Source organism: Arachis hypogaea, chromosome 9, assembly GCF_003086295.3.
Source record: "Arachis hypogaea cultivar Tifrunner chromosome 9, arahy.Tifrunner.gnm2.J5K5, whole genome shotgun sequence".
Classification (NCBI taxonomy): Eukaryota; Viridiplantae; Streptophyta; class Magnoliopsida; order Fabales; family Fabaceae; genus Arachis; species Arachis hypogaea.
In genome coordinates, this window is record NC_092044.1 from 3,714,699 (window position 1) to 3,831,579 (window position 116,881).

At 30.3% G+C, this 116,881-nt stretch overlaps 8 protein-coding genes, 4 long non-coding RNA genes and 1 pseudogene across 22 annotated transcripts; 6 read left to right on the forward strand and 7 right to left on the reverse strand.

The window, feature by feature from the left end:
- Window positions 1-508: 508 nt before the first annotated feature.
- Window positions 509-4,794, reverse strand: LOC112709981 (GDSL esterase/lipase APG). Its single transcript, XM_025762019.3, has 5 exons — window positions 4,330-4,794; window positions 3,259-3,389; window positions 2,934-3,170; window positions 1,618-1,885; window positions 509-1,017 (listed from the first exon to the last, which is right to left on the reverse strand). Exons 1-5 carry the CDS (start codon window positions 4,601-4,603, stop codon window positions 821-823), a joined length of 1,107 nt encoding a protein of 368 aa, XP_025617804.1. The 5' UTR covers window positions 4,604-4,794; the 3' UTR covers window positions 509-820.
- A 28,616-nt stretch (window positions 4,795-33,410) lies between these two features.
- Window positions 33,411-36,828, forward strand: LOC112709982 (calcium-dependent protein kinase 20-like; annotated as a pseudogene).
- Window positions 36,829-45,979: 9,151 nt separating this feature from the next.
- LOC112712806 (receptor-like protein kinase At3g21340) lies at window positions 45,980-54,417 on the reverse strand. Its single transcript, XM_072202294.1, has 13 exons — window positions 54,221-54,417; window positions 53,500-54,055; window positions 52,735-53,243; window positions 51,967-52,102; window positions 51,748-51,819; window positions 51,573-51,644; window positions 51,110-51,190; window positions 50,867-51,009; window positions 50,195-50,436; window positions 49,262-49,388; window positions 48,311-48,373; window positions 48,019-48,208; window positions 45,980-46,594 (listed from the first exon to the last, which is right to left on the reverse strand). The coding sequence occupies exons 1-13, from the start codon at window positions 54,342-54,344 to the stop codon at window positions 46,264-46,266; spliced, it is 2,646 nt and encodes an 881-aa protein (XP_072058395.1). The 5' UTR covers window positions 54,345-54,417; the 3' UTR covers window positions 45,980-46,263.
- Window positions 54,418-55,664: 1,247 nt separating this feature from the next.
- On the reverse strand, window positions 55,665-57,848 carry LOC140175260 (receptor-like protein kinase At3g21340). Its single transcript, XM_072202300.1, has 3 exons — window positions 57,497-57,848; window positions 57,192-57,379; window positions 55,665-56,143 (listed from the first exon to the last, which is right to left on the reverse strand). Exons 2-3 carry the CDS (start codon window positions 57,359-57,361, stop codon window positions 55,756-55,758), a joined length of 558 nt encoding a protein of 185 aa, XP_072058401.1. The 5' UTR covers window positions 57,362-57,379; window positions 57,497-57,848; the 3' UTR covers window positions 55,665-55,755.
- Window positions 57,849-61,847: 3,999 nt separating this feature from the next.
- On the forward strand, window positions 61,848-63,885 carry LOC112712859 (uncharacterized). The gene is made up of 4 exons (XM_025765746.2): window positions 61,848-62,104; window positions 62,767-63,172; window positions 63,263-63,429; window positions 63,528-63,885. The coding sequence occupies exons 2-3, from the start codon at window positions 62,777-62,779 to the stop codon at window positions 63,287-63,289; spliced, it is 423 nt and encodes a 140-aa protein (XP_025621531.1). The 5' UTR covers window positions 61,848-62,104; window positions 62,767-62,776; the 3' UTR covers window positions 63,290-63,429; window positions 63,528-63,885.
- A 901-nt stretch (window positions 63,886-64,786) lies between these two features.
- On the reverse strand, window positions 64,787-66,815 carry LOC140175414 (LRR receptor-like serine/threonine-protein kinase IOS1). The gene is made up of 3 exons (XM_072203765.1): window positions 66,452-66,815; window positions 65,191-65,326; window positions 64,787-64,862 (listed from the first exon to the last, which is right to left on the reverse strand). The coding sequence occupies exons 1-3, from the start codon at window positions 66,813-66,815 to the stop codon at window positions 64,787-64,789; spliced, it is 576 nt and encodes a 191-aa protein (XP_072059866.1).
- Window positions 66,816-68,485: 1,670 nt separating this feature from the next.
- On the forward strand, window positions 68,486-76,522 carry LOC112709983 (uncharacterized). 4 transcript variants are annotated; one of them, XM_072202298.1, is made up of 7 exons: window positions 68,486-68,709; window positions 70,763-71,025; window positions 71,372-71,546; window positions 72,148-72,333; window positions 72,970-73,097; window positions 74,946-75,009; window positions 75,361-76,522. In XM_072202298.1, exons 6-7 carry the CDS (start codon window positions 75,002-75,004, stop codon window positions 76,520-76,522), a joined length of 1,170 nt encoding a protein of 389 aa, XP_072058399.1. In that variant the 5' UTR covers window positions 68,486-68,709; window positions 70,763-71,025; window positions 71,372-71,546; window positions 72,148-72,333; window positions 72,970-73,097; window positions 74,946-75,001. The 4 variants fall into 4 exon arrangements, with proteins under 4 accessions (XP_072058399.1, XP_072058400.1, XP_072058397.1 ...); XM_072202299.1 differs by having other exon boundaries at window positions 72,213-72,333; XM_072202296.1 differs by lacking the exon at window positions 72,148-72,333.
- Window positions 76,523-76,576: 54 nt separating this feature from the next.
- LOC140172959 (uncharacterized) lies at window positions 76,577-79,527 on the forward strand. 2 transcript variants are annotated; one of them, XR_011865236.1, is made up of 4 exons: window positions 76,577-77,931; window positions 78,022-78,129; window positions 78,217-78,606; window positions 79,233-79,527. XR_011865236.1 is itself a non-coding variant. In XM_072202295.1 (4 exons), the coding sequence occupies exons 1-4, from the start codon at window positions 77,893-77,895 to the stop codon at window positions 79,282-79,284; spliced, it is 576 nt and encodes a 191-aa protein (XP_072058396.1). In that variant the 5' UTR covers window positions 77,264-77,892; the 3' UTR covers window positions 79,285-79,527. The 2 variants fall into 2 exon arrangements, 1 of the variants encoding a protein (XP_072058396.1); XM_072202295.1 differs by having other exon boundaries at window positions 77,264-77,931; window positions 79,246-79,527.
- Window positions 79,528-85,267: 5,740 nt separating this feature from the next.
- On the forward strand, window positions 85,268-87,097 carry LOC112712860 (uncharacterized). 2 transcript variants are annotated; one of them, XR_003157934.3, is made up of 5 exons: window positions 85,321-85,712; window positions 85,977-86,037; window positions 86,142-86,294; window positions 86,390-86,600; window positions 86,721-87,097. It is a non-coding gene; the product is annotated as an uncharacterized lncRNA (long non-coding RNA). The 2 variants fall into 2 exon arrangements; XR_003157935.3 differs by lacking the exons at window positions 85,977-86,037; window positions 86,142-86,294 and having other exon boundaries at window positions 85,268-85,712.
- A 183-nt stretch (window positions 87,098-87,280) lies between these two features.
- LOC112709985 (uncharacterized) lies at window positions 87,281-90,463 on the reverse strand. Its single transcript, XR_003156599.3, has 4 exons — window positions 89,823-90,463; window positions 88,193-88,393; window positions 87,791-87,893; window positions 87,281-87,647 (listed from the first exon to the last, which is right to left on the reverse strand). It is a non-coding gene; the product is annotated as an uncharacterized lncRNA (long non-coding RNA).
- A 94-nt stretch (window positions 90,464-90,557) lies between these two features.
- On the forward strand, window positions 90,558-92,210 carry LOC112709987 (uncharacterized). Its single transcript, XR_003156604.3, has 2 exons — window positions 90,558-90,915; window positions 91,711-92,210. It is a non-coding gene; the product is annotated as an uncharacterized lncRNA (long non-coding RNA).
- Window positions 92,211-92,390: 180 nt separating this feature from the next.
- LOC112709986 (uncharacterized) lies at window positions 92,391-94,972 on the reverse strand. Of its 6 annotated transcripts, none has more exons than XR_003811559.2 (5): window positions 94,779-94,972; window positions 94,366-94,456; window positions 93,919-94,008; window positions 92,848-93,231; window positions 92,391-92,744 (listed from the first exon to the last, which is right to left on the reverse strand). It is a non-coding gene; the product is annotated as an uncharacterized lncRNA (long non-coding RNA). The 6 variants fall into 6 exon arrangements; XR_011865239.1 differs by having other exon boundaries at window positions 92,935-93,076; window positions 94,779-94,969; XR_011865238.1 differs by having other exon boundaries at window positions 92,848-93,076; window positions 94,779-94,969.
- A 5,428-nt stretch (window positions 94,973-100,400) lies between these two features.
- Window positions 100,401-104,020, reverse strand: LOC112709988 (probable inositol oxygenase). The gene is made up of 11 exons (XM_025762022.2): window positions 103,717-104,020; window positions 103,217-103,316; window positions 102,499-102,580; window positions 102,217-102,421; window positions 102,051-102,110; window positions 101,701-101,753; window positions 101,462-101,584; window positions 101,295-101,364; window positions 101,095-101,173; window positions 100,908-100,989; window positions 100,401-100,776 (listed from the first exon to the last, which is right to left on the reverse strand). The coding sequence occupies exons 1-11, from the start codon at window positions 103,751-103,753 to the stop codon at window positions 100,747-100,749; spliced, it is 921 nt and encodes a 306-aa protein (XP_025617807.1). The 5' UTR covers window positions 103,754-104,020; the 3' UTR covers window positions 100,401-100,746.
- Between the last annotated feature and the right edge of the window lie 12,861 nt (window positions 104,021-116,881).

Consider the following 116,881-nt stretch of genomic DNA (forward strand, 5'->3'; position numbering starts at 1 on the left):
AAAATTTTTAAAATAAAAATAAAATGTTTAAAATATTAAAGAATAAATTAAAATTTAGTCAAAATTTTAAGGTTTAAAATAATATTTTATTTTTATCAAAATAAAGGATAACCCTGTAATTAGACGACGCAAGGGAATAGACTTGAACAAATACATAGTAGTGCAACAATCAAGCATGTAATAATATATTGTGTATGTGTGTGACCGTACTGATATACATTTTTTGCGCGAATATATTATATTATTTTTCATTTATGCAATCCACCTATACCACAATAATGTATTTGGTACGAAGCAAAAATGGTCAACGTTTGAATTTTGATATATTAACGTACAAAATATTTTATATAATTATCTAATTATATTTATTTTTTTAAATAATTATATATTTATATAATTAATATAAAAAATAATTATTTTAACTTACATAATATTATAAAATTAAATACATATATAAAAATATTTTATATTAATAATATATTAAATTAAATTAAATTAAAGACAAAAATTAAATATAAAGTTATATTAATTACAAAATATATATTACTAAGGAAATACATAATAAAGTAAATAAATGGTTTCACTAACATAATCCGAAATCAAGATTCCATACTTAGAATATAGTACATATTTCTAGCTCCAAATTTTTGCATTCCATACCAAGATAATTAAATTCCTCCAAACTCCAAGACACTAGTTTTGCATCACATACATACATAAATACATAGTAGTGCAACAATCAAGCATGTAATAATATAGATGATAGAGATAAATAGAATGCACTTGCTAGCTTAGGTTGTTGAATTTAATTTGCCCTTAATTATGTGACAAGAGATATGCCTTGAAGAAGCATTGAATCAGCTAAAATTTTGTTAGCAGCTTCTGAAGGATGAACACCATCCCAAAACACATACTGAGTTGCATTAGAGCAAGTTCTTGTTGATTTTGGATTGCACAAGAACACTCTTATTCTTTCACTCCCTCTACCACAGCAACCTTTTCTTGCCTCCACAAAACCTATATATATCAACATCATAATAACAAAGCTTACTTCATAATCAATAAATACTATCATTATTTAACTTTTACCAAACATTTCATAATGTTGAATTAAATTATAATAATGTTTGAAAGCCAATGAAAAATTATTAGTTCAAATAGTTCAAAATTAATATTTATTAATTATTGTTAAAATAATTATATAATTTTAGATATAATAAATATATAATATAGATATTATATACAAAAATTTATAAATATTAAATTAAATAAAATTTTAATTATTGTGTCCCTAATATTATTATAAATTTATGCAAAAACCGCTTATCCAAGTTTGAATTTGTTCACTAAAAAATACTTTTCATTTTGATTTTGGTATGTACTTGTAATTTTTTTTTCATTTTCCGGTTTAGGTTACAAATATTTAATGCACACATCATCATCATCATCATCATCATAATAATAATAATAATAATAATAATAATAATAATAAATAAATAAATAAATAAAACTTTTTAAATGTTTAGAATAATTAAAAAAATATAATAACTAAAGCTAAATCTAATTTAAGGCGCTATTTAATTAATTAGAGAGTATGTATATATTATATATGTTTACCAAATTTTGATGGAGACTGAACAAGGTCATAGAGAGGCTTGAAGATATCAAAGACAACAATCTTAAGACCAGGAAGTTGTTTTTGAAGATATAAGGCAGATGAGTTGAGTTTGTTGTTGAATGTTTGAGCATCATGATTGATGCTTGAGACACATCCGCCATTAATATTGTGATCATGGGAACTAAATAAAGTTCTTGTAGCAGGTAGACAACCCAATGGTGGGAGTGAAACCACTCCAATTCTCCTCGCTCCTAATCCATACAAATCCTGTATGTGTTCCAAAAACAAATATATTATGCTTTAATATATTCCTAGAGTCATGTTGTTCTCTAATAATATATGACCAGTTGACCACTTCATGATAAAAATGATTTTAAAATATGGTACTTATTACTCGCTATTTATATAAAGATGTCTTTATAAAAAAAGATAATTAAAAATTATTAAATATTTTAGCAGTATATTATTTGACTAAACTATTTAATAATGAACGTAATGTATGTTTACATATTAACTATTATTTTTATTTATATAAAAATATATTTATGTATGTAATTACTTTAAAATGTTCACTTACTAAATAACAATAAGTTATTATTTTCTTTTCTTTTTTGTCAATTATATGCGTGTTGTCCACTTAGCCAAAAAGTTAAAACTTGTTAGCTAGAAAAATATACGAATAATTATACATTTAGTATGTGTAAATTGTCATAGCATTTTTTCTTTATTATTTTAGGAAAATAAGGACAACAATTTTTTTGATGTTAGAGCAATTTTTTGTTAGAGATATAACTAATTATGTTATTTTTTTATTAGTTAAAACTTTTGAGATGAGTGATTTCATGATATAATATTAGAATTTCATGTGTGAAGATTATAGAATTTAATTTTTGGTGAATTTCAGAAATAAAAAAATATATACAAAAATTAAATAAATTTAAAAAAACATTTATTTAAAAATATTAAAAATATAATCATTATACTACCATTTATTATTTTAAATTTTTAAAATGAATAATTTCATGACGTTTTTTTTTTCTTTCTAAATTTAAAGTGAAAATTTTGTATAGACTTTTTCAGGAGATAACAATAATTGAATCTTATATTTTTTGGTCATATCAAAACTCCACTAACATATCATAAAGCTACTTATTTTAAATATTTAAACTATTAGGTAGAAGTTCATAAATAATACAATGCATCTGATGTGACACGTCATTCATTCTTCCTTAATTGAAGTGTTATTAATTTTATTTGAAGTTTAAAGATCTACAAAGAACAATTATTTAAGTGTTTCTACCATAAAAAAAATTACCTTAATGAAGGTTTCAAATGCAGCAACAAGGTAGGAGGAGTACTTATCAGGAGTGAAGGTGGTTTTGTTGAGCTTAGGATTGATGTAATAATTATGAACAAAATCACCACTTCCAGTAGCTAATATGTACAAAGCATCATTGATAATTGATGCTGATTTGTTACTTCCAACTACACGTGCCAGTTTCCTTTGGTATTCCTTGTAATAATTTAACTGTTGTGACAAAGGGATAGCGTGCTACCAATAAAAAAAAAATAGAACAAACAATTATTTATATATATTTCAAATAAAACTAAAATTAATTAAAAAAAATTAAAATGCTTACATGCAAAATAGCAGTGTTGTCATCATAACCAGAAGCAGCTGAAGCAAAGTTAACTCCTCTAAGGAGATTCTTCCCTGATGCTCGTGGACTAAGGTATGGATGTGCAGAATTCTTAAATCCCAGTGTTTCAGCTGCATGCAAATTAAAGTAGTAAACTTTCTTTGGGGCAATGTTTTTCTATGAATTCACTGTTTTAATAAATGTATAAATATTAACTGCTTGTTACATAGTTAAGATAAATTTTTTGAATAATTAGAATTACAAAATTTATTTTCAGTTTCGGCAGAAAGCTAAAATATGTTTTTATCACTTTTTTAATTGTATGGAAAAAATCAAGCTTGGTAATCATCAGTAATCACTTTTTCAAAGGCTAATACCAAAAAAAAGGTTAATTTTCATGCCCTCACTGCGTCAAAGAGTTTTACATACATATTACTAAAAATAATTAATTTTTAAATTTATTACTTAAAAGTAATCTAAATACATAAAAATGAATAAATGATGTCAATATACAAAAAAATATGTTAACTTTCATTTGATTAAGAGAGATACAAATACGATGGCAAATACCATGACAAATATGGCGATAATTGAAGTTACAACTTTATGAAGTAGAGTTTTCTTTTCTTTGAGAGGAGTTTAAGAACAGTTTTAAACGAAACTATCCTTTTATTTAAATAGTTCTTTTGTTTTTCTTTTTTTTATTTAGCTTATTTAAGTCACTACAAAAAAAATACACAAAAACATACTAAATAATAGAAACTCAAATAGATATTGTTAGTTAATTTACAAGCTAAAACAATTTATAAATGTGAACTAAAAAAAAAAATAAATAAATAAATAATATTTTTGGGAGTAAATGTATGAGTTTGGCATCAACAATTTAAGTCTCAAATTCTAATAAATTCTAATTTTAACCATTTATGTATAGTCCATAAGTTTAAAACCTCATAAATAACTTGTTAGATTGTGATACCAAAGTGGTAGATTATTTATTATGTATGAATAAAGTTCCAGTAATAATAATAATAATAATAATAAAAGCTTTATTTGTTGTTAATTCATTCTTACCAGTAACATCAGTAGCTAGTTTGCCATTACAAAACCTGCCATTGGGTTTGTGGTTACCAAAATCTTTGCCATAAGGAAGGTAATCAGCCTTGAAGAGAGTGTTGAGATTCACATTATTTCCAACATCCACCACTGAATCTCCAAATGTTATCACTGCTGGCACTAATGTTGTTGTTGTTGTTGGTGTTTCTTGTGCTTCTCCTTCTCCATACCCACTTGCAAACACAACAAGGACAACATGAATAACTGCTATTTTCATACTATTCATATCCATCTTCAATTTTCTTTCTATGCCTAATAACGTACAATTTCATGATTCAGAACTTATATATATAGCAAATACTGAAAACTGTTGTCCTTGTTACTGAAAATAACATTAATAGTGGAGGGTGGAATAGTTTCCTGCGCAGTATTCAAATTTCAACTAACTTAGGAGGTACTAGAACTAATTTTGAATTATTAGTCGAGTGGTCGGTTTATTAGTCTGTATTTAAATAAGTGTTAGAAATTTATTAAGATTGGGTTTGTTTCTGAAGATAAATCTCTAAGAATAATATATAAAAGACAGGATTTAGTATTCTTATATTCTGTTTGGTGATAAAGTAGAATAAATGATGGAAATCTAATTTATTTTTATTTTTTATTTTAAAAAATTTAAGAAAAAATATAATAATAAAAAATATAATTATAAAAAATTAACAAGAATAATGAAAAAATAAAAAATAAATTGTGTTTTTTTATTAGTATTTTTGTATTTTTTCTGTCAAAATGAATACAATATATATTAATTCAGTGTCTTTAAATACAATATCTCTATTCATGTCTCATCTATTAAATACAATTTTATATCTCTATATCTCTATCTTAGTATCTCTATAAACAAACACAACCTAAATTTTGCCTTTTGTATATATAGTTTATTAATCAACGATAACGTCATAAAGACAATTCAAATTTGTAGCGAATTAGACTTTAGAATGTTTTCTTTTCTATGATTATACTTAACTGTTCATGAAATCCATATACTCTTATATTTCGAGCGTAAATCATTTTAATTATTTTACGATTTGTATACACTCAATTTGACATATGATAAAATTAATTCGTAAAATAGTGGATTTCAATTGCATAGGTGTTAAATTTTATAAGAAAATGTTGTGTGACCAATTATTTCAAATTCAAGTTCAAGGAAATATCTTTAATTGTTTTCTTTTTTTTTTTTCCTTCACACGCGCGTCCTTAACATCTTTATTCTTCACTTTCTCTTCTGTGGTTCCTCCTTCTTTCTCCAATTCTCTTTTTATTTTTTTTCAGTTTTATTTTCTTTCTCTTATTTTCATTTTTTTCTACCTCTAAAAATATGAACAAAAACAAGAAGAGGGTAAAGAAAAAATGAAAGAAGTAGTAAGATCAACAAAATAAAAGGGAAAAACGTAGGAGTACAAGAAAAAGAATTGTGTTTGTATAACAAAAGAAAAAGTATGGGGAGATAATGTAATTGGTGTATAATATGTACAATAGAAATATTTTTAATTTCAAATTCAACCTAAACAAATAGCTTATTATACACATTGTACAAATATTTCATTGACTCCCTAACGAGATTCATAACAAAAAGTTGTGTTTGTAGTAATTTTTTAATGTTTTATTCTGTCTAATAACTATTTTATATTTCACTTTATAAATTTATATGTTTTGTTACTGAAATTTCTATATTTTTTATTTTTTTATTTTAGGGTAAACTTTTATAAAAAGGATTTTAAAAAAAGTGCAATTTTAAAAAAAGCACAAAATATGTGAATAAAAAAACTATATATATATATATATATTTTGTTTCGAAAATTATTTGAAACGTTGATTTGGGTCTGAACATGAGGTCTAAGTCCCTTCGTTTGGCAGCGTCCAATTTGATGTGCCGAGGTGCCACCTGTACAAATTTCTCGTGAGGAGGTGGGTGGTACATACAAAAAGCTTCGATGTTTAAGTTAGTAAAAAATTTAGGCAGATTTTTTAGTAGATTAGAACAGATAATCCCTTTTGTTAAATTAGTTCAATCTTTATTGATGTATAACTGTTTTCTTTATTTTAGGAGTCTGTTAGAATTTTCCTTCTAGATGTATCAGAGGAATTACTGGAGGCAGTTACTTGCTTAGGCAAGTAGAGTTAGACTCCTTGTCACTAGTCAGACATGAGATTAAGGCCTTTTTTAAAAGTTGGACCTTTTATTGAGGCCTCTTTTTAAAGTTGGACTTTTATTGGGTTTGACTTTATATTTTGAGTTAGGATATATATATATATATATATATATATATATATATATATTAGATTTTTTTGTTTATAAAATAAAATAATTAATTATTTTTTCAGAAAAGATTTTTTAGATTTATTTTCAAGGATATGATTTTTTTTTGGAATAACAGCAAGTTCGTCGCACTCCCAACGAACTCTATGATGAATTCGGAAATAAAAGCAAGCCTATTGGAGAAAAAGATCAAGTAGCCACAATTTTTCTGTTTACTTTCTTTCTCACTATTAACATTGCCGCTACGATGTCAGAAAATCCATTGTTATTCATTCATTACGATGGTGAAATAGTGTATGATGAAGATGGTTCAATTGTCTTTAGATCGGGCCAATCGATAATTACCTATATGACACCGGAAGTCAGTAGCTTAACAATTTTGAAGAATATGATATTGCATTCTGTCGGACAGCAGGAATCTAAAAAGGTGAAAAAAATTTACTACAGATATCCGACCGAGTTAGATGGCAGTTTGTTTTATAAAAGGTATATTACAGTTGTGTTGTCTTTATCTCTGTTACTAGTATATTTATCAGACCATCGTTGTGAGCGATATTTCTATTGTTTTGAATTAGGTATTAGTTGCACAATGACGAGGACGTATGGCTTATAAGGTCGTGGCATAACCGATGGACCAATATTCATCTATTGGAATTATACGTATTTCTTGTTGTCTTTGGTGGCCGAGGATCATCTGCAGATAGTGTCGATGATAGTCCGAACCCCAGGACAACCGGCCACACGCATTAAGGTCCTTTAGCAGGGAAAGCCATCTGATATGCACCCGAGAGTCAGATGCATCTGGGAAGAGGATACCCCCTATCAACTGCATGATGTATCATTTCGTGTATCTCATTAGGCGCTCCTCTGTGACATCTTGCTCCAGCTCTCTACAAATCGTGTTGTAGAACCAAGTGAGCTTGACAGTCTACTTCGTCTGTGACTATCTGTCCTCTGGACCGGAAACAACACCCAAAATTTGCTCACATAATTTCTCAATGGTCCGTCCCTGATGATGCTGCTTCCACCCACATATGTATCCACTCACAGGATCACCGTCAATTTTGAGTTCTAACTGATAGGCTACGTTCTGCAGGGTGATAGTCATCTCCTCGCACGATAAATGAAATGTATAGGACTCAAGCCTCCATCTCTCTATCAACGCCGAGGCAAGCGACCAGTCGTGATTGAACTCGACCATATAGGCCATGTACTCGAGCCCGCCGGCTCATCTCAGATATGGCCTAACCTGCTCCGGCGGCCGTGTCATCAGATTTCGTCTGGTGCGCAAGATGTGAGGCGCCCACCAAATGAAAAAAAAATAAATAAAAAAAGGTACTGTGAAAAAATATAATAGTAAGTTCACTTTTCATTCAATACAATAAAATATAAAAAAAAGCTAAAAATCATACCACTCAATCAAGCCTCCTAGCAATGTGCTCAACGTGATCCAATCTATACATCTCATACTCATAACCAAATAGCTGCTGCTCCATTGAAACACAATCTAGTAAAATAAAATCACACACTAGATTACTAAAAAAAATTAACTAAATAAAAAATAGCTTATAACCCTACTAATTTTAAGTTTACCTTATTTAACTGACGTTGTCATGTAACTAATTAATTAATTTATAACTAACTCAACTCTAAATTTTGTTGCTCACATTTTTTTTCTTATCTAAGTTAACCTAATTAATTATTCCACTAATTACCTTCTAATCACAACGCAAGCTAATAACTCTGACTGAATTAACTAATAATATACTTTCTTATATTCATTAACATGTTTATAGCCAATAAATAGTAACTATACTAAAAAACGATAACATCAAATTATCTACCTAACATAACAACACTTAAAAGTACGTCTAACTAACATGTAAATAGTAAATCTGTTATCTAACCAACAAACAATCTATACTTAACAATTTCATCTAACATGTAAACAGTAAACCAAATAATTCTAATTAAGATAAAGAAATAGATTATTAATTACTAACCTGGAATTGAGAAAATCGCCCACACTAAACTTCACAGATGTCGAAAAAACAAAAAGAAATAACAGAACAGATTTGGAAGGGAGAATAGAGGAAGAAAGAGACAAACCAAAATGGTCCCACCAGTTTAAATAGTATGCCGAACTTATCATAGAGTTTGTCAGGGGTGCGGCGAATTCTATATAATTTATAGAATTCGCCGGGAGTGTGACGAACTCTATAATTTATATAGAGTTTGACGCAGGTGCGTCAAACTCTATATAAATTATAGAGTTCGCCGGAGTGCGACAAATTTACTGTTATTTTTAGAAAAAAAAATCGTTTACTTAAAAATAAACTGAAAAATTTTTCCTAAAAAAATTAATTAATTATTTTATTTTATAAACGAAAAGAATCCTATATATATTATCTCAATTTTCTCTTTATATACATGTATAAGTTATTATTATTATGTAATTTTGCGATACTTATCTTATTAAGTTAGATATCTTTATCACTATTTATAGCATTACTTAAAAGTTATTTATTAAGTGGTTTTATTATTGTTAATTATATTTTAAGTTGTTGCAATCTCAAATATAACTTTTTCTAATCATTCAGTAATTTTCACTTCACAAAAATAGATCCTCTTAATAATTTTTTTAATTAAAAAAATAAAAATATAATTTTTAATTATTTAATATTTTTTATATAATTTTTTATCTCATTTATAATATTAATAGTAAAAGATTATATTTTACTTTCTCGTATAAAAAAAATTGAAAAAATCAATTTCCTAAGTGACTGGTGAAGAGCTAGGCGAATATAGTAATATGTCTAGTCTCTTATACTTTTTAATTTTAGTGTTGTAATTTTAATGATATTTTTTAATAATATAAAAATTTGACATTTTTTTGTAGATATTACAAATCTAAAAATGAGATTTGTGGTTTTTAAACATGTAAATTTGCTGGTCATATTTGTTTTTTATTAATGAAAAAATTTTAGATATATAAATTTAACTTTTTAATTTATATTTTAATATTAAATCTTTTTTTAAATATGTTAATCTGACCCTTTAATTTATTTTACAACAAAAAAAATTATTTTACCACAAATCGAATTCTCTAATTTATACCGCATAAAATCTAACTTTCGAATCTGAGAATTTTATATACACACAAATTTTTTCATTTTTTAAAAAAATTAGCCACCTACATGTTCTTTTGACTAGTCCAACGTTACGTATGCAACCTTATCCTTTTCACTATAATTGAATGAATTGAATGGCTATTAATTACGAAGAATTATCTTTTTGCAGAATTATTGTATTACTTTTTAAAAAAAATAATTTTAATAATTATTTATTTTATTTTTAACAATAATAAAAATAGCTATTAATATATTTATCAATAATTAAATATTAGTTATCTTAGATTTTATTATTAAATATTTTAATGACAATTATATAATTGCTAATTATAAATTTTTTTAATAATCATAAAAAATATATAATTATCATGATAATATATAATAATAACAATAAAAATATAATTATCATAAAAATATAAATTAAATAAAATATATAATTATTATATTAGTATTATTAAAAATTTATCCTAAAAATAATTTTTATTGTGGTGTTAGTGTATTAAATATATTATTATGACCACTAATGTCTTGTGATGTAGATAGAGGTATTTGCGGTGCGATTTTGATCGATTTTAAGTAAAACTCATTCTATCCGAACACTAATTTTGCTTGCGATGCGGTTTGGATTGGATGACTTTTAAAAAAAAATCCGATCATATCCAATTTCAAGTGGTTTGGATTGGATTGGATTTGCGGTTTTGTAAATTAAAAAAATTAAATACATATAACAAGTCTTAACATCAAATTTTAAATAATCAACAATAACATAACAAGTCTCAGCAATATTTTTAAAAGCCAACGATAACATAACAATAAAAATAAAATTATAGGTTAGTTAAAATAAATAAATAAATAACATTTTGAACATAAAGTATTTATTAAATAATAATAATATTGAATAATATAAAAATATATAATAAATTGTACATATTATAAGTATAATTGTAAATATAATAATAAAATAATAATATTATAGTACATTATACGGTTTGGATTGAATTGGATCGGTTATGAAAAGTAGATCTAAAATCCGATCCGATCTAGCGATTTGTAAAAAATAGAATCCAATCAAATCCGAATTAATACGGTTTTAATCGATTTTTAATTTGAATTAGATTGGATGAACGATTTAATTTAAATCAGTTTGAATTTGAACACCCTATGATGATAATAGGCGTAATATGTTCGACTGATACATCTTGATATGTTCGGTTCTTATTTTGAAGGAAAAATTTGATTCAAACATTATAAATAAATTGCAGTCGTCACTTGATTTTATTTTTAAAATAAAAAATCAATATATATTATTAATTATTAATATAAAAATCGTTAGATAAAGTATGTTGAGAGTAGTAAAGAAAGTTTCCAACAAAAGTCACAAGAAAACAAAGTTCAGTCCAACTAAATATTTACATGTTGAATTTTCTATTTTGGTCTTGATTCCTTTCTTCTTTGTTCTGGTTTTTTGAATAACAAGTCTTGAGGCTTTTTTATTATAAATAGACCTTTTCTCTGGTGTAAAATTAAACCAGAACATTTTTGTGCAATAATATCACACTTTGAATTCACAAGTTCTTGTTTAATTCTTCTTAGTCTAGTTTATATTTTTTCTGCATAGTTTCTATTAAAAAAGTATTGTTTATATAAGATTGATTCATTTTTTTAGATATTAATAAATAAAAATTAGTGTAATTTTTTAATATTAGAAGCTATGGGATGTTTTATAAAATTCTGAGAACAATAAAATTCGTAGAAGATAAATTTTTAGAGTAGATTTTTTTGTTACAACAGTAATTTACGAAAAAAATATTTTTTAAATATTTATAAAGATAATACACGGCAATCGTATTGTACTATTTTAATATTAAAATTATAATACACAGATCGTATATTATAAATACACAAATTATATATTATCAATATAATACGTATTTTACATATTGTGGTTACACAAAATAATACTTTCAGAACACTGTAAAACACCAATTTTATAATATCAACATAAAATTTCATTCGCTCTTAATATTAAAACAAAAAATTCACAAGATTCTTTACAAAGTATTAGTCTGTATTTTAATATCTTCAAACAAAATATAAATTTCTACTTTTAAAACAAATTTAAATTAGTAATATTAATAATTAGTTATTTATTTATAATAATAAAAATATTATATATACAAATATAAATAAATAAATTATTATATATTTATATATATAATTTTAATTTATTTTAATATATATTTTATATAAATAATTGGTTTAGATATAATTTTTTATTTATCTTTAGCATGGCTGATAAATTTATTACCATATCAGAAACGTACAGGTCTCTGTCGAAATCAACGTACGTTTTGTGTCATTGTTTACCATTATTGCATGATGTCTAGGATTCTACACATCACAATAACTCAAATTTGGAGGGCCCGACAAAATTTCCCACTTGCTAATATACCTATTTTAATTTATTAAATATTATATTTTGGTGAGTAAAGATGAAAAAAAAAAGAGAAATTAGGCTAAATTAATTGGCCGAATTTATATTTAGTCTAATTAAATGACTAAAATTATTTTATGGCTCGTCTATTTCATATTTTGATCTATGTTCAAAGTTATAGTTCTACCACAAGATCAAATACATAGTTAATTGTTCTTTAAATTGGAAAAATTTATATTACTATGAAGAATTAAATCGATTAGATAATACAATCAATCGATTGAATTGTGAGGTTTTATATTGTTTTGAAGTTTTCAATCAATTGAGTAACATAAACAATTGATTGAATTAGAAAAAATTCACATTTTAAGTATCATTCAATCAATTGTGTAGAAGTTACAATTGATTGTTTTGTGGAAACTATAATTTTAATCGATTGAATTATGGAAACTTGAAATTCAATCGATTGTTCTATGAATCCAATTGATTGATTTTTTAAGAAACACGATTTCACAACCCTATACGGATGTAGCGGATCAAAGATAAAATTTTAATTGATTAAGATTGCCAAAAAGATTATTACGATTAATGAAAGATCTAATTCGTTATTGTTTTTGTTTTCGATTATTAATAAATATGATAAATGAATGATAAAATAATAATTTATAAAATAAAAATAGATTTTATAATTAAATAATATATAAAGAATTAATTTGTAATTAAACTTAGATAAGGACTATTTATCAATTATTAAAAAACTTAAAAATATGTTTTGTTATGAGATCATTTAATAGTTCAAACGTTCTGGTACCATCGAATCTGATGCCTTTTGAGTGTTTATAGAGTTTTGGATATTTGGGTTGTTAGATTTAAGTTTTAGTCTTTGCGCGATTATGAATGTGTAAATATCTTGTGTATTTTGGATTTTTTTATATGATTAAAATATGGAATGAAGACAAAAAAAAAGTTAGAGTAATACTTATCGTAAAAAAGACAGTAGAATTTCGTTTTAAGTGGTTTGACATATAAAAGAAAAAACAATAAAACACTTAGTTAGAGGGTGAATAAAATGAAAGGTGAATATATAACAAATAATACATAAAGATGTAAAAAGATCATATATAAAGTGGTAAAAAAGATCTATGTGTTAATAGTTTTATTGTATATAAACATGATAAATAATAAGACACAATAATATCGTTTGATCTATATAGCCGACTCCACCTAATGAATAAGACTTTATTGTTGTTATTGTTGGAATAAATTAATTTCATAACCCAGATCATCCATATTGAATCACAAAAAATATAACATAATGTGGAAGCGTACCTTTACTCATAAGTGTCAGAAATTGATGGAAGAATTTGGATCTTGTGGTTCTTTCGATCTTCCTCAACCAAAGACTTCTATATTCCTAGGCGGTTGAACTGCAACTCTTTTGATGGAGAAAGAGCAAAAAAGACGGCTTTGATATATTGGAGACCGAAACCCTGAAGGTCTATTTATATTTGAGCATGGTACCCATTAAACCTTAAAACCCAAATAAAATAGTATCTAAAACCCAAAAGATAATATATCTAAAATCAAAAAAATATAATTATCTAAGGTACAAAAGATAATATCCGGTTTTATTCTCATTTAATTCCAAATCAAAAGTAATAATGACTTATTCAATTTAGCATTTATAACAATAAATGAGATCACCATTATATAAGTTATTTAATTTGAAATAGCATAATTTGTAATTATAATTAATATATGTATTGTCCACAAACAAATTAGGAAATTAAAATAATTTCCTAACAATCTCCCCTTTGGTGCGAATCTCTTCTTTGTTTGCTTGAATCTTTTTCTTTTGCATGTTGCCGCCGTTTCTGCCTGTGCTTTTGCTGATGATTTTTTACTTGATTTCAAAAAGTTTGCGCCTTTGCTATTTTTCTTCTTGGTCCTTTTGGTGTTCTGATAAACTGTAGCAGTATTGTTTTTCACTGTAGGAGCGATACTTTTTCTGATAAACTGTAGAAGGGTGGTTTTTTTGCGTTTTTTGCTTCTTTTGTTTCTTTCGGGATTTTATTTTCTTTTTGATGAGTGCCGGGATGTAGGCTGTAGAAATAACTTGAAAACCTTGCCTGTTTACTGCCTCCAAGGGATGCCCCCAGACTTTCTTATCTTAAGTCTTGGGGTTTTCCCTTTCTGTTTGTCGAGATGTTTTGCTCCTCGTCCGGGATGTTTTTAAGTAATCCACTATTCTTTTCTTATTGTAGGATTTAGTTGGCCTCATGTCTTCTCGCAATAACGTTGTAGAGATGCCTTCTCGGGTTCCTGAGGGCATGGCTGATTGGGTGGACTCAATGGTCCTTATGTGTGTCTCCTTGGTTGATTCCGAGTTTTACGCGCAGCTTAGGCAGTTTCATAGGGTCTGTAGTAATCCAGGTGATGAGAAGAACTATGAACTTGTCCCTCCCTCCTCCGAAGAGAGAGTCTGCTTCTCTACTCGGATTGTTGACGATCGCCCTTTCTTCTATGTTTATGACTTTTTCTTTGGTCCGCTGGGTATTACCCTTCCTTTTACTCAATTTGAAACTAACCTGTTATGGTCTTGTAATGTTGCTCCCTCTCAACTTCAACCTAATTCCTGGGGTTTCATAAAGATTTTTCAATTGTTGTGCAATGGTTTTGGTATCCATGCTTCCCAATCTCTCTTATTCTATCTATTTGTCTTGACTAAGCCCGGAGTGGTAAAAAAGAAGGCAGCTTGGGTCTCCTTTCGCTCTACCCAGGGAAAGAAGGTCTTTTCCATGTTTGACGAGTCATTTCGTGATTTTAAAAACTACTTTTTCAAGGTTCGAACTGTTGAAGGAGCTCGGCCCTTCTTTCTGGATGAAAATGACGAGCCTGCTTTTCCCTTGGAATGGCAAAAGGATGTGAGGGTGTCTCGTTATACGTGGGAAATGTTGGATGAGGTTGAGCGAGCCTTTGTGACTGTCTTGGAAGAACACTGGGGGCAACCTCCCCATCTTGACACAAAGAAATTTCTAATCAATCCCTCTCTTCTTCAAACTGAGCTGGGTATTTTGTGTTTTCTTTCTTATCTGTTTATATTGCTTGTAGCTGTCTTTCTGACTTGTCCGACTTGTAGCGTAACTTTCTGTTTTATTTGCAGAGGCAATGAAGAATAACGAATCTATGAAAGCTTTTAAGAGCGCGCAGAAGGCGACTGCTGCCAGAAATATTGCTGCCAAGGCGGCTGGGGAGGGGTCCTCCCAAGTGCGCGAGAAGCCATCAGTGCCGAGTTCTCCCGGGGTGAAGAAGGTGATCCCAACACCTCGGGTCCGCTTGGTGGATCCTGATCCTACTTCTGCCGCTCCATCTGCTGCCCCTCCAAGTAAGAAGCAAAAGATGGCTGAGCCCTTTGACCTCAATGCCCCTGATTTCAATGCCATTGAGTTTGTAGATCAGCAAATCGGTCCCTATGGTACCCTCTCAATGGACGATGTGTCCATCCTTCATCATTTGGAATTTATGGCCCGAAATCACGTACAGATGGCGTTTATGGCGGCTGCTATATACCTGACTGCTCAAAATCTTCCTCTCCATGCTACCAAGGCATTTATGGAGGAGGCAAAGCAGGAGTTTGACCGGATGAAGGGGCTGAAGGAGGAGCTTGAATTAAAGGTGACCAAGTTGGAGAGGATCTAGAGAATGAGAAGGCGAGTTCCCTTTCACTTGCGGCTTCTTTGAGGTTGGCCGAGGGCACAGCCTTGATGCATAAGGAGAGTTACGTTAACTTATCGGAAGGTGATGCGCCTGAGGGAGGAGTTGAATAATGCCCGGGAAGATTATTCTGAGCTCCAGGGTCATCTCGTTGGCAGCGTGACTGCTGCTTACGAGAACTTGAAGGAGCAAGTTCGGGTCATTGCTCCCGAGGCCGATCTCACCCCTTTCAGCCTGGACAATGTTGTCAGGGATGGCAGGATTGTCCCTGATGATGATGGTGATGATGATGCTGATCCTCCTCCTGTGTCCTCTGCCAAAGTGTCGACCTCTTCTGTTCCTCCGGTTGCACCTGATTCAGATTGCCAGGTTCTGAACTGGGAGGATGGAACTATAGATACCGTGCCTATTCAGACTCGTCCTCCTTCTCCTTATCCTGATGATGCCAAGAAGGCTCCTGATGATTGCTGATCTCTTTCTAGATATCTATGTAGTTGGCTCGGCTTGTGGGCTTTTTAAAACTTTGTTTGTTTTGCTGACGATTTCTAGTTGCTTGTTTTAGCAACTTTATTTTGAAAAACAAAAAGTAGCTCGCTATTTTTAGCAGGTGTTGATGGCCGCTGTTCCGGGGCCTTATAACTTTTGTGGAGTAATAGAGGTAGTTTTTTGACTTGGCATCTTTTCAGTTTTATGACCTCCTCGGATTACTTTGTTTTATTGTTTGTAGCTTGGATCCTTTGAGGTTGTGACTTATGGGTCCAACTTGTTTTTTGGTGGTTCTTTTGCGCTGGTCCCCCTTTAAGTTATTTCTGTAATCCTTTTTCTTGGACCTTTGTCAGGTCTCTTTCAGGGATTACTTTGATAACTTTTGAGTGGTAGGAGTCCGACTTGGCGATGTCGGTCTCCTTTAAGTTATTTTTTGTAGTCCTCTTTCTTGGATCTTTGTCAGATCTCTTTCAGGGACTACTTGTATAACTTTTTAGTAGTAGGAGTCCGACTTGGTTATGTCGGTCTCCTTTAAGTTATTTTTTGTAGTCCTCTTTCTTGGATCTTTGTCAGATCTCTTTCAGGGACTACTTGTATAACTTTTTAGTAGTAGGAGTCCGACTTGGTTATGTCGGTCTCCTTTAAGTTATTTTTTGTAGTCCTCTTTCTTGGATCTTTGTCAGATCTCTTTCAGGGACTACTTGTATAACTTTTTAGTGGTAGGAGTCCGACTTGGTTATGTCGGTCTCCTTTAAGTTATTTTTTGTAGTCCTCTTTCTTGGATCTTTGTCAGATCTCTTTCAGGGATTACTTGTATAACTTTTTAGTGGTAGGAGTCCGACTTGGTTATGTCGGTCTCCTTTAAGTTATTTTTTGTAGTCCTCTTTCTTGGATCTTTGTCAGATCTCTTTCAGGGACTACTTGTATAACTTTTTATTTTGGGCTGGCTTTGTTATGTCAGGCCCTTCTAAGTTAAAGTAATCCTCTTTAATAGGGTTGGCCAGACCTCTTTCCAGGGTTTACTTATAACTTGGGTTGACTTGGTCCGACTTGTGAGCGTCGGCCAGCCTTTAAGTTATTATTTTAGCTATCCGTAAGACCTCGTCAGGTTCTTTTTTGGATTGCTTTCGATAACTTCTTACATTATTCTGTGTTCACCTTTGCCGATTTGTAGAAAGTGGTTGGCATCTTTAGATCGTCCTTTGGGTGAATCGCGTTTTCACCTTTATCGAACGATTTATCTTTATCGTGGTCGTGCAGTGAAATTGTTTTTCACTTTCTGTCGACCTATCGCTTTATAACCAGACGGTGAATACTTCAGATTAATGCGTCTTGGATTTTTTGTAGAATATCTAAATAAACTTTATTCAAAGAAAAAATGCAAATATATATATATGTGGGAATTTTCTTATCCCTTTAAGTCGGGCATGACTTGGATCTCAACATGGTGCCTCATTAAAAAACCTTTTCAGGAAAAAGAGCACATCCACTAATGAGATCCGTTGCCTTTTCTAGCTGTAGTACCTTCTTAGGTTGCAGGCGTGCCATGATCTGGGAAGCTCTCGTCCCTCGAGTTCGGACAGTCGGTAGTAGCCCTTTCCAAGCACTTCTGTGACTCGGTAGGGTCCCTTCCAGTTTGCTGCCAGCTTTCCTTCTCCGGGCCGAGTTGTTCCAATGTCGTTTCGGATTAAGATGAGATCGTTCTCAGCGAAACTTCTTGGCACTACCCTTTGATTATATCTGGAAGCCATTCGACGTTTTAGAGCTTCTTCTCTAATCCGAGCTCTTTCCTGGATTTCAGGTAGTAGGTCGAGTTCTTCCCTCTGAAGTTGGAAGTTTGCTCCCTTTGTGGTAGAATGTGGCGTCGTTCGATATGCCCATAGAACCTGTGGAAGCTCCTCTGCCCAGGCTCCTTTTGCATCTTGCAGTCTTCGTTTTAACCCTGCCAATATGACTTTGTTGGCAGCTTCGGCCTGTCCATTGGCTTGTGGATGTTCGACAGAGGTATACTGGTGCTTTATATTCAAGTCGGCTACTAATTTTCTGAAGCCTGCGTCTGTGAATTGGGTGCCATTGTCTGTGGTTATAGAATATGGAACCCCGAACCTTGTGACAATGTTTCTATATAAGAATTTCCGGCTTCTCTGAGCGGTGGCATTGGCTAGGGGCTCTGCCTCAATCCACTTTGTAAAGTAATCTACCCCTACTATGAGGAATTTAACTTGTCCTGATCCCTGTGGGAAGGGGCCGAGAAGAACGAGTCCCCATTTTGTAAATGGCCAAGGCGAGGTCACGCTAATGAGCTCTTCTGGCGGGGGCGATGTGAAAGTTGGCATGTTTCTGACATGGTGGACATGTCTTTACAAATTCTGTAGCTTTTTTCTGTAGAGTTGGCCAATAAAATCCCGCCCGGAGTACTTTTTTGGCGAGAGCTCGTGCTCCGAGATGATTGCCACAAATACCGCCGTGTATTTCTTCTAGCACTTCCCTTGTGTTGGAGGTTGGCACGCATTTTAATAAAGGTGTTGAGATTCCTCTTTTGTACAGGATGTTGTTTATGATGGTGTAGTACTGTGCCTCCCTTTTTAACCTCTTTGCCTCCTTTTCTTCTGTGGGGAGCATTCCGGTTTTGAGGTAGTTGATTATGGGGGTCATCCATCCTTGGTCCTGACTTGTTATAGTCAGGACTTTTTCTTCTTCCGAGATTGACGTGTTTTGTAACATTTCCTGGATGAGGCTCCTATTGTTGCCCCCTGGTTTGGTGCTGGCTAGTTTTGAGAATGCATCAGCTCGGGCGTTTTGTTCGCGGGGTATGTGGCAGATTTTATACTCCCCGATTTGTCCGAGTTGTTCTTTGGTTTTATCCAAATATTTTTTCATGGTGAGATCTTTGGCTTGGTAGCTCCCTGTTATTTGTGATGTGACCACTTGTGAATCGCTGTAAATGTTGAGTTTTTGAGCTCCGACCTCTTTAGCCAGCTTTAAACCGGCTAGTAATGCTTCATATTCTGCCTGGTTGTTTGAGGCCGGGAACCCGAACTTGAGGGAGAGCTCAACTTGGGTTCCTTGGTCGCTTTCTATTATCACGCCTGCGCCACTTCCAGTTTTATTTGAAGAACCGTCCACGTAAAGATTCCATTCTGTGGGGGTTTCTAGGGCATCTGTGAATTCTGCGATAAAGTCGGCCAAATACTGTGATTTGATGGCCGTCCGTGCTTCATATTGGAGGTCAAACTCTGACAACTCGACTGCCTATTGTAGAATTCTGCCTGCCAGATCTATTTTCTGCAATATTCCTTTTATGGGTTGGTTAGTTCGAACCTTAATGGTGTGAGCCTGGAAGTACGGGCGGAGTCGTCGAGATGTTAGGATGAGGGTATAGGCAAATTTTTCTATTTTCTGGTAGTTTAGCTCGGATCCCTGTAGTGCTTTGCTAATGAAGTAGACGGGTTTTTGCCCATTTTCGTCTTCTCTGACTAGTGCTGAGGCTATTGCCCGGCTCCCTACTGCGAGATATAATATGAGTGGTTCTCTTTCTTGTGGTCGAGATAGGATAGGTGGCCGTCCTAAGAACTCCTTGAAGTCTTGGAAGGCTTGTTCACATTCTGTCGTCGATTCGAACTGTTTTCCCTTTCTTAAAGTAGCATAGAAGGGGAGAGATCTTATCGTAGCTCCTGCTAAGAATCGGGATAGGGCGGCCAACCTCCCATTGAGTTGTTGTACTTCTTTGACACATGTTGGGCTCTTCATGTTGAGTATGGCTTGACATTTGTCTGGATTTGCTTCAATTCCCCTTTGTGTGAGCATGAAGCCTAAGAATTTGCCTGCTTCTACTGTGAAGGTGCATTTTGCGGGATTGAGCCGCATGTTGTGCTTCCTTATAGTGTAAAACACTTGAGTCAGGTCGGATAATAATGTATCTTCGCTTTGTGTCTTTATCAACATGTCGTCCACATAAACTTCCATGATTTTTTTTCCGATGTGATCTCAAAAGACTTTATTCATTAGCCTTTGATAAGTAGCTCCTGCGTTCTTAAGACCGAAAGGCATCAAGATGTAGCAGTAGTTTGCTTTCGATGTTAGGAACGAGGTCTTTTCTTGATCTGGTGGATACATGGGGATTTGATTGTATCCCGAGTATGCGTCCATAAACGAGAGATATTTGTATCCGGAGGAAGCATCTACTAAAGCGTCAATACTTGGGAGTGGGTATGGATCTTTTGGACAAGCTTTGTTGAGATCGGTGTAATCGGTGCACATTCGCCACTTCCCATTTGATTTTTTCACCAAGACAACTTTGGCTTGCCATAGCGGGTATTTGACTTCTCTTATGAATCCGGCTTCCAGTAGTGCCTGTACTTGCTCGTCCACAGCTTGGGATCGCTCTGGCCCAAGTTTTCTTCGTCTCTGTTGCACCGGTCGAGATCCTGGATAAACTGCCAACTTATGACACATTAGCTTAGGGTCTATGCCTGGCATGTCTGCGGCTTTCCATGCGAAGATATCGACGTTATCTCGCAAGAATTGTATTAGTAATTCTTTTAAATCTCCTTTTAGGATTGTGCCGATATTGGTTGTTTTTTCTGAGGTATCCCCGATCTGAATCTTTTCTATCTCGCTTTCTGGCTGGGGACAAAGTTCTTCTCGTCGGTGAACTCCGCCCAGCTCGATTGTATGGAACTCTTCTCCTTTGCCTCTGAGGTTTAGGTTTTCGTTATAACAGCGACGTGCCGTCTTCTGGTCTGCTTTTATCGTGGCTATCCCTTTTGGGGTTGGGAACTTCATACATAGGTGTGGGGTCGAGACTATTGCACTGAGTTGATTGAGTGTTGTCCGTCCTATGAGAGCGTTGTAAGCTGAACTTACATCGACTACGATGTAGTCTATTTTGAGGGTCCTGGATTGGTCCCCTTTTCCGAAGGTTGTATGTAGTGGTATGTATCCGAGTGGTCGAATCGGGGTATCTCCTAGCCCAAACAGGCTGTTTGGATATGCTTTAAGTTCTTTTTCTTCCAAGCCGAGTTTATCAAAGGCTGTTTTGAATAAGATGTCGGCAGAACTCCCTTGGTCTATTAATGTGCGGTGTAGGTTGGCGTTTGCCAATATAACGGTGATAACCATGGGATCATCGTGTTCTGTGATGATGCCGGATGCGTCCTCTTTAGTGAATGTTATTGCCGGAATGTTGAGTGCTTTCTCCTCTTCTTCGACATGATATACTTCTTTGAGATATCTTTTGCGAGAGGATTTGGAGATCCCTCCTGCTGTGAATCCGCCGTGTATCATGTGAACATGTCTTTCTGGTGTTCGAGGTGATTGTTCTGTTCGTTCGGTATCTTCATCCATTCGTTTCTTTCTTTGATCGTCTCGGGTGGCCAGGAATCGATCTATTTTTTCTTCTCTCACCAATTTTTCTATGATATTTTTTAAGTCGAAGCATTCGTTTGTGGAGTGTAGTTATGATATTTTTCTATGATATTTTCCTTCTCTCACCAACTTGATGGTATTCACAATATTCCTTTCGGTTTCCTCCTCCCCTTTTGCCTTTGTATATCTCGACCAGGGTTGCCCTGAGAGGGGTGTAGTTATGGTATTTTTTATTTTCTCCCCTTGTCGATCTTCTTTTCTTTTGGGTTCCTTGTCTTTGTCTCGGTAGGAGGCCCCCGATTTTGAGGTTTCTCCTAACCGAGCGTTTTCCTCCATGTTGATATACTTTTCTGCCCGCTCCTGCACTTCGTCTAAGGAGGTCGGGTATTTTTTTGATATAGATTAGCTGAAAGGTCCCTCTCGTAGGCGATTGATGAGTCCCATGATGGCGCCTCCGTTGGTAAGCTTTGTATGTCCATGCATGTTTTGTTGAATCTCTCCATGTAGTTGCGGAGGCTCTCTCGATCACCTTGTTTGATCCCTAGTAAACTGGGGGCGTGCTTGACTTTATCTTTCTGAATGGAGAATCTGGCTAGGAATTTTTTAGCTAACTCATCAAAGCTTGAGATGGACTTCGGGGGTAGATTGCGAACCATCAGATCACTGTCTTTGTGAGAGTTGTTGGAAAAGCCTTACAGCGAACAGCATCTGGGGCGTCAGTGAGGTACATTCTACTTCTGAAGTTGCTGAGGTGGTGGTTGGGATACGTGGTGCCATCATACAGGGTCATATCCGGGAGTTTGAAGTCTTTTGGAATTTTGGTTTTCATGATTTCCCTGGTGAACGGGTCTTGGTCTTTGCATGAATTTTCCTCGAGATTAGTTGGGGGGATTTTGATTTGAGATCGGCTTCCAATTGCTGTAGTTTTTCTTCCAACTCTCGACGTCGCCGCACCTCTCTTTGGAGATCTCTTCCAATTTTCCGTTGTTGTTGGGTTTCTTTTTCCAGTTGTTTTAGGCGATCCAGGAGCGCTTCTATTGCCCCTGAATTTGGTGAGTCTTTGTCTTTGTTGGTTTCCGGAGTGTTTTGTAGCGTGACATCCGCTTTTTTGTGCGGTGTCCGATCCTCCAAACCTGAATCGTGGCCGTTGTCATGGTCGTCCGCCATGGTGATAGGATGACTTCCAGGTTCTCCGGCAACAGCGCTAATGTTCCGAGGGTTACCTGAAATTGTAGGTTGATCTCGGACGAGATCTTCTGTGCTGGTCAGAACTGATGTGTCCGGCTGGTGAATAGCGGCCGGACCTGGTGCGTCCGACTTGTAGGACTGAATGTGCTGCTGATCCTTTGTCACCGAAGGGTGGGGGGTACCTGCAAGGGACTCCGATGCTTAAGTTAGCAAGGGGATTAAGCAGGTATTGAGTAGAATCAGAGTATGAGTTATATCTGGGTGCTTCAGTGTATTTATAATGGTGAGATGTGACCTTTTGGATAAGATAAGTTAGTTATCTTATCTTATCTTTTATCTTTGAGTTGAGGTCAGCGTATCTTTCAACGGAACCGCCTTTATCTCTATAGGCTTAGGCCGCCTTAGGATTTGGGTCGTGCTCCTCTATTTGGGCCCTTTACTGGGCTCTTCTGTCGATTTAGCCGAGCTCTTTAAGAAGAGATCGGATAGTCTGACCTGAAGAGGTCGGTTGCTTTATCTCCAATCATCCCGGGTCGGATGGCTCGACCTAGGGTATGAACAGAAATCAAAATGAAATTTACGAGTAAATCTTCAGACAACTCTAATTTTAGTGCTTTCAATTTTGAAGCAAGATGAGACATTTCCATGATGTACTCCCTTATGTTCCCTTTATCTTTATACCTCATGGAGACAAGTTTGCTCAAAAGACTACTTGCCTCCGCCTTTTTATTCTTAGTAAAGAATTTTTCAACATCCTTTAGGAAGTGTTTGGCATCTTTATCCTCAATAATTGAGCCCCGAAACGCCTCAGAAATTGAGCGTTTTATGATCATAATGAGCATTTGATTGGATCTCTCTCACTTCTCTATTTTAACCTCATTGAGATTTTCCGGAGTGGAAGTGGGCTTCTCCGCTCGAAAAGCTATATCTAGATCCATACAACCGAGGACAATCTCCACGGTATCCTTCCAAACTTTAAAATTTGAACCATTCAGCATAGGAATACTGCTAATTTGTGCAGAAACATTGGTAGCTAAAGCCATAGTTTTTGGATTAGAACAAAAAGCATGCAGTAAATATTAGTTAAATAATGGAAAAAAATCCAGATTGAGAAATCTAGAACAACATTAATTTTCAATCTTTGGATAGAAAAATTATCTGTAAGTGATACTCTCATTGCAGTAATCAAATATTGTCAAAATTCCTGTCACGCATTAAGCTTTTCTTTGGACCGACTTAATGCGCATATGGAAACTTAAACTTTCCAACCTATTTATTATCGCATATATTTTCTATTAATTGGCCAAATAATAACTTTTCTTTGGGCCGATTATTGATCGCATAATTAATAGAAAATAAACAAAATGTGCAATGTTTATTATTTGGCCAAACAATAAACTTCCTTTGGGCCGATTATTGTTCGCATAAATAATAAACATTACTTTATTTTTAATAATTACCCAAATATGTATTTACCACCAATATGTGTATGTAATTCGGGCAAATATAGACCTTCTTTTGGGCCGACCAATATTCGCATGAATTACATATCACTATATTTCTAATATTTTAAATAAATCAATTTTCACAAAAGATGCTACTTTGTCAGCATAATGTTCAATTAATTTATTTTAAAACTAAATCTTTATAAAATGAGTGGGTATAATAATTCAAATTGTTACTAGTTTTTTTATGTAACAATTTAAAAAAATATATTTAAATCACAAAAAAATTTAAATCTTAATGGTGTCTTTTCATATTTTAAAAGAAACATGATTATAACTAAATTCATATGCCAAATAAATTCTTAATCCATTAAAATTAAAATTAATCCTTATATTCAATAATACTCTAATAATGTTTTAAAATAAAACATTTATTTATTATATAAATTAAACGCCAATTCGGTTATATATATATATATATATATATATATATATATATATATATATATATATATATATATATATATATAGGGACGGATCCAAAAATCTAAGAGTGGAGGGGTCAAAAATTAAAATATTATATAATTAAATATAATATTATATATTTGATAATAGATATAATTATAATTAATTTTTTAATTTAAAAATTTAATAAATACTTGTCAAATAAAAGAATTATTTCAGTTTTTATAATTTTTTTATAATTTTTTATAGTTTTATATCTAATAAAATATAAAATTATATATTTTTAAATATTTTGTTAATTAATTTATTTTATTAAGTATTTATGTGACGGTAAGTTATATTTTTATGTTTTATATCATTAAAAAATATGACATAAAATAATATAAGTTAATTGCATTAACAATTTTGTTACGTGAATTTAAAATATATTAAAGTATTTTTATATAATAATAGGATAAAAATTAATTAAAAAAGAGTAAAAAAATAGCTAAATAAAATTGGAAAAAATAATATTATTATAAATAATATTAAAGTATTTTTATGTGATTATAAATATTAAAATGAATCTTAAAAAATAAATGTAAAAAAAATCCAAATTAAATAAAAAATACAAATAATATAAATATATGTAGAAAAATTTAAATTCTATTACATAAAGAATAATAATTCTTTTTTTTATCAAAAATAGAGAGAATTGAATCTGCGACCTCTTAATTGAGTATAGAGAGATTATATCATTTAAACTATAACTCAAGAATAATAACTCTTTTTAATATCATTACATTATTAAATTTTATTCTATATAAGATATCTATTATAATAGGATATGAGCTTTTAAATTTTGTTAGAAGTCAAAGCCACTACTTATCCCCTCTTAAATCCGTCCCTGTATATATAGATATACCTTAAACAATAATAATATATATAAATAATTATACATTATAACACACGTATATATAAGGAATTGCAATATTACGGTACTAGCATTAACAAAAGGAAATTAATCTGTATTTGTGCAACAGCACCAGTATATGACGCACACACATCATACATGTTTCTTTATACGTAATATTATTAAGTAAGGGACACAAAATATACATCAATCCATATATTGATTCAGCCAAATAAAACTAAATATTTTTGATGATTAAATTATGAATGACTCTGATATCATTTGTTAGAATAAATAATTTTATTAATTTAAATTATTTATATTGAATCACAAAAAATATCCATATTAAAACGTATTTTTATTCATAAAAGTCAAAAATTAATGGAAGAATTTGAATTTTGTGATTCTTTCGATTTTCCTTAACCAAAGACTTCTGTATTCCATCAATATGATAGCACCCAATTTTTTCGATTTGGCAGTTTGATCTATGCTATGATTTATTATTCATTCTGTATTTCTAGGTGGCTGAACTGCAACTCTTTTGATGGAGAAAGAGCAACAAAGACGGCTTTGGTATATTGGGGACCGAAACCCTAAAGGTCTATTTATATTTGAGCATGGCACCCATTAAATCCTAAAACCCAAATAAAATTGTATCTAAAATCTAAAAAATAATATATTTAAAATTTAAAAAAGATAATTATCTAACGAACAAAAGATAATATCCAGTTTTATTCTCATTTAATTCCAAATCAAAAGTAATAATGACTTATTCAATTTATTATTTATAACAATAAATAAGATCATTATTATATAAATTATTTAATTTAAAATAGCATAATTTGTGAATATAATTAATATATGTATTACCACAAACAAATTAAGAAATTAAAATAATTTCTTAACAGTTATTACATACCTTTTTATCGGTTTCCATTTCCATGATGTGGTATTTTAAAGTATTGGTATGAAAAAACAAGAAAGAAATTTATTGCTTTTTTTTTGTTCAATTAAGCATTATTGTTGGCAATTTTTTGTTTTGTTTGATACGATTGATTTATTATTTTTGTTTTATTAAAGTTTTAATTTTGATTTATTATTTTGTTTTGATCGAATTTTGAATATACTTATTCTTAGAAATACTGTATCGTATTTAAAACGAAGCAGAAAAAAAAAATAAGACAATAATCTGAAAGTCTATTTTCTACAACCATTTAAAATTACAATAGTTAATGGTTGAATAAAAGCTCATTTTTAATAAGAGAAATATTATTCATACAATAAATATTTTTAATGTTAATATAAAAATATGGTTGTTATTATTAATTAATTATGTATTTAAATTATTTTTAATTAATAAAATAAAAAAGATATGTATTTAGTTATTATAAAAGTAGATATCAAAATAGTATTTATTATGAAAGATGTAGACAAGGACGGACTCAAAGGAAAGTAAATAGTGATCTTAGACCTCCGACAAATTTTAAAAGCTCATATACAAAAGTTATATTATGAGTATGCTAAAATTAATCACTAAAATAAATTACTAGTACAAAACACATGCTAAAATATAAATATACTATGAAAATAAATTAAACCACATATATTTATATACAAATATATTAATGACTAATTTTAGTGGCTAATTTTAGTGTACAAATAGCATTTCTCTATATTACTATTATAATATATGTATTGTATAGAATAAAATTTAATAGTGTAGTGATAGTAAAAAGAGTTACTATTCTTTATGTATTAAGGTTTAAATTTCTCTACATATATTTATATTATTTATATTTTTTATTTAATTTAGAGTTTTTTTTACATTTTTTTAAGATTAATTTTAACATTTATAATCATATAAAAATACTTTAATATTCTTTATGATAATATTATTTTTTTCTAATTTTATTTAATTGTTTCTTTTTTATTATTTTTTAATTAACTTTTATCCTTATTATTATATAAAAATATTTTAATATATTTTAAATTTACATAATAAAATTGTTAGTGTAATTAACTTATATTATTTTATATCATGTTTTTTAATTATATAAAATATAAAAATATAATTTATTGTAACATAAATACTTAATAGAGTAAATTAATTAACAAAATATTTAAAAATATATAATTTTATATTTTATTAAATATAAAACCATAAAAAATTATAAAAATTAAGATAATTTTTTTATTTAACTAGTATTTGTTATTACTTTTTAATTAAAAAATTTATTATAATTATATTTATTATTAAATATATAGCATTATATTTAATTATACAAGATTTTAATTTTTGACTCTTTCACTCTTAGATTTTTGGATCCGTCCCTGCATGCAGATAAAGCATAATTATTCTTTTAATGAGCTAGTCGAATGATTAAGAAAAGACCTTCAACTACGAACAACTAGCAATATACAACGAGTCACTTTCTGAAGTAAAGATTGCATGCAATTCTATGTATCTGAGTTCCCTTCTCCCACATACATCAATAGAAGCTAATTTTGGGATAAAGTTGTCACAAAAATCTATGTATATATTTGTAAAGAATTAATGAATTAATTATAGATTCCGACTTTCGAAAAGATTCATGGCGGTTACTTTCATACATCGTTGCAACTTGCTAGGACCTCAAAAAATCAAAAGTTCAAAATAATTAAAACCCATATAGGACCACCTACATATGTATATATACCAAAGAGAATGATGTAAATAATTAATGTAGCTTAATAAGTATGAGAGCAAAAAATAAATAGGTATTTGAACTTTTTAAATACAGATATTTTTGTTTTTTAGAATTGGAAAATATATTTAAATTTATTACTTTATAAAATGCGTGCAATTATATTCTTCTGTCGAATTGGAATTCAAAACGACAACGAAAAATACTGACCTAGAGGGGTGAAAATTGAGCTGTCCGTTTTGTCTGATAATATGGATGGAAAACAAATTATTAATGAACAAATTGGTTTTTGTGCCTCAAAACGACGTTGTTAGCATCCCCCACCTTATTTCACCCTTCATAATTCTCATAACACCCTGAAACCACTCCAGTTATTACAAAAAATCCTACCAGAAGACGAACAGCTTCTTTCTCCCTCCAAAAAAACGTCTTCCTCCAGTTGAAAGTGGTGGTGTGCTTAGTGGATGTCGTGGTTGGCGAAGGAAACGGCAAGCTTCGTCTGGCAAGAAGCTGCCATCTTCTATAGATATAGTCGAGGACATGTGCGTTGTTTAAATGTTTGTGACAATATAATGCATGGGGTTGCGTTTAGGGATGATTGTATGTTTTATTTCGGGTAAAAGAATGAGAAAAAATTATGTGGAGTTTACTGATTTCAAATTTTGAGACAGTTGATTTAGGGTTTAATGTCTGATTTATGTTGTTGTGGATAATGCAGATAGATGATATATATGTGGTACCTGTTTTTCATCACGAAGGCCATTTTGGTAAAGGACCCATTGGAACTCCTGAGTATATTGGTGAAAAAGTTAAAAAATTTTCGAAGACGGACTTGGAATTCATGAATTTTGGGGATTTGGTGACATTGTTCAAGGGTCTGGGCTATGCATCATACAAGGTAGTTTATTGGTATGACCCAACAAGTAGTGACATTGAGTCTGGACTGCACATTCTGAGAGGAGATGCAGGAATCAATGAGATGCAAGAGAACAAGATGAGAAATTCAACCACGGATGATTTTTACATTTACTTCGACTATCCCGTGGATGAGCCACAGATAGTGGAAGAAGATGCTGCTGCAGAAACGGGGGCGAAGAATTTGATGATTACATTGATGCTGATAGCATCATGAGGGAGTTTCAGTCATCACCATCCACAGAAGATAATGGGTATGATAGTGGAGAGGACGAACTATATAAACCTCCTCTGACTATTTTTGAAACTGTTTCTGATGATGATTATTCTAGCTGTGATGAGAAAAATAATGGTATGAAGAGAAAAAAAAATTGAAAGGAAAGGAGAATGTTCTGTCAAAGAGTAAGGTCAATGTCAAGGAAGGGATAGAAACAGAATCAAGTGACAGTAAAAAAAGAGTTGGACCAAGGAGTGTAAGTGGGAATGATGCCAAAGAAACCAGGCCAACTACAAAGTCCAAAGAAACTGGGTCTACTGTAAAGCCCAAAAGAACCAGGCCCACTGCCAAGCCTAAAAAAATTGGGCCTAATGTAAAGCCCTAAAGAACTAGGCCTGCTGTACAGGCTGAAGAAGTTGTGCCTATTGTGCAGTCCAATGATAGGCCTCCAATCAGTCTCTATGCGAATGAGGAGGATTCGGATGATGATGAACTCATTTATGAGTATGAATAAGAGGATCTTCACACACCAGTATCTTGAGAGGACGAGGGAGACAAGCATGAATTTCTAGTTTTTAATGATGAGTATGGATTTGGGGAGGGTAGATTTGAGATTGGAACCAAGTTTGCAATAATTGATGGGTTCAAAGAAGTGGTAAAAGATATGTTCATTTCTGAAGGGATGGAACTTGTCTGGATAAAAAATGATAAGGAAAGGGTGAGGGTTGGCTGCAGGGGTGAAGATTGTCCATAGCTGGTACATCTATCATACAACAAGACACTGTTATGTTTTCAGGTAAAGACTTACAAACCAGAGCATATATGTGCTAGAGATTGGGATAGTATTGCTGCTGATCAACACTAGATCAGTAAAAAAGTAGAGAAGAGAATGGCAAGTCAACCTCATATGACAACTAATGAAGCAATCGACTTCCTTAGAGAAGAGTTTAACTTGGTGGTGCATCCGAAGATGGTCTATAGAACAGTGAAAGAGGCCAAAGAGAGGATAATGAAAAACGAAAAGAACAGTATGGCAAGCTCAGGGATTATGGCATGGAGATAATTAAGAGTAATCTCGGGTCGACAGCAAGAGTTGATGTGAAACCTATTCCTTAATCTTTCCATGTCTTTGACAAAATATATATCTGCTTCAAGAGCTGTAAGCAAGACTTTAAGACTATATGTAGGCCTTTCATCCATCTAGATGGAGATTTTCTTAAGATATACCACGAAGGCCAACTACTTTCAGCAGTGGCACAGGATGCGAACAACTAAATCTATGTAGTGGCATACGGTGTTGCAAGATCTGAGACCAAGGAATCATGGAAATGGTTCCTCACACTACTTCAGGAAGATCTGGGTGATGCCAGTCAATTTTGTAGGAACTTTATGTCCGACCAGCAAAAGGTCAGACTTCTACTCTATTTATTTTTGGGCAAATTAAGGTAGCATATTAGGGGAGCAATATTATGTGTTTACTACATTTATGTGATTGCAATATTATGTGTTTGCAAAAGGACTGTCTTTATTTGAATGATTTTCTTTTCATTTGTTCTGATATAATGCTAGGTAATATGTGAATTGTTTTGGATTTAGGCATGCCATGCATTCATGCTATTGCTGCAATCAGAAAGAGGCATGACCAGCCAGAGAATTATGTGCATTTCTGGTTGTGTATGGAATCCAATCATAAGACATATGCACATTGCATAAAATCAGTTTCTAATGAGAAATTCTTGACTGCCACTGACCAACTCAGGCCTGCTCCACCACCCATCAAGTGACCTATTGGGAGGACAAAGGTACACAACCGCAACAAAGATTCTGCTGAGACTCATATTCAAGGGAACAAGTTAAAGAGAAGCTTTCAAATTACGTGTAGCAAGTACAACGAGAAAGGCCATAACTATAAGACCTGTAAAGGATCACCAAGTAACCCAAACGAAAAACCAAAAAGAAAAAATCTAAGGAGACTGTTGAAAATACACAAGTCTTGGTGCTGCTTTCCCTTTCACAATCAGCCCCTTAACCAGAGGTAAGTATCCACAGTTTTTGCATTAGGATAATTTTGTACATTTTAAAATTAATCAGTGGTTATGATGTCATTATACATCTTTCTTAAAGGCTAATTTGTCCATTTGGTTATCTTGCTAGATCCATGTTGCATAGGATCAAAACCAGACACAGGATGAAAAATTTGTTGAGACTAGTGTTGTGCAAGAACAGTCTGCTGTAAGACTACCCTAAACTATACACTTATAATGCCAATCACTTTATTCTTGTCCCTGAATTTGAATCTCTGAATATGTCGGTTACTTTTGCAGAATTATATCATTAGCCAGAATGTTGCTGGACTACCAACCAACATAACAATACAAGCAGTAGCATCAGGGACTGCACCAGTTGCTGCACCATTCAATACTCAAGTAGCTGCAGCAATAATACCATCTGCTCCAGTCCAAACTCCATTTCGACCTCCATCCCAGCTGCCAAGAATGGGGCAACCCAAACCCTGAGCAGCTAGCAGTGGGACCACAAAAATTTTCAAGTTCATCCCAACTCTTGGATCCAACACTCAGAATATTTGAACACAACTGCATGAAATTTTATTTTTTGTCCTAGTTATTAGTATGAATTGAACAATGTTGTCTAGTTATCGTAGTTTGGCAAACTTATTTACATGCCAACCAGACGTTTTGTTATTTTGTGACAAATTTATGCTGTTATGTAATATTTGGAATTAAGCCAGATACATTGTTGTTTCTATTTTAGTTATAATCTATGCAGAATTACTACCTTATATAATAGGTTACTTGCAGTATTTTTTAGTTGTTCAAACTTCATAGAAAATTGGACTTAGTCCAAAATAGACTTCCCATTAAACAGCCAGCAATGACAATTTTCATTACAATATCATCGTGTACATTAAATTATCTTCAGCCCTTTAAGAAACATACAACAATAATAACAACAATTACACTAATTACAATAATATGCCGCAAACTCATGTATTTTTTCTTTTCAATGCATAATAGTTTCCTCTCCAACTCTTCCATTTCTTTTTCCAATTTCTGACTTCGAAGTAGTTGATCTTCAACGTCTATTCCCTCAGCATCATTTATAGCACCCAATGCTTGAGACTTCATGGCTCTAATTTTTTTCAGGTGTTCATCAAGCCAAACAAAGTATTGACAGTACTGTTCTTTAACTTGGAGCAAATTTTAAGAGAATCATCCAATTAGACACATTACAATCTCATCCAACTATTGACAAAATAGTAACTTACCTTGAAGAATGGACACCCGAAAAACATTTGATTATGATTATTAGTTGATATTCTTGACTTGTAAAGAATGTCATATACGTCGCAGAAGCACTTTGACGCAATCCCATCTCGATCACATTCTCTTAGCTTGGAACAGCACATAAAGATTCCCCTCCAGGTCTTGTGCATGAAGAACTCCCTTCACTCATCATAGACGATCGCACCATCAACGGTCATGCGTTCAACCAGACATTTCGATCAAATAGGGCTCATCAGTCATGGTAACAGCATCGTTTTGAGGCACAAAGACTATTTTGTCCATTAACAATTTGTTTCCCATCTACATCATCAGGCAAAATGGAGAGCTTAGTCTCCAGCCCTCCAGGTCAGTATTTTTCGTTGTTATTTTGAGCTCCAATTTGATGAAGGGGTATAATTGTCACGCATTTTATAAAGTGAAAAATTTAAATGTATTTTCTAATTTTGAGAAACGACAATTTTTTTATTTAAAAAGGTTAGAGACCTATTTATCTTTTACTCTAAGTATAATAATCATAAAAACACTACAAGAGACGCGAGACTTAGCAGTCAAAGATTGTCGACTGTTGTCTCAAACTGCTGCAACTTCATTGAATTGATGCGGTTTCTGGTGCGTAATTAAGCCCCGCTCCAATTGTTCTGACCTGAGATAGTTTTGGGCATTCACCGCATCAAATAACCCTGGGAAGAGGGGTTTTGTTTCCGGTTTCCCTAAGATACCCAAAGAAAAATTTAGTAACCATAACACTTCAGTCTTTGGATCGAGAACCCCAGCAGCGCAAAGGTGAGTCAAGCACTGGTCTCCTCCTCTGCCGTCGTGGCTCTTCCCTCTGTCAATTCCAGCTTGCACATCCGCTTCATTGTTCTTTTCGGTCACCAGTCTCCTCCCTCAGCCGTGTAGCTCCCGTGCACGAAGGTAAAGTAGAAGGGGTCCGAGTCTTCTCCTTTCGTTTTCCATTTCTATCAGACAACTCCAAAACACACAAACTGAAAAGTGAAAGGTGAAAATAACAGAGCACAACCCCCAACCCCTTTCCCTTTCCTTCTCTCCCCCTCCATCCTTCGTGTTAGTCCAAAAAATTAATTAGGGCTTCATTGACAGAACACAATCAAGTATCAACCAAAGCCGCAGCACACACACCCTCTTCCTCTCCAAATACTTGTTCTCTTGCCCCAAATACCACTTTTAGGTTTTTAGTGAAGAAAAATAGCGAACAGGGAAGGGAGTGACCGCGGCGACAGATAAAGGGCGCGTGCCCGGCTGAAGAAATCGGCTGTGGCTCCGTGAACGACATGCGGCGACCGCGGTAACCGGAGGTGGCAGATCCTCTCCTTAGTTCCCTTGGTCTGTACTCTCCGTCTCTCTCTTCCTGTACATTTTGATTTTTTTTTCGGTATTAAAAGGATAAGTAAAGAAGCTGTTGTTGAACTTAGTTTTAGGGTTTTGGATTACTAGAATTGTGCTGATCTTTGCAATGAAATGGTAAAGCTGAACCTAGACTTGATGAAGTGAAGATGATGATTTGTGTGTGAGTTGAAACTAATTAATTAATTATGGGTAAATGGTTAGAGTCTGTTCCATAATGTGTCATCATATTTGATTAAATGCTTCCATTTTGCTTCATTTTGATATGATCACTTGATTTGGTTTGATTCACCTATTTATTACCACTTTGAGCTGAATTATTATTATTATTATTATTATTATTATTATTATTATTATTTGTTTAATTTTTGATCTTCTCTTCCAAAGTATGAAGTAGGATTCTGATTGTGAAATCGGCATGATATAATTGTGTTGTGTTGTTGAAGCATTACTACTAGTGTTTCTACATTCAGTTGTTCTCTTTTACCTTTTCTTTTCATGATCTCTTAATGGGCATGGTTTATAGTCTCGTGTGTTTATGAATTACTCAAATTTTAAAACCCAATTCTTGTTTGATCATATTTACAGTCACAGAGATCTCAAATTTCATCTACCATAATTGATTTTAAACCTGTAACTTTATAGAAATAACAAGTCTCTCAAGAAATACTAAACAATATTTGATACCAAACTAACTCCCAATAACAAAATAATATTCAGCATGAATTGATCTAAACTAACTCAATTGTATATGGACTTATGAAAATTATCTGACACATTTGTTATAAATATGCCAATGTTTCCTGCATCAGTTCTTTTCACTATTAATAACATTTTTTTTAATTGGAAAAATGAGTCAAAGGTGCTGTTGTACCGGAAATTTCTTAGTTCTGAATCTTGTTTTATTCATTGCATTATTTATTGCTTGTTTTTTTCACTAGAAACAAGTAATGTAACACTAACCATAATTTTTGTTCTATTTGTAAATTGAGGAATATTTTCTCTTAATTAAGGCTTGATATTTTGCAGGCCACTCCTGGGTTCAGGAAGGAGGTCTTGCCCCTGATAAACCGTTGGATTCTACTGTTTTATCTCGTCTCAAGCAATTCTCTGCGATGAACAAGTTAAAAAAGATTGCCATTTGAGTACGTACCCGATCCACTGGTTATATGATTTTTGTTCTATTCGTTTAATTTTTGAGCTCAAGAAACTATAGCATCTCTTTTCAACACTACAATTTTCATATAACATTAATGAAACAAACTCATGTAATGGATAGAAAAGCACAGTCATTTTAAACTGAAACTGTTGTAGCATTAGGCTGTAATATTGGTTTAATTTCAGAAAATTGATATCCTAGTTTAGTAACTGCGATTCTTTTTGTTCCTTGTTCTAGATTTGTATGTGTTATTTGGTATGACTTGCAATGTTGTCCCTTGACAGGTAATTGCTGAAAGTCTCTGAGGACGAAATTACAGGACTGAAAGAAATGTTCTCGATGATAGACACAGATAATAGTGGACAGATCACCCTTGAGGAACTGAAAAAGGGTTTGGAGAGAGTGGGTGCTAATCTTAAAGAATCTGAGCTTCTATGGTTAATGGAAGCAGTAAGTGCCTTGCATACTATCCAAATTGGCATTTCTATGTAGGCATGTTTCTTGCACTTATTAGTGTGTTGTTTAGTTCTGTAATTTTTTACAATTGTTTTAGTTGGAATTGGTTATGCTGTAAAATGATTCTTGATAGTTCCTCTATAAGTGATTTTGACATAAAGAAAAAAATTTTATTCTCCCAAAATCAATTAACTGACTCTGGTAGTTAGAAACCAAACATGTGTAAAATGGGGGAGATCAACTACTGGGGGATGAGGATCATTCTAGGTCCCCCAAACGGTGTTCCAACGATGCATTAATGGATTTATTTGTAACTGAATATACTTCCATTCTTTTGATCGGTAGTAAACTTGGCATTGTACTATTTTTGCACTATTGTGTGCAGCTTGTTATTATTATATTTGGTGTTTCATGTGATTTACCCTTTTAGCTTTCTCCTTTAAAATCCAGGTAGACGTTGGTAACAGTGGTACACCATAGATTATGGTGAATTTATAGCGGCAATGCTTCATCTAAACAAAATCCAGAAGGAGGATTGTCTATATGCTGCCTTCACTTATTTTGACCAAGATGGTAGTGGATACATTACAAAGGAAGAGCTTCAACAAGCTTGTGAAAAGTATGGAATTCTAGATGGTAACATAGATGATATAATACGCGAAGTTGATAAGGATAATGTAAGACATTGCATCATATTATTATTATTGTTATAAGGACTTGGAACTTATTTTATGTCAGCTCAATATTTAAGATAGAATTGGTACACAGCATTTTTTCCTCCTTAATAAACTTGAAATTATGTACTATTTTTCAGGATGGACGCATTAATTACAGTGAGTTTACTACAATGATGCAAGAAACTGACTTTGGCAAAATTGGTCTACCTAAAGCATGAGTAAAAATTGCTCCTATTTTTGTATTTGTCTTGATGTAGAATCAATATAATTGAGTAGTTTCATGAAGATAATTTTTTTTAATGTAGTTGTGCAAATTGTGGGGGTTATCAACCTCCGCAATATACATTTTTTTAAACTGCTTTCGACATTGCAGCGATATTTTTAAAAAGTTCATCTGCGAAACCGCCGCAAATTAATTATCTGATTTGCAGCGGTTGTACCAGCGGTTTTTTAAAACTGTCGCAAAATCAAATCTCCATCCCTTAATAGGCGACGCTTGTGGAACCACTGAAATTTCGTTTCGCGGTGATTAAAAACCGCCGCAAATTCCTAAAAAAGCCCGCCGCTATTCGACGTGTCTCTTGTAGTGATAAAGAGCCTAAGTGCGCTTTTTTATTTGAATCACTATCACTGGAATCCATTGTGAACGCATATCATAGCCAATTGGATCTTCAATAATCTTTGAAATTCGAAGAATAAAGAACTACCTACGAAGTAGTAGTTGGGGAATTGCATTGCCATCAACATCGATTAGGTTATAATCATCATCACCAGACAAGTATGGGAATTATTATTGTTCAATTGACCTGGATTTCGACATATATATGGGACACTACTATACTAGGCAAGTGGTAGTGTATGTATAACATTAATTTCTAATATTTATTGATAAATTTATTAATTGTTAAACTTTTTAAATGAGGCTGACTAGTTAAATGGGGGAAGAGAACAAGAACTGATCTAATTATATATTTGTACCCTTTAAGTTTAGTAAGTTTATCTAAAATGAGAAATTAATAACATAATAAAATAAGAGGTTAATAATTAATTTTGTGACTCAATTCATTGTAATTTACTAATTTTGGACTTATATATAGCCCCGTTTTCTAAAAAAAAATGGAACAAGCTCCTTCAAAGAAAAAGAATTAGTAAAATAGAAAGCACATACAATTAAAGTTATAAATTTAATAATAATTAATTAATTATTTTATTATTTTATCGATTTTTATTTTAGCTGATCTAAATTTTTAAGATACAAAGCAAATTGGATTTTCAAGTTGCAATAAGTAAGGACAATAATATGTGATCATCGTCGGATATATATAAAGCCAAGTCTCTGGTGGCTATGTCTATGGTAACTAGTGGTGGCTAAGGTTACACTTTTAACTTAAAAGTGTAACCTTTCACAAAGAAAAGCGTCACCTAATGGAAAAAAGTAAATTAGAAGATTTAAGAGAAGAAATAATTAAGTTATCAAAATTAATAGATCAAAAATTAATGATTTTAACTAATGTCAACTGTAATGACACCGAATTCTTAAAATCAATACAAAATGATTTTTCTCAAAATCTTTATTTTACTATAAGTTTTATTGAAGGACTTCAAAAACCTGAAAAAACTTATTTTTCACACAGAATTTCTAAAAAATGTTACCATGGAAATGATTCCCCACATCTATATCATACTTTTAACCCACAATTAAATTCTATAGTAGATATGCTTGAAGAAATATTAACATCCATAAAATTTCAAAGAAATAAGGAAAAAGAGAATCCCAAGGAAGAAAAATTTCAAAACATAATTAACATAACAGATTTAAAAGTAAAACCACCACTAAAATTATGAATATTGAAGAAAAATTAGAAGAAGTTACAATGCTTTTTAAACAATTAAAAATGGCTCAAGAAAATAATATTATGGAACATGGTTTTCAAATAGAGGAAGAATTAGTAAATTCTGAAAATATAGAAAATGAAGAACACATTCTAGATTATTCAAGTGACGAAGAACCAGCTATTCCAATACAAGTAAAGAATGAAGCTGGAACATCTAAGGATAATCAATCTCAATTTAAATGGGAAACAGGTTTTGATAATTATGCTTTTAAAAAAGGGTTTATAAATAAAGATTCAAAATATGCAAAAATACCATCAAAATACGTTCCTAAAATCCAGGAAATGAAAGGAGAAAGAATGCTCGATTTAGACTGCAAAAAGAACGAAAAAGAAATTTTCGAAAACTGGTTGAATTCCTTCTTATTAGAAGCCTTTACTAATCCAAAACTGGGTGAATTGTCTGGAAGGGACATTTGGAATTACATAGGGTTTCATACTAAAGGAACTATAAGAGATTATATGACATCAATAGAAAACCAAATAATAGAAGAATTAGAAACAAAAACAACAGCTTATGATAAGATATTATATATAATGATGATTCTATATAAAGAATTTTTTGGAAAAAATATTATATATCATAGACAAGAAGTCTATAATAAAGAATATCAAGAAGCAAAAAACCATTTAGCTAATATTCAGATATATGATTTATGTAATGTGGAGTCCTATATATGTGAATATAGAATACATTATTACAAATTAAAAGAAGAAGATAAAAATCATTATCTTAGTATGTACATAACAAAACTTCCATATCCTGCTAATGAATTTATAATGGGAAGATTTATAAGAGAAATAAATAGAGGAACAATTGAAAATAATTTTGGTGGAGCAACCTCTGCTATAAGAGAGGAAATAAAAGAACGTTGTATGCAAGAAGCAACTCAAAAAAGATTTGCAAATATAATCAGAATTTGCTGTCAGGATAATGAAGAGATACCTCAAAAATATGGTCTTAATAAAAATCTTCAAAGAAAAAGAAAATATCAATTTAGAAGAAGAAAATACTATCCAAACTGGAGAAAAAAGAGATATTTTAGAAAAGAAAATAACAATAAAAACAAAAGACAAAGAAATAACTATTGCCCGAATAAAAAAGAAAATTGTAAATGTTGGTATTGCCAAGAAGAAGGACACTACGCAAATGAATGCCCGAAAAAGAAGGATAAAAAGGATCTTACTAAACAAATAGAAATTGCTAAGTCTTGTTTCATGGAACCATTAGAAGAATCTGATGATAACTTAGACTATATTTTTGAATATGTCTCGGAAACAGACTCAGAGACTGAGTAATAATGCTACATTTATTACTATAAAAATAACAGAAAAGTTTATAAATGCTTTCATAGATTCTGGGGCAACACAATGCTTTGCTAGTTCAAGTATAAAACTTGATTGGAAAAAATTAAAGAAACCATTAAAAGTTAGAATAGTTGACAAATCAATACATAAAATTGACCAAAAAGCAGAGATGGTTGAAATTTTTATTCAAAATTATAGGTTCATTGTTCCATCTATATATATGTTAGATTCTGGAATGGATTTTATCATAGGAAATAACTTTTTAAAGCTATATCATCCATTCATTCAAGAATTAACATATATAGTTTTAAAAGCTCCACACGATTCTTTAATAAATCAAAAATCAAAACGTATAAAAATACCAACTACTACTATAGATAAGATCTTAAAGTTTAAAATATTTTCTATATTAGAAACATGTTATTTAAATCTATACTTTCAGATAAATATTCCAAAAAATAATCTTGAAATAAAGATAGAAGAACTCTTGGATGAAATTTGTGCTGAAAATCCTTTAGATATTAAAAATACAAATAACGAATTAGTAAGCATTAAATTAAAAGATCCCACAAAAGAGATAAATGTTCCAAATAAAATTCCTTATTCCGCGAGAGATAGAGAAGAGTTCTCATTAGAGTGTAAAGACCTTTTGGAAAAAGGAATTATAAGATTAAGTAAAAGTCCTCATGCGGCTCCAACTTTTTACGTTGAAAACAATAATGAAATTAAAAGGGAAAAACGAAGAATGGTAATAAACTATAAAAAAATGAATGAAGCAACTATTGGTGATGCTCATAAACTTCCAAGAAAAGATTCTATTTTAGAAAAAATCAAAGGAGCAACTTGGTTTTCATCTCTTGATGCAAAATCAGGATATTGGCAACTTCGTTTAGACAAAGAAACAAAGAAATTAACTGCTTTTACTTGCCCAACAAAGGAATCAACAAGTGTGTTGCTTTATGAATGGAATGTATTACCATTCGGATTAAAGCAAGCCCCAGGTATTTATCAAAGATTTATGGAAGAAAATCTAAAAGAGTTAAATGAATTTGTTTTAGTATACATTGATGATATACTAATTTTTACAAAACAGGATAAAGAAGATCATCTTCAAAAATTATTAATAGTTTTAGAAAGATGCAAGGAAAAAGGATTAGTTCTTAGTAAAAAGAAAGCAAGAATAGCAAAACAAGAAATAGAGTTCCTTGGATTAATTCTATCTACTCAAGGAAAGCTAAAACTTCAACCAAATATTCTAGAAAAGGTAAATTTATTTCCTAATAAAATAGAAGATAGAAAACAATTACAAAGATTTTTAGGGTGTATAAATTATATTTCTGATCAGGGATTTTTAAAGAATATAACAGAATACACTAAAAGCTTATTTCCAAAAATAATTACTAAAAAAGTATGGAAATGGGATGAAAAAGATAGCATACAAATTCAAAGAATTAAAGAATTATGTGAAAAACTTCCAGAACTTTATATTCCAGAAGAAAATGACTACTTAATAGTAGAAACAGATGCTTCAGACATAACCTGGTCAGGATGTCTAAAAGCTAAGAAAGCTATAAAAAGTTTGGAACAAGAAAAAGAATCACTAGATTCTAAATATCCCCCAAAGGAATTACTTTGCAGGTATATTTCAGGGACTTTTACTCCAACAGAACAGAGATATACTACTCATGAAAGGGAAACTCTAGCAGCAATTAAATCTCTTAAGAAATGGAAAATTGATTTACTACCCAAAGAATTTACATTAAGGACAGATTCAAGTTATTTAACAGGATTCATACGATATAATTTGAAAGTTGATTATAATCATGGACGATTGGTAAGATGGCAATTATTTTTGTTACAATATCCAATAAAAATTGAATATATTAAGGGTGACAAAAATGTTATTGCAGATACATTAACAAGAGAATGGAGTTCGTCTACAACGCATTAAATCAAGAAATTCAAAAATACGAACAAGAACTCGAAAAATGCAAGCATTGTCAGCAAATAAGGACACAGATCCAATCCCTCAAGAAGGCCATCGAAGCAATGAAATCAACACAACAACCAAAACCATCAGAGTTCAGCCAGCTAAGCGTGGTGGACAAATCAGGTGAGGAAAAAATTCCAGAAAATAAAACAATTGCTGAAATTATCAAAAAATCCACCCAAGATAAAAAATATTATGTAATTTATAATGGCCCCATGAAAGGAGTATATGATGCCTGAGAAAAAGCAGCACCATTTACACAGCAATCAAGGATAATTCATAAAGGAGGGTTTTTAACACTGGAAGAGGCAAAGGAATCTTTTAGAGAATATGAAGCTCTTCATCCAGAGCAAACCCTAAAAAGAGTAGATAAAGCTCCAATTCAAACCCAGAGAACATGGATAATAAGAAACATTCCTACAAGGGCTGAAATCAAGGAAAAGAAAAGGGTTTGTAGATCAAATCTCAGAGAAACCCTTAACATAGTCTTGAATTGGACTGCAGAAAAGAGGGCGATCTTGGGATATTATCCTATTGCCAAAGAACAGCTAACAAAGCTGGTTATATTTCCAGAGGCTTCCCCATCTGACACCTATCAGTTTTTCTAGTATGGATTAATTGATACAATCTTAATTTTTAATGATTTGAAAATTATTAGTGAGTTTCCTGCAGGATTTATTGATGCAGTAAAAAGATTTAAAAATATGATTGACAACGTAAATCCAAGGGATATATCCCTAAAATTTACTAATAGTCAACCTCTTTTTAATGAAGAAGAAGAATGCTTGGTTCCAGCACATCAAGTGATCTTCATGTCCGTCTTCCCAAGAAATTTTCAACCAATTGATCAAGTTCAAGATTTAACAATCTACAGTCATGAAGGAAGACTAGCTAGCACACTAGCAAGGGTCTTCGAAAGAACTCAAAAGATAACAAGGGAATCTCACACAAGAATCAATTATAAAAGCAGAAATACTTTGCTTGTGTCCAGTAAAAGGAATGAAATTGAAGAAAGAGAGATGAGACTCTTAGTGGAATTTGAATCAGCATTCTACAACTTATCTGGACTCTTAGAAAAGCTCCCCGAAGGGATAAAGAGGAATCTCTGCTATTTGATAAAAGACAGAGAAGACCACAAGTGCCAGCTATGTGTCTCAGAGTTATCTGAAGAAAGCATTAATAAAACGGAATCAACCCACATGATAAAGGAAGAAGACAACGCATCTGAAGGTCACATGATGAAAGAGGAGGACAGCACATCTGAAGCATCTCTCAACATTATTGCATAGTGACGTAAGCGCTTAGGTCATAGAGCACCAACAATGTAGCTGGTGCAAGATAATAAACAATAACGTAAGCAATGACGTCATAAGAAGGGTAAGGATGGGAATTGTCCATCAGACCCAACCATTATAAATAGGTTGCTTAGGCAATTGTAGAAGGCATCAAACAATAGAAAGCAGAAGGCTAAGAGTACTCATATGCTAGGAGAGCAAGGAGGAAGCGGCCGAGGCGATTCTATAGTTTGAAGAAGAATTCCCTTAGGAAATACCAATACTAAACTCCCCTCTGGAGTTAGTATCTACAATCTCCCCTCTGGAGATAAAAACATCTTATATAAAATATTCTAAATAAAGGAAGTTTTTCTCCAGATAGGTATGCCTTTATCTTAATCTCATAGTTATGAATTATTTAGAAAGTTTAGAATTAACGGAAGAATCTGATTATTATAGACTATCTGCCTTATTAGATAATGAAAAACAGGCTGTTCTAAAAACAGAATTAAATCTCAAATCAAATGAAAATTTTAATAAACAAAATCTTTTAAAAGAAGTTTTTAATAGAAAAAATATAATATACTATGGAAAAATTCAACTTGAAGCCCCTATAAAGATAAAATCTGCTAATGGAGAACTTGAAATAGCTCTGATAAATGATGAAGAATTGAGTAAACAGATTGAGAAAATTAAGGATCAACAAAAAAGATCTAAAATTGGATGGATTCATATTAGTACTATACAAGTCTTAATCAAATCTACATATATGAAAGGAATTAATTCACCAATAAGCTTAGCAATTTGTGACAAAAGAATTACTGATGACCCAATAGATCAAATAATTGGAATTGTTCATGAAAATTTGGCAAACGTAAATGTTAAATTCAATGCCCATCTTGGATATGCTATACCTTTATCAACTGAAAATCTTGGAAGATCTATAAGTTTGGCTTATAAATTTCACAGAAAGAATCTAATGGAACAAGACGAAGAACCATTTTCAATTACATATGCAATAAATTATGCTTTAACAAATAGCCATCATAGTATAATATTTAAAAACAGAGAAAGAATTTATGTCGATGAATTATTTCAGAAAATTGTAAAAATAGAAATACCAAAATATAAAGCTATTAAAAACCCAGTTCTTTTACTAAAAGAACCATCAGGAAAATTAGTTTCATCGAATTTTCAAATAAGAGAATCCAAAATTAATAGCCCTTTAAGTTTATCTAAGTTAAAAATTAAAGAAGAAAATTCTGAAATAAAAGAATTAACAAAAAAGGTCGAAAAATTAAATGAAACCCTAAACACTAAGTTATGACAATAAATAAAGAGAAAATATATGTAACCTATCAAGACAAGAAACAAGAGCTCTTTGAAAGAAAAAATCGGTTGAATTATTTACAGTTTTCTGAAATAAATCAAAGAGCATTTGAAACTCTAAAAATAATCTATGACAAATTGAAAGGAGAAGTTGAAGAGTTAGAAAAATTAATAGAATCTCTAGAAAATAATGATGAATCGATGATAGAATTTGCAGAAATTCTAAGATAACTAATGAAGTATACAAAGATTGAAAGACCAGAAAATAAAATAAAAAGAAAAAGTGCGAAAAAATTAAAAAGTAAAATAAAGGAATATAAAAGAGAATTAAATAATCTTCAATTCGAAATTAATGACCTTATAATAAAAAGGATAGAAATAAGAACAAATATAAACAAGTTGGAGCTAAACTTAAAAAATTTATAAATGTCTGGAACACCATATTATGATTTAAAAGAATTAAAGCTGTTAAAAGAAAAAATGGAGAATGAAATTGAAAAATTAAACAGATATTTAGAAACAGGAGAAAGTGAAGAAATAAAAGAAGTTATTGAGGATTTGAGAAATTATATTAAAGAAAAAGACAAACAGATAAAAGATTTTATATACAATAATCCATGCAAAAAAGAATATTATAAACTAAAACAAGATTGAAAAATTATGGTCAATACTTTTTATAAAGCACCTATACAAATAGAAATTTCGAAAAAGAAATTAAAAGAAAAATTCAAATTAAAAATTTGGTATCAGAGCCAAGTTAACGATTAAGGGTAACACATTCTCTTTAAACAACACTTTTAGTGATACGCTTTCAGTTACCAAATGTCCACAACTAATTGGTAAACTTCTTTGTAGTCACCATAGGTACAATAAGATAGTAGGTACCATAGAAGGCACCTATATATAATTATCTATATCTATATCGTTGGAGATGAAAACTAAGAAACTGAAATTGAGAGATGGAAATTGAAAGATAGAGACTAGATTAAGTTTCTGTGTTGTATTTAGTATAAAATATATTGGATTGAATTATGTTTTAGTATTATGTTTAATTTAAGATAAATATAGAGATTAAAGAGTAAATTTAAAATTTGAAAAGTTAAATAAGAATATTTTTAAAAAATAATATTATTAAAATTTCAGTTTCTATGGTAACAAATTTTAGTTTCTTGTATTCCTATTTTCTAGAGATATTAAAATGACTAAAATTTTAAATTTTAGAATTGAAATTTTAATTACGGTATCTAATTATCAAATATAACACTGAATCCTAATTCTTTAATCTCAATCTCGATTTTTAAAAGCAAACGCCACCTTAGATCCAAGAATATTTGGCATATGTCTGACCGAGCTACAATATAATTGGTGAAGTGCAAGACAACAATAATCTCCAAAATTATTTACGATTTCATAAAAGTTTTTTTTAAAGCAAACATGAATTCATATAGGTTTATTTTTGTCTATTAAAATTCTATTTTTATTTAAAAAATAAAATAATAAATATTGAACTCTAATTAATAATAAAAATTTTAATATTATCTTATAAAATAATCTCTCTTGAAAACTTAACCGATTAAATAGAGATACATAAATACATATATCAAATCTATTGAGTAATTCCTCTTTCAACTATAGTTATAACATACTCAAGTACGTGAACAAGTTTAAAAATACATTCAATATCTTGTACAAGTTTACATCTAGAGATAATATATATAAGTAATAATAAACCCTAAACTATAAAGTACATCGTCCCAAAAGCTTTAGCTGATAGAAAAAGATAACACTAATGATTATATTTTTAATACTTTTTAAATTTCTATTGTACACATTGTACAAATATTTCATTGGCTCCCTATACTTTCTCTTGTTGTTATTACCTGGCCTTCCTACAAGAGAAAATTCTGTTTCAAGTTGCATGGACATGTGAGGTGCAATGCTAACCATTTTCAAGAAATAGGAAATCCTTTAGGTCTAAAAGGACTTGACTTATGTCTGGTCTTTGAGCTGAAACTCTTGTGCAACACAAGGCAATCTCAAAAACTTTCCTTAAAGAGTCAACATTAAAGTCTCCTTGTTGCAACAACCTTGAATCAACAATGTTTTGAATATCATCACCTCTTTCAACTATGGGCCTAACCCATTCAAGTATGTGAATGGCACCATCATCTCTTACTATTATTGCAGCTTCACCCGTCATCAATTCAAGCAGAATTATTCCCAAGCTATAAACGTCGCTCTTTTTATTCAAGTATCCAACCCTATGAAACCTATTTAATTATATCAACAAACAATTATAAACAATTTAAGTGACTATTAACATATATACATATAATTAATAAATCTAACCATGGTTATTGTACACTTTCTTATATATGTATTATTATATAACATTAATAGGTCTATTTTATATATTTTTAACAAATAAAATAATTACATCTTTTATTAATTACATATTTTATATAACATTTTATATAATTCCAATACAAAATTTGTTTTCTAGTGCTCGTTCTCACATTTTTAACAATTAATACAATTTATAGTTGAAGTTTATTAGACAAAAAATTAAACTTTGGGAACACGTATTAAACATATTCTATTATTTAACTATTTATCAATGTTTATGTTCTATAAAAGTAGAAATTAAATAATGCGATAAATTAATTATTTAGAATCTAATTTAATTAATTATATATGATATTTTTATATTCAAATAAAATATTTAAGAAGACTCATTTTATGCATTATCAAACCATAATTCACTACAAGGTAATTTATTCTCTAATTTTTAAATTCAAAAAATACCGAACAATTGTCTAAATAAAATACTTCTTAGCTAGACAAATTAGGTATTGGTAGGGCTGGAAATGAGTCAAGTCAGCTCATGAGTCAGTTTGAACTCGACTCATTAATAGCTCGATAAGCTAAACTCGTAAGGTGATGAGCCGAGTTTGAACTTGGAATTGAGCTCATAAATTAAATTAATCGAGCTTGAGTTTGGATAAATTCAGCTCATTAGCTTAGCTTGTGAGCTAGCTCGCTCAATTATATATATAATATTAAAAGTATAGATAAATACGTATAGGATATGCGTATTAATAATTTAATATATATATATATATACATAAAATAGTAATATATAATTTTATATATATATATATATATTCATATTCTTAATTATTTAAAATTTTATAGTCATTTTTTATATATAATTTTGATGTAAGACATAAATAAAAAATTTATAATTGATAGATAGATAATATATAAAATTTATCTTTTTTAAATATTTTTTAATATATATGAGTTATAATTTATTGATATAGAATTATAGATTATGTTCCTATTATTTGAGCCAACTCATGAGCTTTCGTTGAGTCGATCTTGAATTTATGAAATAAGTTTGATTGTTAATGAGTTAAGTCGTGAGCCAAATTTAATTTTCGTAAGCTAAATTTAAACTTAGTCTAACTTGTCTGACTTCCAACCCTAGGTATTTAATAAAAATCATATAACTAAATGGTGACAAAATTCAGTAGAGTTAATTAAATTACTTGATTAAATATATAGTCACATAATTAACTATCTAACTCCCATGAGTTTGATGAAATTTAAGTGTGAGCAAATGATTGGAATTTGTTTTTAATTAATTTCTTCATCACTTTAATTATTGTATTAACTATTAAGTATTGCTTACTCTGGATCAATGTAGCCTGGTGTGCCAGCAGGGCGAGTTGATATGTGAGAATCATCATCATTAGGAAAAGCTCTACTAAGACCAAAATCAGATATCTTGGCATGATTCCACTTATCTAGTAATATGTTTGAAGTCTTCAAATCTCTATGTACAATAGCTGTCTTACAACCATTATGCAAATAATCTAGTCCTGAAAGTTCATAACAAATTCACACGTGTAACAAACATTATGAACCATGACAACTAATAAAAATGTAATAATGTTATATATATATAGTTGAAAAACACATACCATTCGCCACATCAATTGCAATATTAAGTCTCTCATCCCACTTCAACACATTTGGATGTTGCTCTGCACATGGAATAGGAATGACTTAAATAAAAATGTAAGGCAACGTTTTATTGTAGTTTTTAATTAATATTTAGGTTAAGTATAAATTTTATTTCTAATGTTTAAAGCGTTTTATTTTTATCTTAAATATCTTATTTTGTTTTATTTTTTTGACAAAGTAAAAAATTTTCTTTTAAAAATATTATTTTTTTTGTTATGATTTTTTTAAGGTTAAATTATACAGTTAGTCTCTACACTTTAAAAATTTATAACTGAGTTCCTAAAGAGAATTAAAATTTGTAATTTAGTCTTTATTACCAGTCAAAAAGTGTTGATTTAATAGAATATTCTCAAAATATACTGAGAATATTTTGTTAAAATAAAGAATATGTTGAGAATATTCTGTTAAATCAAACTTTTTTTAACGACGAAAATTAAATTACAAATTTTAATTCTCTTTAAGGATTCAATTATAAACTTTTAAAGTGTAAAGACTAATTTATAATTTTACTAAAAGTGTAAAGACCAATTGTGTAATTTAACTTTTTTTAAGTAGCAACAAAAATTGTAGTCCTAGTTGGTATAGTAGTAGTTGTAATAATTTGAAAGTAAAAATAATATAATAAAAAAAGATAATAATATAAAAAATATTTTTAGAAAAAAAGATAGTTTCGATCATAAAACTAAAATAAAATGAAATAAAATATTTGAGATAAAAAATTATAATGTTTTAAATATTAAAAACAAAACTAAAATTTAATCAAAATGTTAGAGACTAAAACTGATATTTTATCCAAACAATGTACAAGAAAACATTATAAAATGAAATTAAAGCATATGCATATGCACGTTATATCTTATAACAAAGAAAAAATGGTTATTATTGTTCCACTTGGATGAAGTATGTACTTGATAAATGTCGATGGAGATTTCCATTTGCCATGTATTCATAAATCAATGCTTTAATCTCTCCTTCATCACAATAGCCAACGAGGGACACCAAGTTCCTATGACGAATACTCCTATGGAGTTCTACCTGCATTTCAAAATTAAAATACATTTTGAGATTATTCATGAAAATATTTTTTTTTCAAGATATATAAGACTCAAATAATTTGTTCTTGAAATTTTATGTGATAACTACTTTGGATCTTTGAATCCTAAAAACAATAGTTCTTCGTGAATAAAGTTAATCCTTAGCTTCTATTATATTATTAATCTAGTTAATAGAAAATACTTATATGCATAGTTAATAGTGAGTTTGGATTGATTTTTTTAAAAAAGTATTTATTTATTTTTATTTTAAAAAAATTAATAAATAAAAGTTATTTCATATTTAATAAGACTTTTTGAAAAGTGTTTTCAGATATTTAAAAGGTAAGGTATTGGTTATTTATAAAAAATATTTTAAAAAAATATATATTTAAATATATTTAAAATTTAATAAAAATATTTTATTTTTTATAAAAAATATTATTTTACTCAAATAAATTAATTAAAACCAACACTAAATGTAATTGTAGGTTTTGATAGCTCACATAACACAAAAAAATGTTGAACTTAATTTGTTTTGTAGGGTTACTTTGAAAATTTTATTAAAAAATCAATAAAAAAAATTAGGATTTAGATATTTTTATCGTACGAAATCTATTTTTTATAGGTACAACGTTAATTTTTTTAATTTATAGATACTTTTGTCAGCATTCGTAAACTTCATGATTACTTTTGATAGTTTTTTCATAACAAAAATATCAACTTAATTAATGTTTATAAAACTCATAAACCAAATAAACCTGGATTGTTGTTATTTTGCTCAATTTTAACAGGAGTTAATAAACTAACCTCTGATTGGAATTCTTTGAAGCCTTGTGTGGAAGATACCGAAAGCAATTTGACGGCAGCTTGAGTGTGATCTTGTAGAACGCCAAGATAAACTTTTCCAAATCCTCCTTCTCCAATTATTGTTTTTAAGTTATCAGTAATATTCAGAATCTCACTATAACTGAATGCTTTTTGTTTTGACTCCAAACATACTTCTTTTCTACAATCCAACTTGTCTTTGGTGGGAATATGTAGAGTTGGACCTTTTAATGTACAATGACATAATATAAATATGAAAAAAAAATGTAACGTAAGAACTCAATTAAAAAAAATATATAAATTTAATTGAAAATTTGATAAAATTATAAAAATCAATAAAATAATTAAACCTAAAATTTATAATATAATTATTGTAGATAATCTAGCAAGGATTATTTATTTTGAAGTTTCTTAACCAAAAAGTAAAACTAAACCTTTTAAATATGTAAAGTATAATTTTGAAAACAAAATTGTCAAACTTGAATATGATTTTTTGATGAATATTAAAAACAAAAAATATATTTTATCCAAATAAATATAATTCCAAACATATATATGTAATACACATCAAAATATAAACATGCAAATTGAATATTATTTCATTGCAACAATATCATTTGTTATTAACTACTATAAAGGAGGATTTGATCTTACCTTTCTGTCTTCTTTTTGATATCCAAAATCCAAGGACAATGAAAAGGATGACAATTAAAGCTGGAAATGATGCAATAAGTGGTACAAAAAAGTTCTTCTTATTGCATGAATATTTCTTACATAGATTAGGATTATCAGCCACACTGAAAAGGGATTTCAGGGGTGCCATGACTTTAGTTATTACATATATACATAAATTACTAACCAACTTAGAAAGGGTAACCCATAAATTATAAAAAGTACCTTAATTGCAAAGACTTATTATCTGCCTTCTTCAATAGAGCCTCAGGAATTAAACCTGAAAGCTTGTTCTTAGTTAAATTACTGCAAAGATAATGAGATACAATTTAATCTCACTTATAAGGTCCATATATAAATCTTTTTTTTCTTAAATATAAATTATTTTTATATTTTTTGAAATTTATCAAATTATAATAAAGATTAAAAAGCCAAAAATTTATGTAACTTTTTATTTTTTTAAAATTTTATAAAGGACTTTCTTAGGTAGATAATAGCTTTTGTGAACAATAGGTTCTAAAATTAACCCAATAAAATAAAAATACACTGCACTTTCAAATTATTCATCTAAATCTTAATTAGAATAATCATCCGCATACCAAATGAATTGAATATCTGATATATCCATTGTTCACGTTATTTAATATTTTTATTATCTACTGTATATATATTTTTTTTATAAACTTACAGAACTTTTAATTTCGGCAACTCTGCTAAAAATTCAGGCACAGGTCCTTCCAACTCATTGTCAGACAAATCCCTGAAACATATATAGTAATACTTTAATTTGTGAGAAAAATAAGTAACTTATTCCCCCAAAACTTGCTTCTGTATACATAAGAGAATTCTAGTTCTATACTCACAAAAATTCTAGTTCTGTAAAATATGAGAACGAAATATTTATCTGCCCACTCAATTTGCTTGACCTGAGGTTCCTGCATGCTCGTGATTTACAATTTATTGGTAATAAATTAAAAAAAAGTGCAAATATTAAATTTACATATAAATTTATACATGGAAATTAAACAAACTTTCATTATATATCTTGTATATTTCTCAAAGCTAATAAGCTTAGAACTCACAAAGATTTGATCCTTGCATTTTTGTGTGAGGTACAATTGAGACCCTCCCATGTAAACTGTGTAGGACGACATGGATCACCTTGCCAATTCAACTTTGTAATTTGGTAAGCGCTTTTTATGTCCTCTATTGCACACACTAAATGCAATACATACAATAAATATATACATAAATAGAATTCACGCAATGGTGGTAAAAAATATTAATATTAGGACAAATTATTTCGGTTAGATTTTATTTATGATTATGTTCAAAATGTCTTATTTTTATATTATTTCATTCTATTTTTGTTCTCTAATTAAAATTATTTTTTTAAATAATAATAATAATAAATATTATTATTATTATTATTATTATTATTATTATTATTATTATTATTATTATTATTATTTCACTCCTGTAAGTATTGGAATTATGATTTTATTTATTTTTGTTCTTATCTAAAAAAAATCACAAGAAAAAAAGTTTAAATAAATAATAAAAATAAAATAAAATAAAATATTTAAAATATTAGACATAAGATTAAGATTTAACTTAAATATTATGATTAAAATAATACTGTTATTATAATTAAATACATATGTAAAAAAATAAAAAATATAATAAAAAAATTAGTTAAAATAAGAATCAGAATTTAATAATTTATCTTATTTAATATTTATTGGTTATTGTTAAAATTTATGAATATTAAATAAAATAAATTTAAACTTTTTTTGGATTTTCTAACATTATAAAAAAAATAAAAAAATTTACTCAATGTAATTTCATACCGTCTTTTGCGTCAGTTGGGAAATCAATCTCCGGTACGAACCGATAGATCTCAAGGGCGTTGAGGATTGGGGGAGCTTCTGATCCTGAAGTTGCACTAATGCTAACATTAATATCACCATGTGCTGTATATGCAGAACTAACAGTGACTGGTTTCAAGTATTCAAGAACCAACGGTTCTGAGAGAATGCTTTGCGAGTTAAGGGTGATGTCAATTATTCTTTTTTTTCCAACCCCAAGTTGCTCAATTTCAGCAAAGTGGAAGTATGTATAATACCCGCTAGAGTTTTCAACTTCGATTCCAAGCACACTGCTATAACTAAATTCCAAGGCATCAGAAACAATCTGTGATGTTGCAACACTCCTCATTACTTTGGACGGTACTTTATAAGAATCTGATTTATTGCTTCCAATATCAATGGCGGTTGAGTAGTTATCTAATTCCAAGCTTTGCCAACTATCTACATCGCGATCATAACGCCAAATCCGGTCATACACATCATCTTTGTACCTAACAAATTTTTCACAAACAACATGGTTGTCATTAGAACTTCAAGCTCGTCAAATTACTAGTTTATTAGTTTACGGGTTCAACCAATAAATGACTGTTTAAATTTTTTAAGGTGAAAATTTATGTGCAGTCAACTTCACATGAAGTTGATGGTTAAGAGCCGTTAGATGAAAATTTAGTCAAATCATTCAAATCATCTAACCGTTCTCAACTATCAACTTTACATAAAGTCGACTTCACTTGAGGCATTGATTACCTGACATACTCAGGTGCATCAAGGGAGGCGATGTCAGTCCGTAAATACAACAGTAGCGGTGAATTGGTGGTCGAGTTGAGAGCATAAACAGAGCTACTCAAAGGGCGTAGTTCCAAAGAAGAAATGCAAGGAGTGGATTGGCCAGTTTTTACAAGACAAATTTGTATGGAGTCACTGGTGTGAGTGTATATAATCTCAGTGAAAGACCAATAAGACTCAGAATCAAGACTCACTGTGTCCCACAGATTCACTCCAAGATGAATATCAAATGTCATGTTTTGATTTTTGCCATCATAGTTGTTATATATGAATATCGCCCTAATTAGATACCTTTGTTGTTGTGGCACTCTCGTCAGAGTGTAGCAGTTTCTCACTCCTTCGGGAAAGCATCTCGCCGTTCTCGACGCTTTCCCAAAGTATGGATCGTTTAAATTCGAACTCCCTGCTACTTTCCAATTCTCTCCTGTTTCTACAAATTTTTTATCGCTCTCGTACCAAATTCCAGTTCCTTTGTCCAAGTATTCTCTGTTCGATCCACAATCAATCGTGATGAACCCTACCAAGTATGAACGTAATGTGTTAGGATATAATTATTTATATACAACTGTATATATATCTTTAGAATAAATAGTCTTATAATTTAGTTGATCTTCATAATTAACTAAGAAAATGCTATTTAATTATTACGATGATGATCTCAAGCATTATAAAGTCTCGAGACCTGGAGCATTAGCAGCTACTGCTCCTTTAACGAGTATAAAGGAAGCACATAAGCTGAAAACCAGAATCCAGTGTATTATTGCTCTCTCCATGCTTGAGCACAATAATGCGCCAATAAGAACCATAGAATTTGCAAGTCAGGCCGGCCAGAAGTTGGTGATCGATTTCAACTAAACTAGACCGGGCGCCATATATATATAGCCACAAATTAAGAAAATATCTACTCATATATAAGAATAAGAGTAAATATCTGTTATAAGGTTCATTGCCATTTTGAATTTGGGAGAGTGTTGACCACGAAATAGTCCAAGTCGTCTACGAAGAAATTAAGGAAGTGGGTGGCAGTCGTGATCATCATTAATTAATAGTGATCTACATACTATTAGAGTATAAATATCTCGATGAAACTAGCATACAGATTGCAGATGTAAGTTTCTTTCGTCATAAATTTATTTGCCCCTCTATTTCATTCGTGGTCAACCTAACGGTAGACCGTAGACATTAATATGCGTGTGAAAGCTACTGCTACTCCAACAGATTTAATTTATAGAGCTTCTTTAAAGTTCTATAAATTAAAGTCCTTTTTGAAATGATTACCGGAAATAAAATTCTTTTTCAGGTATTAGCCTTTTTAGACTTATAACAAATTTTAAGAAGCTAAATTAAATTAGTATGTTCAAAATTACTAAATTAGTCATTTTAATATGTTTATTTTACTGTAGCTATGATGGTTGTAGTGTTTCAAAAAATATTGTTAAAATTAAATTAAAGTTTTCTTATTATTTAGCAACATTTTAAAAAGATATTATTAAAATATAAAAAATGTGACTTTAATTTTAATAGATAACTATTATAGTTACCATAATCGTAGACATACTAAAATTCATAAGCTAAAATAGTCTAAATGTAATTTTATTATTTTGCCGCAACTTATTTAAGCTGTGTTTGGACATTATTTTATATAATTGTTCATCGATAACAATTCAAATGAAAATAATTAAACTAATCTTCATATAAAGAGTAATTTGTGTTGTATTTTTTTTTTAATCTTTTTACTTTTGATAGCGTCTTATGTTTTTTATGACTTATGTAATATTGAATTTAAATATTTTCTATTTATATTTGAATTTTTCTGAGGTTTTGAATTACTAAAAAAAAAATCAAAATTTATGAAAATCAAAATCACTTGTACACATAAATATCCAAATAAATAGAATGAACTAGTTGTTTAAAAATTGTGATTAGAAATATAATCATTCATATTATTTTCTTCTATTAATTTAAATTTTTAGAACGAGTGGTATTATGATATAGTATTAAAGTTTCATGTACCAAAAGTTAGAGTTCGGTCAATCTTTGGTAAACCCATAAATAAGAAAAATAGAATAAGATAAATTAAAAAAAAAGATAAAACCTATAAAAATCAAACAAAGAAAGAGCTTATATTTAAAGAAAAATATTAGAGTTATATTTATTCACGTTATTTTTTTTATCAGTTTAAATTTTTCAGATTAATTGTTAGCTATTACATGCTAGCTATCTACCGGAGATCAAAGAACACTCAGTTTCAATGTGTACGGACACCTCAGGCGTATCAAAAGATAAGCATTCCTTCAGCTCTACAAGGACTTGATTTATGTCTGGTCTTTCAGCTGCAGTTGGTGAAGCGCAAGACACTGCAATCTGTACAACTTTTCTTGCGGAATCAACGTTGAATTCTCCTTGCAACAACCTTGAATCAACAATGTTTTGAATGTCATCATCATCACCACTTTCAAATATGGGCCTAACCCATTCAAGTATGTGAATGGCTTCTCCTTTGGCTTCTCTTGATATTGCAGGTCTCCCGCTTATCAACTCAAGCAGAATGATGCCAGTGCTGTAAATATCGCTTTTCTTATTCAAACATCCAACCCTTTGAAACCTGTTCATATATAGTAACAAAACAATATATAACTTATTTAGATATAAAAAATATTAAGTGCATATGAAAAACAGGTATCAAATTAATCTTTATGTATCTGGATATAAATATAAAGGTAATATTCGATTTGATCTTTAAAATTTTTAGAAAAAAGGACAAACAGGTCCCTAACTTTTTGTCCTGCATATATTTTCGTCCCTGACCATTAAAAAAAATACTTTTAAGTCCTTGACCTTCTTAAAATTTGGACGGATCAGTCTCTGGCGGAGACATTTGGACAGATCAGTCCCTGACGGAGGCATTTGGGCGGAGGGATTTAAAAGTATTTTTCAATGGTTAGAGACAAAAATGCCCACAGAACAAAAGGTCAAGGACCTATTTGTCTTTTTCACAAATTTTTAACATTCATCAAGGCAGTCTTTTATTTTCAAAAATAACCAAACTAGTATCTAAATTTATAAATTGTGAATCTCCTTTCTGTTTAAGTTAACTGTTGTTTACACCAATGAGATAGTTCAAATAGCATAATTTTTTCATATTGTTGTGGGTTGAGTCTCCCTATCTTTATTAAAAAAAAAGGTTAACTATTAGGATTTATATTTTTAGGATTAATTTGATTTTTTCTGAAAATCAAGACTATTTTGATAAGCATTAGAAATTTCAAAAGATCAAACTGGACATTATTTTTATAAATATGTGTGTTATTTTAATGTGTATTTTGTATCTCAGTATGTATTTTATATATGTGATTTAATTGCTGATTTACTATATTCATGTAGCAATAATTATATTTTAACAAGATAAAAGTATAGAAAAATTTTCAAATGTACTGAAAATAGTTGTTTTAACCGTTGATTTCAATTAATATATATTATATATATTTTTTATAATTTAGATTAACGGTTAAAACAACTGGAACACCGTTGTTTTCGTTACTCTTAAAACTCTTCCAAAAGTATAAACATTTTCACACAAACCGCGAATGTTCAACTAATTAAAAGGTATTTGCAAATCTAATTTTAATTTATTTGCTTGTGCAGTTGCTTACTCTGGATCAATATAACCTGGGGTACCAGCAGGACAGGTTGATATGTGAGAATCAATATCATTACGAAAAGCTCTACTTATACCAAAATCAGCTATCTTGGCATGCTTCCACTCATCTAGCAATATATTTGAAGTCTTCAAATCTATGTACGATTGATGGATTGCAACCATTATGCAAATAATTTAGTCCTGATACCGAATCCATAACAAAATATGATTTGTTATATATATATATATAAAAATGACAAGAGCAGAAAGAAACACAAATTGCGACAAAACAGAAATAAATTGGATCCGGTTGAATACCATTCACTGCATCAATTGCTATGTTGAGTCTCTCATTCCAATTCAATACATATGGGTTTTGCCCTGCACACAATTCAAGAATAGCATGCTAATTTTATTTTTGTTAATGACATAAAAAAATTGTTATGTTAAGGAGATAAAAAATAATCAGAATTTATCTTATCTAATATTTATTAATTATTGTAACAACAATTAATAAAAATTAAATAAAATAAATTTTAGTTATTTTTTATTAATATTTTTTTGGTACTAAATATTTTCAAAAGAAATATAGACATGCTAATATTATGTCTTGTGTGTTGCTTTGTGTTTTTGTTCCTTATCAAGACACTGCTTTAATACGCCATCCATTCTATATATATAAGAGAACATCATTAGTGCTTGTCATTATTATTATTATTGTTATTATTATTATTATTATTATTATTATTATTATTATTATTAACAATGAAACTGCATATTGTTAAGAAAAAGTATAGGGAGCCAATAAAATATTTGTATAATGTGTATAATAGATTTTAGGAATGTTTGATTCAGTATTAGAGATATAACCATTAGTGTTACATTTTTCTATCAGCTTAAACTTTTGAGATGAGTGGTTTGATCTTTGATGACATGGTATTAGAGTTTTAAATCCGAAAAGTTAAGAGTTCAATCTTTGGTAGTGATGTTCATTTTATTCATATTGAGCCAAAGATTTAGTCCATTATATATATTATACACTTAGACTATTGGCTCCCTAATAGTACATATTTATTTTAAAATCTTGAATAGTACTATATATTTATACCAATAATATTTTTCAAGCTTTCTTTTTACTAATTTTAAGAATTGAAGAATTTTTTAAAAATAATAATTTGTATTAGATGGAGATTATTAGACTCACAGACTCACATACATGGAGTTTTTTTTAATTAATAATTAAAAATTATTAAATAATAATTTGATATATTTAATTAAGTTGTTATCTTACAATTTATAATTTTCAATTTTAGGCACAAACAATCACATAAAAATAAATGGATGAAAATAATTTGACTTGAGTTTCTAGATAGGTAAATTGGTATTAAATCTAGCATATGCTTATTATGATAAAAGGACAAAAGATAGATTATTATACTTGACAAATGTTGCCGGAGATTTCCATTGGACATATATTCATAAATCAATGCTTTATTCTCTCCTTCATCACAATACCCAACGAGAGAGACTAAGTTCCTATGACGAATAAGGCTATGAAGATGTACCTGCATTTGAAATTTAGCCCCTAAAAAACTTGATGAGAGTATGCATTGGGAGATCAGATTAATTATTCATGCATGCCAATCACTATAAGAAATAATATAATTATCGATACAAAAAATGAACAGTCAAGTTTACTAAAAATATTAAAATCGACGATGGAATCGTCTATTAATTTAACGATCTTAATATTATCATTATCAACAATGATATGAAAAGATTTTTTTTCAATAAAAAGATATCTCGTTTATTTTAATATTTATAATATTGCCAATTTTTGACATCAATAAATTTAGATAATATTTTTTTTAAAAAATTAAACAAATGGTGTTAGATTTATTATATAAAATAGATAACTAAAATCGACAAATTTATGATCGATCTAACCTCTGATTGAAACTCCGTATAACCTTGCCGTGATGACGGAGAAAGCAACTTGATAGCAACTTGAGTGTGATCCGGTAAAATGCCAAAATAAACTTTTCCAAATCCTCCTTCTCCAATCATTGTTTTGAAGTTATCAGTGATAGAGACAATCTCATTGTAAGTGAATGCTGCTTGTTTTAATTTCAACGATGCTCCCTCTTTAATAATATGTGCTTCTATTGTTATAAAAAAAATTAGAATCAAAATTAATCATGCATGGAAATATATACGTAAAAATGTTCAACAAAAAACAAAAAATTCATTCTAACTTATACAACTTATTATTTATTTACAGTCATGTTAAGTGTACTAATATCAGCTATTAATATTAGTTAAATTATATATGTATTTATACATAAATATATAGTGATAAATTTTTGTATGTAAATAATATTTTTAATTTATTTATTAACTAAAAATATATATACACTAAAATTAATTACTATATATTTATGTATAAATATATATATTATTTAATTAATTTTTAATATATATTTTATATTTCAGCATATATTTTATATTAATAATTAATTAGTATTTTTGATAATTGATTTTAATATATATTTAAAATAATTGATTTGTTAAATACTTTATTTTTTCTGTATTTTTGTTTTGTCATTGTATGCATATTATTATTAAATTTTTAATAATTTCAGTATGTGTGTGTGAGATTGTAGTTAATTGATGATTATAGTTTTGTTCAAAGAGCAATCATCCTTTACCTTATATTAGAATGGAAATTAAAGAGGATATATACAATGGAGGAGTACCTTTTTCTTTTCGTCTTCTTTGGAATATCCAAAATCCAGGGATCAAAAGGATTAAAATTAAAGCTGCTGCAAGAGATGCCATGAGTGGTGTAACAAACTTCTTATTGTTGCATGAATCCTTTACGCAGAGATTAGGATTACCACCAACACTGATTAGCCACAAACAAGTGATTATAATATTTTTCTTAGAGATATAATTATTTATATTATTATTTCTTTTTATTGGCTTAAGTTTTTGGGACGAGTAATTTCATTTCATTATACGAATTCTATGTTTGAAAAATTTAGAATTTCATATTTAATTAGTAAATTCTAAAAATAAAAAAATTATGAAATTATTTTTTTAAAAATTTAAATTGAATTTTTATAAATATTTTTTTATTTATCTTATACTATTTTTTCTTCTTTTAAAAATAACAATAGAACTTTAGACTTTTATGTTATACAAATTTTAATATTATAGTATAAAATTACATTTTTTTAAATTTTAATTTAATAAACAGAAACATATAAATAATTATATCTCAAATAATATAACTATAGGTTTCGTGACAAATTAATATATTTGTTTATATTATTGATATTTACATGCATGTATAGTCCATCGCCATGTATAGCAGCATTGGGAAAATGTTGAACCAGAGATTCAGAAAATATGAAAACGAACCTTAATTGCAAACTTGCATCTGCAACCTTCTTTCGGAGAGCCTTAGGAATTAAACCCGAAAGGTTGTTTCCTGTCAAATTACTGCACATATAATGAAATATTATATGTAATTTTAAAAGCCAGCAAATCGATCTGAAATATTAAATTTATATATATTTTTTTATATAAGAACCTACTCCTAAGTTCCAAAGACACAAGTTAGAAGATGACTATGTGTGATGGTAGCTATTGCCAATAATCAAATTGCTACGAAACGAAGCTATATATGAAATTTATTTTCCATTTTTAGTGTTTTTTTAGTATCAATTTTCTTTATCATAAAAATGAATTATTTCAACAAGTTAAGCTAGCTGTTAGGTACAATAATTTATATCTAACGCATTTTCTCATATAGGATTCTTTTAAATTTGAAGCACATGAATGATTACAGATATAGGATATTTCCCTCTGATTATTTTGTGTTGATTTTTTTTTAATTATGTTTTGATCTCTAAAATTGAACTGTAGATTTTTTTGGCATAAAAACTCTCTACTACTGTATTATAAATTATTTATTTTAAAAACTTAAACTATTTATATTTAATAGAAATATATAAATAATTATATCTTACATTTTTTTACTTTCCTAATAATATGTAAAATTAATGTATTTTAAAATCATGATTATTATTATCTTGATTATCCACTAATATTGACAGAATTCGTTATCAAAATACTTGATATCATAGTTATCAGACCCGACTCAATCCGGTCGGTTCAACCGAAATCCAGTCACTCGGTTACTTAACCAGGTCGAACCACACGTTGAACCGGAAATATAATTGATCCGAAAAAATTCGGTTTATCCGGTCGGGTTTTAATGAAAACCGGCGACTCAAACGGGTTATTTGATCCGGTCCGGGTGGTACAAATTTTTTTTTATTTGTATGCTAAAACGACGTCGTTCTAATATCTCCTCCTTTTTCATTGAAATGAAACCCTAGGCTATCCCCCCTTCCCCCATTGCCTCATATCTCTGATCTCCCTAATGGCAGTAATGTAGTATCTCTTGAGTCTTGAGAGTTGAGTGAGTGGCTGAGACTCTGAGTTCATCAATCGGCCTCATCAGTCACCGCCGAAGTCACCAGTCACCGCCGATACCCCCCTCAGCCAACCTTGTCTCTCTGTCACCCTCGTCGTCACTCTCCACGGCGTCGTTCCTTCTCCCGGCCGTCACTGCTTCTCCCCTCACCTCGCCATCCTCTGAGTTCATCAATCGGCCTCATCAGTCACCGCCGATACCCCCTCAGCCAACCTCGTCTCTCCGTCACCCTCGTCGTCACTCTCCGCGGCGTCGTTCCTTCTCCCGGCCGTCACTGCTTCTCCCCTCACCTCGCCGTGTTCGTTGCTATATTGGTCGTTTGTGGGTTGTGCTTCTTGTGCTTCTACTTCACTGCTTTTGCTTCTGTCCTTTCTCGGCGCCTCACCTGGTCGTCAAAAAGCTCAGAGCTTGTGCTCCCTCAGGTCAGTGCCTCTGCTATTGACCTATTGACTATTGTTATGGAATCTGTTGATATATTAGTTAAAATTGTTCTTGAATTGTATTGTTACGGGTTGCTGAATGGTATTAGTTAAAATCTGTTCTTGAATTGGTATATTAGTTAAGATCTGGTTGATATATTAGTTTAATTTGTTCTTGAATTTTAGTTAAAATTGTTCTTGAATTGTATTGTTGCTGGTTGGTATTAGTTAAAATCTGTTCTTGAATTGGTATATTAGTTAAAATCTGGTTGATATATTGGTTAAATTTGTTCTTGAATTTTAGTTAAAATTGTTCTTGAATTGTATTATTGCTGGTTGCTGGTTAGTATATTAGTTAAAATCTGTTGTAATGTTGCTGGTTAAAATCTGTTGAATTGTTGCTGGTTGCTGTATTCTCCCTGTTGCTGTTGCTGGTTGCTGTGTTGGTAATTTAGTATATAGTTTTTTAGTTGCTGGTTGCTGCTAATTGCTATTGTATTTTACTGTGGTTTTTTTAGAGCTGTTGTTGTTTATTGTTGATTTGTTTAGAGTTGCTGTTAGTTGAATCAGGGAACTTTGGTGAAATGGTAGTGGTTGTTGTGTTTCTTAAAAACTGATTTAAGCAAATCCTTTGTTGATGAAAATATTTTTGGTTTCTTTGCTAGAATTTTAAATATGGCTTCATCTCAAACACCATCAGAAATGCCACCATCTCATGAACAAGCATCATCAGCAACTCCTACCCCTGATCTTACCACTAAAAGAGTTTATAATAATAGAGGAAAGACTGATCCAGCTTGGAGTCATTGTAAACAAATTGTGGAAAAAACAGGGAAAATTACTATGATGTGCATATATTGTGACAAACCTGTTAGGGGAGGTGGGATTAATCGATTTAAGTATCACTTGGCTGGAAAAGAAGGAGATGTTGAGAAGTGCAAAAAGGTTCCACCTGCTGTTGCTCATCAATTTGGGCAAAATATTGAAGAATTTATGAATAAGAAAAGGAAAACTCAAGAAAATTATGCAGAAAGTTATGGAGCATGTGATGATATTGAGGCTATAACAAAGGTATCTTCTATATTATTTATCTAATTTTAAAAAGCATTGTTCATTAAAATTTAATCTTTAGTTTAGTAATTACATAACTTGATAACATAGGAATCAAATGAGAAAGCAAAGTTATGATCCAATTTGTTTTGATACATTTGATGACCATTCGGATTGGATATTGGAAGATTCATCGCCGTTTTTAACTGCTGAAGAGGTTGATGCTCTACAAAATGATTTGACAAATATGTCCATTCAACCAACTTTGGATGATCTTGGTAAATTCTTCAATTGCTTGAATATTTTAATTGTCAGTTACTATTACGAATTATTCTTGATATTGATTTCATGATTTGTCAAAAATACACAAATGTAGATCAATTAAATTTGGAAGATGACCAAGATAATGATGGACCAAGTAACAATGCTATGGAAGATATGGATACAAATCAAAATGAAGAAAATGTTGATCAAGCTCCTAATTTACCCTGTGAAGATGTTGATGTGGACTTTGGGCTCACCCCTTGGACTTGATTTAATGATTGTGTTATCTTTAACTTGCTCTTGTTGATTTAAATTGAGAACATATTTTATACTAGAAACAAGTTTATTAACTCTTCTTTTAGATTATTAGTTATGTTTAAGACTTGATATTTGATTATTAATGTTTGTAAGACTCACATTTTAAGTTTTAAGACATTATTTTAATTTTATTAATATAATTTTATATTTTTTTAGTTATGACCGAGTTAATCGGGTGAATTAGTGACCCACCGGTTGAACCAGTGATCCGGTAATCCGGTCATATGACCGGATTGATTACCGGTTCGGTTCTGATAACTATGCTTGATATCATCATGTGTTGAACATTCTTTTTCTTTTTGTGAGGACTAAGTCTAATTTTTGGGTGTCTCTTTGCACTCATTGTACCACAACTCTAATCAGATTTTTAGGGTCATTGAGAGGTAGAGAGTATAGCCACCAAAGTGAGGGAGAAGAGGAAAAATAGAATTTTTGTTTTTATGCAAAGCAGTAAATTTCAAATAGTAGTTTCTTATTTGTTCACCATTGGATCGGCTTCTTGAAATTTAAACTGCGTGTTTCTCTCATCTTATTCTTTATTCTGGACGGTAAAGATGTTGATTGAAGATCTGCAGTGGGAGAAATTGGAAACGAACAGCAATTATGCTTTTTTTTGGATATTTTTCATGCATCTTCTTTCTTCTCATTTATAAGTTTTGGTACTTTAGTGTTTTGACTGGTTATATGCATTATTTATGTTTTGTTTGAGACTCTCTTGTACCTCATTTGATTATAGTAGAACTATTTTATTGGTCTTGATGATTCGTAATTTTTACCTCTCATAATTGGAGATTTTTCACATTAAAATTTCGGTATTTTTATTATTGTTTTACTTGCTATGTTTGCTTATTTACAGTTGCTACCATATTGTGTTGTGAATGTTTTTATATTATTCTTGTAGTTGGATATTTGTATTATTTCTGCCGCAACTAGACTCTTTTATCATAGTGGTCGGTTTTAATTTAAAGAATATTATTAATTGATTGTTAATATAAAAGCATAATCACCATAAAACTGGCAAAGTTAAATAAAAAATTAAGATTTTAGTTGAACTTACAGAACTTTTAACTTTGACAGATCTCCCAAAAATTCAGGCAGAGATCCTTCCAACTCGTTATTAGATAAATCCCTGAAACATGAACACATAAATTTATTGGTAAAAATAAGTGGCATACTTCAACTTATTAACACAACATTAATCAGCCACGATTATAGGTTATCACTGCTTACAAGTATTCTAGTTCCGTGAGACATGAGAATGATGAATTTATCTTCCCTCTCAGTTTGCTTGAGCTCAGATTCCTATATTATAATTCATAATATAATTCGGCAACCAACCCATACATTTAAGTTGAAATAAATTGCAAGATAAAAATGAACATGACGATGATGATGGTGCATACAATCAAGCAATGGCTTAATTAATTTGACATTAATATTAGCTTATTAGTACTTACAATGACGTGATCCTTGGATTGGTTTGATAGTTGCAAGTGAGACCCTCCCATGCAAATTGATCTGGAAGACATGGATCTCCTTGCCAACTTAACCTAGATATCTGGTACGCACTTTTGATGTCCTTCATACCACCAACTAATAATAAACACAATTCACCATGCTAATTAATTAAGTTAAACAATTTCTTAAACCTTCCTTAAAACCCAAGTTATAAATTATTTAGTTTAGTTTTACAAAAATGTTATTCGTACACTAAAATCAGCCACTAATATATTTATATATAAATATATGTGTGGTTTAATTTATTTTTAATGCGTATTTATATTTCAATATGTATTTTATACTAGTAGTTAATTTTAGTAGCTGATTTTGATGTATATATAATATAGTTATTAATTTTAATATATTAATAGTGTAAAATATTTTATAGCCCAACTAGTCATTTAATTATATTTGTTCTTTACTTCCTTTAAATGACCATTCACGCGATTAATATATAAAATAATTATTTTTAGTGATGTAACATTATGTAATTGAATATACATAAAAAATTTATTTTACAATGTCAATAAGTGTATTAGAATTAAATTTATATACATAAATTAATGTATTGTTTAACATGCTCATCCAAATATTCATTTATTCTAACCGCAGAAAAAGTAAAAGTCATTTAAAAATTTTAAATGAATGTGTTAATTAAAATAATTCTACCCCATAGTTTATATAGACTTTTATTTATATATGAAAAAATATAATTAACATGGAAGAATTTATACTTTTTGTTCATCAATATGATATACCAAAATTTAACCACTAAAATAACTCACATATTTATCTATAAAAACCTAAAACATTTAATATTAATGTAACAATTATATTATGTATATACTAAAATCAATTAGCAATATAAAATAAAATAAATATTAAAAAATTATTAAAATTTATTATTTTTTATCATCACTTAATTATTAATATAATTTTTTATTTTAATTTTTTTAATTTAATAATTCAACAACATATTTCATGTCATACTTTTAAACATTAATAATTAGTTCATTGTCAAAACTAATAAATTTTGATATCTCTAATATTTCTCAATAACATATATATTAAAATACAAAATATATACTATAAATAAATTAAATATATAATAACTAATTTTAATAGTTAATTTTAGTGTGTAAATATAATTTTTGTTATCACAATAGTTACCAAATAATAAAAGAAAAAAACAACAAATTAAAATAATTACATACATACCATCTCTTGGGTCAGTTGGAGAATCGATTTGCGTGATCAACTTATAGACCTCAAAGGCGTTGAGGATAGGAGGAGCTTCCGATCCTAACGCTGCACTAATACTAAAAGTAGCACTAACTTGTGCTGTGTATGAAGAACCAACAGTAACTGGTTTCAGGTATTCAAGAACCAAGGGTTGTGAGTGTATGCTTTGCGAATTAAGGGCTATGTTAATTAATCTTTTTCTCCCAGCCGTGAGTTTCTGAATTTCCCCAAAGTGGAAGTACACATAATACTCTGTAGCGTCATCAAGCTCTATTAACAAAGTGGAGAGGCCCAATTCTAAGGGATGCGACATATTCAGTGATTGCGCAGCAGTTTTCATTACTTGGGATGGTAACTTATAAGCATCAACATCAATGGCCGTCGAGTTATCATCTAATACCAAGCTTCGCCAAGTATCTAGCTACGTCACGATCATACCTCCAAATCCGGTCATAAACATCATCTCTGTACCTAATAATAATAACAAGTCCTGTTAGTTTCTATAGTTATAGGAATTTGTGGTTAAGTTTTTATCATTTAAAGTTTTTTATAGTTCTTTAGATTATTTTTAAGGGAAAGTATGAGGACACAATAGAATATTTGTATAATGTGTACAATAGAGGTTTAGAGAGTATTAGAGATATAACCATTACTGTTATTTTTTTCTATTAGCTGAAACTTTTGAGATGAGTGGTATTATAACATAGTATTAAATCTTTAGATCTAGATAATATAAGAGATGTTCATTTCATAACTCATAGCCATTGTACACATTGTACAAATAAGCTATTATCTTTCTAACAGGACTCTATTTTTAATTTTATAATTTAACTTTATCGTATTAAAAATATTAAAATTAATAAAAAAATTCAAATTAAAAGTACCTACACTACTAAATTCCTAAATCTAAATGTTTTCTTTTATTTTATTCGATTAATTCTAATTTTTTGATATAACTAGATCTTAACTACAGAAATTAAAATAATATAAACTCAATTGAAAGTTTTTAAAATATAGAGATTTAATTATAAATTTAATAAAATTATAAAAATCAATTGATTAATTTAACTTAATAATAATAATTTTTGATGCACAATAAATATGAAGTAAATTTATGTGTTTATCTAATTACGTAATTTTATAAAATAAAATAAATATTTTTTGTAATTTTATTAGATAATCAATAAGGTACTAACCAACAAGTATTTTTAAATTATACATCATACTAATTAATTTTATTAATTAGTGATTATTTAAATTTTATTTTTTAAAAAATACAAAATTAATAATTATTAATTACATGTTAAATTTTAATTTGGCTCCTGAAATTTAGTACGATACTTAAAATAACTCCCACAATTTCGTTAAAACCCTCAAATTTGTAATTGTGGCTCCGTCTTGCCCCTGCGATAATCTCTGTCACCAAAATGCTTATCTGACGCAATTGCATGACACGGTGGATACTACTTAAACAACAGTGCATTGATTTCGCACCCAAACCCTTTGGAAACAATGTCGTTTCAGTTTTTTGTGGGTTAAAACTCTCTTTTTTTCCACTACGACAATCATAAGTTGCAAAATATCAAGAAAATCCTTACACTACGTGGTTTCCAAAGGGTTTAGGCGCGAAACTAATGCACCGTCGTTTAAGTAATGTCCATCATGTCATGTAATTGCGCTAAATCAGCATTTTAGTGACGGAGATGATAACAGGGGCAAACTTGAGTCACAATTGTAAATTTGAGGGTTTTAATCAAGGTTCTGAAAATTAGACCGGACTGACCGGTTCAACCATGAACCGGCAATGCAAGTGGTCCGGTCCTTCTCCAATAACGGCTGGAGAGAAAACTATCGGAAAATCGGTGAACCGGTCAAAAATCGGCCGGTTGAGCCGGACCGATGATTGGCCGGTTACTCTAAAACGACGCCGTTTTTTAATTGGTTTTAAAAAAAAAATTGAACCCGACCCGGACCCACTCATGAACCACCCCCTCCCTTCTTCCCCCATTCATTCATCTCAGTCTCACTCCACTCGTGAACGGTAAACCCTAGCCCTCTGAAGCAAAGGAATAAGTACCCTAGCCCAGTAGCCCTCCATTGTCGCCGCGGTTCTCAGGTCGTCAGCGCCACCGCTGTCGCGAGGTCCTCAGTATCGTCGCTTCTTCCTCTTCCCCGTGTCCGGAATCCAGTCACTCGGTAGATCCTCTTCGTCTTCGCTGGCCTCTCGAACCCAGGTGAGTGACTCCTCATCTTCATCTTCTCTGAACTTCTTCTTCAATTTTTGTTCCATAATTCTTCAATTCATCTTGGGTCTTGGCTTGAAGTTTGGTTCTTCAGTTCTTCTTCTTTGGTCTTCAGTCTTCGTTCTTCGGTCTTCTTTGTATGTATAGTTTTGATTGCTGTGGAAATTTGTATGTATGGATTGGTTACTAATGCAGGAAACTTACTCTGTTATGTCATTTGTATCAACCAAAGTCCAGAACATCTAATACAGTAATTGTTACTCTGTTTTAGTGTTTTGCTATTTTGTAATTGGCTAATTGATCGATGGCTCTGATAGTGTTTTACTAGTTTACCAGTTGCAGATGGCTCCTAATTTGTTTGTTGTAATATTGTTGAATGTTGTAGGTTATTTTAATTGTGTTTCATATTTGTTTTTAATTGTGTTGTGGCTCATGCTTTAGGTTAAGAACATGGTTAATTATTGTGTTGTGGCTCCTGTTTTTAATTGCTAATGGCTCCTAACTTGTTATTTTTCATTATGTTATGGCTGTTTTTAATTTCATATCTGTTTTTAATTGTGTTGTGACTCCTGCTTTAGGTTAAGAACATGGTTAATCTGCATATATATATCATTATTATCACAATTCACAACTATGATTATCTCATATATAAACTTGATTTCTCCATCTTCTTCTCAATTGTTTTTATGTGTTAGTTGCATGATGATACAGTATTACATAGGTACGGATTTTGTCCTACAATAGCATTTTTAGATTAAAATAAATTATTAATATTAGATCAAGAATTAAGATTATTTTTAAACTTGTGATTCTAATTTACTGATTATTGATTTTGAATGTTATGATTATTGATTAGTGATGTGTTGTTGAGTTATTGTGTAATCTTAGTGGAATCTCCTCTTTCTCTTGAATTCTGGAAACAACATCATGGGTTTGCTTAACCTAAGGCTCAATTATAATGCTGCTTATACTGCTATTCACTCTCTTTTCTCTTTCAACAATCACTCATCTATCACAATTTCTTCTTATCAGTTCAATTGTTTCCTCATTTCATTTCATGTAATCATATATTCATGTTCTTTTTCTCTTTCATAATTAGTTACTCTTTAATTTTTATTCATTGAAAAAATAATTTGTCTATTTAATTTAGTTTCATTTCTGTCTTGCTCACTACAAGAAAAATACCCATTCAGCCACACTTTTTTTAGGCTACATTTGAAAAGCGTAGCCTATTCATAGAATAGGCTACGCTTTTTCCCGTGTTGCCTTTTTATAAGAGAAAAGGATACACAAATGCGGCATCATTTAAAAAGCGTAGTCTTGGGTATTATAGAAATCACTTATAAAGCATAGCCGTAGGTTGATATCAATAGGTTCACTTTTCGTATCAAAAGAGACGCTTTTAAAGGGTAGCCTATTTGTTAAGTTTTGGGTGCATTTTAAAAGTGATGCCTAATGTATCTAGAGCAAAAAACTTAACACTTAGTAAATTTTTTCATTTTTTTCCTGAAAGCAAACTGATGAGTTACTAGTTACTCGTACATTTTTTATGTTTCAGTAATATTTAATATACTTTGTAAGACATCACGTGGTCAATTATCTTGTCTCTAATTTTAGTCTAATTTATAAAACTTATTTTTTAAATTAAATATTTAATATTTAAAATTCATTTTTTAATAATTTTAAATTAAATATTAATTTTTTATTTTTAATAAATTAAGCACTAAATTTTAGATATTATAACAATCACCAACATTATATAGCGAGGAATGATATATACAACATTTTTTTGTACATCTCTCTTCTATACCACCTACTTTTGGTATTAAAAACATTCGATAACAAGTAAGATAATATAAAAGGATTGTATGTAAAAAAAAAAGTATTAAAAAAGAAGAATTTGTAAATGATGAAAAAAAGGTTAAACTTAATCCTTAAAGGACCAGTTTTCCAGTGTAAAAAAAAGAACCAGTTTGAAAAACATAAAACTAGTAGCTCAAATGGATTTGTATTGAGTTTTTTTTTCCTTTCAAATTTTGTATAGGATGAATTACATACACTCACCTTCATCCTCGTAAAACCCTCTCACTCTCGCCATTCAGAGTCGTCTCCTCCCATTCACGGCTCACCTGCACGTATCCACATTGACCGTCGTCACTCCTCTTCGCCATCGCTTGCACTGATTGAAGCTGTGCCGCCCTCACCATCATCGCTGTGCAGCCCTCACCATCGTTGCTGCGCCGCTCTCACCATCGTCATCTCCGTGCTTCTCATCATCGTCTTTGCTGTGCTCACATCATTGAATAGGTATGTATTGATTTCTATTTGCTTCTGAAATTGATCAGTGGCTTAGGGTTCCTATTTTAGGGGTTTTAATTTGGGGCTTTTAATCTCTCAAAATATGGGTTTGTGAACTGTAATTTGATAACATGCATGCTGTTGTTGATGAAGATGTGTGGTATTTTAGGGTTTGTGAACTGTGATTTAATATACAGCTTGTCTATTTTCTCTGTATTTTTGTTTCTGAGACTGAATCCAAATGCAGCGTTAATAAGCTTTTGTTTCTGTGATTTCTCAATGAATAAGTTGGCTTCCGTTTTTCTGTTTTTAGCTTCCTGTTTTTAGCTTCCTGTTTCTAACAGAGTTCTTGCAGTTTGAACGGTTTCTTGGTTAGCCAGAAACAGAACTGGTGTGAAGAATGTAAAGAATGAAAGAGGACAAGGAGTAGAGAAGTAGAAGACGAAGAAGAAAGGTGAGCTGAATGAGCTATAACATTTGCACTCATTGACTCCATTGACGCCACCGCAGCAAGTAATCCGTTGTAGCAGGTAACTCTTATGCGCATTCTCTTTTTCTTTTTTCTGTAGCCTATGATTGGATTCAACAATGGAGCTTCTCTTTATATTATTTCACTTTTGCGATTACGTTTCTCTATGTTTGAACTTTGAAGTGAAAGTGCAAAATCTCTTTAGGACTCGCTATTCAAATTTATAATGTGTTTCATTGCTTGCTTCAGTGTGTAATTTCATGATTTAACTTTTTTCTATATTCAATAGGTGAACGGTGAGCATTTAGGACCAGAATGATTGAATGTTGGTTGTTGATTAATAAATTACTGTTTGAATTTGCATTGTAATAAATAATTGAGTTCATATTTAAACAGCCTAATTACAGAATATTAGGCTTTAATGAAGCTTTTTCGCCAATGAGGTTTTCTTTTCTATGATTTATGAGGAAAGTTCATTTTGAAAATTAAGCTTATTTTGTTTGGTACACAAGTTAATAATAGATTTACTTGGGATTTGATTACTCATCCATTTGGTCAGTTAATTTGTTGCATTTCATTCTAATTTTTGAAATGGCGAAAATATGCACGCGCTGCATTCTATGATTCTCTGCACTATGTACTTATTTCTTCTTGTTTTCCAGTTGAATCAAAGTATTTTCTGGAAAGTTTTCTCTGCTTTCATCATAATTCATAGCTGTGGGTTTAGTGTTGGTCTTTGATTGTTGGAGCATTTTGAGGACTTGCTCATTGAAGAAGCAAATTGATGCTGAAGCTCATGCTGTTCATGTTTGACTTGCAGAGCTTAGTTTGGTTGCTTCCTTCAAAAGGCATGTGACGTGAGCACAAGTTTAAATAAATACATAGTGATGAAATTGAAAACTCATTAATAATAATAATAAGGTTTATATAATATGGACCTGTAAGTGTAACAAGTGGCTTGATTCCTGCATGTTCAGCTAGTGCCTTTTATGCACTGATCTTGACTCATATGAAATAGCAAGCATCTCTCTATAAGATTCTGAACCTGCATTATCATTATTTTCCATGCATGTCAATATAAAATAACTAGTACTAAATTAGAACCAATGTCCAAAATGTAAAGAAATTAAAGTATGAGTGAAAAAAACTAGTTATAATAGTTAGAGTAATTATCTATTATTAGAAACTACTTTTTGTTATTTTTGTTAACTTGAGGAGTATATATAAATAGCTCTTCTATATACTTGTGTGATAGATAACAATGAATATCCAATACAGTTTTCTAATATTTTCTTTTTCATAATCTTTTCCTTTCTGTCAAATATTTGAATTCTTTCTCATGAGTTCAAATTCTGTTCTTAGCTCAAACACTATCAGTTACTTTCAGAATTTCATGTTAGTGATATCAGAATTACATGATTATGAGTTCAAGTTTTTCCATATTATTTAATTAATTAATGAATTTGTGCGTGGTTTCTTTTTAGGAAAGGGAGATTTAATAACATGTTCTAAGCAAAAGAATTCAGAGTTATTTCACGCGGTTCTTGGAGGCTTAGGACAATTTGGAGTTATAACAAGAGCAAGAATTTCTCTTCACCCAGCACCCACAAAGGTACGTTTCATTTTAAAAAATATAAAAAAATAATTTATTTTTAATTTTATATTTTTTAAATTAAGATTTAAAACTTAAATTTTAACATATATTTTATACTGATCATTAATTTTAGTGGCTGATTTTAGTGACTTAACATAATCGTATCAATTTATAATGCTATTTTATACAAAGATATCAACATGAGAGTATTCAATGTATAATACTATTTGGGTTCACATTTAAATATGGTGGTGACTTTTACACCAAGCAATGCAAAAGGAAAAACACTATTCGCCTAATTAATTTTTATTCAAAAAAAAAAAATGTCGGTGTGGAAGCTATAGTTCCAGCAGCTTCAATGTATATTATGATGATAGTGAAAAAAGAAAATTATCATGTGCTTGTTATTGGAATATGAAATTATATCCTCTTTCTGTAGAGCAAATAAAGAAGTTTTAAATTAAAATAATTATTTTAAGTAAAATATGATCATTTTTATTTTACGATAATAATATTAATAGTAGTTTCTAAAACTAAAAAACCGGGTGTTGTAATTTAAATTTAATCATTATAATTAATGTATTAATTCTAGTGTATGTAAAACAATTTATGCACATGTATAAGATATTAAAATTATAATCTTCTAACTAAGGTGCACGAACTGGGGTAGGTTAATGATGATTATTGTGGGTCACCTTGTTCTTCATAATATTAGTACTAATATATTATAATAATAATTTAATTATTCTGTTTGTCTTCAATTAGTTGTTTTTGAATTGTGACTTCAACTCTTTAGAATATTTTATCACTTGAGAAATTATACTATGTTATAGTTGATGTTCTGAAGAAAAAACCAGAGTATGGACTCTATTTGATTTGTGCATTACTTCAAAACTTGTTGATTTTTTCTACTTTGGATTCTTCTTCCTTTTTCCTTGTGAGATTCATGCTTTGGATTTGAATTTTGGGCTGTTATCAGATTGCTTGAGAATAGATACTCTACAAATTAAAATTTTTTTAATCCAACTGTTTGATCATTTTCTTGTTCCAGATTTGAGCTACAATAGTCAATAGGTTATTGAATTTAGAATGATAAGTAATGCCATTCAAATAAGTTTAATAAATATCTCATAAAGTAGTTTCACCTTCTTTAATTTCTCGTCTCTGGATGCCAATATTAATTACTTTTTCACCTTCATTTGGGCCTTACACACACACAATCCCATGCCATTTGTGGACTCCCTAATTGACCCCTTTCCCGACGCCCATGAGTCACCCCCTACCCTGCTGCTTCTATAGTTATAATTAACCCCTTCCCCTAATCTGCTTTTATAGGCAGAATTTTAATTCCACTTTACATCTATTCTATCCTTTTCTTTTTTGGGTGCTCTCTCTATCATTTGGATTTGCTTCCTTTTGCTGCAATTCCTTTTGTATTTTATTTAATTTTTCCCCCTTAAAATTCTCCTTTTATTCTTGTTGCTCTTGGACATAAAATTATTATGAAAAACCACTTGAGATGTGTGATGTAGCAGTATCTATGATTTTTAGCTTTTTTCCTGACATTTCACTTTGATTTGTGTATGTCCTATTATTTTCCAAATAAGTTACCGACCTGAATTGAATTCTGAAAAGCAAGATTTCTTCCTTTTATTTTCAGTTACTCAGTTACTCATGCTTTAGATTTGAATTTTGGGCAGTTATCAGATTGCTTTTATTTTCCAAATAAGTTACTGACCTGAATTGAGTTTTTTTTTATTTTTTTTCCTTTCATTTTAATTATATCAGTTTAGAATTTATGAAAATAAATCTAGACTAAATATGATTATAGTCTAATCTCTTAGAATTTTACTTGGTAACAAACAGATTAAAGTTTTTGGTTAAAGCTCCCAAGTGGATTTTGTCAAAACGTTGATCGTGTCATGGCAAGGTACAATGCATACTTTTTCTTTTCACTTTATTATTATGCTATTAATTCATGTGTAGCTCCACCTTGATTGCTTTATTAGTTATGAATTTACAATTTAACTTATTATTTATGTACTATAAATTCTTTGTTTTCCTTAATTTGTTTTGCTTCAGCGAGTTTCTAGTAAAATATTTAGAGAATTACTTCTAAGACTAGGAACTATTTCCTAAGCTAACTACAAAGCTATGAAAGTCCGTTTCATAGCCCATGCCCCTTATATTTCATAACACCCTTCCTCCTCTATTCTTGTTATCTTCACTTTGCGACCCCTTATAAATTTTCCTCTAAAAAAATTTAATAATTATCGATTAGGTTTTGTGATATGCCAAAGGATTGGATGGATCTACCGAGGTATAGCGAAGAGTATATCAATGGTGTTATTAGTTTCTTAGAATTTGCATACTCTGAGGGAGAACCGGATAGACAACAAATTCAATGTCCTTGTAAGAGGTGTTGTAACATTGAGTGGTATAGAAGAGATGTGGTATTTGACCATTTAGTAGCCGACGGGTTTGTTAAGGGATATAGAACATGGATTAATCACGGGGAATGGACAATCCCAATGGTGGTTGATGATGACACGGATGATGAAGGTGCACGTGATGACATCGAAGGACTGCTTAATGATGCATTTGGAGATCATGCTGAGGGTGTTACTGTAGGTCCAAATGAAGAGGCTAAAAAGTTTTATAATTTAATAGATGGGGCAAGTCAAGAGTTATACCCGGGCTGCAAGAAATTTTCTACATTATCTTTTACCATCCGCCTGTACTTGTTAAAGTGTTTGCACGGTTGGAGCAATGCCTCCTTCACTTCCCTTCTAGAGCTATTGAAAGAGGCAATGCCTGAAATTAACATACCTCCATCTTTCCATAAGACGAAGGCTATGATAAGAGATTTAGGTCTGGATTATAAAAAAATCGATGCTTGTCCTAATGATTGCCTCCTGTATAGGAAAGAACTAAAGGATGAAACACAATGTCGTGTGTGTGGAACATCTCGATATACTGAAAATTCTAGTGATAATAGCGAGAACCAACCTCACAAGAAAGGTCGTCCTATTCCTGCAAAGACGCTGAGATACTTTCCTATAATTCCAAGACTTCAGAGATTATTTATGTGCTCAAAAACGGCAGCTAGTCTGAGGTGGCATGATGAGGAGCGCGTTAAAGATGGGACGTTAAAGCATCCTGCTGATGGCCTGGCATGGAAGAACTTTGATGAAATGAATGAAGATTTTGCAAAAGAATCACGCAATATTAGACTAGGCTTGTCAAGTGATGGGTTCAACCCATTTCGTAGCATGAATATTTCATGGAGCACGTGGCCCGTAATGTTGATGGTATACAACTTGCCCCCGTGGATGTGCATGAAACCTGAATATTGTATGCTTTCTTTGCTTATTCCTGGGCCACAATCACCTGGCAAAGATATTGACGTGTATCTACAACCATTGATAGAAGACTTGAAGTAGTTGTGGGAAATAGGGGTGGAAACTTATGATGCATCAAAGAATGAGAATTTTCAAATGCGAGCAGCTCTTTTGTGGACAATCAATGATTTTCCTGCGTATGCTATGTTGTCTGGGTGGAGTACAAAGGGAAAATTGGCTTGCCCTTGTTGCAACAAAAATACCTCTTCTTTACAACTAAAACATAGTCGGAAGACAGTTTATATGGACCATCGTGTCTTTTTACCCATGGATCATCCATGGAGAACCAATACAAGGTCTTTTAATGGGAAGCAAGAATTAAGACCCCCTCCACCTGTTATAGAAGGAACGGAAATTTTTGAGATGCTACAAAATGTTGAGAATGTTTTCGGGAAGAAGCAAAGTACATCAAATAGTTTCTTATGGAATTGGAAAAAAAGATCAATTTTCTTTGAATTGCCTTACTGGCACAAGAACCCACTGCGTCACAACTTAGATGTCATGCACATAGAGAAGAACATACTTGACAGTATAATTGGAATCCTTTTGGATATCCCAGGCAAGACAAAGGATCATCTGAATGCTCGATATGACTTAAAAGATTTGGGGATCTGGAAAAATCTTCAACCAAAGGAGGTGAATAATGGCAAGAGAACAAAGTTGGCAAAGGCATGCTTTTCTATGACTGCTGCAGAGAAGTCAATTTTTTGTGGTGTTTTGAAGACAACAAAACTACCTGATGGTAGTGCTTCGAATATATCACGGTGTGTACATCTAGGAGAAAGAAAAATTTCTGGGTATAAGACCCATGATGCTCATTTTTTGTTACACTACTTACTACCAGTACCGATTAAAAGCATCATTCCTGATCACGTGGCCATTCCGTTGATTCGACTAAGTTCCTTTTTTCGTTGCTTATGCAAAAAGTTAATCACACTGGAAGAGATAGATCGACTGGAGTTAGAGATTGTGGAAACATTATGCCACCTTGAGAGGATCTTTCCCCCTAGTTTTTTTGACATAATGGTTCATCTTCCCATTCATTTAGCAAATGAGGTGAGATTGGGTGGTCCGGTACAGTTTCGTTGGATGTATCCTCCAGAAAGGTACATGTGTACATTAAAGTCGTATGTACGCAACAAAAGTCGCCCCGAAGGTTCTATTGCAGAGGCATATCAGGCTGAAGAGTGCTTAACTTTCTGCTCAAGATACTTGCATGGAGGTGTGCGAACAAGACTTAATAAGCGACCTCGGAATGATGATGATCCTAATGACGACGAAGTTTTGTCTTCAAAGTTGTTTTCTAACAAAGGTCGTTCGTTAGGCGTGGGAAATGGAGAACCAATTAATCTCGATGACATATCAACTTCTCAAGCCCATGTGTATGTATTATACAATTGTTTCCACATCGCATGGGGCCAATCAATTTCGGAAGAGTACGAATGGCTCTGGTATACTTATTTAATATTTGTGCTGGGATTTGTTTAGTTAATTTTAGTTATGTTGTTATAGACTGACTTATTTAAGGCTTTATTTTGTAGCGCGCGACAAAGGAAACAAATGAGGAACCAAAAAGGTTTGAAATGTTCCTTGCTACTCGAACAAGTCGGAAAAGGAAGGAAATTGATCAGGAAACACAAGATGCAATTGTATGAGAGTTCATTGAATTACTAATGATTATAAGTCAAATTTAGGATACGGTAATTAATTCTATTTCAAATGTTTCTTTTAATTAGGATGAATTCCAAAACCGCCAAGCTGCTGGTGAAACAGATGAGGAAGCTTTTGAGTCTTTATTTGGAAAAGAACAACCAGGTCGGGTTAGGTGCTATGGAAGATCTGTTACACGAAGTGACTTAAAAAAGCATGCAGAAATTTCTGAACTCAAGCAACAACACCAAGAGGAAGTCACATCTTTGAAGGCTGAACTTGGAGACATGAAAGCCAAACAGCAGCACCAAGAGGCTGACCTTCATGGATTGCGAAACATGATTAAGTTACTAGTTCAGCGATCTGAACCTGGAATGAGGCCGGAAGAAATTGAAGCTTTGTTACGAGATGCCCAACACTCTCCAATTGATGCAAATAGCGCTCATGGATCAACACATATTCCAAACATAAATATGGTATGACCAGTTTTTTTTATTCCCTAATATTTGTTTATATATTGTTAATTGTTAATTAGGATTCTGAATATCTACTGTTAAGTTTAAAATTTTTATTTGTTAGAACTTAGGAGGATGCCAAATTTTTTAATTTGAACTGAAATTGAAGAAGATGAAAGCTGTGATTTGGGCTTTTTGGTTTTGTTTTTTCGTTATGTAATTTTATTATTATTGTTATCAGGGTGGAAGTTGTAATTTTTCTGGTTTTTCTGATTTTTCTGGTTTTGTTTTTTCATGCTATTATGCGCTGCTTGTCACTTGCACAATGCACTTGAGTTTCTGATTTTAGTTCCCATTTAGTATGAAGTCGTGTTACTCCGTTTTTTAGTTATGTTCTTTATGGTGATTTATAGTATTCCCTGAATATGATTGTTATTTTAAAGCAAAAGACTTTGGTTTATTTAATTATTTATTCAAACATAGTATGGTTTTGTTTCTTATTTTATGTTTTTGGTGAAATGAAAAGAAGAGTAGTTTCAATTATCCTATGCCGCTCGGATATTGTATATGTTATTAATATGTTAATAATTACTTTTTTCTTGTTGTACTTTTTCAAATTATAATTATTTTTCTATATAATTATGCAGGATAATTCTAAAGATGCGAGTGAAGATTGAGATGCTGATCATGATGGTTTAGTGACAAAGATGGAAATTAAAAGATGTATGGTTGATGATGATATCTTTTATTAGAAGCTAAGATACATTTATATGATATAATATTTTGGTTTTTCCTAGTTTATTAGCAGTAAACTCTAAGTGCATTATATGAGTATACTTATTCTAGTTTGAGATGTATGAATACTCAAAATTATGATCATCCCAATATTTTTGTTTCATTGTATAATTATATTTTGTTTCAGTATAATTTTTATTATTTAAAGATTATTGTATGGTATTATTATATATGTATTCATTTTTATTTTATAATAATTAACTAATTTAATTAAAAATACAGGATTATATATAATTATATTCTCAAATATTAGATTTTAGATAAAAAAATTGTTAGAAATTTATATATATATATATATATATATATAAACAGAAATTAAAAAAAATGAGGGACAAAAGGCTACACTTATATAGAGTAGCTATAGGCATACTATTTGTTACATTTATAAAGTGATGCAAAAGTGTAGCCTATTCTTTAGAATTATGGTAATCATTAGTGCTGAAAAGTGATGCAAAAGTGTAGCCTATTCTTTAGAATTATGGTAATCATTAGTGCTGAAAAACGTAGCTTTTGGTCCTGAACAGCATCACTTAAAAAGCGTACCCTATTCTCAAAGGCCAGAAGCGTAGCCTTTGATACAGAAAAGCATAGCCTTTGAGAATAGGCAACACTAGTATAGGCATCGCCAACAAAAGTGTCTCCGAAGCCTAAAAAGCGTAGCCTTTTCCTAAGACATCATTTTTTTCATTTTTGGCTACACTTTTCAAGTGTACCTGAATGGGTGTTTTTCTTGTAGTGTCCGGAAGAGAAAAAGGGAGACTGCGATGGAGAGGAAGAGGGAGGAGGTTGCGTTGGGTAGGGGGAGAGCTGCGATGGGGAGGGAGATGGAGGGAAAATTTGAGTTGGAGAGAGAGGAATTAGGGTTTGAATGATGGTTTGCCAAGTTACTAAAATATGGTGGTTATAGTAGCATTGTGCTTGCTGGAGATTTGCTTTAATGAGTTTGGGGACATGTTTGTCAAATTTTAAAATTTTTTAGAAACTATTTTATCAATAACAAAAGTTAAGTACTATTTTATCAGCGTTAGAATTTTTCGAGTACTAATTTAATATTTACCTCTAAAATCTTTGTATAGAGACTTAATTAAAAAAAATATATATATAAAAAATTAATTAAAAATTTAATAAAATTATAAAAACCGATAGAATAATATTCCATTTTAGATGATATAAATATGTAGAGAAAGGATCACTAACTATCTAATCAGGAGAATAGTAGACCAAATGAAATATAATCCTATGAAGACTTGCATTATGTGATCAAGAGAGATCAATTAGTATAAATAATACATGACATACATAATTTAATAGTTTCATCATTTTATCTATGTAATCGATTTCATTCCCCTTGCGGAATAAGATTATTTTATATAGTTAAAAATCTCATTTTCACTCTCATATTTTAAATAAAAAAATATTAGTCATGTCCATTCTTTTATATATATATATATATATATATATATATATGCCATAAGAGTGACCATTTTTTTAATCATATAAAATAATGATATTCTCTTCCATTTTTTTATAAAGTCCATATATTTATGAATGATATTACGACTATTGAAATTTTTTATTTATATTTAAAAAAATAAAAAATAATGTTTATTTTCTATTTTTAGTTTTTAAAGGTATAAATAAAGAAATTAAAAAATATTTGTTTAAAAAGATGAAAACATAAAAAAATTAATATTTTTATAAAATATTAAATTTTATTAAACATCTATAAAAAGTAAACAAAATTAATTTCATTAATCATAAAATATTTACTTTTTAAATTTATAGATGTTTAATACAATTTAATATTTATTTTAATAATTTTATACCATTAAAAATAATTAATTTAAAAAGTAGATATAAAATAAAAAATTAATAAATATAAAAATAATATTTAATTGAATATTTTAGATTATATATATAAATTAAAAAATATAATATATAGTTATGTAATATATTTAAAAGATAGAATAATACATAACAAGAAGTAGTCTCATCTGCGAATGAGTAATAGCTCAAATGACATAGTCTCTCCATACTCAATTAAGAGGTTACAGGTTAGGTTCGAGTCTCCTATCTTTAGTTTAAAAAAAAAAGTAGTCTCATCTAATGCTAGTCAAATTCTCTAACATTTTTCAAGTCTTCTATTCGAATCTCACTCCAATATAATAACATAAATACTATAATAGTAAAGATAATTTTACTTTTCAAGGTGTAAAAAATGAGATGAAAATTAATAAAATTAAGTAATATAAAAAATTTAAATTAACTATAAAATAATTAAAAAATTATAGAAAGACTAATTTAATTAATTTTATCATGTTATTTCTATATATATTTTCTTCAAGTTATATTTAAAAATAAATAAATAATTCTCCTTCAAACTAAGAAAAAAACTATATAGACCATCAATAAAAAACGGGTGATATCTAATTTTAAAAACAAATTTATTTTTACTCTTCTCTTCATACTTATTTCATTATTATTTCGCAAATAAATACAACAAAATAAAAAAACATTTATCGAAACTATACTATTTTTTTTCGGACTTCCAATAACAACGTAGGGACTATCAATAAAAAATATAGGCCAACAAATCAATGAATCATCATAAGGGATCAATTTATTATTAAAAAAATTTTGGACTACACTATAAACACACATAATTCTTGTACGACTGTAATACTAGCACAAATTTAGAATTTTGTCAATGAATCGTTAAAGAACCATAAAATTTTTTCTCCATGGTAGACAAATCCTTGTTTGGAATGTTTTTCATTTCCACATAATCATTTTTTTTATGTTTACAATTCTAGATATCATATGAGAATTCCAAAAGTAATGATATGATGGGCCTGGGCTAGATATCAACAAATGAATGTCATAACTTAATCGGCCTAACGAAAGAATATAAAAAATATCCTCCCTCCACCGACCAAAAAAAAAAATTTTTCCTCCCTCACTGAAAAAAACAAAATTGACCCAAAAAACACATGTTGATAAAAATAAAAAGGAATTACCAAAAAAAAAGAAAGGAAATGTTGTTCATATGTCATAACTTTCTATTATTTTTAATTGTTATATATGAGTTATTAGTTTTGGACATTTATATTAAAATAAAAAAATATTTTTTATATATGGTTTCATTTAGGTGATATAGTGAAATATATAAGATACGTTCTTCTTATTAGACGCTATTTCATCTCATCTCTTAGTCTTGTCAGTTTTCATTCACCGTTAGTTCTTCTCACGTACATATGTCACTAACATATAAACTGTTTTCTCTTCTCACCTTTTGTTCTTCGTCTCAATCCTAAATAGCACCTGTTACTCAATGCATATAAGCTCTGCACGTAATTATGCAAGAGGAATTTACGTATTTCTTTTGAACATAAAGAAACTTTATAGATGATCATAACAATGTTACTCAGATCAATGGTTATTTTTTATCTTCAGTTTTGATCAATGTATTCACAATTTCCAGTTGATTAAAAAAAAAGTTGAGTTAATAAGGTGAGTTAGTTAGCCAATAGTGGGAGGTTAATGAAGGTCATTGTTATGTAATGAAGTTTAATCCAAGAAAACAACCGACAAAATTTAAAAGCATAAGATTCAGATCCGATTTTGAACCTTACCTATTATTCTTCATGAGTATTTAGCTTTTGGCCTTAAAAGTTAAAATAGAGGCCACTATTCAGACACTCCTTGCAGAAAGATACTAAGATTCTTCTATCACTACTGTTCTTTTTGTCAATGGTTCTATTAGTTATCATAGGTCTGCAAAATTATGCTCAATTACCATGATTGCATTCTTGTTTCCTTAACCCTGTGCCTTGTTCTTTCTTTTTTTTCTTCCTTCTCTCTAGCAGGACATCAATCATGTATATTATGAGACGGAATTTAGGACAGAATGGTGTCGTGTGAATTCAACAAATTACTGACATACTTTCACATATACTTGGGACCTCGAATGGGATTGGAATACACAAAATAGCATACACCACACACAGATTTTGAAGACCCTAGGAACAACATATTCCTAGGTAGCTGTGGCTGAATCAGTTAATTTTGATGTAACAATCTAACATGGTATTAGCAGTTCATAAATCTATCTACAAAGCAGAAATCAATTAAAGAAAAATTCATTGATTCAAGAAAAAGTTGAATAGGTGAACAATAATTACTTATCTACTTATTTGTTCATTAAACAATATATCAAGTAACCACAAAAATAATTCAAAGAATACAAGTTCTTTTCTTTTCATTCAATTTAATCAGCTTATAAATATATCCATGCAATTGTCCCTGAAGTTCTTTTCTTTTCATTCAAAATAAAAAGAATATGTAGAGCAAACTCACAACTGAAATGCCACCTGCTATTGCAGCATTTGCAGCTTCATAGGCCACTTCTGCACTGTATGAAAGTGAAAAAGAAAAATTGAGGTCAAGGGTAACTGTAATTGAATACATTTATCTATAGGGTTAGTCTTTCTTAGCACACTCTTGATTAAACTCCAATACATTATCAATATTATAAAAAAAAAGCTGGAATTGACATCAACCACCAACTGAAGCAAACAAGAAGCAGGAATGAAATCTGACATCCACACAAATATATTATTAAATAGAGAAATGCTATTTGTACACCAAAATCAGCCACCAATATATTTATGTATAAATACATGTGTGGTTTAATTTATTTTTAATGTGTATTTATATTCCAGCATGTATTTTATACTGTTAGCTAACTTGGCTGATTTTGGTGTACACGTAGCACAACCTTATTAAATAAAAAAAAAAAGTAGTCTTGGCAAAATGCCATGTTAAGAAGAATCAAAATTGAAAATATGAAAAAAAAACATTAAATAAAAAAGAAGAGCAGAAAAAAGAGAAACTTGTTACACTAGAATTTTCAATCTAAAAGATTGTTTTGTTAGGTGAAGATGCTTGAAACTGAAAGATGAACATCTTTGTAATCTTGAGTTAAAGCTTATTAAAATTAAAAAGAAAAATCATATGTTTATTGGATTAAATAAAAATTATTATTAATATTATTATTAATGATAGACAGTAATTTTTTAACTTTGTTCTATTTTGTTTTCTGATTGCTTATTTGACTAGAGTGATATATTGTTTATTTTTAGTTTCCCTCAGTTCTTTATAGAATATGAAAATATTTCTCTTTAATTTTGAATTCCTTTGACTTACTAAACTCTATTTTAAAAGCTTTCTCTTGAAAAAAAAAAAGACCAATTTTATCGAAAATATTTAAAATTGCCAACTGGATAATTTAACATTTACATCAATATTTCTTTTTAATATATAATTTGGATACCATCTAAATTTTAATGGCACGATTGAAATATGAGATGAAAGCATTGCACTAACTCAAATTCCAAACGAAGTTAGCCTCTGAACCCTGGTTCTTTGTTATGTACATGATTCCAAACTAAGAAGCAGAAGCACCTTGCCAAGATTTGTATATATCCAAACAAATTGATTAAATTAATTATGGCATAATATTAATTAACAATGCAAGTACAACATTCTAAATTAATTTCCAAAATCATTTATATTAAAGTGTACCATGGATGAGACCAGTTAAGTGAAGTCAATTTTTATTAGGGTAATCTTTTCTTATAACTTCAACTGTTTGTAACAAATGTTGAATTTAAAATTCATTTAAATTAGTATCTACCACTTTATCAAGAAGTTCACAATATTTCCATATGTTTACCTCTGCTTTATTTAATTGTTCATACTCCTCCCTCATTTTTTTCACCTGTATATAAAAAATTTAAAATTTTAATATATTTGAAATTAAAATTAAGGCTACGGATTTCTTACTCCTAACTTTATACAGGAGTATGATTCACCATCAATAAAATATTTACAAAATGAATCCCGTTTTTTATTTTTGAAAGAATTAATAATTAAACATTTGCCCTCTGCATTTTTTGTTTTACACATTCCTCCTGTTTCTTTTAATCTGAGTTTCAAAGAGGAGACTCCAAAGCTCTGCTAGGGCTTTTGCCCCTCTGCGTCCATCAACGTCGCTCGTTCCTTGGTCCTGCCCCTCCGCGGTAGCTCGCTCTCTGATCCTCTCCCTGCGCCGTGGTCGTTCTCTGATCTCTCCATTCGCAGGATTGCTCGTTCTCCCCTGTATCGTGCTTGTTCTCTGATCGTCGACGCCGCAACAAGCTGCCGCCGCCGCCGCTACACTCGGGTCCACCACTTCATTGTTTTCTGTCGCCTCTCTGTTCCTCTTCTTCGCCAGCGTCTCTGATCTCTGTCCTTCTCCCTCCACCTCTCCCTCTGCAATCTACTCCTTTAAGGTTCCATTTTGTTTTTATTTTTATTGTACTTTATTTTCTATTCTATGAAAAAATTTTATGTGAATTTGAATGTTCTTCGTTTGCCAGAGTATTGAATGTTGTTTTGATTTCAAAAGAATTTGATAAGAAACCAGTAAAAAGTTTCAAAATGGATTAGGAGTCCTTGATTATGCTTTAATGATTGAATTTGATTGTTGTGATTTGGTTGGTAGTAACTCTTTTGATTTCTAATTGAATAAGGCTCCTACTTTTTTGTGGAAGTAGGGCAATGATTGTGAAGATCTAAAATACAATACATGGTGTCTTGTATGATGGGGACATTGGGGTTAGTATGAGTTAACCAAACATTTTTCCTTATCAGTTAGTTTGACTTTCTATACTCAAATATTTCAGGCTTCAAAGTTCATGTTCTCTTTTCTTATTCTGTAGTTATGTTGCACTGGAGTAGGCATGCATTGGAATGCTGACTGAGAAGAGTGATGTTTATAGCCTTGGGATACTTATTTTGGAAATAATTACCGGAAGAAGTCCCGTTGATTATAGTAAATCCCAAGGAGAGATTAGAGGCTATAACCAATAATAGTATACAGTTTTGGTTTTAATCTTCTTACACTGTTCTATGCTGATTATTTTCTCCTTTTTTCTATTTTTCTAACTAGAATTTGGTATATTTGCAGGTTAATTTAATTGAATGGTTGAAAGCTATGGTTGGCAATAGAAAATCAGAGGAACTCATTGATCCGAACCTTCCTGAAAAGCCATCTTCAAAGGTTCTTAAGCTTTGCTCTGTTGGTTGCTCTTAAATGTGTTGATCCAGATGCCACAAAGAGACCTAAAATCGGACAAATAATCCACATGCTTGAGGTCGACGAGATCCTATTCAGTGATGTATGTTCTTTCCCTTTCTTGAACTCTGTATTATACATAACTGGAGAGCAAAAGCAAGATGATTCAGCATTGCTATAATCTGATTCTCATTTATCACTATTTTATCATTCTTTCTTGTAGGAACGGAGGACTGGAGGGGAATCGTTGCGATCCCATGGCAATTATCATCATGAGCAAAAGGACTCTAACAGAGATAGAAAGCGAATAGGTGAAGAGATCACTGATTGAAGTGAAGATGATAATAGCAGTAAAAATCTTGTCCATCCCACTAGGTTGAGATGATAGTTGTTAAATGGTAAATGTAGCTATGTATTTATTATTTTTGGTTTTAGTAGTTTGCCTATATTAATTTCTACCTCAATCTGAACAATATGCAATGAGTGTATTTTTGCTGCATAATTTTTCCTCCCACCACAATTTGGGATTCATTGTATACTCATTCATTATTACTAAAAATCAAAATTTTGATGTCGTCCTTCTGATTTATAAGACAAAAAGTAGCTCAAGTGTTTTATAAAAAGTAATAACATTTTCAAGTTGCTCAAACTGTAGTATCAAATTATCGTTGTCTCATTCTGGTCCCATCATAACTTATGGCCCCATCATAAATTAAATGCTTGTCATTTTGTGAGTGTAGTTGTTATGAGCACTAAACCACCCAATGCGAGAGATAAAAAAAATCCGCGGCAAGGTAAAAATTTTCACTATTTTCCAAATCAAAGCTACAAACAAGTCTCAAAAGTCAAAACTTACAAGCACTACTAAGCATACATGCAGAATTCTTGTACAAGAACATAAACGCATAAACTAATTGGTGAAATCAATGATACAATAGACGGCCGTTGCTTACGAACTTTTTGGCTAGAGAGCTCGGATTGCAATCACACCTCAAAGTTGAAGGACTATGAGTGAAGAACTACAGGTAAACCAGAAAAGAATTTAACCATCCGATCATTCATTCGTTCAGGTTAATACACTAATTGTGATGTAGAGGGACTCTGCAAAAAGTGTTTGCTTGGGCCTCACACAAAGGAAAATGATCATAACCTGCTTGATAAATACACAATGATGTATTATTCCTTTTTAGCTTCAAAAGCAGAATCGAAAGGGACAAATTTAGCTTGAGAAAAGATTGACACAAAATAATAATACCACAATGCAAAATTTTACAAAAGTACTTGCATGCTTACCAAGTTGCAACTGCTACAGAAGCTGCCTAATGCACATTTTAATGGTTGAATCCAGATAGAAAGTAGATCCTCCACTATAGCAATTATCTATTTCTTGATGTCCCTGGAAAATCTATTTGAGTTGGTATTTATATGAAATGATATGAGATAGAGCAGCTTCAAAGGGAAAAAAATTAAAAATCTATTTATAAGTGATTTGCAAGTTTTGAAAAGGATGATAACTTTCTAAGGGGGAAAAACTAAGAATATAACTAAACTTATACATCCTCAATCAGAGGCTTCAAAACTCAAGAAAGGGAGCAAATTGAGTTTATAGAACTTCTAAGATCGTTCCTACTACCGAGTACCAATGCATATCCTATGGTGCATGGAATATAAGTGATAGTTCGAAGAGTTACTTACAGAATGTTGAATATGGATAATCATGATAGTAAGTACACTTCCTTCCTTCATCTTCTCTATAAGAAGGTGAAAAAATGTCTAGCACAGCACAAGGTGTTATTGCTGTGAAACAGTGCAGATTTCCACCATGCTTTGGATATAAAATTGATGTCTCGCATGGTGCAGTCATGACCTTATCAACAGCTAGCTTAGCCAGTCTAACTACAACAAAAATAAATTACAACAAAATCATTTTAAAACATGGATGCAGAACAACAAGTTTTATAAGGCACTAAATATGATATCATATTGTTTAATAATGTTGATAAAAAGATCTCCTGAATGAGATATACAATTATGCAATTTTAAGTCCTCAACAGTAGTAGCAATTAGTCATAGGAAATTCTATAGAAAAATGATTAATCTCCCTAATACTCTTACTAATAATTCCCCTAACTAATAGATTTAGAAAATCTTGAATGCTTTTTTTAATATATATATATTTACAAGGCATTGAATACCTTTACTTTTTCACTTAATACTCTTTTTTAATTTAATATTAGAAGGACCATTAGGAGTACATGTTAGGAAGATGTATCATTACTCAGTGCTTTTTATATTTACATGCTCTCATACAAAAGTGTGGGACAAGACAAAAATGTGTTACAGCGACAAATTAGCAAAAAAAAAAAATTATTGTTCATAAGATTGAGAGTGCAATTTAACTTTGACCTGTTGATTTTATGTTTATTGTATTTTTGCTTTTATGGGAGAATTGTTGGTTATTTTTTGTTTAATTGATCTGCATATATTTTATACTAAAGGCTTCCTTTTATTGAGTATATCAAAAAAGGAAATTGAAATAAGTATGAATTTGGCAGTGTACTATTACATATAAGTGGCAATTATCTGCCTTTGATTTTGCTACTAATCGAAATTCTTTGTTCCTTTAATTGATTATATCACACAGTAGCAATAACAAAAAGAGAGGTCAACGGGCAGTTGGACTTGATAAAAGTGGCAGAGGGCTCCATCAATTTCGTATGAAAGGTTTTTTGTTTACCCTCTTTGATTGATTTGTTCTTCAACAAATTGATTCCAATTAACAATAACCTAGCAATTAAATCAAAATATTTCTGAAGTTTAAACTAACAAGTTTTACAAAATACATTATGAGGTAATATCAATCAAATCTCTTCTCTTAGTCATCCTTATTTTATTTTATTTTATTTTCCCAGTAAATCAGCATAATTGGAAACATTATTGACTTCCTAATGATACAATCTCTGAAATTTACTCCTAATTCAATGAGTTCCCTCATGCAAGACACCATGTATTGTATTTTAGTTTTCCACAATCATTGCCCTACTTCCACAATAGAGGTTAAACTTCAAACAAGAAAAAAGTAGGAACCTTATTCAATTAGAAATCAAAAGAGTTACTACCAACCAAGTCACAACAATCAAATTCAATCATTCAAGCATAATCAAGGACTCCTAATCCATTTTGAAACTTTTCACTGGTTTATTATCAAATTCTTTTGAAATAAAAACAACATTCAATACTCTGGCAAACGAAGAACATTCAAATTCACATAAATTTTTTATAGAAAAGAAAATAAAGTACAATAAAAATAAAAACAAAATGGAACCTTAAAGGAGTAGGTCGCAGAGGCAGAGGTGGAGAAAGAAGGACAGAGATCAGAGTCGCTGGTGAAGAAGAGGAACAGAGAGGCGACAGAAAACAATGAAGTGGTGGAGCCGAGTGTAGCGGCGGCGGCGGCAGCGTGTTGCGGCGTCGACAACCAGAGAACAAGCACCATACAGGGGAGAACGAGCAATCCCGCGGATGGAGAGATCAGAGAACGACCACGGCGCAGGGAGAGGATCAGAGAGCGAGCTATCGCGGAGGGGCAGGACCAAGGAACGAGCGACGTTGATGGACGCAGAGGGACAAAAGCCCTAGCAGAGCTTTGGAGTCTCCTCTTTGAAACTCAGATTAAAAGAAACAGGAGGAATGTGTAAAACAAAAAAATGCAGAGGGCAAATGTTTAATTATAAATTCTTTCAAAAATAAAAAATGGAGTTCATTTTGTAAATATTTTACTGATGGTGAATCATACTCCTATACAAAATTAGGAGTAAGAAATCGGTGGCCTAAAATTAAACATGTGATCAAGAATTTCTTATAGATGCTTATGAAATCATAGCATTGATAAGTATGATTTTTTCTGTAGAAGTTCTCCACTCTTTCTTATCTCATACTTTCCACATCATAATTCCTAAGAATAATAATAGGCTACGGATTCGTTACTTCTACTTTTATGTGAGAGTAACATTAACCATCATAAAAATATTTATAAATAGCACCCCGTTTTTATATTTTTGGAAGAATTTATAATTAAACATTTACCTCTGTATTTTTTCTTTTTACACATTCTTCCTTTTTCTTTTAATCATAGTTTCAAAAGAGACGAGACATTTGGTTCTGCTAGGGTTTTTGCCTCCTTCTACCAGGTCGCTGGTTCTCTATTCTTCTCCCTCTGTGGTCCCTATCTCTTATCATCGTGCACCGTCGTTGGTTCTCTGTTCCTCACCGTGTGTCGTCGCTACTGCTCTGCTCCTCCCCGTGTCTCGCGGTCATTGGTGGGTGATCTCGCCGTGTCTACTCGAAGTCGAAGCAACATTTCTTCTCTTGTCTGGACTCACTCTGGCTCTCTACTTTAGTTCGGTAGTTCAATTCAGGTATCTCTCTCAATTTAGTTACTTTCTTCTCGAAGTTTCAATTTTTTAATTAAGAAATGGAAATAATATGAAAGAGTCTAATCTGCCGCCGCACAAAACGCCGTTTTTTGCTCTTGCGAGCTTCTCCTCCTTCCTGGAGCTTTTGCTCTGGTAGCTTCTCCTTATCCATTAACGTGCCTTCGCCTCCTCGATCTATTTCTCAATTTGCGTTCTAACTTCTCACTTTTAGATCTGTAACTAAATTCACATCCTCTTGTTCTGATTTCTTCAATGATTGTTATATGCTAATTATTCTAATTACATCCTCTCTCAATAATATTTTCGATTTCGATTTTGAATTCACTCTTAATTATTTTTTCTAGCATTTCATCTTTCATGAGGCTTTGATAATTGATTGGATGCTCTTTATTTCTAACTCTGTATGTTCTCCAGTTTTTCGGCTGCATAACAAATGTTTTGCTGATAATCTGTTTCCTGTCTCCTTACTTTTGCAGCCTTCCCCAATTAAATCTTGTTTAAAATATGGATGATGGACTGCTGAATCTTTATTGCTGTTTTTGGTATTTTATTTCTTTAAATTTTTTTGTGGCTAGTCTGATAGGATGTCCTTAAAATTTGTAGTATTTTAGGCTATCCCTGAAATTTAATAGATACCATAACTTCAGGATATCTTTTCAATATATTGCGGAATGAATTAGTCCAACACTTCCCATTATACATCCTCATGACTTACCCTTTCAGATTGTTTCATCACTTTCCTGTGTACTAATCATATTTTCGTTTTCCATTTTAAAGGCCAAGCAGCACCTTGCCCTTCTATGTTTGGGAGAGATTGGTAGGAGGAAGGATCTTAGTGCACATGCTCATATAAAAAATATTGTCATTGAATCCTTCCAATCTTCTTTTGAAGAGATAAAGTCTGCTGCCTCTTATGCTCTTGGTAATATCGCTGTTGGCAACCTTCCAAAAAATTTGCCATTTATCTTGGATCAGATTAATAATCAGCAGAAGAAACAGTATCTCTTGCTTCATTCTTTGAAGGAGGTGTGGCTCAATGTGTGGTTGTTCTGTGCCTTGCTGTTGGGGATCAGAAGTGTTCATTGATGCATTCACATTTTAGTTAGATTAGCTAGGTAGTTTAAGTAGTTTTAGCTTAATTTCATGCATTTATTCAAAATAAACAAGCATTTGAATGAAGTTTCTTATTATACATTAATATATCAAGGACTAAATGATTTTGTAGTTGATTCTATGCAAATGACATAAGAAAGTGTTGAATAGTTGAATTATAAAAATTGGATACATTATATTTCGCTTCTATGTTTGAATAAATTGAATTGGATACATAAGAACTCGTCCACAGTAAAAGAATTAGTCTTAATCTTGTTTTGGCAAGCAATTAATCTTGTCAATTTTTAAATACAACACAAATAACAAACTACAATAGCATAGACAAGGTTATGTGACAACTAAAATGCTATGAAAAATAAAGAATTACAACAAAAATACAATAATACATATGAGTTCCAATTAGAAAAGAGAGAAGAAAGAAAATAAATATGCATTCAATATCATGTTTCTGAAATTTAAATATTTTTAAAGTTTAAACTAACAAGTTTCACAAAAGGCATCATAAGATAAAATCAATTAAATTCCTTCAAGAGTGCATCTTCGTCCAAAACTACACAAGCCAACACAATTTTCCTTGACTGCTCCATTGTTGTATACCAATACGGTGGGCGGTGGGCAGATTGGGAATGCAATCAGTTGATATTATCTTAACAAATTTATTTTGTTACAGGATATCTTGTGACAAATTCTTCAATGCACTGCATCAAAATTCCACATTCAGCAATGTCAAAAATAAAGTACAACAAACTTCAATAACAAGCACAAGAAGCATAAAAATAAAATTAAACAAATTTGGATTACCCAAGTAATTTATAGATATTATATGAGGACGTGTGGTGTTCAGAAATATTTCCTGAAATTTGAACTTAGAAATGTCATCTAGCATACCCATCTTTGTAAAGGATGACAACCACCCAAACATCAGAGGAAGCCTGTGAAACCTCTCAAACAAAATCAGATCCTAAAATTGGAACCACTGATCCAAATCTCAACTTCAGCTGCTTCCTTCGTCTCAGCCAATCTCTTCTTCCTGTTAAAGCACAATGCCTAGTAATGTGGTTATTGATAATAATGAGTCCAAGATTCTTGTGACTATGGCAGGGGATGGAAACCCTTCCTACTTAGTTGAACCAATTGCTTCTTTGAATTGTTGCACTTGTGATTGTGAAGCTAATCCAACACCACCTTTATCAAGTTTAATCAATGAAAAAATACTGATGAATTGATTAGAAACAGATTCACAATGATTTTTGTTATGGTGCTTCTTCTTCACCTTTCACATTCGAGTAGTTTTTAGGTTCCCTGAATATGTCAGGCAATTAAGAGTATCTATGTAATAATCACAATGATTTATATCATAAGATATAGAATAAAAACAAGACTTAATCTACTTACACCTAATTCATCATTCATTCCCATGCCAAACTTCCAATTTATCAAAGCTTCATGACTTCAATTTTATCTAAGCTTCATGACTTCAAATGAACTCTAGAGTTTGATATCTTTATTCGAAATTATTTGTTAAGAATATTAAATTTATCAAAAAATCATAATTAATCAGACATTATGAAAGGTGTACACAGACACTCTAACATTTGAGCAAATTAAGAGAAGTTCAACAAGCAAGTTCGCATAAACATTAATGCAAAGATTTCAATACATCCCTAAAATATGCATGAGTTAAGTAAAAACATATTGAAGGGACTACAGAAGCTCACAGATTCAAAACATTAAGATCCTTCAATAGTTTTCTTAAGCGGGAATCAAAGTTGGATACAACAGTCATCTTAACTGTGCCAGTGTTTATCATCTTACTATGATAGGAGGGACAAACTTAAAAGAAAACAATGGTTAAGGAGGAAAAAGATATACTTGATTCGTGAAACTTCCAACATCCTTGAGAAGAGTAGTTGTTTCATAAGCTCCATCTGAAAGATGCCACACATCTCCATTTGCACAATACTGACATGAATAACGCTAAGTTCAGAAACAAGCATGTGTCATATTGTATATTTGAAATTTGAAGGCATGTGTCAGGTACTTTTAAAATCTCCTACTAATTTATTTTTCTTGGATAAGTATGCAATAGTATATAAATAAATAGAAACAACAGATGAATTCTGAGGAATGAACAAGAAGGAAGACCAGAAGATGAACAATTAAAAAGGATAGATATTATCAAAGTATTCAAGGTTTTGAATCTTTTGATAGGTAAGAACTGAATTTTTCAAAACGGTTGTGCAATTCATAGATAAATTAACTTTATTAAGAGAATCATCATAAATTGGGACTAATATAACAAATAGAGCAGTCTCCTACGTAAAATGGTCACATTGTAAACTTCTTCAAAATAATCTTCATCACTGGAACCAGGGACTTCAGAAATTACACAAAATGGCCTCCCATCTCCCTGTTAAAATACAAGTATAAAATATAAGAGAGTGTGTAGTAATGATATGACTGCATAAAATTCTTTTGAAATCAAAATAACATTCAGATAAAATTATTAAACACATAAATAAATCTATTGCCAATGGAAATTGCACATTTGCGCACACTTCTCAGAATCCATACTGTGACAAACGAAGAACATTCAAATTCACATAAAATTATCATAGAAAAGAAAATAAAGTAAAATAAAAATAAAAATAAAATGGAGGGAGAAGCAGAGATCAGAGTCGCTGGTGAAGAAGGGGAACAGAGAAACGACAGAAAATGATAAAGTGGTATACCCAAGTGTAGCGGCGGCGGCAGAAACGTGTTGCGGCGTCGAGGATCAGAAAACAAACACGGTGCAGGGGAGAACGAGGAAGCAGCACGGATAGAGAGGAACATAGAACAACCAAGGCGAGTAAAAGAGGCAAAAACCTAGCAAAGCTAAGGATTTCTTCTTTGAATATGGAATTGAAAGAAACAGGAGAAATGTGTAAAACAAAAAAAATAGAGGGACAAATATTTAATTATTAATTAATTTAAAAATAGAAAATGGGGTCTATTTTGTAAATATTTTGTTAGTGGTTAATCATACTCCCACATAAAAGTGGGAGTAAGGAATCCATAGCTATAATAATAATAATAAGAGTAATGTTAGGGAACAAAAGAGTATTAGCCAAAAACCAGCTAAATACGTTGGGGTGAATCCAAAATTTCTACGAGTTAATATATATAGATGTTTCTTCTGTTAAGTATCAAGAATGTTTCTTTTTCATACTAAATGGATGTTCTTTTATATATTTTTCGAATTTTTTTATATTACAAATGTTTCTTTAAAATTTTATATTTTTTTTAAATTATAACTGGATATTTCTTTTGTTAAATATTAGGATGCTTTTTTTCATATTAAATGAATATTTTTTTATATTTATGTAATTGTTTAAAAATTCCTTTTGACTAAGATCAAGTGTGTAATTTGCAGTCAACACCCTTCTCTTTGACCACCCGGTCATTCTTTTAGAATCACATCCGAAACCAAATTCCCACTCCAACCGAGAGCCCACCTCCTCTGTCTGTCACCTTCCTTCATCTCTTGTACTTCTTCTTTTGTTTAGTCCAGCTAAAAAAACAAAATTTCTGCATCTCTTTTTTGGTTGTTGGCGGTGCCCGGGGCACACAGTTGCAGTGCTGACAGCAAGTTCTATAGGCTTTGCGGTAGAGATTTGGACGAGATGATAACCGACACTTTGCAGCACATACTCCGTTACAGAGGTGCGTTCTAGTGAGGAGGCAGAGGAATTTGTGTGTGATTGTTGGAGGTGAGTAGGTTAATATGAGAGAGAAAGAGAAGGTTTTTATAGTTTTAATTAGGTTTTAATTAAGTTTTAAATTTTGAATTTAAAAAATTTAAAATTAATTAATTATTAATATAAATTAACATAGTTTTGTTTAATTTTTTGCTGGTAATTTTTTGGTTCTATATACTTTTTCTAATAATAATAATTTAGCCACGTGTAGACACGTGCCCGATCTAATTAATTTTTTTTAGTGACTGTTGTATCTATTTCTAAGAGCCAAAAATATTATTTATTTTATGTGTACATTGAAGTGCAAATAAAATTAGGGGCGTACCATGGCGTTATTCTACAACAATTTAATTAAAAGACTGAAGTTTCAAATTAATATTTGTAGCTTTTTATTTACTTTATAATTATGGCAAAATGATACAAAAAATGCTTCTCAGGCCTCAAGAAGGCAACAATTTATTATTTCTTTTTTCCTTTTAGCTTTCACAATTTTTTCTTTTTTTCTTTTCTTTGATTTACAACTTTATTTTTAATTTGTTTGGAATGTTTTTCATTTCCACAATCATTTTTCCATGTTCACAATTCCAGATATCATATGAGAATTCCAAAATTAGTGATATGATGGGGCTGGGCTAGATATTAACAAATGCATGTCGTAACTTAATCGGCCTAACGAAAGACTATAAAAAATTTAATCCCTCGTTAAAAAAACAAAATTGACCCAAAAAATACATGTTGAGAAAAATAAAAAGTAAATGTTGTTTACATGTCATAACTTTCTATTATTTTTAATTGTTATATATGAGTTATAAGTTTTTAAAATGAAGAAATATTTTTATTTTCTTTTATAGAAGTTTCTAACTTTTAAAATATTTACTAATTCACCTATGTACTCAATAGCAATTCCTTATAAAATATATTTAAAGTTAAAATTTTATAATAATATTTTAGGATAATATTTTATAGAAAAATAATAAAAAAAACTTCATGTGTGTAGTTTAATTTATCTGATTTATTATCAAAGGTCAGTCAGTTGTTGAGTTAGATGTTATAATGTTTTCGCAGTAAATGGTTTACATGCTAGAATTTTTTATTTTAAAATAAAATAAATGTAATATTTATCAAAATAAATATTTTTACGAATTTATCGATTTAAATTTGCTTGTCATATTTTGTTTATATGGTAAACGAGATGATTTTTTACGTATTTTATTTTCAGTGTAAATGAGATACAACAAATCAAATTGACACGTGTAAATCTCATTTACATGTATTTTTAAAAAAAATAATAATAAATATTAATAATATTAATAATCCAAAGTATATAAAAAAATTGGTAGAAAAGACTAAAATGAATATATTTGATCAATTTTAGTCTATTTTAAATTGTAGAGATTAACACGTTTACTCAAAATTCATTAAACTCTCCACTCTTAATACGGTTACCTCTTTTCTAACTACCGAGTACCTACTCTTTAAAAATTTAAAATATAATTTAATATATTTATTTATTCTATATTTACTTACTTTTTTCATTTATAGTACGAGAGTACATATAAATTTTATTTGTTGCATGGGAGTACATAAAAATTTAAAATATAATTTTTTATGGCCCATCCTTCCTAATAAAATAGGAGATATTTTACACATTTTTCATGAACAACTTTATTAAATACAATTTCCAAAAAAATACATGTAAACGAGATATATATCGTGTCAATTTGACTTACCATATCTTGTTTACGAGATACGTAAAAAATCATCTCGTTTATATTGTAAATGAGATATGACAAAAATTTAAATTAATAAATTTTCATAAAAATATTTATTTTGATAAATATTATATTTATTTTATTTATTAAAATAAAAAAACCCACAACCATTCAAAACTTTTTCATTCTTTTCGTTCTTTTCTTTTTCCCGTATAGTTCTCTAATATTGATTCTGCCTCAAGAAATTCCATCTTGATACGTGACCAAAATCATCATGAAAATGCACAGGTCAAAAGAATTCATTTGAATAGAACCCCATCTTCAAAAGAACTGCACAATGACAAATATCATGAGACAATTTCTGGCACTTCAACGGTAAAGAATGCCTTCAACTATAAATTTAGGATCCGATCAAGAATGGTAAAGATGACGGGTTGAAAAAAAGTTTTTTCAATCCCAAGACTACTGATGGCATTTTAGTGTGGATGCACCCGAGATTAAAAGAAACAGTGCAAAATGGATGGTTACCATGGCACAATTCAAAAGATTCTGTTTGGAAGGGTGACAATGAATCCAACGAATGGCTTTGTCAAGCTCTCGTACTATAATAAAATAGAAAGAGTACATAAAGAGTATACAAAAATAATAAAATTGTGAAAAAATAAAAAAAAATAAGAAAAAAATTTATTGATTGTTGATTGATTGAGAATTATAAACTATAAAGGTAAAACTAAGTATATATAGAATATTAGCCAATGAAAAATAAAAGAGTTCTGTTAGAGAACCAACTAGGGTCCAGCCAACTTCTGCCAACTTTTTAATAATCGGATCTTTTTAACAAAGAAATGTATAGGGTACCAACATATTATCTGCCAACTTCTGCCAACTCTTATTTATATTTGTGTTTCATGGAAGTGTGTTCGTAGATGTGTCTAATAATTAATATATTTTAAATACATATATAAAGAGACACATCCAGAAAATATATCTATAAAGAGACTTCTATTAAACACAGTTATAAAAAAGACATTTTTATTAGACACCTCTATGAAACACAATTATATTGGTAACGTAGCGGAACCGTTTTAACAAAGGTAAGTTGATATACATGGATGTTGCTTTTGTTAAATATCATGATGTTTTTTTTTCATATTAAATAGATGTTTTTTAATGTATTTTTTGAATTTTTTGTATTACTGATGTGGATATTTCTATTTTTTTAAGAATTATATAATTTTTTTTTAAATCATATAACTAAACATTTCTTTTGTTAATCATTAAGATGTTAAGCATTAGGATTTTTTTATATTAAATAAATATTTTTTTATATATTTTTACAATTGTTCAAAAACAACCCTTTTTTTATTCCCAAAACAATGGCATTAAAAACAAATGCACTTTTGTTACTTCCATTGATAGGAGGAGCGTTGGCATACCGGACAGTTTGAGCATCTCCTCCAAAACCTCCGTTCAGCAAGAATAAGGATGAGAGATGGCAGACATTTGGCGTACAAAGAGTTTGGTGTTCCAAAAGAATGGCCAAGAACAAGATCGTCTTCATGCATGGTTTTGCTTCTTCGACGGCGAACTTCTTGAGGTCTTGCGTGAGGGCAAGAGTGGAGAGGATCTGACGGTGAGAGAGAATCTGTGTGTATTGTTGTGGAGTGTGCAGGTTAATATAGAAAAGAAGGAGAATGTTTTTATAGTTTTTAATTAGGTTTAATTAATCAGTTTTTAATTATTTAAATTTTGAATACAAAAAATTTAAAATTAATTATTAATAATTATAATTAATTAAGTTGTTCAATTTTTGGTTGGTTACTTACTTGGTTTTCTATACTTTTTTAAGATAAGAATAAATAAAGATAAGATAAAGATAAGATAAGATAAGATAAAAACTAAAATTATAATTGGATTTGTGTATTCTATTGAGTTGAATTTGTGGAACGTGAAATGTCTTTATTGTTGTTTTAATACATTTCACCCCTTAATCTTGTCAGTTTTCATGCACCGTTAGTTTTTATCACGTACATATGTCACTAAAATATAAACGAATTGTATGTCACTCTCCAAAACCAGCACCTATCACTAATGCATATAAGCTCTGCATGTAATCATGAAGAATTTACGTGTTTCTTTTGAATATAAAATTTTTTTACAGATGATCATAGTAGTATTACTCAGATCTATAGTTATTTTCTATCTTCAGTTTTGATCAATGTATTTACAGTTTTCAGTTGATTAAAAAAAAAGTTGAGTTGATAAGGTCAGTTAATTAAGTGATAATGGAATATTAGTAAAAGTCATTGTTATGTAATGGAGTTTATTCTATAAAACAACCAACAAAATTTAAAAGCATAAGATTCAGATCCCATTTTAAACCTTACTTCCGGTGACAAAAGCTCAGTGACTGAATCTCCTCTCAGACCATTCACCCTCCTCTGATAGCTGCAGCTTTTTCTATTAGTAGTAGTAATAGAGGGAGAAGAACTGACCTAAAATAGAGTTATTCAATCCTGCATAAGAAAACATACACTTAAGCAACCACCATTCACAAGTATGTCAACATTTGAAAGGCATGAAAAGAAGAGGCCAGGGAGAGAAAGAGGAGGTTCAAGAGAGCATCAACACCATGAAGTCATGAACGCTCTCCATGAAAAAAATAAACTAAATAAATTAGTCATGTAGAGTCATTCTTATATGGCATAAGAGTAATCATTTTTCTTAATTCTACAAAATAATTATATTCTCTTCTATTTTAATTTAATTTTTACTGTTAAACTTTGATTTATGAATGATATTATAACTCTTGTCATGACATAACATATATTGCAGCGCAAAATTTTTTACTATTAAAAATCTGACCAAAGTAAAAAAAAAAGGAAAATTTAAGAAAGGAAAATAAAAAAAACCTTAATATAATTATTTCACACAACCATAATTTATTTAATTATTTAGCACCAAATACAAACACATAAACAAACTCTACTACAAATATATAACTTATTGCCTCTTCTCTATACATACTATGATATTTAGCATAAAATACAAACACATAAACTAACTCATAACTTATTGCCTCTTCTCTATACATACTATGATATTTAGTTATTTAGCATCAAATACAAACACACAAACTAACTCTACTATAAATATATAACTCATTGCTTCTTCTCCATATATACTATGATACTATCATACTAAATTATTGGCACTTTAAGCAGCATTTATGGCTCCAATTCAACATTTCACCACCTCAGCTTTTCAGTAGGAAAGTACTGCACAAAAAAAAAGACACATAAGTGTTAATTTTAAGTTAAGAGAAAATAAATTTATTTTTTTGAATGAATTATTAGAAAATAAAAGATTTCTTGCATTGCTAGCATTTTAATTTGTTGATCATTATTACCTTCTTAATGAGGGAGACATAGTATGGTTTAACCTTTTCAACATCAATTTCAACGTTGCTCTTGCTGTATAGGTCATATTTGCTACATTTTGCAAAAATTAATTAGTAATACCCACCATTATTCATAGATAAATAATTGAAATAAAATAAAATAAAATAAAATATATATAATAATGTTATAATATACTTGAAAATGTGAACCCATTTCAGATTCTCAACATCCTCATCATTCATCAAGTGCTTATATGCTCCTTCCTTATGTAATGCTGCAAAACAAATCAGTGTACCAAAATAGTAAAATTATGAATTATGAATTAACCATTTCAATAATTGGCTATATGAATTTACAAAATTTTAATTTTAGTTAGTTTCTAATTGGGCACTTGCCATAGAAGGAATGGTATCTAATAATGAACAAAGCAGCTGAGGGCAGAGTAGTCTTGTTTTTCTTTGCCACCTATATATATAGAAAACACCAAAATTTTAGACTTTTATTTGCAATTTATATATGAAATAATTAAATTATATGAATTAAGGGTTGATGTGGTGCTTACAAGATACATATAGTCATCATGTCCCCATGACATCATCACATTGTTAAGTCCACATTTCTCAGGGTAAATTCCATATTTAGTGTTGAATGCAGGATTGTTATAGTCTGGATTTTCTTTGAAATACTGAATTATAAAAAAAATACAACAAATAAATAAATATATGTTAGTTTGTAAAATTAATTTTCATAATGTTTTCTCTCCATCCTAACTGAAATTAAAAAAAATGGATAGATTTTTACCTTGTAATGGACATTGGATTCATCAAATCTGCAACCAACCGGGAATATGTCACCTGTATATGTGCAATAAAATTGGTGAGTATAGATTAAATAAGAAATTTCAAACAAGAAGTTTATTATTATTATTATTATTATTATTATTATATGAAAGACAAGGCTTATCTTTTTAGAGAAACTTACTCAATTTTTTTAATTTATTATTATTATTATTAGTAAAGATAAGACTTATCTTTTTAGAGACACTTATCCTAATCTTCTTTAATTTTTTTAATGAAATTAATTTTATATTTAAAAGCAAAGTCAATTTTTTTTATTAAATTTTATATATATCATGACGAAAGATCACTGACCGACAACAGCCCATTGTGGAAGTTCCCCAAAACCAGGAAGCAGAAGCACCTTGCCAAGATCTGTATCCAAACAAATTAATTAAACTAATTGTGGCATAACAATTAATTAACAATGCAATTATAACATTGTAAATTAATTTCAAAAATCAATTGTATCAAAGTGTACCATGGATGAGGCCAGTTAAGTGAAGCCAATCTTCATTAGGGTAATCCTTTCTTATAGCTTCAGCTGTTTGCAACAAATGTTGAATTTGAGGTATATCCAAATCAGGATCACTTTCATCCACCACTCCATCAAGAAGTTCACAACATTTCCATATATCCATCTCTGCCTTATTCATTTTCCCATACTCCTCTCTCATTTTCTTCACCTATATAAAAAATTTAAAGCTTTTATATTTGAAATTAAAATTAAACATGTGATGAAGAATTTTTTATAGATGCTTACGAAGTCATAGCATTGATAAGTATGATTTTTTCTGTAGAAGTTCTCCACTCCTTCTTGCCTCATACTTTCCACATCATAATCCCTGATTCATAATAATAATAATAATAATAATAATAATAATTGTACCTTTTTATTTACTTTATAATGGTGGCAAAATGATACAAAAAAATGCTGGTCAGGCCTCAAGAAGACAACAATTTATGATAATTTTTTTTTACATTTCACAATTTTTTTTCCTTTGATTCACAACTTTATTTTTAAATTGTTTGGAATGTTTTTCATATCCACAATCATTTTTTTATGTACATAGATCTATATATCATATAAGAATTCCCAAAATTAGTGATTTGATGGGCCTGGGCTTTATTAACAAACGAATGTCATAACTTGTAGGCCTAATGAAAGATTATAAAAAATGATTGTGCCTATTTACCAAAAAAAAAAATAATTGTGCCTTATTTAAAAAATAAAATTGGCCCAAAAATACATATTGAGAAAAATAAAAAGGAAATGTTAAATTAGAGAGTCAATTTAACGTAATACCAGAAAAAAAAGAGATTTTGCAAAAAAAAAATAAAAAAATTAAAAAATTAAGTTTAGTATCTGATACTGTGATTAATATGATCCTTAATGGGTATAAATTATAATGGGTGAATGGGGGCGCAAAGAGAGAAAATATTAATAATTATTATAATTGTTATTATGTGAAGAAGTGAACCTAAATCTGAGGCCAAATGAGTTGAAATGTGGCACCACAAATCCACCGTCGGCAAGTTCTTTCTCATTTGTGGGTGCCATCTTTTCTTCTAAATCATTCCCTGTAATTTTTGAATAAACTAATAATTAAAAAACAAAAAATAACAAAAAAACAACTACATAGTAAAAAAAGTTACGAGAATACACTAAGACCAATGTAAAGTTACAAAAAATGGTAACAAATTCTGTTTATTTTAAATTAAAAAAAAGAAAAGAAAAATTTAAAATAAATAAATCACAGTTATCTATTTTTAGTTTATATATAATTACAACACACTTTTTTTATTTATTACTTTAATACTTAAATACTCAAATTTAAATAGATGTAACAGTTATTAAAATGATAAAAAATAAGTTATAAGCTTCTCTCTATATGATACACTAAGGAGAGAAAATTAATTTTTAAAAAATATATTTAAATTATGATTAAAAACAAATAAATAAGGGTTTTAAAAAGATTACCAAAATAATCATCAGTTTGCTCAAGGAACATAGTCATGTTGATGAGCAGTGAGTAACGAGTTTGAACAAAAGAAAAGATAGTGGAATATGATGATGATGAAACTGCAGATGTGTTGATGGCAAAGTTTTTTAAAATAACGTTGCTATTTATAAGGTGTGGAGAGCTCTCTCCTGAGATTCAGAACTTCTAAAGTCCTTAACTGAAAAATTTTAATACAACAATCAATTTTTCTTTTATCCAATTCCTTTTGATTTTACACCATCTAATTAACACAACAGAAACTACCTTAGCTTACTTTTCTCCACAAAAAGTTCGACAACCCCACACTATATGTTATTTAAATAAAAAGATAATGACAAAAAAAAGGGTACATACTCAAATTGAAAGAGAAGACAACACAATCTCATGAAAAAAAATATGATTAATTAGTTGGTGATCTTTGTATTGTTACTTAAAGTGAAAATTAGCTCATCACAATAGTTTTATTGTTTTTTACCTAACACTGTGATTATATTAGAGAAATGAATTACTATTAATAAGAATAGTTAGATATTTGATTTGAGTACAATATATACATATTCATGTATGGATTAACTCACATTAGATTTTTTTTATGGAATTTTATTAGAAAAATTAAAATATTTGACTATAATTATTCCATTAAAAATTAGAGCTAATATTAAAATTTAACGAGAACAATTATATAAGTTGACAAAAATATCTTTATTATGAACCATTTAAAATTAGTAGTATAATTGTTAAGGTTTTAATAGAGATCATTTCTAAATGTGTTAAATCTATTTAAACAAACTAAATTTTTTATGTTACATTAACTAAATTGTGATAATTGAATAAAAAATACTAATTTTTATTATTTTTAATTTTTATATATGAGCTATTTGTTTTGGACATTTATTTTTTAAATGAAAAAAAATATTTTTTTACTTTCTCTTATAAAATTTTTAACCATTAAAATATTCACCAATTTACTTATATACTCAGTAGCAATTCTTATAAAATATATTCAAAAGTAAAAATTTTATAAAAATAGTATAGGATAATATAATTTATGAAAAAACAAGGAAGAGGATTTGTATGTGGGTCTAATTTGTCTGATTTATTATCACAAATGAGTCAGCTATGAGTTGGATGTCATGATATTTATGCAACAAATGGTCCCCCATTTACATAGTATATTAGTATCAGATTATCAGGTCAAATAGGTAACATATGTTGTTTTTGTTAGGCGCGCTCTATCTCAATCCTTTATCCTTCTGTTGTTTTCCCTCACCGCTTCTTCCTTTCATAAACTGCGCGTCTCACTTTCCAAAGCCACCGCAGGTTACTGGATGCATATAACTTCAACCGTTACTCTTATATAGTCAGTATTCACTCACCGTTCAAACTGCATATATGTCACTCTTTAAAGATACGGCTGTTCACTCAATATGTATCATCTCAATCCTTAATCTTCTGTGATGCATTCATCGGTTCTTCTCACCAACTACACATGTCACTCTCTAAAGTCACCCCTGGTCTACTCCATGCATATAATCTCAACCCTTAATCTTCTGGGTCAGGATTCACTCACTCACCACTCGCTCACCATTAGTTCTTCTCACCAACTACACATGTCACTCTTTAAAGCCAACACTGATCCACTCCATACATGTAATCTCAACCTTTAATCTTTAGGGTCAACTTTCACTCATCAGACACTCTCATAAACTGTATATGTGTCACTTTTTAAAGATACCACCAGTCACTTAATATACTCTACACGTAATGATCCAAATTTTTTTAGTATGAAAATATTTCATAAATACTTAGATAGTCATTGTAATATTACTAAGATGGTTATAGGATTTCAGTTTTCAACCTTACTTTGCATTCTTCATGAGTACTTGACTTTTGACCATTAAAATAAAGACTACAATAATGATAAGTACTCCTTCAACTTATAATAAGTTGTGTGCATGTATACTGGATTGCATGCTATGAAGGTATAATTATTTAATAATAAATACCAAGAGTATTCTATTAAATTAAATAAGTTTTAGTTCTTTAAATTATATTCTTCCTAATTTTAGTCCTTTTAATAAGCTATATAATTTTTAGTTTTATGTTCTTAAAATTTTTTTCATTTTTTGTGGTTTATCCATGTATGATAATGTAACTATTTAACAATAATATACATTAATGATCAATCAAACCAAACATTTAACTTTTGGGACAAATTAAATAAAAAATACAAGAATAACAAAAATTAAAATTTAAAAATTTATATAATTAATAAAAAATCTATATACACTTTTTAGAAATTTAGAGAAAAAAGAGAAATATTTAAAAAGTAAACTAAATTGTGTTTACTGATTATTATATTTACTTTTTTTATTTGAAATTTTAAAATTACAAATTAAGTAAATATAACGCAGAACTATATTACTCAAAAATTATAATAAAATAAAAATTTTAATTAGAATTACTTTCTAAGTTTTTAAATGAATCAATTGAAAATACGGAAAATAACTTTTAATTAGTTGCTGATAAATTTTAAATTTGTCATTACAATAAGAATTAGTAAAATATTATTTTTTGCTAGCTAATTAAATAATGTATAGCTTAGTTGGAGAATATTCCCAAAATATTATTTATCATATATATATATATATATATATATATTACAAATATTTGTAATTAATTTTTATTATATTTTATTTATTATAAATAAAAATAAACAATTGTAATGTTTCTAAACAACAAATATTTTAAATATATTAGTAGCGTGGATTTAGCAGTTAATTATGTCTCAATTTGAAGTAACCTTAATAATTGTTTAGAACAATAATTTTTATGTTATTTAATTTAATTTTCATGAAAAAATATTCTTGCATTATAGTTATTTACGATTTAGTAGAGTAGGTTGTTATCAACAGTACTCAAGTACTCATGTATATGGATCTATGTTTATGCTTTCGGTCACACATTATTGTGTCAATGAATCTAATCTAATAATACTAATAATATTTAGCTTTTGAATTTTGACATATAGATACAGATACACAGTAACAAGTGGACATACTCTTATATGGAGACTCAAATTAAATATATCAGGTGATATTCATATATGAAAAAATTCTATAAACTTTTGGTACAAATTATATTTTTTCTATCCGGCAAATTATTAATACAGTTATGATTGAAAAAAATATTTAATAATATCATTTATTTGTAATACATCCATTAACATAATGGTAAGAAAAATAAACATCAACATTTTTATCGGTCTTTTAATTTTTATATAATAAAAATATATATTTAATTATATAATATTACAAAAAAATTTATTAAGTACTAATAGATTTACTCATAAAAATACAAAAAAATCACAAAAAATTATTACTATTAAATTTAGTAGCAAACGGATCTAAACGGTAAAATTCTCTCTCTAATAACAGGTGAATTTAAAAAATTTGTTGGCAAAATCATGGAGATAGTTGTTTTCCTAAAATTTTTTACTATAATTTTGGCATTATAAATTCGAGTTTTACATCATATTATCTTAGATTTATTCCTCAGCAACTTTAACAGTAACAAATTATTTTATATTAATTAAATTAAAATATAGTGACAGATTTATTCGACAATAAATTTAACGGTAAATTTAAATTTAATTTTTTAAATTTTTTGTTGAACATGTTAGAATTTGATATAACATCGTCAATCTATTTGTCGAGAGTTAATAATCAAATTCCAATCAAGTAGTATTTTTAATAAAAATAATCAACTATAATATGAAATAATAAGTGTACATAAAAAAATAAGTCAAATAGATAAACTACTAATACCGTAAAACAAAACAATAATAATCATATCATTATCATCCTTGATCCTATTGAGACGGTGGTTTAGGTGGTAGTGTTGATGAATGATGACTGCCTTGATGCCTATGCAACTGATGAAGAGCCTCTTTTAGAAGCGGCACTGCCACTAACGTGCATCTGGTTATAGTACACTGTTATTTGGTGTGGCATTTAATGGATCTGCCGTAAGACTCCAAATTTTTAGAAGTTTTATCATGTACTATTCTTGATTTATTTTATTTATTTAAGACTTTATTTTTAAAATTTTTTATTAAAGATAATTAAATATTATTTTTGATAATTTGAATTTAAATTAACTAGAACTTAAAGATTTTTATAGTAATTGGGTAATTTCCATGTTTAATAAGACCCTTGAGGTTTAAGATTTTTAATGTTCAAACTAATTTGAAAGAACGAGACTTTGATTAATATTTAGAAATATACCAATGACCTAAAGTGCGATTTGAGTGTTAAGGTGAACCTAAATATTATTTGAATTAATTTGAGAAAATTCATAAGAGAATGATATGTTTAGCTGTTTGACAACAGATTATGATGTCTGAATTGAATTTCTAAAAGATATATGAATTTGATTGTGAATTTTAAAATAAATGAGTAAGTAATGCGATTCTTGGCACTATGTGGACTAACTATATTATTATTATTATTATTGAAAGTAAATGGTCAAAGCATGACTTTCAAAAGAAAAAGTGCCAATATGTGATTATAGAAAGTAAGTGATTTGAATTGTGATGAGATTGTTTAGTTAGCAAGAATGTGGGTTTTATTCCGCTTGCGTGTGTTTTAATATGATTATTCTAATTGAGAATTGAGTGATGATACTAATTACTTGTTTGATAAGGATAGTGAATTTGTTTTGCTTGCTCAGTATTCTGTTATTATATAGGGATAGTAATTTTGTCCCGTCCATAACGAGGATGGTGATTTTTGTCCCGCTTATAATTTGATGATGATGATTGTTCTTTTGACAAATGTGATTATGAGAAATTATGATTATGATTTTGGTGATAACTATGATTATGTTTGATTATGATTATGATTGTGATATAACAACTGAGTTAGCAAGGATGATAGTTTTGTCTCGCTTGTATCATTGATGAAATATTGGCGCTTGGCAATGATGGTAGTTTTGTCCCACTTGCTCGGTACTACAATGGACATGTGGGATGGTAGTTTTGTCCCGCCCACATTCTCTCTTATCGTAAGGGTGGCAGGCCACTCTCTCGGATAGTAGTGTTGTCTCCAGTGAGAAGGTGGAAGGACACTCTCCCGCGATTTTATGTTATATTATATAGACTTCTTGGAAGTTCTGATATTTTCTCCTAAAGATGCACGATAGAGAGGGTATGTCCAGGTTAGCTATTAGATGTGTTGGGTTCTGACAATATAACCGATATGTGAGCTGACGTCAGTAGAACAGCATGTATCATATTGCATTTGTTTGTATATTGCTTGAATTATTTATTTGTTTGTACTTGTGTAATTGGAATATGTATGTGTGTTTGCTTGCTTGTTTGTGATTGTGATTGTTGGTCTAGAATCGTATGAAAATGATATAATTTTTCAAAAAAGAGATTGACTGGATGGTAAATATGGAAAGAAATAAAAAGTGAGTAATAGGCTTCATGATTCAGAAATAAGAAAAGTAAGCAATAGTGAAATTAAATTGGTTAATTATAAGAAAAATGATAATGTATAAAAGAAAATGATATTGAAAAATATGCATGATGAGAGAGTAGCAGTTGAATTCCTAAAAGTTTGGAGAACAAAAGGGAACCAATCGCAAGAGAATGATTCATAAGATAAGCATTAATCAACTGTGTAAAGCGATTTATATTTTATATCTTTTTATGACATTTCTAAAACCCTTACTGATATCGTGTGGTTTGGTTCTCACTCATCTATATCCTAATATTTTTCATGAAATAGACGAGGAAGTCTTTAAAGACCTTGACTGAGCATTGGACATATAGTAGTTTATTTTTAGAGTAAATTTGAATTTAGTTATTTTTTTCTCACTGTTATTTTAGAACTCAGTCTGGTATGAGAGGTAGGAAATTATATTATTTGTTGTATGTATACAAATATGTGTAAAGAAGTATACTTGATGTATTTTTATTCATGATCATAGATGTAGTTGTTTGAGTTGTAGTAATTGTTGATTATGTTGTTATAATTAGACTATGGAATGTATGTATGTATAAAAAATGTCTTCTATTTTAAGTTTTGATTTTTAAAAAGCTCTTTTAATATGTAAGCAAGTAATACAGTGAATATAAGTAATACCTTTGTCATTAGCAATATCATGACTTAAAGTATGATATTCTGATAGTAAGAGTATTACATTATGATATCAGAGTAATCTTTTCTGTAGAGCCTAAAGAGTGGACTGAATATGCTTCGTTGCATATTCTGAATACATGTCATGCATTAGGTCTTGTCAAGGAGATAGGAATTAGGGCTTTATGCGCATGACCGTCTTTCGATTAATGCCATTGGCTTACTTTTGTGTAATTCGTGGTATTAACTCTGACCAACTTAGTATTATTGAATTGCGTATATGTGGACGCTAATACATTGTCAAAGACAACCTAAAAATGTTAAGAAGCTAGTGATGATAGGTTGAGGACATTAGGAATCAAAGGAGGTTAGTGTTAGGATAACTATACTTGAGTGAATGTTAAGTTACTTGGATGCGATTAGGTTTTTGTTTGATAAATTGCTATTGTTCTGATTGTAATGGTTGAATTGTTTGATTTTGTGTGTGGATTTTTTATTCTCGAAAGAGCTAGTTTGCTTAATACACATATGGATTTTGAGAATTCTAAGAGGTTGCTACTTAAAGTAAAGACAGTGAAGTTAGAAATAATGTGACCCGATTGAAAGAATTCAAATAAAGTTAAGATCAATTTTGTTATGATGATAAATCCTTCTAAGCTTTTGTTGTTTTAGAACTTAGCCATAAACCACGTCCCTAATCTGTTACAAGATAAGTGATATTTTGACATATTGTCAAATAACATTAGAATATAGCCACGAAAAGAGATAATACTCTTTTCTTGATAATTCTGGTTTGGATAAAATTAAGTTAGATAAGAACCTTTATGATTCATGATGATGTTGATATAAAATTTAAAAAAATGGATAATTAGTTAATTAAGAATTGTGGAGTACTAAAGATTTTTAACTAATAAATTGATTAGTGATTATTAAGGTCAATAAGAGGTCAAAGAGGATAACTACAAGGGTGAGGTCTTAATTCTTATTGATACAAATAGTTGGTCGTTTTGGAGAATTAGAAAGTGAATTCCGTAAGCTGTGGCATTGCAAGAAGTTGTGAAGTATTGGATTTTAGAGAAAACTCTTGTTAATCTCATAATTCAGAAGTCAAAATCAACCTAGTGAGTTAATTTAAAGATTGAAGAAATGCTAAGCCTTGAGTGATTCAAGGAACAGAAGATTGTGGCTCACAATGCAATGATTTAGCTAAGGTATTGCAGTAATGTGGGGTGATAATGTTTCATTGGAGTTCCTTATTGGGTGTCGAATTTGTAGAATTAGTATTTTTCGAAATTCTATAGTTAGAGTGGAGTTGCTGATTATAAATTTAAGAGGCATAATTAAAGTTGCATAAATTTTTTATGAAGAACTTAGTAAAGTTAAGGAGTGATTAAGCTTAAGTTTTGGAAAATGTCTATTCTCCTTTAAATCAGTCTCTGTTGAGCAATATTAACTCTTACAATCTGGATGTTCAAGCTGGTCTAGAGGTTGGTTATTGTTGGACTGGTGTGGCTTTAAAGGTTTATGATGCTCGTAGTGGTTATTTGTGACTTAGTAAGAATATATTTAGTTAGGAGGATATGGGTAATTGGCTTTGGCTTTGGCATCACCATGTTCCGGAAAAACACAAATTTTTGGCCTGACTATGTCTTCGGGAGGCTCTTCCTACTGCTACATTTCATTTTAGGAGGGGTATTTTGCATACGGATAGCTATCCACAATATTTCTCAAGTCAGATATCGATTTTATATTGCATTTGGGATTGTCCAAAAGCCCAACTAGTTTGGCATGCATGCTTTGGGGATCTCCGGTCAACTAGTGGATTTGATGAGTTGGTTCTTACATAATAGCAAACGCCGCTCCTTTAGATTCTTTTCTGATCTCTAGTGGATTTGGCATTCAAGAAATAACGAGATCTTTCATCCTCACGAGCATTGGACTACAAACAAGGTGACTGGTATGACCTTGTCCTTGGAAAAGGAGCTCCGAAATATTTTTGAGTTGCAACGACTATCTATCCTCTCCACCATTAGTGGCTCTTGGATTTCTCCCTCAGTGGGTACCTTTAAGATTAATTGTGATGCTAGCTATCCTGGCAATAGTGCTCGGGTTGGTTTTGCTTGTGTTAGCAGATATTGGAAAGGAAGGTGGCAACGAGGCTGTTTAGGAACAATTGAGAGTCGTAGCATTTTGCAAGGAGAGTTGTTTGCTATTTGGAGAGACTTTCTTTTAGCATGGGACTCGAAGCAAAGAGATATTATATGTGAGACAGACTGTGTGAAGGCTTTTACTATTATTAATAATTTACAGGATTACTCTAGTTTTATTGATCCTTTGGTGTTAAAAATCTAAAATATCATGTCTTGGAAATAGCGTGCTGATCTCCGGTTGATCTTGAGAGATGCAAACACAGTAGCAGACATCATGGCAAAGATTGCAATGAGGACCTTTTCTCCTCAAGTGGAACTTCCGTTGCTTTAGAAAGAATTTGAGAGTAGTATTCAGCGGGACTGTCTTTCTTAGGTAGTTTCTTGTTTATTTTTATTTCTTTTTTGTTGTTGTTTGTTTTCTTTAAAGTCACAAAAAAAAGCTTAAGTTTTGGAATGTTGTAATCTATAGTTGGTAGTGAGATTAGTCCCTTCTTGGGACTTATTGGATGGTTAGGAGAAAAAAAAAAGAAATATTGAGCTAGATTACGTTGAAGAGGTTGGATATTTGAAGTGAAAGTTGAGGTAAAAATATACCTTCAATATAATAATGTTTAGTGTTTGAATTGATTCTTGGTGTTGCAAACTTTGAAGTTCTTGAGTGAATTATCTGAAAAGCAAGTCAATGTACAAATCAAAATTTAAGTTATGCAAACTATTGTTGATGGATGTAATGAGATTTAAAGTAATTATGTTTGAGGTATGAAAGGTGAGGATCTAAGGTTGAAAGGATAGTCATTTCTCATGGAAGGTTATGAGAGAATAAAGAGATTATGGAATTGGAATGCATTGAGAAGGTTGATGGATCGAGAAGAGAGTTTGAAAAGAATTCAAGTAAAGTAGCTTTTGATGTAAGATGAGGTGTAAGTTATGACATTGGATGTTCAAATGAACTTGAAATAGTGTGATGAATAAATTGAAAAGTGCCTAATATTTGATTTGTCAAGGGAACAAGAGTGTGTGAATGTGAGCAAAATTATTTTAACACGAACCTATTAGATCTGTCTTGTAACGATTGTATTTCGTTGTACATTTTCTTATATTTTATAACAAATTTAATTTATGCAACTTTTTACGTCTCATCAATTGTTGAGGGTGAAAATTTTTATAAAGTGAATATAATGTAAGATTCCAACCTTTTCAAAGTTTTATTATAAACCACTTTTGATTTGTTTAGTCGTTCAAAACTTTATTTTTAAAAAATTATTTTATTAAAGATAATTAAATATAATTTTTGGTCATTTGAGTTTAAATTAATTAGAATTCAAAGATTTTTATAATAATTTGAGTAATTTTTATGTTTAAAATTAAAATTTTTAGAAATTAAAAAATAATAAAAATTTTATATGATTTAATTTGATCTTGAGATTTTAAATTTAATTTTATGAAAAAAAATTAAGTAGGATATTTTTACTTTTAAATTAGTAGTTATTTTAAATTAATTAGTAAGTTGATAAATAAATATTTTGTATTGCTAAAATAAATTTTTACTGAATTATCCTTGGTCCTAAAAATTATTATTTTATCCCTCACTTTTATTAAAAAATTTTAAACTACCCCTTACCTTTTTTTCCTAACCCTAACCCTAATTTCTAAACATATTCTCCTCTCGTAGTCACTATACATACAATTTTTCTATCTCTCATTCTTACACACATATTCAGAGAAGAAGAAAGAAAAAGAGAACGAAGGAGAATGGGGAAGAATGACGCTAGCAGGACTGGGAGTTGCTATCGAGCATGAGAATGGTGGAGAGAGAGATCCAAATTGAGGTGTGAGAGAGAGAGGCGTTGAGAGAGAAGACGTGACAAGGTGAGGAAGGAGGTGGCCATTCCCGTCGTAGCTGGAGCTTCCACCACCATTGTTGTCGCCAATCGAAGTCACCACCACATTGAGTTCACCAAGAAGAAGATGATGAAAGAGAAAGATAAATAGAGAGAAGGACAGTGCCATTGCCGTCGCTATTGGGTTGTTGCCAGATCCACGACCGTCGTCATCGAAGAAGTCGCTGCTAGAAGGAAATCCTTGCATCGCCGAACCCAGCAAAGGAGAGAACAAATGCAAAAAAGGAAAAAAAGGAAACGTGACGGAGCAGGAGTATCTTCGTCATTCCTATAGTTATCGTGTCGTCGTGCCCCTGGTTGCCGGAAAATGGATCTGCTATTGCTGGATACCATGGTTAGAGCTGTTGTTGTTGTTGCTCAAGTTTCGCTCAGCCACGGTTGTTGTTGGTGAGCTTGAAGGGAGTCACTACCGCTGCTTTTGCTCGCCAAAAAAGCTGTTGCCACCACTTCTTATTTAGGTAAGCTTGCCAAAAAACTGCCCCTATCTTGCTTCGTGTTGTCCTATTTGCAGTTGTTTTTGATCTTTTGTTTTTAAGAACTGTCACTGTTGTTGTGTGGTACTGCCACCTTTGTCCATAGCCACGATTGTTGCTAAAAGTCACTACCGCGATAGCCGTATATCTCTATCAGAGCTAATGTGAATGTTGTTGCCACTAGTCTGATCGTGTAGTTGAGTCAGCTTAAGGTAGGAGATTTTTCCTTAAACTTATGTTATTTCAAGAAATTATTTTAAATTGATATGGAATATATATTTAGTAAATGTGTGAGTCATATGAATCAAATTGGAGTGTTTTGGAGAAATAAAATTGATTAAATGATGATAGATTTTAAAGTAATAAAATGGATCAGAAACAGTAGTTGAAGCCTCTTGGTAGGTAGATTAGGATTTATGAATATCTTGCCTCTTAGTTGAAGATATGAGTTGTGATTACTTGATTCTGTGGATCATTTGATGAACGTTGTAGTTAATTACAATGAACACAAGTAATATCTTTCCGTTAGCGATATCATGACTTAAATATGATATTTTGATAGTAAGGGTGTTACATCTACCCTAGCTCCTGCCTCAGGAACTCTGCCTCTGCATCGCAAGTATTCCTTTCTACCATGCGTGCGAGGAGCTCGTTATTCCTCTCCTCAGCCAGATGCAGTTGGTGACCCTGGTTCTGTAAGCTCTAAGTGAGACTGTGAGTATGCTTTCGTAAATCGATATCCTTGGGATCTGCAAGGCTGGTGGCTGAGGTGGGTGAAACCCCAAGGTGGAGGTGTGTTAGTTGCTGGCGAAGAACGACCCCGGCCTGTAGACATGATTCTTGTACGACTCAAATACGATCTCTCACCACACTGCGTCAAGATTGATGACAAAAACATAGGAGTTGTTGCCGTCCTCCCTAATATGCTAAAATTGCTGGGTCACATCCTCCAGGTTAGGGGAGACCGAAAGAGAGAGAAGAGGGATGGGGAGAGAAGAGGTTTCAAAAAGTGAGGAGAAAAGGGTGCGCGTTTTGAATTTAGGCCAAAATTATTGTCAGATTTACCGATGGATAAATACGATGACAATGAATTTGTGGTTACTGAAATACAACATTCCACTAATTAGGGTTATCGGCGGATAAATTCGTTGGTAAATCTCACCTTAATTTTTACGCCTTTTTTAAAAATTTTTTCCTCCAATTATTACCAACGAATTTATCATTAGAAACAAAATTCCAACATAATAGTTTGTGCTGATGAATTTATTACTTCAATTGCCAATAAATTTGACGATAAAATCATTACTAATAAAAAACATTAAATCTAATAGTATTCAATATTTTTCTTATAATATAATATTATATCAATAAAATAATTATTTTTATATTAATTACATAAATAATTAAAAAAAATATGACTAACTAATTATATATGAAATATATTAAAATTAGATTCTTTCAAATACGCAATACATATTTAGCACTTTCAAATATAGAAAAATTGTATTATCTTATCAAATGGCCAATTCTATGATATTTTTTATTTGGTGTCTAATTTTTTTTAATTTATTTTTTATAGTAAAATTTAAATTTTTTATTTTTTATACTCTAAATTTAAAATTAATTATTTAATTATTTTGACAATTAAACAATAATTTTTAGACACTATAACAAGCACACATTCACCCATATATATACACAAAGTTGAACGACATGCATATCCATAAACGAATTCTACCAATAAAAAAAAATCATAGCTAGCAATCTACCATTAGTTAAATAATGGTGGTTTTTTTGATAGATAAACGATGGTAAAATTAAAACATCACATTATTATGGACTGTGTTAAATGCTCCCTGCATGATGCATGCATAGTAAATTAAAGATTAATAACGAGAGGACAAGTTGCGAATATAATAAATGTTGCGTCACTTTCAGAAATTGCAATGCAAGCTGTGAGGCAGTGAGAGTTTGTGATTGAAATCTGGCCAAAGCTCCTTTTAATTTTATTGAAACATCCAAAGCTAGCTGAGGTAAGGGACTATATGTAGTTCCTGCTTTCAAATTTCCAGCACAGAATTTTAATAATATTGTGCTAAAATAAGTTAATAATATTAGTTAGTCAATATTACACGTGTTGACGTGTATCCTCTTATTTATAAAAAAATGCATTAATAATTTTTCAGATCTAGTTATAATAATAATAATAATAATATGTAATATTCTGTATAGGATAATATAGTCTAATATTAAGTATACAAGTTTAGTTTGTACTCCTGCGATCTTCCTATCTTTACAGGAATTACAGCATTATTTTTCTTCCTAATCATGTAAATTTTACTGACAAGATAATCTTTTGTTTTCTTATTTTAGGGATATGTCTACAAAAATTTATTTTTAGATAAATGACAAATATTCAACATATAATACATCCTATACATCATTTTCCACAAAGAAAAATGTATGAATTCAAAAA

Excerpts from the sequence above, each read along its gene's own strand:
- LOC112709988 (XM_025762022.2), bottom strand. The coding sequence starts at position 103,753 with ATGACTATGTTCCTTGAGCAAACTGATGATTATTTTG. Across the intron at positions 102,422-102,498 it reads CTTATCAATGCTATGACTTC|GTGAAGAAAATGAGAGAGGA; the intron begins GTAAGCATCTAT and ends TTTTTTATATAG. Across the intron at positions 102,111-102,216 it reads CTTAACTGGCCTCATCCATG|ATCTTGGCAAGGTGCTTCTG; the intron begins GTACACTTTGAT and ends GTTTGGATACAG.
- LOC140172959 (XM_072202295.1), top strand. The coding sequence starts at position 77,893 with ATGGGGCCAATCAATTTCGGAAGAGTACGAATGGCTCTG. Across the intron at positions 78,130-78,216 it reads AGGAAACACAAGATGCAATT|GATGAATTCCAAAACCGCCA; the intron begins GTATGAGAGTTC and ends TCTTTTAATTAG. Across the intron at positions 78,607-79,245 it reads ATATTCCAAACATAAATATG|ATGCGAGTGAAGATTGAGAT; the intron begins GTATGACCAGTT and ends ATAATTCTAAAG.
- LOC112709981 (XM_025762019.3), bottom strand. The coding sequence starts at position 4,603 with ATGGATATGAATAGTATGAAAATAGCAGTTATTCATGTTGTCCTTGTT. Across the intron at positions 3,390-4,329 it reads ACTAGCTACTGATGTTACTG|CTGAAACACTGGGATTTAAG; the intron begins GTAAGAATGAAT and ends ATTTGCATGCAG. Across the intron at positions 1,018-1,617 it reads TCAGTCTCCATCAAAATTTG|GTTTTGTGGAGGCAAGAAAA; the intron begins GTAAACATATAT and ends TGATATATATAG.
- LOC112712859 (XM_025765746.2), top strand. The coding sequence starts at position 62,777 with ATGGCTTCATCTCAAACACCATCAGAAATGCCACCATCTCATGAACAA. Across the intron at positions 63,173-63,262 it reads ATATTGAGGCTATAACAAAG|GAATCAAATGAGAAAGCAAA; the intron begins GTATCTTCTATA and ends TTGATAACATAG.
- LOC140175260 (XM_072202300.1), bottom strand. The coding sequence starts at position 57,361 with ATGGTTGCAATCCATCAATCGTACATAGATTTGAAGACTTCAAATATA. Across the intron at positions 56,144-57,191 it reads CCAGGTTATATTGATCCAGA|GTTTCAAAGGGTTGGATGTT; the intron begins GTAAGCAACTGC and ends ATATATGAACAG.
- LOC140175414 (XM_072203765.1), bottom strand. The coding sequence starts at position 66,815 with ATGAAAACTGCTGCGCAATCACTGAATATGTCGCATCCCTTAGAATTG. Across the intron at positions 65,327-66,451 it reads TCCAACTGACCCAAGAGATG|TTGGTGGTATGAAGGACATC; the intron begins GTATGTATGTAA and ends GTTTATTATTAG. Across the intron at positions 64,863-65,190 it reads AATCCAAGGATCACGTCATT|GGATTTATCTAATAACGAGT; the intron begins GTAAGTACTAAT and ends TTCATGTTTCAG.
- LOC112712806 (XM_072202294.1), bottom strand. The coding sequence starts at position 54,344 with ATGGTTCTTATTGGCGCATTATTGTGCTCAAGCATGGAGAGAGCAATA. Across the intron at positions 52,103-52,734 it reads CCCAACTGACGCAAAAGACG|TGTGTGCAATAGAGGACATA; the intron begins GTATGAAATTAC and ends TATTGCATTTAG. Across the intron at positions 48,374-49,261 it reads TCTCCATCGACATTTATCAA|AGCAACATCCAAATGTGTTG; the intron begins GTACATACTTCA and ends TTCCATGTGCAG.